Source organism: Dendropsophus ebraccatus, chromosome 9 (genome assembly GCF_027789765.1).
Source record: "Dendropsophus ebraccatus isolate aDenEbr1 chromosome 9, aDenEbr1.pat, whole genome shotgun sequence".
NCBI classification, from domain to species: domain Eukaryota; kingdom Metazoa; phylum Chordata; class Amphibia; order Anura; family Hylidae; genus Dendropsophus; species Dendropsophus ebraccatus.
The window spans coordinates 96,359,705-96,503,883 of record NC_091462.1 but is presented as its reverse complement, the minus strand read 5'-3'; the positions used below and the strand labels follow the sequence as shown (position 1 = coordinate 96,503,883).

The following is a 144,179-nucleotide window of genomic DNA, read 5'->3' as shown; positions in this document are numbered from 1 at the left end:
GCTACAGGCATGTTACAGAGCTGGAAATTCTGAGCGGATTCATACATAGTTATATGGGAAAAGATTCAGTAGAACTAGTATAGAACTATGGCCATACATCTGAAAGCGTTACTGTCATTAGAAAAAAAACTTTTGACACATTGTGCAGACATGTCAAAACTTTTGATCGTTTGGGGTGCTAAGACAGCCCTGATCTCTAGATATAGCCGGAAGAAGCATCCAGTTGTTTAGTTCCCTTCACTCCCTGACTTGTCACTTGATCCTACTCATTGCAGGAAATTAGCTTTATCTTGTGTTTATGGAGTCAGATGGAGCAGCAAGCCGGGGAGGGAAGTGCACAACCTAACTCCTCTCCCGACTATATCAAGAGAATGGTGGGAGTCTTAGCAGTGATCGAAATTGTTGACATGTCTGGATGATTCGAAAGAGACCACACCTGGTCGAAACATTTTACTTTGTAGGAAACAAAAAGAAAGACAGCGATCCAATGGTGCAGACCGCAGCATCCTGCAGAAAGTGTGGTGGGTACACAAAAAGTGTGATGGAAACGCTCACCTTTGGTGGTTGTGCAAAGGTAAGGCACAACTCTCCACAACGCATATATAATAATCGGACCGTAGCCTCTCCTACGATGACCTTGTTGAGAAAAAACTGTTGTACTTCACTTTACTTTACTCCAAAACATAGGTGAAGTTGGGCACAGGTCACACATGGTTCCAAATGTAAAAAAAAAAAAATATATATATATATCTATATCTATATATATATATATTAAAACACACATCACGTCCGCTTTCGAAACGCGTTGTGTGTTTAAGGGTGCGTTCACATGTACAGGACCCGGAGCAGATCTGCAGCAGATTTGATGGTGCAGATTCAAAACAGATCTGCTGCAGATCGCGGACATGTGAACGCAAGCTTAATTAATGTTTTTTTTTACATTTGGAACCTTGTTTGACCTTGTGTGACCTGCGCCGGAGTTAAACGAAGTGAAACATTGTACTAACACTTGGCTGAATATTATCAAACTTTGGATGTTGTTGGACTCTGCATCTACTTGATCTGGTTCTGGTTCACTCTATTGGGACTGTGAACCTCTGGCATGCATCCTTCTTATCTGCCGTGTTTCCCTGAAAATAAGACGCCCCCCCTAAAATAAGATACCCCAACTACCCTACCAACTAGCCTAAAGTAAGGCTTCTCCCCCCCCCCCCAAAGTAAGGCCACTTGCTGCCACCGCTGCCACCAAGGACTCACCTAATCCCCTTGTGGACCTTCAAAGCCAGCGCCGCAGGCAGCCTGATCCATGGCCCCTACTTGCTCATGTCCTCATGCACGCTACCGCACATACCAACGCACAGCACCGCCGCCCGTTCCGCTGGCACATCCCGCTGCGTGTCAAACTTTTTTATATGAAAGTAAAATTTAATAAATGCACATTGATTTATGTTACATTTGCTATATTTACAAGATCTGACTAGATCTTAGACCTAGGCATTGGCATTGGCACTATTTACTATGCAGTTGTGCTTCACTGAAGCCCATCATTGGAAAAAAGGAAGAGTACCCATTATATGGACTGTGCAAGTTGGTAGTCTCTTAAATGAGACATATTATCCACTTAACAATATAAACAATCACTACTTATCTCTCCCTGTGCCACAGGCTCTGGGACCCCACATTTTTCCCAGAGTTCCGACAATGTTCTCACAACATTGCCCCATCATCCAATCCGTGACTGCAGCGGTGTCCTGTCCCAGATACTGACTAGCTGAGTGACAGTCCATCAACCAAGTCATGGTGTTCCAGCTGAAGGAGATCCCTGAGCCTGGCGGGGGTCCCGGAGCGGTGAGCCAGCACTACAAAGTAAGTGATTGTTTATTATGTTCCCCCCGCTGGCTGAAAATTTTTTAAATCTCTAGACTTCTTTGTTAAGGTTTTTTAGATTAAGTCTGTGAACGGTAGTATGAAGCTGGGTTTCTTGCTTCTGTTGGAGAACTACTTTGCATTTTTTTCCAGGGAACATTACATTGCTTTTAAGACTCCTTATGGCAAGTTGATGGTCTCCTCAAGGAAACATGTTACCTTCTGAGATTGAGGAGGTGAACAATTATAGGAGAGCTGTGGTTACTGCCAATACTCATGAAGATGATATTGTGATAAGTCGAGGGTCGCTGAATCGCTGTACAAATAAAGCCAAGCAGCTCTAGGAAGCCCCTTAGAGAGCCTGGACCTTAGGGAGAAAAATATGGGATCTAGTCTAGTCTATACTTCTACATCTAGAAGACAATCATATACAGGTACTAAAAAATATTTCCAAGCAATTTATCAAGAACCTGTAATCAAGTAAATGTAGGACCGGATTATAAGACGGTACAACGGGCAAATGCTTGAGACAACAGGATTAACACCAAAACCAGTCAATAGTAATAGCTGTATAGATTTCCCAGGTGCCCATTAAAAAGATAGCTTGTACCTGTTCCTTTTGGTCAATATACAAGTATATGGGGGAAATGTACCACAGATACTGATTTAAAACAAAGAAACATTAACTACAAAAAATTGTTAAAAGGGATTTTTTTTTAAATCAAATGTTTAATTTCATTAAAAAAAAAAATACGATTAGAAAATACTATGGAAGCAGTGGGAAATTTTATTACATGACCCATATTCAGAGAATACCTGTTACTTAGAGTCATGGAGACATGCCAAAAGATCTCATCAGTGGGGTTCTGGGTGGTCAGACCCTGGATGTGGCTAGGCACTTCTTTCCTGGCTCTCTGTGCATGCGATACAAGGTGGTCCCATAGACTTATATTGGGAGTCTGTCATGCGCACAGAGCTGGGAAGAGAACTTAGCATGCGCTTCTCCTGGCTCTATCTAGCACTTTGTTGGGATCTGGACCAATTTTTCCAACTTTTTAACAGTCTGCACTAGGCACAGACTTTTAATACTTTTTATTCCCTAATGTGCGTAAAGTCAGTGCCCCAACAGCACGCCTGTCTGTGTGTTTATTTCTGGGCTACAAAGGCGAAAAGCATCTAACATCTTCCTCGATAAATTTGGACGATTTCGCTGCCAAATAACATATAGCCAAAATAAAAGTGGCAATAATTTCTTTAGCCCAATGCCAGAAGAGACCTCTGCCAATTCCAGCCTCTTGAGGAAATAAGGAGAGAATATCAATCTACTTTTTGACGCCAACTAATAGATTTCAAATGCTGAGTTATATCCCAGCCGTCTGATTTATGTTTCCCGCAGGGTAAGATGGAAACGTTTTGTGAAAAAAATGAAGACAACGTTTCTTTTTGCTGCAATAAATAATAACCGGAGTGAGGGCCTGAAGTGTAAGAATGATCATCATGGGAGGGAAACAAAGCGATATTACGGACTCATACACAAAGCAATGGTGTCAGCACCGAGTCTGTACGGCACCACAAGGTTTCCCTACGCCAGGGCAAGTAAATTCAAAGTTCCTTTGGAAGGTACTTAAAAGTAGCATGATTGGGACAGAAAGATTAATGTTGATTTCTAAGTTCTCATATTAACTGAGACCTAGCAATAAAAGGTATTTAGTATTCCACTTCTCAGAGGTCATAGCTCCAAAATTAGGTTATAAAAATGTACTTAATTCCAGAACAGGTTTAGGCCCCATGCAAATATATCCGGATTTCCTGACCCATAGGGTCTTATTGGGCATGGACACCCGTAAGGATTTTCCCTGAAGCGGGACTGTGCCGGAAAATACACCTACGATGTCCTACAATTGTCTGGAATACCAGCACAGATGCCCTATGTAACCCTATAGAAGCATCTGGAATTTCGGATGTGATGCTAGCCAGCCTGGCCAGCATCAGCTCCCAGGCTAGTGCCACTGGGTGCTATCTGCCCCTTTAACTGTGTGCACTACTAATCCGGAGTGCATGAAGGTAAATGTATACCTCCGGCCACAAGAGGCTGCTCTCTACCCCACAGTGGGGCAGTGCATCACTTATGACATCATCTGTACACTCGCAGAGCCGGAAGAAAGGGGGAGAAGCTGGTGGGCCGCAGGTGAGTATTGTTTTTTTTCTTTTCCTGATCAGTATTTCTTGACCATAAAAATAGTTACAGACTTGTGCCGGGGACCTTAGTATGTGTTCTCTACCATCCAAGTGCACAAGGATGTGATCTAACACAAGCCCTCTCAAAAAAGATATGGGTCCCCACAAGCCTTCCTTTCTTTAAACCTTGCTATACACCAAGAAACTTGTTTTGCATGTTATTTTGATTGCACACCTCCTGTTCTGATCAATTGAATGTACCTACACCCAAGTTTTGTGCCGTGAACAGTTTTACTTTTTGCACACCTCTACGTCATACGGCACCTGCAAGGGTCAGGACATTAATGGAGCATTGTGCAGCCCAGAATGTGGCCCTTTGCTGCCACCAGTCATCGGCCACACATGCCTATTACACGGGGAGATGTGTCAGACACGCAATGATTTTTTAACTAGTCAAAATTACATGATCGGTTGATGAACATTTGCTCCTTCATCAGATGATACTTTTGGTTTCAACCCCAGTGTCTACCTAAGGGCTGTAAAATAAGGTTGCCCTCCACAAGGGGGTATCAGAATCTGGTGAGCTCCTAGATATTCAGGTAATACTTCCCAAAAGGGCACCAGAATCTGTAGGAGCCAACTATCTATCTGTGTGTGTGTTAGTAGTGTCTGTGTCAGTGGTGTGTGTGTGTGGTTTTCCACCATGGGTATTCCTTGTTTTTAAACCCCTCGCAAAAGCCTGTACTTCAAAGTATTAGTGGTATTGAAGTATTACTTATGTTTTACCACTAGATGTCGCTAGTATATGTACTGTATGCCTAAGTCTTGCACATCTGTAGCAGTTTTAGGCTATGTTCACACAACGTATATTTGAGGCTGTATGTTTGAGGCTGTATAGCAACCAAAACAAGGAGTGGATTGAAAACACAGAAAGGCTCTGTTCACATAATGTTGTAATTGAGTGGATGGCCGTCATTTAATGGCAAATATGTGCTGTTATTTTAAAACAACGGCTGCTATATTGAAATAATGGAAGTTATTTACTGTTATATGGCGGCCATCCACTCAATTACAACATTGTGTGAACAGATCCTTTCTGTGTTTTCAATCCACTCCTGGTTTTGGTTGCTATGAGGACCTGACATGAGGACCAAATACAGCCTCAAATATACATAGTGTGAACCCAGCCAAAGGGTAATTGTCTCTGGGATCTGAGCACCAATGAGAGCTCTTTCTCTTTTCTACCTATCTCTATCCTTCTCTTTTTCTTGCACTCTCTTCTCACCGACTCACAGCACATGTTACATATGCTGTAGGAAGTTGTCACATGGGGAAAGGAAGTGTAACCACACCTTTGGGAGTCTTACTCTGGATTTTGTAGAGGAAGGACGCAAGCCAGAACAATCCCTACAGCGGTCAAGCTGGGCCCTGGCTTATTCCAGGTCCCCTGTTAGAGGACTCACAACTAGTCAGTGCCCGATGTATTCTGGTGTCACCAGGAAATCTTGGCCAATCTGCTCATCCCAGGTAACGAGGTTTGGGGCTTGTGTCACCCTCTAGGATGGGTCGTCCGACACTGGTGGGCAATTGGTGGTGCAAAGACCAAAAGAGTCAAAACACAGGCACAAGTATTCTTTCTACTTTCAAGTATATCTATTTATTCTACTTCTCAAGTTCCGGCAGAGCACAGTACTACTTTGGGTTAGGACTCTATCGACATCATCCTCTCTACTTTTCTGAACTTTTTTTTACCTCTCAGCACACAACTCAGTCAGCACGGCTGTACTCTTTTTTAAGCTCTCAGCACAGATCTGGTTACTAAAGTCCAAGGTATCTTATCAAGACAAAAGCCTATTGTGTATCACTTTATCAAGTATTCCTGCAGTAAAGAAGAGTTTATTTATTGTGATTCTTGTCCAAGCACCTACACAGTCATTGCATCTTCCTTGGGTCTCTCCCCTTTCTGTAGGTGGGTCACGACTCCACTCACCACCGTGATAAGCCCCCAAGAGACCCCCAAATAGCCTGGCAGGTTACTGACCACAGGGGAAAGGGTTAAGCCAGCCTCACTAAACTTAAAGCAGGTGTGCCTCCATACCTTGGTGCCCAAAGGGCACCGGCGTCACAACAGCATAACACCTGGCTGAGCTATTCCCTGACCAACCACTACTGCAGTGGAGTTACACTTCACCATCTGGCAAGTGACCGGTCGCGCCTCCCAGCGGGGCATCACCATGTGTGTGTGTATACTGTATCTATGTGTGTCAGCCAGTGTGTGTTTGTATGTATGTATGTATCTGTGTGTGTGTTAGTAGTCTCTGTGTCAGTGGCGTGTGTGTGTGTGTGTGATTGTGTATGTCAGTGCTGTTTCAAGTAATTGACAGGTTTTCTCCCAAAGATGTTCTTCAGCAGCTTCTATTAATGCTGGCCTCTTATAAGAGACACCACCACCCCACCACTAAGAGAAAATGCTTCCCAGCTTATATTGTCTCTTGTTGTCAAATTGTCTCTCATTCCAACAATCTGGTGATTGACAGATCTGATTATAAAGATGTTCTGCAGCAGATGATATTGTTTCTGGTTCAGTTGTTCTTATTACACTTGGGAGATTATTTCTCTCTTTATGGTTTATTCATGGTGTATACTGTACGTCTGTGTAAGCACATTCCAGTGTAAATGTGTGTGTGTGTGTGTGTGTGTGATAGTGGTGTATGTGTATATATGTTAATGGGACGAGTGTGTGTGTGTACACGTGTCAGTGTATGTAAGCCATCCTGTGTGATACTAGTATATATAAGTCATGCTGTGTTATATCAGTGCACATAACCAGTGTTAAAGCACTGCAAAAGGTGGAAATTATTGAGCAAAAAAAGCACAAAAATCTGCAACAATTTTACACTTGAGCAGACATTTTGCATGATCTTGGATGGAGAGCACACAGGGTGATGTCAGCCCTATGTAATAAGACCTTAATAGAGGTCTGACAATCTGTGACCAAATGGGCGCTGTATAACATGGGCGCTGTATAACAGACTATGATAATCAGAGGAGGTATGAGAGACAGCTATACAATATACTGAAATACTGCCCCTAGTGGTAGAATGTGAATTCTTGGTCTGGTGTCTTACATGCCATTTGTTTAAGCGGGGCACTTTAATTCTCTGTAAGTATAAGGCCGTGCTGGCAGTACAATGCAATAAATCCGCGTACATCAGAGGACCTGCTGGGGCACAACTTACATTATGGAATAATTAAGGACTCATAGACAGACTAAATAGACCTACATTATAGCAAAGGTTAATCCCAAGGATGACAGATCCATTTAGAAAGTGAGTTAAAGCTGTTTACTGTTTAGCATATTGGCGGCAATACCGGCCAGCGGAATAATGGCAGCTTGTCCAGGTTATTGGTATTCACCTCCTGTAAAGGAAGAACCCAGTGCAAGGCTGCTGCAGGAAAAATGCGCAGTCAGTGGCGGAAACTTCCAGAGATCAGCCAAGAATTACTCTGAACCATTTATAAATATGGCAGAATCCTGCTTCAGAATAGGTTGGTGCTATATACACACTGCTGCAGAATAGGCTGGTGCTACTGTATGTACACACTGCTGCAGAACAGGTTGGTGCTATATACACAGCTCTGCAGAATACATTGGTGCTATATACACAGCTCTGTAGATTAGGTTGGTCCTATATACACAGCTCTGCAGAACAGGTTGGTGCTATATACACAGCTCTGTAGAACAGGTTGGTGCTATATACACAGCTCTGCAGAACAGGTTGGTCCTATATACACAGCTCTGCAGAACAGGTTGGTGCTATATACACAGCTCTGCAGAACAGGTTGGTCCTATATACACAGCTCTGCAGAACAGGTTGGTGCTATATACACAGCTCTGTAGAACAGGTTGGTGCTATATACACAGCTCTGTAGAACAGGTTGGTGCTATATACACAGCTCTGTAGAACAGGTTGGTGCTATATACACAGCTCTGCAGAACAGGTTGGTGCGATATACACAGCTCTGCAGAACAGGTTGGTGCTATATACACAGCTATGCAGAATACATTGGTGCTATATACACAGCTCTGCAGATTTGGTTGGCGCTATATACACAGCTCTGCAGATTTGGTTGGCGCTATATACACAGCTCTGAAGAACAGATTGATGCGATATACACAGCTCTGCAGAACAGGTTGGTGCTATATACACAGCTCTGTAGATTAGGTTGGTGCTATATACACAGCTCTTTAGAACAGGTTGGCGCTATATACACAGCTCTGCAGAACAGATTGATGCGATATACACAGCTCTGCAGAACAGGTTGGTGCTATATACACAGCTCTGTAGATTAGGTTGGTGCTATATACACAGCTCTTTAGAACAGGTTGGCGCTATATACACAGCTCTGCAGAACAGATTGATGCGATATACACAGCTCTGCAGAACAGGTTGGTGCTATATACACAGCTCTGTAGATTAGGTTGGTGCTATATACACAGCTCTGCAGAATACATTGGTGCTATATACACAGCTCTGTAGATCAGGTTGGTGCTATATACACAGCTCTGCAGATTTGGTTGTTGCTATATACATAGCTCTGCAGATTTGGTTGGAACTATGTTCACAGCTCTGCAGAACAGGTTGGTGCTATATACACAGCTCTGCAGATTTGGTTGGCGCTATATACACAGCTCTGCAGAACAGGTTGGTGCTATATACACAGCTCTACAGATTTGGTTGGCGCTATATACACAGCTATGCAGATTTGGTTGGAACTATATACACAGCTCTGCAGAACAGGTTGGTGCTATATACACAGCTCTGCAGATTAGGTTGGCGCTATATAAACAAATGGTAAAGTAATGTGGCAGATAATCCTGAGAATCTGATACTCCGGCACCTCTTGTCCATTGAGGGATTAGAGGAAGTTTATACTATGTTTCATACAGTGGGGAAGCTCATCCATACAGAAATCCTTCAGAAGTATTAGAGGTAGTGTATTGTACAAGATTCCCTTAGGTTCTCTTACACTCTCTGATGTTACGACACTTATACATTATATACATCCTCTATGCATATAAAAAAACTAATACACAGAAAATGTAAGTACAGTTTTCTCTCCTGCGGTCAGTGCTAGTGAGAATACATCTACTAGCAGGATAAGTAGCAAATGGTTAACGCTGGTATAGAAATGTATCTACGCTATAGGGTTAGAGCCAAAAGTAATTGTACAGCGTCTGCCTGGACTGCGGGACCCAAAGTAATTGTTCCAAATTTATTAGGTTCTAGGTTCTGTGTCAGCAAATCCCAGGACAATTCATCAACCCAAATGTATTAACACAGCTGGCGCCAGATCTTATACCAGAGCAAATGGCTGAAAATCTGGAACCTCTCAGCCGGAGCAAATAGCAGCGTGAATATTTTATAAAGTGGACTGTGTCACCGACATAACATATAGATCTATGATTGTGTGAGTAATAGGCACACAGCAAGTAATAGTCATTAGAGGAAGACAAAGGGATGAGATAGATAGATAGATAGATAGATAGATAGATAGATAGATAGATAGATAGATAGATAGATAGATAGATAGATAGATAGATAGATAGATAGATAATCCTCAGCTTGCTAGCACCCAGTTCAGACTTGGAAACAGTAGTGTGGCTCTTCTGTGATAGATAGATAGATAGATAGATAGATAGATAGATAGATAGATAGATAGATAGAATATCCTCAGCTTGCAAGCACCCAGTTCAGACTTGGAAACAGTAGTGTGGCTCTTCATACCGGAGTGCCGTTAGCCATTTTTTTTGGATTTCTGGATATTGCACTTGCTATCCACTGGGGTGGCACCCGTTCATCTGTACTTTATCCGAGTGCCGTGGATTTTTGTTATATAGATAGATATGTGGTGTCCTGGTACTTCAAAAGTAAAGTGGTGATGAAGTATTGTATAAGTTTTGCCACTAGATGTCGCTATGTCTATTGGGTCATTTCCCCTTTCTTTGGGTGGCGGTACTGACAGAATGGGTGGGTCATATCTCCACTCTGGGCCACCGTGATAAACGCCCAAGGGACCCATATCAAACCGGTAGGTCACCGACTATTGAAGAGCAATATAGCCAGCCACACACTAAAAGCAGGTATACTTGAGATAATACTGCAGCTGAAGTTTACTTAAGAATATAGCAGATGAGTTGAATACTGGTAGACAATATACTGACAGTTAGTTAGCAGTAGATGAAGTTGACCTTTTGTAGTTAGTTGAAATAGACTGTAGCTGTAGAGTGCAGGTGAGTTAGGATATTGCGAATTATTGGAAGTGGGGGCCTATTGGCATAGTGGCTCAGCTGGGGCTGTATAGACAAGTCCTGAATCCATGGGAAAGAACATCTACAAATACTACTATGTTGGCACAGAGTGACATGCTATTAGGGATTACAAGTCCACTTGGTGGAAAAGTTAATTGCTCAGGAGACCCTCTAGGGACACGCTAGTTACCTCAGTCACTCTTGTAGACTCCTTCAGAGGTAGCAAAAGTAGAGAAAACAGTTCCGCAGTGTAAATAGAATAGTTCCGTCCTCACTGCAACCCCATGTGGAGATCTAGCCAGACATGGCTAGGATCTAATAGAAGAAAATACAGAAGTCCCGCACAAGGCTCCTGGCAGCAGGCCAGGGCCCATAGGCGCACGATTAGCAGGCTCTACGAAGATAGGCTCTCTTGTAGACTTGATTATAGCTGGAACAGCAGACTAAACTACTCTACCCCTGTTAGTCTCCCCCCACTATATATATATATATATATACAGGGGCGGGCTGGGCCGGGGGGCAGGGTGGCATATGCCCCCCGGGCCGGTCCCCCCTAGGACACTTAAGGACCGCAGAGGCAGGATGTGAATTTGGCCGCTCTGCCACTTTAAGGCTCCCGGAAGTAGCGGCCGCTGCACTGTGACGCTGTCTCTCTCTCTCACACTTCTCTTCACTTCATTGGAGGTGCAGGCAGCCTGCTGCATCAGGGAGTGAAGAGAAGTGCACTGCCCATGAAGGAGGGAGAGGAGGACGCCGGCCGGGAGAGGAGCCGCCCACTGCCAGGACTGGTATCTGGGGAGGGGGTCTGGGGGGGTCACTGTATAGTACTTGGGTCTGTAAGACACCACCACTATACAGTAGCCTAGCACTGTCTGGAGCAGGGGACACTCACCTCCCTGTCCGGCCAGCCAGTGTTTCCTCCATGATTCTGCAGTGTGATTAGCCGGGCCTGCTCCTCTCTGCTCTGGTCAGACCTGATTAGAAGAGGCCAGAGCAGCAGAGAAGCATGGACCTGCTAGTGAGTATATTGGGGAGGTAGGGGGGCATTGTGCTTTATTCTACAACATGTGACTCTCCAGTTATTGCAGAACTACAACTCCCATTGTACCCTGGTGGCAGGACATGATGGGAGTTGTAGTTTGGTAACAGCTGAGGAGCCACATGTTAGGAAGCAATCATTTAGGGGTACAGTTTATTTAGTGTGGTCTCCAACATGTGACTCCTCAGTTAGTGCAAAACTACAACTCCCACCATGCCCTGGTGGCAGGAGATAATGGGGATGGTAGTTTAGGAACAGCAGGAGGGTCACATGTTGGAGAACACTTCACTAAATAAACTGTACCCCTAAATGATTGCTTCCTAACAGTGGCTCCTCAGCTCTTACCAAACTACAACTCCCACCATGCCCTGCTGGCCAGAGATAATGGGGGTTCTAGTTTAGGAACAGAAGGAGGGTCACATGTTGGAAAACAGCACACTAAATAAACTGTACCCATAAATCATTGCTTCCTAACCAGTGGGTCCTCAGCTGATACTAAACTACAACTCTCATTATGCCTTGCCACCAGGGTACAATGGGAGGTGTAGTTTTGCCAATAATTTAGGGGAGGGGCGTTTATTTAATATAGTGTTCTCCAACATGTGACTCTCCAGTCGCTACAAGACTAGAGCTCCCATAATGTCCTGCTGACATAATGGAGGTTGTAGTTTAGGAACAGCTGAGGGGCCACTGGTTGGAAAACAGTGATTTAGGGGGGACAGTGGGTACAGTACATTAGAGGGGACAGTGGTACAGTACATTAGAGAGGACAGTGGTACAGTACATTAGAGAGGACAGTGGTACAGTACATAGAGGGGACAGTGGTACAGTACATTAGATAGGACAGTGGTACAGTACATTAGAGAGGACATTGGTACAGTACATTAGAGGGGACAGTGGTACAGTACATTAGAGAGGACAGTGGTACAGTACATTAGAGAGGACAGTGGTACAGTACATTAGAGGGGACAGTGCTACATTACATTAGTGAGGACAGTGGTACAGTTCATTAGAGGTGACAGTGGTACAGTACATTAGAGAGGACAGTGGTACAGTACATTAGAGGGGACAGTGCTACATTACATTAGAGAGGACAGTGGTACAGTACATTAGAGAGGACAGTGGTACAGTACATTAGAGAGGACAGTGGTACAGTTCATTAGAGGGGACAGTGGTACAGTACATTAGAGAGGACAGTGGTACAGTACATTAGAGGAGACAGTGGTAAAGTACATTAGAGGACAGTGGTACAGTACATTAGAGGACAGGGGTACAGTACATTAGGGGGGGAGTGGTACAGTACATTAGAGGGGACAGTGGTACAGTACATTAGAGGGGACAGTGGTACAGTACATTAGTGAGGACAGTGGTACAGTACATTAGTGAGGACAGTGGTACAGTACATTAGAGGAGACAGTGGTAAAGTACATTAGAGGGGACAGTGCTACATTACATTAGAGAGGACAGTGCTACAGTACATTAGAGAGGACAGTGCTACAGTACATTAGAGAGGACAGTGGTACAGTATATTAGAGAGGACAGTGGTACAGTGCATTAGGGGAACAGTGGTACAGAACATTAGAGGGGACAGTGATACAGAACATTAGAGGACAGTGGTACAGTACATTAGAGGGGGCAGTGGTACAGTACATTAGAGGGGATAGTGGTACAGTACATTAGAGGGGACAGTGGTACAGAACATTAGAGGACAGTGGTACAGTACATTAGAGGACAGGGGTACAGGACATTAGACAGGACAGTGGTACAGAACATTAGAGGACAGTGGTACAGTACATTAGAGAACAGGGGTACAGTACATTAGAGAGGACAGTGGAACAGTACATTAGAGAGGACAGCGGTACAGTACATTAGAGGGGACAGGGGTACAGTACATTGGAGGGCATAAGTAATATAGTTTATTAAGTAGGCAGTGGCAAACTACATTGTGGACACAGTATAATACGGGGACAGTGGCACTATTTAATATAAACACAGTAAATAAGAGGCACAGTTTATCCGGGGGGGGGGGGGGGGGGGGGCAGTAGTATAGTTCATTAGGACAAAGGGGTACCATTTATTTAGCACAAAGGGGGGGGGGGGCTAACTGCAGATGGAAGCACAAAGTGGGGGCCCAACTAGTGATGAGGGCAAAAAGGGGGGCACAACTACAGATGGGGCATAAAGAAGGGGTCTTACTACAGATAAGGACACAATGATCGATCCTAACTACAGATACAGGCATAAAGTGTAGAAGGGATCTAAGTGTAGAAAGAAGCACAGAAAAAGGAAACAACTACACATTGATCTTCAAAGAAGTCTCTGTTACTGTTTAAAGGCACTATGATGGAGAGTTTGTATAGAGGTGGTTAAAGGTGCTGTAAAAAAGTAAGGTCCTGAAGATGTTTGTCTGGCAGATACTGCTGGGATGATTTGTGGTTGGAAGAAGTCTTTATGATGGAAAAGAAAAGGAAACCTGACCGACTCTGATCAGAGAAGACGTCACCTGTGAGTCACTGGATGTGTCTGCACTGTACTTACACCTCTATTTGTTTCGGGTAATATTGGCCCCTGTGTGGTGGAGTGTAGTACCAGTATAGTAGTAATGCTTGTGGAGTGACGGTATTATTAAGTAACCATTTATAATGTAGTTACTGTGTGATTATAGTATGTGGTCATGGTGTGGGGGTATTATTGGTCCCTTTTATAGTAGTATCATTGGTTATATTAGTATACAGGGTTTGGTCAGTAATAGTATGATGTCCATGTCCATACCAGGTACAATCCAATCCAGTGCAGATTAAACTCTTGCCTTATATAAAAATCCTGGGCTGGGGGAACATAAAAAAGAATCTATACTTACCCATCCCCGTGCCCCTGCAGCACAGGGTCACCAGTTCTCTCACAGCTGCCGTTATCCTGTTCCTCACGTTCCTGTATTGTCATGTCCCGGCGGGAAGTACCAACTCTCCCCAGTGCGTGACGTTGCAGGACCAGGAGCTGCAGGAGGCCGGTCTGTGAGCAGAGACGCTGCACTGCGGGGGCACAGGGACAGGTAAGTATGGATTCTTTATTATGTTCCCCTCACCCCCTGCCCGCTTGGGATGTTTAGGTTCGGCAACAGTTCTCCTTTAAGTATATGTGCCCTGGCGATTTTCCGCTACTCATGGGCCACTGCTTTGTGCTTGCCCCCCAGGCCAAAGTTTGCCAGCCAGCCCCTGTATATATATATATATATATATATATATATATATATATATATATATATATATATATATATGCTTAACAGGAGAGGATCTGATTGGGTATTGCACTTGGAATAGCCTTCTGTGATAGGGTAGAGCTCCTGAGGTAACTAGCTCAGGGATTGGTTAGTTGAATATCTAAAAAACAGTGGCAGGAAATACACAATCAATCAACCCCCCTCTGGGACACTGCACATGGGTGAGACTGCCGGCATCCCATTGCACCTTGGCTATCTTGCCTCTGAAATGCAATAAACCCAACTTATGCTACTTAATTACACACTGACAACTTTTTGTTCTTTATAAATGCGTGGGGGTAGGCCACAGCTTTTTTTAATTTTCTTAGAACTATTTTAAACTTTTAACATATATTTTTATACTGTGAGGATAGGACCTTGCGCTGTCGCCTTCCTGGCGAGGACACCGGAATGCCAGGCCACCGCTCCGGCGGTGGGCATGTCTTAGTTGTTCTGCCGGGTGCCTCGCCGATGCTTCTCCTTCCTCCTCTGCAAGGTCCCCCCCAGCGCCAAGCTGTGACAACAGTATTAAACAGTCAATAAACACATACAAACAAATAAACTTCTTTCACAGAAAAAAACATTAGGGAGGGTGGGTGGGAAAGCTGTTTAACCTCTGCCTGTCACGCTGGTGTGGTGTTCTGCCACTTCCTGCCAGTTACTTTTGTTAGGCTATTTCCCCGCCCCCAGACCGCCCCCAACATGGACCGCCTTCTAGGTGCTTGCTACGCCCCTGTCCCCGTCAGTCACAGTCACCGGCTGCTTAGCCAGCACCAGTGACCCAGACTGCCGGCATCCCATTGCACCTTGGCTATCTTGCCTCTGAAATGCAATAAACCCAACTTATGCTACTTAATTACACACTGACAACTTTTTGTTCTTTATAAATGCGTGGGGGTAGGCCACAGCTTTTTTTAATTTTCTTAGAACTATTTTAAACTTTTAACATATATTTTTATACTGTGAGGATAGGACCTTGCGCTGTCGCCTTCCTGGCGAGGACACCGGAATGCCAGGCCACCGCTCCGGCGGTGGGCATGTCTTAGTTGTTCTGCCGGGTGCCTCGCCGATGCTTCTCCTTCCTCCTCTGCAAGGTCCCCCCCAGCGCCATAGGTGGGCTGTGTACCCCTACACTGCACACCTACCCCCACTAACCAGAGTAAATAGGGCCCTTTCAATGGCATCCTGAAGACCCGAAAGGAAAATATCCAGACCGATATCATTAAGATGTACGCCATCTTGCAACATCAGGCGCCTGTTGTCACCTTCTAGCTGGCGATGGCGTATCGCAATACCCCCTCTAGTCCTGACGAATCTTGAGATTCGAGTATTCAAGATGCGCCGTGCCCTCTCAATAGCCCCGGGGTTCCTGGCACCGTTCCATACAACTCGGGGCACTATCTCCGACCAGACTATAATCGAATCACTAAAGAAGTCGGACATTCTGATTAAATCTGATCTAATCACAGAAATCAGCTCAGCCAAACGTACAGAACAAAGGTCATTGCCACCCGCATGAATTACTAGCACGGCAGGACCATGGACCTGTTTGCTGATGGCAATGACCTCTGATAAAACTCTGAGCCAGCGTAAGCCTCCCACACCCCTCCAGGAGACATCGGCCTGTGAAAAACCTAAACTTAAGCCGCCAGGGCGGCAAGAGGCCCGCTGAGCAGCCCTGTGTATGAAGGAATGCCCGATCAACCAGACAGCAGGACGGCGTTGACCTGAAATACAAAACATGCAATCAGTAAGATAACAAATTCGGCCTTACATAACGTTTGTAGCAGTCAGAGGCCCACCTCCCCAAGCGTCTAACTGACTCCCCAGACATGCCTAGTGCATCCGCTACCGTGGCCGCACCTATTCTAAAGGAATGCGTGCCGTACTCCTTCGGATCAGCCCCAACAGCTACCAAACATTTTTTAAACAAAGATTCAAATTGGTACTTCGTTACTGCGGAACCATCTTCGTGAACCAAAAACTGGGGAAGTGTGGTCTCTGGCTGGGCTGGCCGAATTTTTACATATTCTTCCACTAGGTGTACCGGGCAGTAATCCCCACTTAAACGATTGACAGCTAACCAAGCCCCTGCAGCGTATATATCTGTCTTGGATTTTCTAATGAAGATCTTAATGGAACTGGGGAGGATAACTACATCAGGCAGGCGGAGCCCTGACGGCTTAGTCTTTGATAAGGCTACTAATTCGCTAACCCGCAGGGCCCCAAAGAAAGCTAAACTAAATGCTGCCTGAAAAACGACTACTACATAGGGGGAAGAACACAACTCTCGCAAACTAACTATTAATTGCTGCAACAAAGAAAAGGAAATGGGTCTACGCTTGTCCCTGTGAACCACTTCTTTCTTCCATCCCCGCAAAACTAATTTTACTGCAAGATCCTTAGTGGAATCTGCGAGACCCCAGAGTCTAAGCATGAACGAAACCCCAGACAGACGTTTTCTTGCCACCATGGCGGATACCCCTGCCCTTCTAAGGTTTGTTAAGTAAGTCCACGTAACCTGTTTACAAACCATGGGATGCGACCAATCCAACCCTGCTGCGCATGCCAACCACTCCTCCCATGCCTTACCGTGACTAGACCACGTAGCGTCTGATAAGGATGATTCCAGCAATGGCCTCAGGTGTTCACCAGCTCCCAAAGAAAAACTGGGCATGGCGCTCCTTCCCGTTGTGCCCGAGGATGCAGCTCCCTGAAACGACTCCACTGAAAACGGGAAAGAGAATCAGCCATAGAATTATTCTCACCTGGGACGTGCTTAGCCCTAAAGACTATGTTATATTGCAAACATCTCAAAACCAAGTGACGCAACAATGCCAAGACTGGTAAGGACGTTGATGTCAAATTATTAATAGCATACACGACACTCAAGTTATCCGTCCAAAAACGAATCCTCCTATTTGCCATTCGTACAGCCCATAACTCCAACGCGACAAGTATCGGAAACAATTCTAGTAGGGTTAAGTTTTTTGTAAAACCTTCAGACTCCCACGAATGCGGCCATGGCTCGGCGGACCATTGGTCCTCAAAAATTGCGCCAAAACCATGGCTACCTGCCGCATCCGTGTATAGTTGCAGGTCTCTGTTATCCAACTCCTTTTCCCTGAAGCACGAAATACCATCGTACTCCTGTAGAAAGGAGCGCCAGGTTCTCAAATCGGCCTTCAGGGAAGCCGTCAGTCTTATGTAATGTGACGGTTGGCGTCCGCCAGCCGTGGCCATGTACAGGCGGCGAGAGAAAACTCGCCCCATTGGCATTATCCTGCAGGCAAAAACCAGAAGGCCCAACAATGACTGCAACTGGCGCAGCCTGACCTTTTTGGCTAAGAGGCATTCGTCTATGGTCGACAGTAATCTTGCTAACTTTTCCGGTGGCAAACCCACCACCATACGTTGCGTATCAATTTGAACGCCCAGGAAGGATAAACATGTTGTTGGGCCTTCTGTTTTTCCCTCAGCAACAGGAACCCCAAACTTATCCATGAAAAACCTAAAAGTATCCATGGCCTGTTGACAAGCTTCCGTGCCGGCCGAACCAACAAACAAAAAGTCGTCGAGATAATGCAACACCGACGAGATGCCCGATTCGTGCTTAACTACCCATTCCAAAAAGGAGGAGAAAATCTCGAAATACCTGCACGAGATCGAGCAACCCATCGGCAGGCACATGTCGACGTAAATCTGCCCATTCAAATGACAACCGAGCAGATGAAAACAATCCTCACGAACCGGGAGAAGGCGGAAGGCAGACTCTATGTCAGACTTACCCAAAAGGGCTCCGGGGCCAACCTGCTCCACCAAACGCAACGCCCTGTCGAAGGAGACATAAGTAACCGCCGCCTCCTCCCGGCTAATACCATCATTAACAGACTCCCCAGGTGGAAAGGACAAGTGCTGGATCAATCTGAATTTGCCTGGCTCCTTCTTTGGGACCAAGCCCAAAGGCGAAAAACGCAAATTGTCCATGGGAGGCTCCAAAAAGGGGCCAGCCATGCGACCCATAGCCACCTCCTTATCCAGCTTGTCCTGTGCCACCTCAAGATTCTCATTAACCGAACGTAAGTTAGTAACAAAACTCAAACTAGAATTCTGAACATGCGGTATGTAAAAACCCTCTGAAAATCCATTAATGAGGAGCTCTGCCTCCTGACTCCTGGGGTATTGCTCTAGCCAGGGGCGCATCTTTACCACGCTCATTGGCGTCCTCGGGTTTCCCACCGCTGCTAGGTTTTGTAACTGCCGTCTTACCTCGTTTGAAACATCGGATTGCAGAATGAGCACCTCCGCAGATGGAGCACTCGTGTTTAAAACGACACGAGGCGAAGAACCTGCAGTGGCCCTCATTGAATAACCAACAGGCCCCAGAACGCTTATTGGCTGCCCCTGAGGGGGTTCCGCTCGAAGCAGCCAATGACTGAAAGGGGGGCCTCTGCTGCGACATCATCAATTGGATCCATACGTCGGTCGCCTTTGTAGCCCATCCGACCTCGGGCTGCAGAGCCAATCGCCTTCTGAACTCCTCGTCGTACCGCCACCATGCAGATCCACCGTGCAATTTATAGGCGGTATGAATAGTGTCCATGTAAACGAAAAGCTCGACAGCCTTGGTAGGGTATCTAGATGTCAGGATACCGGACATCGTAGTGAAGGCCTGAAGCCAGTTAGAAAAAGTCTTGGCCACTTTGGCCTTCTTATCCTCAGATTTGTCAAAACGCTTTTCTTTGTCTACTGTTAAATGGTCGACCGATATCAAAGACCATATGTCTACATATTCATTAGCAATAATTTTTTCCTTAACTTCGTTAGATAGATGTGTCCCCAAGGGGGCCACCCCACAAAAATGTGAATCTTTAAACATCAAACCCGCTGATGTTGCCATCGCAGCCGGCGAAGACTCCGCCGCTGGGGAATGTAAGCAAGCTCCTACAGAAGCCGCTTGATTTTTTGACACCTTATCCAACACTGTACGCAACATGGAAACCACTTCACTTTCCCCACTAGTAACCACCTGTGGTGTATGAGACCATGCCCGAAGGCAAGCCAACTCACCTTCGGAGACACGCAGAGGTGCAGAACCAGGGTTGGAGACAGAAGGCTGCGGAGCCGATGAGGTGGGGGGGGCGAGCATGGATCCTGTATGAGAAGATCGCTCAAGCCGGGACTCCCTGCTACTCCGCCTTGATGACCCACGGCTTCTGACCCTGCGATGAGAACTGTGTCGCACTCTGGACTCTCCAGACGATGAAACAGAGGAAGGTGAGTAACGCCTGTGTCTTGGTGACCTGCGGTAGCGCCTCTTGTGGCGCCTACTTTCTTCATGTTCCCTGCACGCTGACCTGGGACGGTGGGATCCAGAAGCGTGGGAAGTGCGCCTGCGCCGCTTACGGCCGGCAGATTTATAGGACTCAGCTGAAGAAGAGGAGGAGGAGCTGCGGGTGGCATGTCTATCCCTTCTGCTATGCCTGCGCTCCCTACTCTGCGACCTGCTGACAGAGGCAGTGGAAGCTCTAATTGATAGAGCCTCATCAGGGGGAGAATAGGGCTCTACATCAAAGAATTCACTGCTGGAGCTATCCTGTCCTGCAGTTCCTGCTGGGGAACCAGCAGGTGGTGCTGCTGTGCAAGGGACGGGAGGCACGGGAGCTGAGCTAGGTTTTGGCACACGGCCAAACCACCTAGCCAGCCGACCTGGAGGAGGAGGGGGAGGAGAGGGAGCAGGAGGGGGGATCCCCACAGCCGTGGGAAGAACAGAGGGAACCGGAGGGCAGGCAGAGGGGGCACTGGTGGAATGGGAGGAAGCAGCAGCCGCTGTGATCCCTGAATCTAATGGAGAAGCCGACACACACTGCCCTGAGGCAGCTGCAGCTGCTGTTCCCTCACTCTGAGCAAGGCGGGCTCCCCTGGCTGCAGAGGCACGCACCGCCATGGACACTCTCCTATGCCCCTGCTCAGGGGGACCTTGCAAAGGGGCCTTCCTGGACTTTGCAGCCTTTTTACCTGTGCTGCGTCTCCCACCAGCCGGGGGAGACGGACTCAGTCGGGCGGGAGCGCGGGCCGTCCGTTGCGGCCGTGTGGATTGGGGAACCGTCGGGTCAGCAGGCAGGGAGACTGAGCTGACCAGGGGAGCAAGCCATGCAACCCCTTCCAGCCGAATCCGTTCCTGGAGACGGGCCAGGACATTGTCATCAGCCATGACAGGAGGTAAGCCAGACAAAAAGCTGTTTAACCTCTGCCTGTCACGCTGGTGTGGTGTTCTGCCACTTCCTGCCAGTTACTTTTGTTAGGCTATTTCCCCGCCCCCAGACCGCCCCCAACATGGACCGCCTTCTAGGTGCTTGCTACGCCCCTGTCCCCGTCAGTCACAGTCACCGGCTGCTTAGCCAGCACCAGTGACCCAAGATGTCCATAGAAGATTGTTGGCAGAAAAAGACCACCTAGTCCATCTAGTCTGCCTTTTTAATATTTTCTTTCTTGTTATCTTAGAAAAAGGATAGAGATGGTAAACTTGATGACAACAGTAGGTCCAGAACGGGTTGTATATATTCTTAACATGTTTCAAGTCATGTCTTCGATAGATAGATAGATAGATAGATAGATAGATAGATAGATAGATACTGTAGATGTAAGATAATGGGAGCTAGTAAGGTGGATATTTTTCTATTCTCTTACAATCCCTTTTAAGTGAAAAGTCTGAACTTAGTATCACATCCATGTCAGCTATATAAATCACCTTGGATTAGCCGCTATATGCATTAGCTATCTTTGTCTCTTCCCTTTTACAGGGCTTATATTTGTCTTTACTTCACTATTTCACATGAAGATTTCTATGAGATCTCCAAGGTTGTGCACCAGAACAATACAGCTTATATTTAATTCAATATAAGAACATTTGGGACACTTTGTACTTTGTAAGTGCAGATTGTATAAGATGCGGAGCCCTGTTACGTCGACAATCTGCCTGCAGCCATCTTCCTAGACAATAGATAGTAATTAATAATCTGAAAAGGCACCGAGTATATGACAGTTCCTTCCACGCTCAGGACAAGACAGGAGAAAGAGCCCTCATGCTTTCCTACAGTCTCCACAATGAGCATTGTAAGCTATGTAAGCTAAGACAAAGCCTGTGTCATTCATAATACCCAGTATTACTGGAACAGAAGAAGAAACACCAACAGGCACACATAGCGTAATGCTACAGAGGGAAACACATAGAATGTAATACTAAAAATTGGTACCACTCACCTTTAGTGGTCGTCCTACAAGTACGGCACCGCTACCAGCAAGGAAGGATTTTAATAGCTGTCTGACGCCTTTCCACAGAGCCAGATAGACCAGAGAGACAATAGAAGACAGATATCACGGGTGGAGGTCCTTTCATAGGGTAACCGTGAAGTACACAGGCGCTCACCGGCACAAGGTGACACCACCGTCCCCAAGGATGATGCGAGTCGTAGTAGTAGTTTAGAAAGATTTTGCATTTTAAGGGGGGCCCCTCTTCGTCATCATCCCTAGAATGGTGGTCTCACCTTGTGCCAATTAGCGTCTGTGTTCTTTCTGGTTACCTTATATGAGGGGACCTTCACCCATGATATTTGTCTTCTATAATACCCAGTATGAACTACTAAAGGTATAGTGTTTTGTTCTATATCAACATGATATCCAGCTCAACCCAACATCTATAAGACGATGTCTTGGAAAGTCCACCCATCCATGCTAGAATCTTGTTCACCAGCCGTGGACAATGTCTGGCAGAGTCATAAAGTGCCCATACACCTTCAATAGCTGTTGGCTGAAGGTTTTTTTTGGCTGACAGATAAATCTTCCAAGAAAATGACCACTGGTACCCATCACTGGAGTCAGAAATGTTGTCATTGTCTATTGAACATAATGCATTAGAAATGTAGACCCATAAGGTCAGACTAGCGTATCAAAGTACCAGAGCATCATGTGGTGGTTCTAGACTCTGACAATAATGTAACACAGTAGTCCAACCGAAGACAATGTCATTCTGGAGCAGACTTCACAGTCAATCACTCATTTATAGACTGATTAACAAATAACCTATTAGATTGTCCTGTGTGTACAATGATAGCAACTAATTTCAAGTTTATTGAAAATCATAAGTAAGGCAAGTGCAGAAAACCTGCAGCTTATAATAATAATTGCATACACAATGCAGCTCCACCATACACCCCCCCTGTTCAAGCTCTTCCTTTTATCCTTGGTGAGAACAAGACAGAAAAAGTTTCAAAGTTTCCAATTCTACCAGTATGTAACCAATTTTTCAATCTTTATTGCTTCTCCAAGAATAAAAGCACCTGATCTATACAAGAGTCAATGCATCGTGACTGCTCCTGGTGATCTTATTCATGGTCACACTACCATTACACCTTGTGCTCCATATAAATGGGTAGTAATCACTTGTAATGTAGTGAGGCAGTCCTGACTTCCTTGCATTCTACATCTGTGTCCAGATATCATTTGCAGGTCATGAGGTCAATAAAGTCAGTGCTGTGTAGCAGACAGTATAATTTATGGCCACTCCACAAATCTGCCGCCTGAGCAATAAACTGAGATGGCCCCGATGGCCCAAAGAATCCCAAATCATCACTGCACGCTAAATCTACAAACAATGAAGGTCTCCCTAGGGTTAGGGTACTATTACACCAAGCAATTTTCCGACGACTAACGATAAACGATCTAAACGACCGCTAAGGCAAACGACCCGAAATCGTTCGCCCAAGTACACGAAACAATGATCGTTATTTATGTACGTATTGCGTACGTTTCAGCTGTGAATTCTTATTCCACCGAACGATGTGCGAAGGATGAGCATAAAGAAAAAAATAGGTCCGGATCCTATTAAATGATCAACAATTTTTTGTTGTTCGTTTAATCGTTGCCTGCTATTACACGAAATGATTATCGTTCAAATCCGATTTTTCGAACGATAATCGTTCCGTGTAATACCACCCTTAGACCCATGACCCCTTAATGATTCAGTCGCAAAACGACAATTCCCATCATTCCTGGACAGGTATGATGGGAATTGTAGTCTTGCAACAGCTGGTTGGACACCCATGATCCAGAAATAAGTTGAATAGGAACTGCAATAAAAAAAGCATGATCTTGTACTCGGCCACACGAATAAGGAACAGGCCTCTTCATTCTTAGTATCAGTAGGCCACTAAGGCCAGCAATCCACCAATGCCTATGCCACAAATGTGTTGCCATGTGTGGCCACTACAGCCATCATGTTCCAAACTACATTTATACATGGAAAGCATTGGAGAACCCTTCAAGTATTCAGAAATTCCTATGTCAAACAGTCCCACATGAGACCTAAATAACATGTTCCATCACCTCCTTTCTATCATCTCCTATTTGCTTTCTGTTTTCTCTTGTAAAAAGTAGGTCACAGAACCCATAGAAGATGTCTGAGCCTGCTAGTTGCCCTTGTCATTTAGCCCAAGAAGCTTAAACCTTTCATTCTGAGTATTATGCGGCATCATTTATTTTTAATCGTAATGTCTAATATTTCCCGTCTCGCTTGTATGGCCAGAGATGGCCGCTCCGTCATTAATCTCGCACATAAGATGTGCTCAAGGTCAGATATAAGAATTTATTAGCTGTATTACGGTAACTGGGATGTGTTACATGGGTCAACCAATATATTCGTCATTCTGAGGACAACTGATTTAAAGTTCTCTATTGTCCCATTATCACGCCAGCATGAAGGCATATATCGCTGGTGTATAATATATAATACTAGAAAATGTACCCGGCGCTGCCCGGGTATAAAGTGTCAGTGTCCTGTATACCTGCAGGGTCGTATTTACCATTAGGCACCCATGGTCTGGTGTGTAGGGTAGCACCTTGCAGAGGGGCAGTACCCTCCTGTTCAGACTTGCTAGAAAATCTGGTGTCTTTTCGAGGGGGGTATGGCGGTATTGGTCTGGTATAGCGGTGTTTTCCAGTCACAGTATGGCGGTATTGGTCAGGTCTGGTATGGCAGTGTTATTCAGTCACAGTGTGTCGGTATTGGTCATGACTGGTATGGCGGTGTTATCCAGTCACAGTATGGCGGTATTGGTCAGGTCTGGTGTGGCTGTGTTATCCAGTCACAGTATGGCGGTATTGGTCAGGTCTGGTATGGCAGTGTTATTCAGTAAAGTGTGTCGGTATTGGTCATGTCTGGTATGGCGGTGTTATCCAGTCACAGTACGGCGGTATTGGTCAGGTCTGGTGTGGCGGTGTTCTCCAGTCACAGTATGGCGGTATTGGTCAGGTCTGGTATAGTGGTGTTATCCAGCACAGTATGGCGGTATTGGTCAGGTCTGGTGTGGCAGTGTTATCCAGTCCCAGTATGGCGGTATTGGTCAGGTCTGGTGTGGCGGTGTTACCCAGTCACAGTTTGGTATACCTGTCCTGTAGTGCCCTGTATATACATGTACTGTATAGATGGAGTAGGGGGTCCTGTATACATGTACAGTATTGATGGAGTAGGAGGTCCTGTATATACATGTACTGTATAGATGGAGTAGGGGGTCCTGTATACATGTACAGTATTGATGGAGTAGGAGGTCCTGTATATACATGTACTGTATAGATGGAGTAGGGGGTCCTGTATACATGTACAGTATAGATGGAGTAGGGGGTTCTGTATATATGTACTGTATAGATGGAGTAGGGGTTTCTGTATATACATGTACTGTATACATGGAGTAGGGGGTCCTGTATATATATATATATATATGTACTGTATAGATGGAGTAGGGAGCCCTGTATATACATGTACTGTATAGTTGGCATAGGGGGTCCTGTATATACATGTACTGTATAGATGGAGTAGGGGGTCCTGTATATACATGTACTGTATAGATGGAGTAGGGGGTCCTGTATATACATGTACTGTATAGATGGAGTAGGGGGTCCTGTATATACATGTACTGTATAGATGGAGTAGGGGGTCCTGTATATACATGTACTGTATGGATGGAGTAGGGGGTCCTGTATATACATGTACTGTATAGATGGAGTAGGGGGTCCTGTATATACATGTACTGTATAGATGGAGTAGGGGGCCCTGTATATACATGTACTGTATGGATGGAGTAGGGGGTCCTGTATATACATGTACTGTATAGATGGAGTAGGGGGCCCTGTATATATATGTACAGTATAGATGGAGTAGGGGGCCCTGTATATACATGTACTGTATAGATGGAGTAGGGGGCCCTGTATATACATGTACTGTATAGATGGAGTAGGGGGCCCTGTATATACATGTAATGTATAGTTGGAGTAGGGGGTCCTGTATATACATGTACTGTATAGTTGGAGTAGGGGGTCCTGTATATACATGTACTGTATAGATGGAGTAGGGGGTCCTGTATATACATGTACTGTATAGATGGAGTAGGGGGCCCTGTATATACATGTAATGTATAGTTGGAGTAGGGGGTCCTGTATACATGTACTGTATAGATGGAGTAGGGGGCCCTGTATATACATGTACTGTATAGATGGAGTAGGGGGTCCTGTATACATGTACTGTATGGATGGAGTAGGGGGTCCTGTATATACATGTACTGTATAGATGGAGTAGGGGGTCCTGTATACATGTACTGTATAGATGGAGTAGGGGGCCCTGTATATACATGTACTGTATAGATGGAGTAGGGGGTCCTGTATATACATGTAATGTATAGATGGAGTAGGGGGTCCTGTATATACATGTACTGTATGGATGGAGTAGGGGGTCCTGTATATACATGTACTGTATAGATGGAGTAGGGGGCCCTGTATATACATGTACTGTATAGATGGAGTAGGGGGTCCTGTATATACATGTACTGTATAGTTGGAGTAGGGGGTCCTGTATATACATGTACTGTATAGATGGAGTAGGGGGTCCTGTATATACATGTACTGTATAGATGGAGTAGGGGGTCCTGTATACATGTACTGTATAGATGGAGTAGGGGGTCCTGTATATACATGTACTGTATAGTTGGAGTAGGGGGTCCTGTATATACATGTACTGTATAGATGGAGTAGGGGGTCCTGTATATACATGTACTGTATAGATGGAGTAGGGGGTCCTGTATACATGTACTGTATAGATGGAGTAGGGGGTCCTGTATATACATGTACTGTATAGTTGGAGTAGGGGGTCCTGTATATACATGTACTGTATAGATGGAGTAGGGGGTCCTGTATACATGTACTGTATAGATGGAGTAGGGGGTCCTGTATACATGTACTGTATAGATGGAGTAGGGGGTCTACCAGTTATTACTGTGGATGCTGTGAGGCAGCTTCCCTAGCAACCATTGCTCCCTGTGAAAATGAAAGCAGTAATCCTATTGGTTGCTAAGGCTCCAGCTGCCGTGTCTGCTGCAGCTAATTATATCACCTGTGTTTGCAGTGAGGAGATTTTCCCATTCATCTCTATGGGGGGGGGCCTCTCTTTCCCCTCCCCCTCCCCTCCTGTACATCTGGCGGGGACGGGACCTTCGCAATAACCTTCCCGGGCACCCAATGTATCTGTGTGCCAAATTTGTGGTCAAACGGTTCAGGCGTTTGGAAGTTTATAGAGGACAGACAGACAGACAGACAGAAGGACAGACAGACAGACAGACAGACTTTGATTTTTATGATATAGATATACGGTGCTGACTACATTCATTGAAGAAGAATGGGATGAAGCTTAGAGTGAATCAACAATTTTCTTCAAAATGGGGGGGGGGGGGATAGTTTTTACACAGTGCACTGACAAGTAATGTGTATTCTGTGGGCCGGTACGATTACGTAGAAATCATTTTATATAGCATTTGATTATTTTCCTACTTTAAAGAGGTTGTCCGGAAAAAAATTTATACTTGGCCACGCTGCCAGGTGGGCGGGGGACATGTTGGAAATGTATGCTTACCTGTCCCATACACATGCCGTTGCTGGATCCCAGGCTGCCCGCTCTGCATCCCTGCTTGTGTTTTCATAACATAAGATGAGATTGCGCTCCCACCGGAAAAGGTCGCTTAGCATAGACTCTGTATTGAGTGGCCATTTCCTATGGGAACACATCGTCATCGGACATCTGCAGTGAGGAAACAGACAGGTAAGTATACATTACCGACATGTCCAGGTAATTTTAAGGGAATTGCCCTTCAAAAAAGTTATGCCCCAACGATAACTGATGCCACATTTCAGATCCACAATCTGTCTATGCTTTAGATGTGAATTCACTGAATTGCAGCGGCAGAAAACTGACATGTCAGTTATTTGCGGCCCCGTACAGGATCCCGGCCGGAGCGCATACGATGTGTATACGCTCCGGCCAGGATCCCATAGCTGAATAGGCACAAAGTACGGCCGTGGTTGCCGATGGCAACAACGGATGTACTTTTACGTAGTGTGAACATAGCCTTAGTGTGAATCAGGGGTGTTTGTAATGTAAAACATTTACATGCTGAGCTCTGTGCTTTGTATATGTTCTCTACATTATTATTTGCTATGTAAATTTTCTTTTTTTTATTGGTATATGACAACTAAGAGAACTGTCATGGGCCCTTGGCTCCAAAGACCCATCCAGAACCATTTTGAAACATACTTTAAATGTTTTTCTTTTTTTAACTCTAAAATATCCTGGGTGTGGTACAATAACAAATAATAATAATCATTACTCTATTCTCACCCACAGTCCTCTACTTTAGGGATGGGTAAACTTCAGGCCTTCAGCTGCTGCAAAACTACAATTTCCATCATGCCTGGAGAGCCAAAGCATGATGAGAAATGTAGTTTTGCAACAGTTGGAGGGCCTAAGGTTTCCCGTCCCTGAACTACACCGATGAGCCCTTTAATTGAGGATGCTGAGAATTGAGTAATATGGATAGGAAAGTTTGGGTCAAAGATCTCTACTCTTAAAGGGGTTATCCAGTGCTACAAAAACATGGCCACTTCTTCCCTCTCTTGTCTCCAGTTTGAGCCCACCCACTGGACTCCTAAGCACAGAACAATATCTATCTGAAAGTTATACTGAATCTTTTTCTGCAAACTATATATTAATCTGCTCGTTTTTTTTTCTGCTCTATAACACAATGCCAGTACATTGGATGCATTTTCATGGCGACAGGTTCCCTTTAAGTATATGTCTATACAGGGGATTTGAAACAATGTATCAGAAAAACATATGCCATATAGCAACTTGACCCCCTGTTGTGAGCACTGAATGGGGGCTTTTTTGCTCCTACTATTATGCAGGCTTGCTGGGGGCCTTACATGACGCCATAGTTAGTCATAACCATACTGAGCATCATGCTGGGTCCGCAATTATACAAAATGGCCATGAAATCCATTTTCTGCCCACATTATATATATATATTTACACCTACTCATTGCCTATCTATATCCCACCTACCCATATATACACAATGAATCTCCTACTTGAAAAGCATAGATGATTGTGACTTGTGACTGACAACTATACTCTGGCGGAGCTGAATGGCCAATATTATGTGTATTCTATGCAGACTTGTCATTTTCCACCTCTATGAAATAAAGATTAGGAGAAGAGGATAGTGTGGAATCCAGAAATGGAGCTAATTTTTCCTTATTATCGCTGTAATGACCATTTTATGGGATTAACCTCTCTTTGCTCTCTTATTTTACTGCTGCCATAAAGCGAGATGCATAGAATGGAGCTGTAGTGGCATTTCCCATGCCATTAACCCCTGCCCTCAGGATGTAGCAGCCATTTAAAACCTGCCATTATATTTGTATGAGTGTGAAGCAAACAGCGATCACACAGGAGTGAAGGGGACGCGAGATCTCACCTGGTCTCCTCTTCCATTACTGCAGTCGGTGAAATGTAATTTTATCTGACAGAACATAATTAAAACTAAAACAGTGGCGGCTTCGGGTCACGCCATATCAGTTGCACAAACTAAATGTATTTGACATTGGAATATAATTCTTGCCTCTAATGTCACATGACAAAGTCATGTGACTGCTGTAATAGCTACTGACTTCTGGCAGTGAAAAAATAACAGCAAAAACAAAGCCTTTAACTCTTCTTCAATTTTAATTTGAAGGGAACCATATTCACATTGAAAATGCTGTCAGATGTGTGGCGACCATGTTTCACTGCAAAGTGAGCTGAACAGATTGATATATATATATATATATATATATATATATATATATATATATATATATATGCTAACTCTAAGCTTGGAAGTCAAGTGGGTGGTCCTATCGTGATGTGTATGCAGAGTAGGACGGCCCACTGGACTCTTAAAGTGAATCTGTCAGCTGCAATTCACATTCCAAACTGCTGACAATGTCAGTTGTTACGGCAAGGAGACACATGGTACCTGTTATACATCTGTCTGTGCTTCCATAGCATGGAAAAATGCTCTTATTCTCTTGAGTCAAGTGTCAAGGAGACATTGCCAAGGTTCTGAAGTGCTAAGGGCTATAATGTCTCCTCTCTCCCCCTCACATCCCAATCCCTGGTATCATTTGTGTTCTTTCCCTAACAGCTATCTAACAGTGTTGGCAGTTTGGAACATAACTTACTAATAACCCATTTAGGCTGGGTTCACACTACGTATATTTCAGTCAGTATCGTGGTCCTCATATTGCAACCAAAACCAGGAGTGGATTAAGAAGACAGAAAGGATCTGTTCACACAATGTTGAAATTGAGTGGATGGCCGCCATTTAATGGCAAATATTTGCTGTTATTTTAAAACAACGGCTGTTATATTAAAATAATGGCCTTTATTTACTGTTATATGGCGGCCATCCACTCAATTTCAACATTGTGTGAACAGATCCTTTCTGTGTTTTCAATCCACTCCTGGTTTTGGTTGCAATATGAGGACCACAATACTGACTGAAATATACGTAGTGTGAACCCAGCCTTAAAGTGTACCTGTCATGACGGCCTGCTGCCAGATGAGTAGAGATTTCCTCTTTTAACACAGTTCGTGTCTAAAACATGCAATGAAACCATAATGTGCACAATCCCCATTACATCAGAGTGGGGGTCGCACGTGTTACAATCTCATTGTGTGTTCATATCCATGGAGACACAAAATTACGGATTAAGAGAGGAAATCTCTGCAGCAAGCCGTCATAGCAGGTACACTTTAAAGAGATTCTGTCAGCAAGTTTATACCGTCCTATCTAGGAGTAGCATAAACTAGTGAAAGAGAAGCTGAACAGAATGATGTATCGCTTACATTGTTCTGTGCATCTGATCCAGAGATCTCCTCCTATTTAACATGGACAATAAGTAGTCCTCTCCATTATGTGCATGAGCGCAGTAGTCCTGAATATTCATGAGAAGCAGAAAACTTCGCCCACCATCTGCTGATTAGCAGTTATCTATCCATGCTGTGTATAGGCAGTCAACTGTCAATCAGCAGCTGTAGGCGGGGGAGGGGTGCGGCAAGAATCCTATTCTCCTGCATATTAGGAGAACAGCTGAACAAAATGATGTAAGTAATACACAGATCTGTTCAGCATTTATGTCACTAGTTTATACTGCCCTCATTTAAGGCGGTATAAACTTAGAGGCAGATTCCCTTTAAATGGGTTATTAGTAAATTATGTTCCAAACTGACAACACTGTTAGCCCATACAAAGTGAAGCAAGTAGCAATAATGACGGCAGCAGAAAGTACTCGCAGATTGGGGGGGAAAAAAACCCGCTCTGTACTCCAGCCTGAGTGATGGTAAAGCTTTCCGACCAATTACAGGCCAAATGTTTTGCAATGCAATGTTTTTTCAATGCATTTACCGAGATTATAGGTTTCCTTCCACTGCCAAGTACTGAAGCACTGAGAAACTAAAGTGACACAATCTACTGTATAAATGATAGGAGACCTATTTGCTACCACAAGAGAAAACAAGACAATAACCAGCAGGAACATGAAGATGGAATGGTCACATAAACACCTGTTCTTAAAGTAAGATCACAAAAACTAAAACCACTAAAAGGCAGTAAGACTGTAGATATAGGGGCACACTGAAAACATCAAAATGGAATAGACAGTTGTTAGTTGTATTATTGGTTCATGACTCTTATATTAAAGAAGTGTAAAGAAGTTGGATGCAGCCAGAGGGCAGGGTGGGCAGCTGCTCGGGGCCCATGACCCATAGGGGGCCCCTCTGACCTTACATACAGCTGTAGCTGCACCGATGGGTCACAAAGACCCACATTCGAACATTCGAACGTTAATCTCGCGATAATCTGCACACATGTGCGTAACTCTCGACTGAAACGTGCCCAACTGCATGATTTACGCTTTGCACCTAATAATCTGTACGCATGTGCGTAGACTGAATTTGTTTGTGAATGTTCAGCGAATACGAACAGATCACAATAATTTTTTTTTTTAAGTTTGTGTTTGAGATCCGAACCGAACATCGGGACGTTCGCTCATGACTCGACCTGACCTGCTGTGATTGCTTTTAGCGAATCTACACACTGCACAGAAATTATCTGCTGGTTTTATTATTTTTTTTTTTAACTGGAGCATCATGCCTCCCATGTACTACTATGTCTCCCTACTGTGTACTACCATACCTCCAAACTTTTTGGACGACCAAAGAGGGACATTTGTGGGTCACTCTAGGAAAATGTTACAGACATTTCTATACTTTTTATTTCAAGGATGCATTCACACATACAGAATCTGCTACAGACGGATGCATTTAGTTTCATTGATATCTGCAAATCTGCATCAGATCCCGTATGTGTGACTGTATCTTTAGGTCCCATTCACACATCAGTAACGCTGTCTGTAATTGGGGACCCACAACTGCGGACAGGATTACAAATGTGTTTCAGTAACTGTCCGCTTTTGCAAGCACCCACTGTCCAATAGGTAACGCACAATGGATAAATAATTTTTTTTTGTGGCACAGATCACAGACTCAAAGTGGATCAGTAACACCTACAGATGTGTGTATGGGGCCAAATGAACTGCATGTGAGAAATGATGTGTGAAAGGGGCCATAATATAATATTACATGATTCATCTGAAAATAACAATTTTTAGGATCTCATGTGCACCACATGATAGAATAAAATGCAAGTTTGGGTCTATAATACAGTAAAAAAAAAACAGACACTTTCTAGACCAACATGAAAAAAAGTTTATCAATGCAAATCTAATTCCAGGGTGAAGAAGAGAGACATGTAAGGGGAAAAGAGGGACAGAGGGACTTGGCTCAAAAGTAGGGACTGTCCCTCCAAAAGAGGGACACTTGGGAGGTATGTACCACTGTGCCTCCCTTGTATTACTATGCCCCCCTTGTATTTCTATGCCTCCCTACTGTGTACTACTGTGCCTTCCTTGTATTACTATGCCTCACTACTGTGTACTACTGTGCCTCCCTTGTATTACTATGCCTCCTTACTGTGTACTACTGTGCCTCCCTTGTATTACTATGCCTCCCTACTGTGTTCTACTGTGCCTCCCTTGTATTACTATGCCTCCCTACTGTGTTCTACTGTGCCTCCCTTGTATTACTATGCCTCCCTACTGTGTACTACTGTGCCTTCCTTGTATTTCTATGCCTCCCTACTGTGTATTACTGTGCCTTCCTTGTATTTCTGTGCCTCCCTACTGTGTACTACTGTGCCTCCCTTGTATTACTGTGCCTCCCTTGTATTTCTATGCCTCCCTACTGTGTACTACTGTGCATCCCTTGTATTAACTATGCCTCCCTACTGTGTACTACTGTGCCTCCCTTGTATTACTATGCCTACCTACTGTGTACTACTGTGCCTCCCTTGTATTACTATGCCTCCCTACTGTGTACTACTCTGTCTCCTATGAACTACTGTCCTCCCATGTACTGCTGTGCCTACCTACTGTGCATACCATGTACTGCTATGCCTCCCTTGTACTGTGTAAAGTCCTTCACAGGTACTGTGCTTCCAGTATACTAAGACTTGGGGGGGGGGGGGGGGCAAGTTGAACTTTTGCCCCGGGGCCCATGAGCCTCTAGCTATGCCCCTGCCTGTGGCTGTATTGATCATCTGTAGCTAGGGCCTTCACCTGTCACCAGTCTCCAGGAAACACCACTACTTCTGTTAGTACGCTCAGGAGTCACTGTGACAATCTACGGAGAACATTCCACCATTGGTGATGATGTGTTCTACAGATGCAAGGTGACGTACATGAGGGTAGGGTTAAAGGGGTGGGGGGCAGTTCACAGCTCTTTCTAGGGGCCCATATTCCTGTTAAGACGGCCCTGGATGCAGCCCTAAGGAGTCCTGGAAAACATGGCCTAGGACTGTATCCATGTGTTCCAGGCACCTGCATCCTACTGTGCTGCCATATGCTTTTAATGCAGCCTCAGGACTTTGCTGTATGCAACCCCAAGTGTAAATTATATTATTGCATGATATAAAAGTTATCAGGGCATACAAAACTGGAAATGTATTCTTAAGATACACCATCAAAATTAGATCGGCATGGATCAGACTCCCAGCACCCCCCATCCATGAGATGTTTGGAAGGGCTCGTATGAGCACCAAAGCCTCTTCAATGTTATCCAGCACTTGTAACAACAGTATACTAGTATATTACTTAAAGGGGTTATCCAGCGCTACAAAAACATGGCCACTTTCCCCCTACTGTTGTCTCCAGTTTAGGTGTGGTTTGCAATTAAGCTCCATTTACTTCAATGGAACTGAGTTTTAAAACCCCACCCAAACTGGAGACAACAGTAGGGGGGAAGTGGCCATGTTTTTGTAGCACTGGATAACCCCTTTATATAGGAGAGTACCTCTCTCTGTTGCTACTAACAGTATACTGAAGCAGGTATAAGCAGTGGTAAATACTAAAGAGGCTTCAGTGCTTGGATGAGGGCCACAGACTATTTATATTGCCAATTGGCCGAAGTTTCAGGAGTTGGACACCCGCCAATCTAATACCGAGGAGAAGAGTAACCATAGTAAAACATAGAGGATCTGTTCACCACCATCTGTAGGATCGTATACCCAGAGGTCCTAAAACAAATCAAGCCGAGACATCAAGCCAGGCCTTCTCTCAGTCCAACTCAAGGTGCAAGACTGAAGGTGCAAGGTGCGAACCTTCTGCTTTCCAGCTGTTGCAAAACTACAATTCCCATCATGCCTGGACAGCCGAAGCTAAAGCTTCGGCTGTCCAGGCATGATGGGAATTGTAGTTTTGCAACAGCTGGAGGGCCACAGGTTTCCCATCCCTGCTTTACAGCAAAGCAAAAATCCAACCCAGATCAGTAAACAGCAGCTTTCCTGCTGGTAGGATATAGGATTGGATTCAGTCGATAGTTTTAATTTTCATTACAGATTTGAGTATAGCGAGGGGGGGGAAGGTGGCGTAAAGATGGGAATAACTCAATAAGATAATTACTTTATTTGATGTGTGTTCTAGCACTGCCAAAAAAGAGACTGTGACTCCTCGCACGACCTCAGCATGTTGTCGGAGATGAAATCTCACATATTGCTTGCAGGAATACACAGAGGAACTTATTAAATCCAGTTTTTTTTCCTCATGATTATTCTCATTACCAGACGCCTCCCGTCAGCAACTCCCAATGAGGAAGGAAATATTTTCCACCTTTAGCTAAACAATCCGTGTCGGAACAATTAGATAAACCTTTTAGCCGCGCAGATCCGCAACACTCATTGTAAGGACTTTAATTACCGATTACGGGAGAGCGGCACCACTAATTTTAGAAACTCAATGATTGTTATGATTTGGCAGTAATTTTATTAGACAGCAATACCAGTGATCAAGACCATTATGTACGGCTCATACTGTCCTAGGGACCGAGCCGGAGATGGTTCCTTTAAAGGGGTTATCCAGGATTGCAAAAACATAGCCACTTTCTTCCAGGAACAGCACCACTCTTATGTTCAGTTTGCATGTGGTATTGCGGCTTAGATCATGGGTCTCCGAACTGCAGCCTTCAAGCTGTTGCAGAACTACAATTCCCATCATGCCTGGACAGCCAAATCCTAAGCTTTAGCTGTCTGGGCATGATGGGAATTGTGGTTCTGCAACAGCTGGAGGGCTGCAGTTTGGAGACCAATGGCTTAGATTCATTAAAGTAAATAGAGCCAAGTTGTAACACCACAGATAACCTGAGGATGAGAGTGACACTGTTTTTGGAAAGAAGATGCTATGTTTTAACTAACCCTGGAACATAGGCCACCGTATGTGGTGCCATAGGCAGATGAGGGAAATACCCCCCTCCCCAATCTGTTCTCATGCAAGTGGCCCCTGGGAAAGAGATTTGGGCCTTAGTGGGCACCCAGTGGCAGTACAAAGGCAGAAACTACTGACACTGAAGGTAATTGCTTTACTAACACCAGGTCTCCTGCAGTTGTGCATTGCAAAGGTTAAAAGACCTGCAAGAATAGCTAGGCTCAAACCTTGGCTGTCGGTTTTAGTTGCAGCATGTGCATGAGATTTGTTAAAATCTACTGTATACCACAACCAGTATTGACAATAATACCAGCAAATAAAGCCTATAATATAGACCAATACAGACCTATACAGTGATCATATACTTGTAAATACCAGCTGTACACAGGCTCTACAGGCTGTACAAATGATGGCAGTCCACCTATATCTACCGTCTTTTTTAGATCAGAATCGTTCACTTTTTCAAAGAAACATTTTATGTTCCTTGCTCCAGCACATATAGTATTAGGTCCCTCTGTGCCTCATACAGTAGTTAGGTCACTCTGTGCCTCATACAGTAGTTAGGTCACTCTGTGCCTCATACAGTAGTTAGGTCTCTCTGTGCCTAATACAGTAGTTAGGTCCCTCTGTGCCTAATACAGTAGTTAGGTCCCTCTGTCCCTCATACAGTAGTTAGGTCCCTCTGTGCCTCATACAGTAGTTAGGTCTCTCTGTGCCTCATACAGTAGTTAGGTCACTCTGTGCCTCATACAGTAGTTAGGTCACTCTGTGCCTCATACAGTAGTTAGGTCTCTCTGTGCCTAATACAGTAGTTAGGTCCCTCTGTGCCTAATACAGTAGTTAGGTCCCTCTGTCCCTCATACAGTAGTTAGGTCCCTCTGTGCCTCATACAGTAGTTAGGTCTCTCTGTGCCTCATACAGTAGTTAGGTCCCTCGGTGCCTCATACAGTAGTTAGGTCTCTCTGTGCCTAATACAGTAGTTAGGTCCCTCTGTGCCTCATACAGTAGTTAGGTCTCTCTGTGCCTAATACAGTAGTTAGGTCCCTCTGTCCCTCATACAGTAGTTAGATCTCTCTGTCCCTCATACAGTAGTTAGGTCTCTCTGTGCCTCATACAGTAGTTAGGTCCCTCTGTGCCTCATACATTAGTTAGGTCCCTCTGTGCCTCATACAGTAGTTAGGTCTCTCTGTGCCTCATACAGTAGTTAGGTTTCTCTGTGCCTCATACAATAGTTAGGTCCCTCTATGCCTCATACAGAAGTTAGGTCCCTCTATGCCTCATACAGAAGTTAAGTCCCTCTCTGCCTAATACAGTAGTTAGGTCCCTCTGTGCCCCCATATACTAGTTAGGTCTCTCTGTGACCCCATATAGTAGTTACAACCGTCTGTGCTCCCAAATAGTAGTTAGGTCCTCTCTATGCCCTATATAGTAGTTCCTCTTTGTGCCCCTATATAATACTTGAGTATTCTCTGTGTTCCTAATATAGTAGTTAGGTTTTTCTGTGTTCCCACATAGTAGGTCTCTTTTTGACCCCATATAGTAGTTAGGCCTCTCTATGCAAGTAGACCCCCAGTAGCTAGTAGCCCCCATGTAGCTATCTCTCCTGTAATTAATCACTCCCTCTCCTGGTTGTAAGTCATACAGCAGCTGATAAAGACTGGAAGACTGGAGTTTTTTATTGAAAGTTAAAGGGTGAATCTGGCCCGGCGAAAATCTTTTTCTTTTAAATCAACTGGTTTCAGAAAGTTATATAGATTGGTAATTTACTACTATTTAAAAATCTCCAGTCTTCCCATACTTACCAGCTGCTGTAAGTCCTGCACAAAGTGGTGTATTCTTTCCAGTCTGACATTGTGCTCTCTGCTGCCGTGTCAGGAACTGTCCAGAGCAGGAGAGGTTTTCTATGGGGATTTGCCACTGCTCTGGACAGTTCCTGACATGGACAGAGGTGGCAGCAGAGAACCCTGTGTCAGACTGAAAAGGATACACCACTTCCTGCAGGACATACAGCCTCTGATAAGTACTGGAAGGCTTGAGATTTTTAAATAGAAGTAAATTACAAATCTATATAACTTTCTGAAATCAGTTGATTTAAAGGGGGGGGGGATTCTCCAGAGTACCCCTTTAATTACAAATCTCTGGCACTTTTTGACATCAGTTGATTGGAAAGAAACATTTTCACTGGAGTTCCCCTTTAACTCCCTCTTGCTTCACCTTTTTATCTCGCTTTTATCACTTTCTTTATCACTCTCTCTTTCTTACGATTCATCTTCCTTGATCTCTCGCTCTCTTCCTTCAGCTTTCTTTCCACCTTCTCTCTATATATAGTAACTGATATTAGCCGCTCCTCTTATAAGCTTTCACCTTTATAACTTTGCACTTTAGGTTCAGCAGGCCTTTAAATGAAAGAAAAGTAATGAAGCAATTAATCTTTGATCTGTCCGCCAGGGATCTGTCATCTTAGACGTGGACACAGGAGGAACACAAGGGTAACATCAGAGACAAAGAGCCCTGAGGAAGAAAGACTGGCGGCGATACACGGATGACCGACACAATGGCAGCTAAAAATAGCCGTTTCTGGGATTTTTAATGAAAGACAGAGAAGCAGTAGAAACAACTTAAAACATGTTGTAATAAGAAATAAGCAACTTTACTAGCCAGTGCTATCCCTATGGGCAGGCCTGCAGTGTATGGTGACTACTGCCAGGTATCGGAGATGTGCAGGCGCCAGCAATGTGTAGTTGTCGTGTCCTCAGGGCTAGCTTGTCCATTAGGCACATAAGGTCCATGCCTATAGGCAGCCCTAAGGTAAAGGGTATCTTGCGTCAGTGCGTTCAATCATTCCTGAGCTTAGATGATCACCCAGGAGAGGGCAGCAGTGGCTGGAGACCATGTCGCCGTTACTTCTCTTAAAGGGGTACTCCAACGAAAATCTTTTTTCTTTCAAATCAGCTGGTTTCAGAAAGTTATACAGACTTGTAATTTACTTCTATTTAAAAATCTCCAGTCTTTCAATACTTATTAGCTGCTGTATGTCCTGCAGGAAGTGGTGTATTCTTTCCAATCTGACACAGTGCTCTCTGCTGCCACCTCTGTCCATGAGCAGGAGAGCTTTTCTATGGGGATTTGCTACTGCTCTGAACAGTTCCTGTCTCAGAAAGAGATGTCAGCACTAAGTTAGGGCCCTATTCCACTGGACGATTATCGTTCAGATTATCGTTAGGTCGTTCGAATCTAAGCGATAATCGTTCGGTTGAATAGCAGTTAACGATTAACGACCGAACGAGAAATCGTTGATCGTTTAATAAGACCCGAACCTATTTTTATCGTTGCTCGTTCGCAAATCGTTCGCATTGAATAAGACGTTGTTCGGTCGTTCGCAGTAGTGACGAACGCAATAGCGACGACAAGACGACCGCAAGTAACGATTATCGTTCCATGTAAATGGGTGAACGATTTCAGGTCTTTGGATCGTTTATCGTTAACGATTAATGCGAACGATAATCGTCCCGTGGAATAGGGCCCTTAAACTGGAAGGAATACACCACTTCCTGCAGGACATACAGCAGCTGTAAGTATGGGAGGACTTGAGATTTTTAAATAGAAGTAAATCACAAATATATATAACTTTCTGAAATCAGTTGATTTCAAAGAAAAATATTTTCTCACGGAGTTTCACTTTAATGAGGCATAGGCATTGCAGAAACCTAACTGTTCAAAATTAAAGATTAAAAATTTTTTCATAACAAAATTCATCTATTTAAAAAATGTGTCCACCGCCGCCTGCTAATCTTCCAGCAGCTACATAGAAAAGAGTTAGACTTACAGCTACTATCCAGTCCTTTTTTCCTGTGCACACACTGCCCCCTGATGGTGGCTTCTAGATTGCAATCTGTGCAATGCAAATCCAATGTTTTATCAATTAATTGGGATTAAAAGGTGAGAATTTAGTATACCATTCCATTAAACTCCGATAGGTCACAGAGAAAGTCTCTACCTAAACACAGAAGACAATAGAGGTTACCGTGAGTTCCTAATCTTACTGTATGTTTCTATGCATTTCTATATGACAGCTGTAGAAGGTATTTTCAGACCTGGACACTGTACCCATCCCCCATGCTTTACCCTACAGGTCTTCTTGCTTTCATTAGCCAGTGCTTAGCCAGAAATGGAGCTGATTTCCTTTACAGCAATAGGGGCACACATACTGCGCGCTCTCCATGATTTGATATGTGTCCCTGTAAATCCCTGAGACCTTAGTAAGTGATGACTACAAGCTTAGAATTGTAAAGCTGACATTAGTTTAGCTTGTCGCTTGCTGTAATTGTGCGATTTAGAGCCATAAAAGCGCATTTACGATTTATTTCACCACCTTGCCAAAGCCAGTTTATTTCCCAATATCTCATGGTTAAGCTATATGCGGGAGAAGTGACATATTCTATAGCTGAAGACGAGAGAATCACTCAACTGTGTAATAGCAGCTTCTCTACAAATCACAAACCCATCAACCTCCATTTGTGTCTGCCCCTAGTGGCCAATTACTGAAGTGCAGAAGGCAATAAGAGAACCTGAATGGTCATAATGATACAAGGATGAGAGATGATGTATGATTGCCGGAGAAACATGAGCCGCCTACATAGGAAATATTGCTGTGAACTTAGGAAGGAGATGTGCAAGTAACTTTATATAGATAACGTTATCTGCCGGATGTATATTTGACTATATACGTTATGTTATACAATACAATACATGACTTTCTTTTTGCATGGGTCTTAACTAGTAATTAAAGGGAATCTGTCAGCTGTAATTCACATTCTAAACACTGCTGACACTGTTAGGTCAAAGAGACACATGGTACCTTTTATATATCTATCTGTGCTTCCAAAATGTAGAAAAATGTTTTTATTCTCTGGGAAAAAGAGTCAAAGAGGTTTTTCCAAGCTCCTGAAAAGCTACAAGCTGTAATATCTCCTCCACCCCTTGATTGGTTATGTGTTATAATAAGGCATCTATATATATATATATATATATATATATATATATATATATATATATATATATATATAATTTAAAGGGGTACTCTGGACCACAGGTGTTTTTTGAGTATTGCCAGGGAGGAGATAGATGAGGGTAGTGAAGTCCACTTACTTCCCCTGACTTCAGTGTCGGGTCCTGCTTCACACTGCTCCGGTACCCCAATCTCTGGCTCCGATCTAGGCTTAGGTAGAAGTGAAGAGTAAGGATAAGGCTGTGTGTAGAGAGGGTTGTGTAGGGGTCATTGTCTAATTAGTGCAGGACTCTGCCGGGATTGTAGGGTAGCTTAGATGCTTGAAAGAGAAACTCCTCATACTCACATATACATGGGCTTTGCATATATGACTGCCTTCTGCCCTATCAGCTCAGAGACCACCAGGTAGAATAGTACGAGTCCCAGGCTTCTGTCTCTGGGCGTAGCTAACTCCTAAAGGTTACCACAGGTGTTCAATTGAGTCAGTAGAATACTTTGGCACGTAGCAACTTTGTTCTACTGGGGATAAGTCCATCTTCCTCCATCACGTAGACAAGGGTTGTCCTAGTTACAAGGGTTACCCCACCTCTAAGGGCTGCATACTGGTTGTCTCAGTCTCTCAGAAGAACTGCACTGTTCCCAGGCTAAAATTATACTGTCCTGCTAACAGGAACGCCTTCCCTATAGGGCTGTGTCATCGGAAGAGAGGAGAGTAGAAAGAGTGTAAGGGTAGAAGGTCTCCTCCTGTGATTGGTTTAACACACACACATAGCTAAACCTTTAGAAACACTGCAGCCACTACACCTAGTGGCTGGAGCCGAAATCACAGCTCCCAGCTTTTGATGTGACACCTAAGAGAGTTACTTTCTGAAGGGCGGTGAAACACTTAATCACCCCTTTACCGGGACACTACAGCAGTATCTGACTACACAGGATTTTTCTGTAGTCTGTAACCCTGGAAACACATAAGTCTGCATATGAGCTGTACACACACATATGATGAGAGGTTTCATCAACACTGTTTGCAAAGATGCTTTATATGATGCACTGGAGCATTAAGAACACATTGGGTGCAAAAGTATACACTATTTACAGAATTACTGTATGCCTCTTGGGTCAAGGTATTTGTGCCACATAGAACATTTGTATACAACAATAATAAAGCGAGTATCAGTGTTAAACATTCATTCAGACTGTAATTCCATATCCATACCTGACCTCAAGGACACAGGATTTGCATGTCCCTTTCTCGATGCCTAGACGAAGGATAACACCCTTTGATCTGTGTTTCAGAGGGATAATACTGGACATTAAGAGCTATTTAGGAACATGCGTATAACTTCGTCTTAAGAAGCTTTTACAGTGGGGGCTTTACATCTATCTTGGTGACCATCATAAGCAAAACGGATTAATCCTTTAAAGGAGAAGTCCGGCCAAAATTAATTTTTGATATGTTGTTACTTATGAAAAGTTATACAAATTTCTAATGTACATTAATTATGGGAAATGCACATATAGAGCTATTTCCCTTAATTTAGTAGATCAGGAAGTGTTAGAAATATCTCTGAAGAAGTTACGTCACGAACCAGGGTGTAATTCCTATGGAGTGTCCAGCAGGGGGCGCTCTCTATATAGAAGTCTATGGGACTTTATTGTTTCTATGGGTTTCTATGTAATGTAATGTAATGTAGTGTACAGTGCTTTATTGAATGAATACATCTATGGAATACTTTGGGGAGCAAGTGTCCTTGCTCCCCAAAGTATTGCATAAATGTATTCATTCAATACATTCAATACACAGTAAGCCCGCCGATCCGCCGCATTTCCGCCGAATTTCCGCCGCATTCCCGCCGATCCGCCGCATTCCCGCCGATCCGGACCATATACATTGAATTACAGCTCCCATCATCTGCTTCTAGTATGAACAGGTGATGGGAGCTGTAGTTGGGTAATGGATATGACATGCCGCCGGGCGCAGGGGGGAGCCGCTCAGTACACAGGAGCGCTCCCCCCTCCTCCTCCTCCTTCCGTGATAACTTCCGCCTATACCAATGCTGAGTCCCTGCCTGGCCGCCGCTCTCCGCTCTCCCCCCCCCATACATACCGGCTCCCGATGCATCCTGGTGTCCGCGCTGATGCCGGGAGCCGGTATGTATGGGGGGGAGAGCGGAGAGCGGCGGCCAGGCAGGGAGTCAGCATTGGTATAGGCGGAAGTTATCACGGAAGGAGGAGGAGGAGGGGGGAGCGCTCCTGTGTACTGAGCGGCTCCCCCCTGCGCCCGGCGGCATGTCATATCCATTACCCAACTACAGCTCCCATCACCTGTTCATACTAGAAGCAGATGATGGGAGCTGTAGTTCAATGTATATGGTCCGGATCGGCGGGAATGCGGCGGATCAGCGTGTGGCGGATCGGCGGAAATTCGGCGGAAATGCGGCGGATCGGCGGGCTTACTGTGTATTGAATGTATTGAATGAATACATTTATGCAATACTTTGGGGAGCAAGGACACTTGCTCCCCAAAGTATTCCATAGATGTATTCATTCAATAAAGCACTGTACACTACATTACATTACATTACATTACATAGAAACCCATAGAAACAATAAAGTCCCATAGACTTCTATATAGAGAGCGCCCCCTGCTGGACACTCCATAGGAATTACACCCTGGGTCGTGACGTCACTTCTTCAGAGATATTTCTAACACTTCCTGATCTACTAAATTAAGGGAAATAGCAGTATATGTGCATTTCCCATAATTAATGTACATTAGAAATTTGTATAACTTTTCATAAGTAACAACATATCAAAAATTAATTTTGGCCGGACTTCTCCTTTAAGTAAAGGGGGGGGGGGTTGAAAGTGAATGCACCCTACGAGCCTGAGAAAGAAAAGAAAAAAAACAACATGTGTCGTGCAAATCCAAAGATAATAGAGTTTATATAAAGAATATTCGGCCAAGTAGCCGAGCCCAGAGTTCATTAACGTCTTTGGCGCGGAGAAGGAACACATGTTTTGGATGAATTACACGCTGCACAGAATAGAAAGGATCCTGGCTTATAAAACTCAGGAAATGATGGGATTCCATTCTCTCCACAACTCTTCCAGGAGGCACGTGACAAGATGGAGATTGTACAGCGGTCAGTATGACACGTCGTCATATAACTTGTGGGTTACTTCTCTTAGTGGGGATTACTCTATTTCCACAACTAATGTTATATTTAGTGCTTATTGTGACGGCTCGGTGGGTTTGTCAGACACCTATAATTCAGCAGTCTATACTAGAACTCTAAACTGGAAATGTACTGTCATATGGTGAACACATAACCATACAGTGAATAACTACAACTACCACACAGTGCACCAGTGGAGGATTATAATGCTCACGGTTTGGACAGCCCTGGCCCAAACTGACCACATCTGATTTTATTGTGAAGCTGCACATCACTCGAGGGCCCACCAGATAATCCTCCAGTGGGCCCCCAGAGTGATTTGCAGCAGCAAGGCCGACCCTGAGCGCACACAATATTCAATTGTCTGTAACACACGCTGTTTGTGCCAGAAGACAGAAGAGGAGAGCCGTGCCAGTGGGCGTCATGCATGTGGGACGTTAGCTTGTTGTTTTTTCTTTTCATTTTTTATCATCATCGTGGGGGCTATCTAGTAAAGAGGGACTAGACAGGAGTGGGCCATCTATCAAAGGAGGAACTACACAGAAAGGAGCCATCTACCAAAGGAGGAACTACACAGGAGTGGGCCATCTACTAAAGGGGGACTACACTGAGGACCATCTACTAAAGGGGGGGGCTACACTGGGGGGACCATTTACTCAAAGGGGGACTACACTGGGGGTCTTATGTATCACATGTTGTTTTTCACCCACTCACAGATGCAGGTAGTTTCCCTCCTTCACCCTTTCTTCTGCTCTGTTGGTACTAGTTTGTTTGTGTGGCTGGCTGTATTCCCCAATGGTCTGTAACCTTCCGGGTTGCAGTGGGTCCCTTGGGCTCTTGTCACGGTAGTTCTGAGAGGCAACTGACCCACCCAGACTATCGGTATCGCCACCCACAGAAAGCGGAAAAAAAAACCAAAGTGTGCGGTTGGTGTGTATGGGAGACTTTAGTGCTTAAACTCGTTGTGCTTTAGGAGGTGCTTGGAGAAGTGGAGCAAAAGAGAGGTAGTTGTAGTGGTGTTTAGAGAGTAGAGGAGAAGAGTTTGTTGAAGGAGCCCCAAACCAGTGTAGCAATGTACTCTACCGGAACTTGAAAAAATACTTTATAGTGAGAAGTTTACTTGTAGTTGTGTTTAGACTGTGTCTGACCACCTTCTGCCCTACAGTGTCAAGTGACTCGTCCTGTCAGGGTACTGCAAGCCCCAGCCATGTTTATCTGGGCTTAGCAAAGTGTCCGGGGGTGTCCCAGTTACCTGCATTGCAAGATAGGATACGAAGACCTTCTTTACGGCAGCTTTGTCCTATCCAGGCTAGTTCCTCTTGTGCTCATGAGACTGCCCTGCGCTTTTTAGATGTGTTCTCGGCATGGGTTAGGGTGTTCCTGGACTCTTCTTCCTCTAAGTGCCTAGCACAGAATACTGAACATAGTAGTAGTGGTTAAAGAGCTGGTTGTCTCTAGCTGCATCTGTACACACTCGTGTCTAGACTGGAATGCAATTTGTCCCTGTCAGGGGTCCTGGCAGCAGCCAGGCCCTTGCTTAACTACAGCAGGAACAATAGGTTGTTGCGTCTTCCCTCTCTGAGAATCTGGTAGGAACTGAGGCTGCACTTTCTCCACCATGTAACTCCTCCTACAGGGGCCTAAGTGAACTTCCATGTGAGTGGTGGGAATGAGTGTGTACATAAGAAAGAAGAAAAGAGATAGGCTAGAAGTAGAGAGCACCTTTTATTGGTCACTAGTAACACATGGTACAATAGAAAACCTTAACCCACTACTGACTACAGCTGTGCAATACATAGAAATAGAAAACACCAACATTTAGTGGTGAAACTGTTAAAGGGGTAGTGCGGCGTTTAACTTTTAATCACTAAATAACACACATTACAAAACTTATATAACTTTGTAATGTGTTATTTCAGTGAATGACCCCACTTCCCTGTGTTTCCCCCACCCAGAAAGTGTTGGTTCATTATACTTATTCCCTTCAAAGTTCCCTTCATTACCACTTATCCTGGAAAGAGGAAGCTTTTTCAGAGGTGCACAGGAGAGATACAAAACCACCTGTGGTGGGATACCACATGGACCTCACACGTCCCAACCGGAATCCCCGCTCAGACCAGGAAGCATCCGTGACCGGAGCGGCAAGATGCAGCCACCAGCGCTGGAACGGGAGAGGTAAGACATGTTTTTTTTATGCTCCCTAGCACAAAAAAAAAAAAAGGGTCTGGCCGGACTTCTCCTTTAATACCTATCCATAGGATCAGTAATATGATTAAATCTTGGGATAAATACTTTAAGCTTAAAGGGATTTTCCAGGAAAATAATTATTTATAGCCTATCCACAGGAATAAATACTCAATTCTCCTACTAATCAGCTATTTAGAGACCACAAGACAGTGAGAAGGGAGCAAGAAGCAGTTGGCTCCATACTGGGTGTAGCGACTGTGCTGGCGTACTTACACCTCATCTCCTATTCACCGCACTGATTCTGCCTTCTTCCTCAGTGTATTGTGGATGCTAACAACTGATTGACAGGTCATACCGCATCAATAGGAAATGTGCTGGTACATGACCCAGCACATTTCCTAAACATATTTATGAAGCCCGCATCCCTGCCAGGTGTTTTGGGAAAGTGTACAATAATAAAGTCCTGCACTGTATGTAAATTACCCCGACTAGTCATCTAGGCGTTTGTTCACTTTTAACTAATCACAGTCCCCTGGGCCTTCCAGCGCTGTATTTATGCCCCTCTAGATGTGATTGAAAGCGGTGTCAACTCATTACATTACACAGAGGCGGGCCTTTGCGTCAGCGAGGGGCGGGCAGTGCTCAGACATCTTCCTCACACCGGACATGTGCTGTCCTGCGTACGTCCGGCGTGAGGAAGACGTCAGAGCATACAGCATAGGACTTAATTAATGTACGTTTTCTCAAAACAACAGGCAGGGATGCGGGCTTCAGAAATATGTTTAGGAAGTGTGCTGGGTCATGTGGTAACACATTTCCGTAGTGTTATAGCAATTCTTGGAGCCTACATTACAGAATTCAACATTCAACAGTCTTAAGTCTTCCAGTACTTATCAGCTGCTGTATGTCCTGTAGGTAGTGGTGTATTCTTTCTAGTCTGACACAGTGCTCTCTGCTGCCACCTCTGTCCATGTCAGGAACTGTCCAGAGCAGGATAAGTTTTCTAAGGGGATTTGCTTCTGCTCTGGACAGTTCCTATCTCGGACAGAGGTGGCAGCAGAGAGCACTGTGTCAGATTGGAAAGAATACACCACTTCCTGCAGGACATACAGCAGCTGATATATATTGGAAGACTTGATATTTTTTAAACAGAAGGTTCCAATTTTTTAAAAGTCATCAAATAAAATAAAAGTTATACAAGTTACATATCGTTGTATTGTACTGACTTGAGGAACATAGATAAGTCAATTTTACCCTAGGGCAAACACAAAAAGAACCCAAACAAAAAAAGAAAAATAGTGTTTTATTTTCAATTTCAATGTGCAAATATTTTTTTCGGTTTCGCAGCATATTTTATAAAAAAAAATAAGTCTGCCATTGCAAAGTACTATTAGTGGCACCAAAAATAAGGGTTTGTGTGGGTCTGTAGGTGAAAAAAAAAAAGGAAGCGCTATGGCCTTTTAAATGCAAGGAGGAAAAAATGAAAGCGCAAAAACAACAATTCACCCGGTCCTGAAGAGGTTAAAGGGCCTGTAGGATACTGTAGAGGGGGCAAACCCATTAGCCTCCCCTGGCCCTGACGCCCGAGGGGGCAAAAGACAGCAGTACCACAACTGGCCTGTGATAGTTGGGGCTCTAGATTTTGCAATAGTCATGCCCCCACCACCTATAGGTGCCCAGATAACTGATACAGCCTACCTTACTATCTAAGCTACAGAATGACACTATATTATGGAGCTGCTGGTCATGACATTCCCTGACATATTGGTAAGGGTTCAGCGGAGGTGATCCTACTCTATAAATAATGAGTCACCAGCTTTTTCTGGGCAGCTGGGGGTTGTCAAGCCCCCCATAAAAACAAGGCCTGGCACCCGTGGAAGAATTTGGGTGGCAGTACAAGCCTGGCTTTGTATGCTAAGCACACTGTAGGTAACCAGCGGGTCTAGGCAACACAAGAAACTTTTCCATCTCGCCTGATTTTTTATTTTTTTTTTCAAGCAAAAATGGAATAAAATAGTTAAAGTGGCGGCATGTTGATGCATATTACTCAGAGAACCTGACTGTAGTTTTCCATGAATTCCTGAGCTCGGTGTCAGAGCCAGACCAGTCTGCAGCGTTACCAACACTAGGGGCCTTTCACACAGGATTTTCTCACAAGTTGTAATGAAGAGAGACATCCTTCGTGAATGTCCAAAGGCTTTCATTGTGAGACGCTGCCCGCACAAGACATGTCAGTGTAAGACGTGGAAATAACTTATTCCTTGCCGGAGACATAAAAAACACACCGCCTCATGGCCTAGTGATAATGAGAGGCCTCCATTCATTAAGTGGCTTAAAGGGGAACCACTCAAGGCCTCCGATCTCATGTCACATGTGGTTTGCCTTTAAGAGGGAATTAGTACTAACACAGCAATTAGGAATAATTGAGTCTTAACGCGGGCGTTGCTGCTCTTGTGAATATAGCTCCTGTCGTACACACATATCGGCCACTAAAAAACAATAAATAAAAGCATAAATTGATGATGAACACTAGCGTCCATTTATTATTAGAGCAATTCAATGTGTATATGGTTATGCATTTTAATTACAATATTTCTATTATATAGTTACATAGTTACATAGTTAATACGGTTGAAAAAAGACACATGTCCATCAAGTTCAACCAAGGAGGGGATGGATACAGGGAAGGGGGAGGGGTGATATGTTCTATACATATGCATCTATATTATTTTGGTCTAAGAACTTGTCTAGCCCTGTTTTGAAGCCCTCTACTGTTTTTGCTGTGACCAGATCCTGTGGTAGACTGTTCCACAGATTCACAGTTCTCATGGTAAAGAAGGCTTGTCGCCTCCGGAGATTGAACCTTTTTTTCTCCAGGCGGAGGCAGTGCCCTCTTGTCCTTTGAGGGGGTTTTACCTGGAACATCTTTTCCCCATATCTCTTGTAGGGGCCATTTATATATTTAAATAAGTTAATCATATCTCCCCTTAAACGTCTCTTCTCCAGACTAAACAAATGTAATTCTTTTAATCTCTCCTCATAACTAAGATGCTCCATTCCCCTTATTAGTTTAGTTGCCCGTCTTTGTACCCTCTCCAGCTCTAGAACATCCTTTTTATGAATCGGGTTCCAAAACTGGACGGCATACTCCAGATGGGGCCGCACCAAAGCTTTATAAAGCGGTAATATTATATCCCTGTCCCGAGAGTCCATGCCTGCTTTAATGCATGACAATATCCTACTGGCCTTAGAAGCAGCTGCCTGACATTGTGTGCTGTTCTGTAGTCTATTATCTACAAGTACACCCAGATCCTTCTCCATCAGTGACTCTCCCAGAGTAACTCCCCCCAGGACATATGATGCATGCGGGTTATTAGTACCCAGGTGCATAACTTTACATTTATCCACATTGAACCTCATTTGCCAAGTGGACGCCCAAACACTCAGAGTGTCTAAGTCATCCTGTAACATCTGCACATCCTCCATAGACTGTACTGTACTACAAAGCTTGGTGTCATCTGCAAAGATAGAAACATTGCTGTTAATTCCATTCTCAATATCATTAATAAACAAGTTAAACAGAAGAGGGCCCAGTACTGACCCTTGGGGTACACCACTTATTACCGGGGACCATTCGGAGTAGGAATCATTGACCACCACTCTCTGGGTACGATTATTAAGCCAGTTTTCAATCCAGTTACACATTAAATTTTCCAAACCAATAGACTTTAACTTACCCATCAGACGTCCATGAGGAACTGTGTCAAACGCTTTTGCAAAATCCAGGTACACTATATCCACAGCCGCGCCGCCATCCAGGCTTCTACTTACCTCTTCATAGAAACATATTAGGTTGGTTTGACAGCTTCTGTCCTTAGTAAAACCATGCTGGTTATCACTTATAATACTATTAGCCACTACATACTCCTGGATGTAGTCCCTTATAAGCCCCTCAAATAGTTTCCCCACAATGGACGTTAAGCTTACGGGTCTATAGTTACCTGGGGAAGTTCGAGAGCCCTTTTTGAAGATCGGCATTACATTTGCCTTACGCCAGTCCCTCGGCACAATACCAGTAAGCAAAGAATCACGGAATATTTCATACAAGGGTAGTGAAATTACAGAACTGAGTTCCCTAAGAACTCTGGGGTGCAATCCATCAGGCCCTGGAGCTTTGGTTACATTGAGTTTGTTTAATTTATCTTGGACCATATCTATAGTAAACCAGTTCAGTACATTACATGTGTTAGCAGCACTGGCCCCACCCACCTCAGTACTGGCCCCACCCACCACAGCTCCATCCTCTTTTGTATATACAGAACTGAAGAACCCATTAAGTAACTCAGCTTTCTCCTGATCCCCAGTTATTAATTCCCCGTCGCCATTATTTAGGGGTCCTACATGCTCTGACCTTGGTTTTTTTGCATTAATATATTTGAAGAATTTTTTGGGGTTTCTTTTGCTATCTATAGCTACCTGCCTTTCATTGTGAATTTTTGCTGCTTTTATTACATTTTTACAGGTTTTGTTGACTTCTTTGTAATGTTTAAATGCTACAGCTGACCCCTCTGATTTATATTTTTTGAATGCCCCTTTTTTCTCATTTATAGCCCTTCTAACCTCGGTTGTAAGCCATGTGGGATTGGATTTTAACCGTTTATATTTGTTACCCATAGGAATATATTTGGCAGTACAGTTATTTAATGTGGATTTGAAGATTTCCCATTTATTAGCTGTATCAGTATGTGATAGCAGCCGCTCCCAGTCTATGCCCTGAAGTTCTGCCCTTAACCCAGGAAAATTGGCCCTTTTAAAATTAAGAGTTTTTGCCCTCCCAACATGTTTTTCTTTTCTACACTTTAAGCTAAAAGTCACTATATTGTGGTCACTATTACCCAGGTGTTCATGGACAGTGACATCCCCAACCAGCTCAGCGTTGTTAGAAATAACCAGATCCAACAAGGCATCACTTCTAGTTGGCTCCTCCACAAACTGGCCCAGAAAATTATCCTGCAGGAGGTTAAGAAATTCCCTCCCCTTTGTGGTTTTAGCTGAACCGTGACCCCAATCTATATCTGGGTAGTTGAGGTCCCCCATTATCACTACTGTTCCCTCCCGGGCAGCCCGCTCTATTTGTCTATTCAACTGGCCATCTACCTCCTCAGTAATGTTGGGGGGTCTATAGATTACACCAAGAATAATTTTTTCACTCTTTACCTCCTTCTGTAGTTCTACCCATAATGCTTCCACATCATCACAGTCATCGCCCACTATTGCATCTTTTACACTCACTTTAATATCATTTCTGACATACAGACATACTCCTCCTCCCCTTCTGCCCACCCGGTCCCTTCTGAACAACGTAAATCCCTGAATATTGACAGCCCAGTCATGTGAGGAGTCCAGCCATGTCTCAGTCACACCAACCACATCAATGGACTCCTCCAGAACCAAGGCCTCCAGCTCCCCCATCTTGCTGGCTAGACTTCTGGCATTAGTTACCATACACTTTATATTACCATTGAGTTTAACCGCTTCATTATAAGAAATGGGAATTATTACTGTGCTGTGGCCACAATCATCCTCACTGTTCATCCGCAACATATGGATCTCCCTATGCACTGTTTTTATCCTCCCCCCACAGGACCCTCCTCCTCCCTCCTCATTGTTCTGTCCCCTCTCTAACCTATCCACCACTATATTACACACTACATTGTCCTCCCTCCACATCCCTAGTTTAAAAACCCCTCCACCCCTTCTAGGATTCTCTCCCCCAGCACAGCGGACCCCCTTCCATTAAGGTGCAAATTATCTGCGGAAAACAGTTTGTACCCCAATGAAAAGTCAGCCCAGTGCTCTAAAAACCCAAACCCTTCTTCTCTACACCACGACTTGAGCCATGCATTTAACTCCCTAAGCTCCCGCTGTCTTTCCTGCGATGCGCATGGCACAGGCAGTATTCCAGAGAATACCACCTTGGAGGTCCTACCCTTCAACTTAGCACCTAGTTCTCTAAAATTATTTTTAATAGACCTCCACCTACCTTGTATCCTGTCATTGGTTCCCACATGGACCACGACAGCTGGGTCATCCCCAGCCCCCCCAAGTAATTTATCCACCCTTTCCACCACATGCCGAACCCTGGCACCAGGGAGACAGCAAACCATTCGGTTGAGGCGGTCTTGGCGACAAATTATTCTATCCGTCTTCCTGATTATAGAATCCCCTACAACCACTAGCTGTCTAGGCCTACCTACATTACCATCCCGCCCACTACTAGTTGGACTGTTCCCCCGGCTGTTAGAGAGAACAGGTTCCACTAGAGCTGCCATTTCTGACACGGATGCCCTTGCATCATCACCTAACTTGGCAATTTTGCTTGGGCATATAGTGGGAGAAGTGGCCTTCCTTTTCTTGGATCCCTTACTGGTCCCTCTAACTACATTAACCCAGCTACTTACTTGGGCATCTTGATCTATATCACCACCCTCCATCTCTAACCCACTAACTTCCTGCTCAGTGAGCCGAAGTTCCCTCTCAAGGTGGCCAAGTTCCCTCAGTGTTGCAATATGCTTCTCCAGATCTCTAACTCGAGCTTCTAGATGGGCAACATGCTCACATCTGTCACAGCGGTACTCACCCTGGAACACCTGCTCCAGTTGTGCGTACATGCGGCAGACTGCGCACTGAATGAATCCTTCCATCTCGCTAGCCATCATCCTCAGTGCAACAAAAACAGCGAAAAAGAAAGAGATTTAGCACTTACCAGAACTTGTAACTCCTTCTTTCAACTCCTTTTTTAAACTCCACTTATTTTCAACCACTTGTCAGCAAGCACAGTGAGCATGTCTTTTCTTTATTAAAGGGGTTATCCAGGCTTAGAAAACATGGACTGTATGGCCATACAGGCTGTATAGCAATATATGGCTGTATAGCAACCAAAACCAGGAGTGGATTGAAAACACAGAAAGGCTCTGTTCACATAATGTTGTAATTGAGTGGATGGCCGTCATTTAATGGCAAATATTTGCTGTTATTTTAAAACAACGGCTGTGGTATTGAAATAATGGCCGTTATTTACTGTTATATAGCGGCCATCCACTCAATTTCAACATTGTGTGAACAGATCCTTTCTGTGTTTTCAATCCACTCCTGGTTTTGGTTGCTATGAGGACCTGACATGAGGACCAAATACAGCCTCAAATATACATAGTGTGAACCCAGCCCCCATAACTGACAGCCAAACGATCGTCCGGCTGTCAGTTATGTCTCCCGTCCTCCCCACACTACTGTATCTGCAAAGAAAGAATACTTAAAAGGGGTTATCCAGCAAAAATGTTTTTCTTTTAAATCAACTGGTTTCAGAATTATATACATTTGTAATTTACTTCTATTTAAAAATATCCAGTCTTCCAGTACTTATCAGCTGCTGTAAGTCCTGCCGGAAGTGGTGTTTTCTTTTCTGTCTGACACAGTGCTCTCTGCTGCCACCTGTGGCCATGTCAGGAACTGTCCAGAGCAGGAGATGTTTTCTATGGCTCTGGGTAGTTCATGTCTTGGACACAGGTGGCAGCAGAGAGCATTGTGTCAGACTGGAAAGAATACACCACTTCCTGCAGGATATACAGCAGCTGATAAGTACTGGAAGATTTGAGATTTTGAAATAGAAGTAAACTACAAATCTATATAACTTTCTGAAAGCAGTTGATTTGAAAGAAAAATATTTTCGCTGGCGTACCACTTTAAACTAAATGCAACCCCCTTAGACTTTACCAACACAAACTCCAGCTGCAGGAATCTCTTATACAACAGCAGGAACTCTCCCCTACTATTCAGTCTGAAAACAAGAGATCACTTATGGTAACTGCAGATCCTCTGTTTTTTACACAATCTACCGCAGTAGGAACTCTCCCCCTACTACTGTCCGCACAGAAACACCACATAGGCTAACAGCAGCTCCCCTAATCTTTACCTACATAACCTACTGCAGCAGGAACTTCCCACCACCACTCTGTCTATGCCATCCTGCAGCATGAACTTCACCATACTATCCTACTGTACATACTATAAAAAGGGAGATTACTTAAAGGGGTACTCCAGGGAATTTGTTTTTCTTTTTCAAATTAACTGGTGTCAAAGTTATACAGATTTGTATTTCTATTTAAAAATCTCAAGTCTTCAAGTACTTATTAACTGCTGTATGTCCTGCAGGAAGTTATCCAGCCTGCCAGTGCTTTCTGCTGTCACCGCTGTCCAGAGCAGGAGAGGTTTTCTATAGGGATTTGTTACTGCTCTGGACAGTTCCTGTCACAGAGACGCATGGCAGTACAGCAACGTATCAGACTGGAAAGAATACATCACTTACTGCAGAACATACAGTGGCAGATAAGTACTGGAAGACTCAAGATTTTTAAACAGAAGTAATTTACAGGATCTGTATAACTTTATGGCACCTGATGAGTTAAAACCTCTCTTTTCTCCTGACTACCCCTTTATGCAAAACGAAAAATTTTATTAAAGTATTGTATTGCCCCCCAAAAGTTATACAAATCACCAATATACACTTATTAATGGAAATGCTTATAAAGTGCTTTTTCCCCGGCACTTACTACTGCATCAAGTCTTCACTTCCTGGATAACATGGTGATGTCACTTCCTGGATAACATGGTGATGTCACTTCCTGGATAACATGGTGATGTCACTTCCTGGATAACATGGTGATGTCACGACCAGACTCCCGGAGCTGTGCGGATTGTGGCTGCTGGAGAGGATGATGGCAGGGGGACACTGAGGGACACAGGGCACTGGAGGGACACTGAGCATCCCTCTGCCATCATCCTCTCCAGCAGCCACAGCCCGCACAGCTCTAGGAGTCGGGGAGTGACATCACCATTTTATCCAGGAAGTGACATCACCATGTTATCCAGGAAGTGACATCACCATGTAATCCAGAAAGTGACATTGTCATGTTATCCAGGATGTGACATCACCATGTTATCCAGGAAGTGACATCACCATGTTATCCAGGATGTGACATCACCATGTAATCCAGGATGTGACATCACCATGTAATCCAGAAAGTGACATCGTCATGTTATCCAGGATGTGACATCACCATGTAATCCAGGAAGTGACATCACCATGTTATCCAGGAAGTGAAGCCTTGATGCAGTAGTAAATGCAGGGAAAAAAGCACTTTATGTGCATTTCCCGTAATAAGCGTATATTGGTAATTTGTATAACTTTTGGGGGGCAATAAAATACTTTAAAAATTAAAAATTTTCGCTCGACTTCTTCTTTAACCAAATGCAGTCCCACCCAAAGCAGAGACGACTGTGAAAGCTAAAACTCCTTCAAGATAGTATATATCAGATTATATACAGCCCAGCAATTTTCTCCATTTAGGTTTAGTGTCCCTTACAGTATTCCTATATTACCCATAGGACTGTATGGACCTATTCTAATCCCTTATTCCCATCCTTGACTCCATCTTTCCTGTCATTTATACCACTGTCATCTTCTGCACATCCTGGATTTGTGATGGTAATTTTACTTAATGAAGACAACAAACCATGTTCTCTGCCCGAAGTTTGTCATTATTACAGGATTATCTGTCTGAAACATAAAAGTAATGATGCTATAAATGCTGAGGAAATGACTAACCAATATCTATAGAAATGAAACGAAAAGCCATAATCATAACATTAAAAGGGACGCTAAGCCCTAAAATCTGTCTTCTTTATGCCAAGTGTCGTCTATTGGATTCAGAGATTTTGTTCTTCAAATTAAAGTAGTTATCCAGAAAATATATTTTTCTTTCAAATTGACTAGTTTCAGAAAGTTATATAATTTACTTCTATTTCAAAATCTCAAGTCCTCCCATACTCATCAGCTGCTGTATGTCCTGCAGGAAGTGATGTATTCTCTCCAGTCTGACACAGTGCTCTCTGCTTCCACCTCTGTCCATGTAAGGGACTGTCCAGAGCAGGAGAGGGTTTTCTATAGGGATTTGCTATTGACATGGACAGAGGTGGCAGCAGAGTGTCAGAATGGAAAGAATACACCACTTCCTGCAGGACATACAGCAGCTGATAAGTATTGGAAGACCAGTGATTTTTAAACAGAACTAAATTACAAATCTATAAACCAAGTCTAAAGCCAGTTGATTTAAAAATAAAAAGATTTTTACTGGAGAACCCTAATAATGTCCAGCCAATACCCCCAAACACTAATGTTGCTTTAATCGGGTTAACTTTTTTTTTTTTAATAAAACTTTTTTTGTTATGCTTTTTAAGTCATCTTTTGGCCGCCTTATGTAGTTCTAGCGCAGCCTTTCCCTGTATAAGATTCCTGATGCTTTACAGCTGCATGAACTTCACATTTTTGGCTCCTGTCATTGCTGATTCTGGCTCTCATTAGGATTTTTTTTTTTTTTTTAAAGGAATACAATTCCTTCCCTCCTGCACATAATTTCTGTTTTTCCACATTACAATCCAAAAAAAATGCTAGAGCCCCCCGGTTTGCTAAAGGAAAGACTACTTCCGATGATAAACAACAATGGCATATTGGAGTATGGCGGAGGTGTCCTCACTGGGACCATTACCAATGACGATAAGAAGGGGACGGAAGGACTCTGCAAATGTTCGGGTTCGAGTCCCGAACCCGGTTCGCTCATCTCTAATGTAGAACTCACTGCTCCAAGTAGACAGTCCTACAGATTAGGTATCAATGATATATCAGCAGGGCCGGACTGAGAATAAAATTGAGCCCTGGCATTGGAGAGCATAGAGGTCCTACCCTGATGTTACTAGGCTGCTGCTGATTGTTATCTGGCTACTTATAGAAAAGAGGGGGATCCCCCCAATGGTGACATAGCTCTCACACACAAGCCAACCCCACAATGTTACACCCCAAAGCCAGTCCAGTCCAGTGATGCAATGTTCTTACTTGAACTGGCTGGTGAGGCTGGCGACCAATTGCCACCATTACTGGAGATGTAAACAAGTCTTGAGGCGGCTTGTGGTTTCTGAGGTGCAATTTTCTGCCCACGTTTCTTTTCTTAGACGCCTGATGGCCGGCACAGCTCCCCTGTACATCATCCCAGAACATCTACTGGTGTTACTGGTACACACCGCACACAGGACGGAGGAGGGGGAGACTGGTCATGTTAGGGAGCCACGTAACTAGCTGATGTTCATAAAGCTGATCTGTACAGGACACAGGTGACATCACTAATGGCGGCCATGGACATCTGTAAAAAAAAAACAAAAAAAAAAACTGGGCTTGGAAGGGCGCCAGGAGGGTCCCCGTTAGGGAGCTGGGGTGAGCCTGGGCTGGATAGGGCAGCGGGAGGGTCTACGTTAGGGGACTAGAAAGAGCACCATGGGGGGGATCCGCATTATAGCAAAACACAGGTAAATTAAAGGTTGGGATGGGTAATCGGGTTATGGGGGAAGGGGTTCCCTCATGGTGTGTTCACCTTGACGTGGTGAGGGAGCTTGTGTGCCTTACTGACCCATTAAAATAAGCTGGTCGCAATAATAGAGAGCGTCCTAATAATATCCTGCAGGGTGAAATTGTCCAATAAAATAAAATAAGAATTCTTCTTTACCTTTGTCATATAAGGAGTTCTAAGCAAAATTATTAAGCTTATATTGTGGACAGTTCGTATCTTACCATATAAAAGGATTTCTTCGTGGTCTTTCCCCTCAAAAATGTATGTTCTTGTTGGTGGACAGTGCTGTATGGGTGGGGCTTCACAGTCATCATGCCCCATATCACCACCCACATCAGTGCTGTAAGCCCCCTTTTAAAGTCATAGTCATCATCAGAATGTGCCAACCTAGAGGCATAGGCCCCGCCCCCTTTGTGACGGCCAGCATAGACCTCTAGGTCCGTCCATCCTGATAAATGCCAGAGGGGGCAGGGCTTAGACAATGATGACATTACAGAGGGCCGGGGCCTACGGCGCCAATGTAGGTGGGCATATGGGGCACGTGGACCACGATGCCCTGCTCATACAGCACTGTCCACCAACAATAACATGCATCATTTTTGAGGGGACAGACGACCAAGAAATACTTTATATGGTAAGATATAAAATGTCCAGAGTATAAGTTTAAGGGTAAATTCACACGGGCGGATCCGCAGTGGACTTAACGCTGCGAATTCGCTGCTAAATCGGCAGCGGATCGATCCCAGATCTGCTGCGGATTCCTTAACTGTCATTTTCAATGAGATTACATATTAATGAGATGCCGGGGGCCACAGAACAAGCCGGAGCGCGGGCCCAGTAGAGCATGTGTAGTAGACTGTAGTGAGATATACAGGGCGGGGGGGTTAAGGGGCTGCCTTTTACACACTCGCAGTGGGATGACAATTCCGTTGGGAATAAGTAATCTCATTGAAAGTGACAGGGCAGGGATCACTGCGAACGTGCAGCATGAAATCTGCTACGGATCTGTTACGTGTTAACCCACCCTAAGAAGGGTGCTGAGTAGAGATGAGCAAACCGGGTTCTAGTCCATCCGAACGTTCGGTATTTGATTAGCGGTGGCTGCTGAACTTGGATAAAGCTCTAAGGTTGTCTGGAAAACATGGATACAGCCAATGACTATATCCATGTTTTCCACATAGCCTTAGGGCTTTATCCAACCTTCAGCAGCCCCCGCTAATCAAATACCGAACGATCGGGTTCGGATCGACTCGAGCATGCTCCAGGTTCGCTCATCTCTAGTGCTGAGAACTCCTTATACGGAAAGGGGATGACAATATCACTTTAAGGTCCTACCCAATGCCCCCGCTCCTGTATATTTTTGGGGGGCATAAGTGGAGACTCTTAATTGAGTACTTCATTGGAATTTTTTTATTGATCTCCTTGAGTTCAGTGATTACTGTGTTTTGCCAGCTCCTGTATCCACTAACCCAGTGTAACCCCTCAGTTATAATGCAGTCTCACTCCATAGTTTGCCTTCACTATTCTTTGAAGATATAGAAGACTGTTCTCCATAAATGTCTTCTTGGATTAAAAATCCCACACTATACCACTGATAGGAAGTACTAAGCCTAGATGAAATTTTTGCTTTGCACGATAATTTCAGGATGAAAATCCCTATCTGGACAGGATCCTATCCTCTACATAGGTTTCAGAAGAAACACTTTATAGTACCTATAAAACGGGGGACTCATCTGCTCAGCAGACAAGGACAGTGCACCAAGATTGTTACAGGCGGACAATAAACCTGTCGCTAGGACATCTATTGGCTACTAAATCTTAAAAAAAAAAAAATGCACCACCATGTTTTTCTAATTCTGTCTATTTCCTTTTAGTCCAGACACCCACACCACAGATTAACATTAGGAATCTTGAAACTAGTCTGTTCTCTAGCAGGGAGCCTCAATATACATACTGGTTTCCCATGCATTACAAGACATAAGAAACAAAGTTATTAGCTATTAGTAGAGGGGTTAACCAATTTTAGCCTAAAGTGTCATGGTCATTTAAAGAAAAAGTTTTGATGGGTCGGGGTCTGGTGCTGAGAACCCCACCACCGCTCACTAAAATAAGCCAGAGGGGGTGCGCTCAGCTAAGCACTTCTTTCCAAATTATAATAGACAGACTCCATAGACTTTCTATAGCAAGTATGCGAAACCTTGGGCTCTCCAGCGGTTGCAAAACTACAATTCCTATCATGCCTGGGTAGTCGAAGCTAAAGGTTCGGCAGCCCAAGCATGATGGGAATTGTAGTTTTGCAACCACTGGAGAGCCTAAGGTTCCCCCTTCCCTGTTCTATAGAATCCACCATAGTCAGGAAAGAAGTACTCATCCAAGCAGTTCTCCTTGCTCATTCTAGCAATCAGCGGTGGTCTCAACACCCAGACCCCAACCATTCAAAACTTTTGACATGTCAATTTTTTCTTTTTTTAAGGCAGTAACACTTTAACATGCTTTCTATGTTGGACGCCGTTCAACCTATGGCAGTTGCACTTTTTTGTTCAATGCAAGTCTATAAAGTGCCAAGCTGGGATTTGCTGCACTTTTATTAATATCCTATTCACTGTCCTGGATCCGTTCATAGATGAACGGGTCTATGAACATATCGGAGTGCCTTACTGGTATTCCAATGGCACTCCACTAGACCCAAATGGGCCCCGGAACTTCCTCTTCCCCATAAGAAAATAAAATTACGAGGTCGTCTTACAGGTCTACAATTAGGACCTAGAAGCTTCAGGCTAAGGGCCCTATTCCACGGGACGATTATCGTTCACAATCTTTAATGATAAACAATCCAAACAACCTCTATTGCGAAAGACCTGAAATCGTTCACCCATTTACATGGAACGATAATCGTTACTTAGGATCGTTCTTGCGGTGGTCTTGTCATCGCTATTGCGTTAGTCACTACTGCAAATGACCAAACAACGTCTTATTCAATGCGAACGATTTGCGAACGAGTAACGATAGAAATAGGTCCAGATCTTATTAAACGATCAACGATTTCTCATTCGGTCATTAGTCGTTAACTGCTGTTCAACCGAACGATGATTATTTAGATTCGAACGATTTAACGCTAATCTGAACGATAATTGTCCCATGGAATAGGGCCCTAACCCTCTTGACTGAAATGTGACAAGAACAATCTCCGTGATAAAAGAGGCAGACGATATCACGATCTTGGCTAGTTGCCATTTACGACGCTTACAGCTGGGCCTGTGGTGAGGCCAGAACTTATAGCAGGAGGTGCGGCTTTTATCCAAACACTAGAATAGGGCTATAAAGCCTAAAAAGATATACATATGATTTCATTTAATTGGAAAAAGCTGAATCAAGCCCAGAGAAGAATCATATAGAGGATATAAAACTTGGCAGACAACCAGCAGGGACATCTGGAAGACAGGCCTCACAATGAAAAGCTTTTTATCTACCATCATGGCTTCAGGGATAACCGTGTATCTTTCTACACTATGTTAGGTGAAAAAAAAAAAAAGAAGAAGGAAGGCTAAGAGAATTTATTGAACATCGTGGACACAGAATCTACCACGTTTTACTCCCCTGCCCCCAACCAGAACAGTATGATTGAGGTCATTGCCGAGAGAACTTTAGTTGTTGACTCAAATTAAATATGTGCATTCACAGCTGTGGCAAGAACCCATAACTAAGTTACATGAAAAAGTAGGTGGTAATAAGGATCCTGAAAACGTAGAAGCTTTTCTTATTGCTCCCATCTTCAGGATTAGATGTACGTGTTGGCTCCAATACAGGGTAGTTGACTGGTTTATTCCGCTATATATATATATATATATATATATATATATCAGTGGCCACTTTAGTGGTCAGTGGCTGGAGGACTGCAGAAGCCAGATCAAAAGCAGCTTGGTAAGTATAGACGGCTTGTAATCTGGAAACTGACAGTACGGATATCTGTATATCTGTGCTGTCAGTTTCCCTTACTGGTCATCAGCCTCAGATCCCTATTTTACACAGGAGGATGTGTGGCCAATTCCAATAAATTTTAAAGGCTGCTATAAACAGGCGATCAGCCGAAGATCGGGAATTTTGCTCATCCTCAGCTGATCACTGTCACTCTTACATGGGCCGATTATTGGCCAAAGGTTTTTGCAACGCTCCTGGCCAATGATCTCTGTGTGTAAAAGGCCCTTAAGTCCCAGCCAGGGAGCTCTGGCATTGGCTTGTCTCTCCTACAATACAATTTAGTGGAAAAAAAAAAAATTTGAACAGCCTGACCCATGTCTTCACCAAATCTGTTACTGAAGGGTTGAGAATCCATCGCCATGCACAAATAGGTGCCCATACATTTTCAATAATTGTCAGCCAAACGATGCTCCGACATTTCTCTCTCCCAGCTTCCACATACACATGAACACTGCACAGCTGAACGTGGTCCATTTGGGGAGGTGTTATGTGCAGCCAGTAAAAGTTGTACGGGCTGCTTTAGACAGTCGTCCCATCCTGCCGAAGAAGTAATGGTTAGGCAATTTGTAGTCTAAGGTGTATAGGCACCTTAAAGCAAATGTACCATCAAGTACATTCACTTTAAGCTTTGCCCACAGATAGAACAATGCCTGCGTGGGGAAGACGGTGCTACAGTCCCTTTTTTTTTGCACCGCGGTTCTCGTGTATGGCTCCGTTCTATTCACGGTCACTGGCCTGGGGTGAAGCACCTCCTAGTGGGAGGAGACCCCCGCTGATCCGGCAGCAGCTTTGCTGACAGGTACACTTTAAGGAAGAGCATCTGCTCTAAAGAGGCCCAGTTCCTATGCTGTGGTTGACACTTCCACACTATGGGGCCATGTGACTTGGCTAGTAAAACTGCAATCATTGCGTACTGCCTTAGTAGGCTTTACGCTGGACGTCATAGTTTACCTACACTGTAAAAGCACTTTCATTATAATGCACCCACATCTAGTATTGTGATGGACTCTATTTTGACCTCCAGAACCATAGCAATTCATTGTGGCATAGATTCTATTAGGTGTTGAAATTGTTTTGCAGGAATACTGGCAGCAAATTCTTGGCCCCGGCCAGTCACCAATTACCAGGCCTTTTTCCTAGTCGCTTAGATCACTGGATTTTTCCATCTAATGTGGATTCACACTGAAACATTGACAGAAAACAAAATTGATTTTACGTTGCTCACCGGGGTCACGTACCTAATTTCCATAGAGAAGCTCCAATCATAAAAGAAAAGGAAACGAGAGCTAACAAATTGACCGTTCCGGATTACTTCGACACTTCAGTGATGACTAAAGGATAAAAAAAAAAAATAGCTTGACATCTGTGAGCAGCTGTCCTTAGTACATGTGAATAAGCTCTTCCTTCCCAGGACTAGGACTCAAACATTACCACATGGTCATAGAAGAACTGGATGTTCTCAGCAGAAGTAATCATTGATAGAATAAAGCAGTAACCAACACAATACAGGACATAGAAACAATACTCATTGCGGAAAGCTCTAGAAAATTCTTTCCTAAAGTAGTCAAAAGTTTTGACCCATGCTTATTGTAGGAAACAGAACACTGTCAACTATATAACTATATATACAGTGATCCCTCAACTTACAATGGTCCTTTCTGGACCATTGTAACTTGAGACTGGACTCAACATACAATGCTACAGATATTTAGGATGTGCAGCACATGTAAATAACTAGATGGTCAACCAATGAAACTGGCCATTTTACTGGTTAAACCCCACTATTATTGAAATGCCTGCACCAGTTGGCTGTCTAGTAGGGATTCTCTGGGTATAGTGTGGTCTCGACATACAATGGTCGTTCAGGAACTAATTAATAACGTATGTTGAGGGATCACTGTTTACAGTATATATCCTATTGCTGTGTATTCAACTTCTATACCAACCTGTGTGTCTCTACAGTTACAGATGGAGTTGACCAACACAGGGTTTGTTTGTAACCTGCAATCCTTGGATCATCTTAGGTCCCTATAACACGACAAGTTGAAAAATTATCAGACATACATGTCCTCTTGTAAAAGGGGGTTGCCGGAAACAGCTATACGACCGATCAGGCCTCTGTAAGTGTAGATCACCAAAATCAGCATTGGTTTTCAGAAGGCCTTGGGACATCTAATAGGGCTCTTAGGAACCATAATATAGATAAAACATTTGTTGGAGACTGGAGACCTTTATACCTCAACCTACGGCTCAAGTTATTGCGACTCCACGACTCCCATTATACCCTGGCAGATGTTGAGATCTACTGGACCAATTATAAAAAAAATAGATAAATAAAAAATATATATATATTATATATACACACACATACATATATAAAGGAGGAAATATCTAACTAGTAAATCTACAGAGGGAACTGACTGTTGTGTAACCCAACCGTTTCTTTGTTCGCTCTTCTAGATAATTCACAAGCCACAAGTAACACAAAGTAATATTGCATCGAGCTGCAGCAAATGATATACATCCTACTGCCTTATCTATTCATACAAATTAAAGGGCAAAAATATCAATGCAAAAATATATTGAAGTACTGGGCACTTAAGCAAGTAGCAATAATTTCTATCCTTGATATATGTCTCCTCAAAAAGTATAAAAAAAGCAGCTATATGGAATAAGGTTTAGTATCGGGGATTGCATCTCAGGGTATACCAATCCGCTATGACACCGATGTGTATAACAAAGTTATAGTGAGACATTAAAACCAAGAGGTGCAATATATCAAGACTTTAAAGTCAGTTTTCAAGGTAAATATTTTAAAATGGGGGGGAGGGGGTGTTTAAGGATCTGAGCGACTTTGGGCTGGGTCAGCGAGCCGCTGAAAAGGGAAGTGTAGTGGTTGCATAATGGTTAGTACCTATAAAAGGGGTCCAAGGAAGGGCAACTAAGAAACAGTAACCTGGTCATGGGTGCCCAAGAATCAGTGAAAATAGATGGCTATCTTGTCTGGTCTGATCCTACAGAAGAGCTACTGTAGCACACATGGATGAATGTTATTAATGGCAATTATATAAAAGTTACATAGCCACCAGTTACTCAGAGTGCCCATGCCGACCCTTATCCACAGCTAGAAGGGCTGACAACAGCTTTTAGGTGTCAGAACTGGACCACTAAAAGTGGGGGGAGAAGACCTGGTCTAAAGTAACAAATTACTTTAAAGGGAACCAATCATGCTTAAAACAGCCATAAAGCTAAGGAAACGTGCTGATACATCACCCAGCACACTTCCCAAACATACCCTTGTAGTCTGATGCCCATGTACATATAAACCACAAACTTAGGGTTCAGGGAAGAAAAAGAGTGCTGCACCTCACACCTATGGCTGATACTAGTACCTCTCGGCTGCATAAAAAACATCAGAATTCTGTATGTGAATTGATCAAGCCACACTGCCCCATGTACCTCGTGCAGGTATCTGATACACATGGGTCCCTACACTAAGTCCACACTGTGCCAGTCAGCGACCACTACCCCCGCAGGCGTGCACAGCCAGGGAAGGGAGGCCATGGAACAGCCCTGCAACCCCCATGCCACAGGACCAGACCAAAAAATGCCACAACACAAAAATGCTTTGCGGGGTTGGCGGTCGCTGACCGACACGGTGTGGAGTTAGCGTAGAGACCCGTGTGAACCAGAGGACCTGCGCGGTGGTACACGGGGCAATATGGCTTGATCAATTCATATACAGGCACTCTGGTGTTGATTTTTAATATAGGCCTAGCGGCATTAGTATCAGCCATAGGTGGGATGTGCAGCCGTTCCATTCTCTCCAGTTCGTAAACCACAAACTTAGTTTAATAATCTCCCGCCCTGTATTTAAATTACCAGCTAAGTAGTCATCTGGGTGTGTGGCTGGGTCAGCTATTCACGGTTCCGACGCTGTAATAACACCCCACTGGGCGTACTGGAGAGAGCTGTATGCTGACATCACCCGGGGGGGGGGGGGGGGGGGGGCGCATTGCACGTGGCTGTGCATGCGTAGTACAGCGGGAGAAGACGCTGCTGTACTACACCTGCCGTTCGGCATGGTCAAGTGATCCTGTGTTCTCTATGGGGAGGGGAGGGTTAAGTATCAGAACAAAGGAAGATCTTTACAACATCATCAGTTGGTGGTCGGTCGGACCCATACCCCTAGTAACACTGTTTCAGAGAATCCAAAACGTGAACCAGAGTTGCCCTAATTAAATATTATACACGACGCGGAATATAAACCACAAGAACCGAAACACTTAACAGCCAAGCCTTTACTCAGTCGAGTTCTCATCAGACATTGTATTAAATAGTTTAAATAATATATTAATTTATAAAATAACAGTACAAAGCATTTCTGGGAACTCCTCCTGAGAAAGTATAACTGCAAGATGTGTTTTTTTTTGTACATTTACTGTTTAAAAGTGGATAAAAAAATCCTTAAAAATGCATCCAGGTAAAGTAACTCGACTTCAAATCTTGTAACACATGAAATGGGACGTAGAGAAAGGGGTAGAAAAGATGTACCATTCCAGGAAAGGCAGCTGATGAGTGTCTGTTTTTGGTATGTAAAAATTAGTTGGTTTTTTTCACACGTTTAAAATATTAACAGGTTTAGGGTATCCAAAAAGAACAAAATCAGGCTCATATAAATTGTAGAGTTTTTGCCTCCATTCTAGAGGAATCTTGGAAAACCAGTCGTCCTCCCAGCTACTCGCAGTCCTGTTTCTGTAACTGGGCGGAAACTGGAAGAGGGAATCTATATTTAATTGTCTTAGAAGCTGAGGAGCGTCCTCGTCAAGAGTCTCCAACTTCCCTATAAAGTCATAATCAATTTGACATGGATGGCAAAGACGATACACTTGACGCCAATGCTCATTGAACGGTTTCTGTTCTTCCGTCCGGGAATCTAATAGATACTGTATAAACTGAGAAAATGACGGCTTTGCCCCAGAGGAGAACGCTTCTCCAGCAGACGTTGGGACGTTGGTCCAGTTGGAGAAGCGAGTTAAGATGGGTATAGCAAAACTCTTATAAAAGTCCTCATTTTCCAGCTCAAACTTACTGCGGAAAGCAGAGATAAGACGGACGAAGGGATCGCGGACAAATAAAAATTTGGTGTACTTTTTTAACTTAATCTTCATCATGTGTCTGGAGAACTTCCCATATCTTCTCCAGAACTTGTTGAATGTGAGATGACTACTTGAATTGTGAACATCCTCCCGGGGGATCTCTAGAGGATCCTCATACGGTACTCCTTTTTTGTCTAAAAGACTCTCGCTCAACACGATCATGATGCGTTTCCAATTGGTGCAAGCCACCTTGGGCACATAGCAATAAATAATGCCGTGTCGATCATCCACGATAAGGTGATCTAGTTCTTTGTTTGGAATGTCATCGAAATCACGACTCTTGGTTGGAAAATTAAAACTGGAATTATCACAGAACCTGCGTAAATTAAGCTTCCTTTCCTCCTGTAACAATTCCTGGTCTAAAATGCCTTCCTCCAGCTTGGTTCTGGAGGACCAGTCGTAGCCTCTAACATTTTCTTCAAAACTATTCAGTCCTCCTTGCTGCGACAACTTCTCCCCCTTTGTGCTTGGCACCTCATTTTTTGTTGTACCAAAGTTAAGAAAGCTATCTAAAAAACGGTCAATGTCCGAAACCTCATTGTTTTCTGTTGTAGAGAGAGAGGAAGAAGGTTCCACAGTTAGATGAGTTGGCAGAGACTTGGAGAAAGCTGTATGGAGATTAAAATTTGCTGTCCCAACATTGTCCCAATAAACAATAATAAAAAGGACCATGAAAGCAGAGCCAAGGACCACCAGCAAACAGAAGAGACGTGACTTGGTCATTCTTCTCCGAACTGTCTTAAATCCACTCATAAAGACCTCACACAATGGTTCGCTCTAACTCCATTCCGAGTCTGATTTCAAAATCCTAAAAGAAAAAAAAAGGAGGATGTTAGATCTGTTTCTTTGGGGTTTCTAAAGATTTCCTATATTGTAAATAGAGCTGAAATAACATGACTCACTTCTTTGTAAGGGAAGCAGAGATGGGTGGGGGATATTATATGCTGCTTCTTTGTACTGACAGCTGTATAGATTAAGTACATTCAAACATTTTCAAGGCGGATCATGAATACAAGAACTCAACTTTCTCTGCTGCCAAAGTCTCCATATCCCTTAGCCAAAAGTAAAATTATTCATTGTCCACTGATAGCTGTCCAGATGAGACAACTGTCAGTGTCGATTTAGGATTAGCTACCTACTGGGGGGGGGGTAGACAGCACAGATTAAAGTGGGATTCTAGTTGTGATGGTTAAAGAATTGTTTCTTTTCAATTCCAGCTAATGACAGATAATCCTTAAAGGGGCACTCATCCCCTAGTGTCTGACTGGTAGGGGTCCGACTGATGGAAACACCCACCGATTAGAACAGAGAGTTCCATCTTCCCCAATGTGAATCAAGCAGCATTCTGACATACACACTGCTGCCTCATTCAGATAGCTCAGTCATCTTTGTCCAGCCCCATAGAGTTGAATGCAACAGCAGTGCACACTTCCAATCAATGCTCTATTTGAATCGGTAGGACGTGGAGTCTCGTTTCTTATATTTAGTATAAGCCATCCACGTGATTGTCTTATCCCACCAACCTGCACATAAATAAGGCACAGCTGTAGTACCAGGTATAGTAGCATACAGTATACTAGTAAGCGGCTCCTTGTACTGCTGATAGCCAGGATTCAACCCCAATCACACATTTATGCCTTTTTGTCAGAAATTTGCTTTAAATTAAATAAACTATAAATGCAATAATATGACATGACATACTCCTACAGCCATGCTATAATTAACATGTACTGATGAAGTTTCCAGGCTATAACCCACCGAGATACTGCTAATGAAGAACTCCCTGTGTCTGCCCTGCAGACTGATCAATAGAAGTCAATAAAATAACATACAGACAGACTATATCAGGAAGACTCCACGTCCAATATACAGTACAACAGAGTGATGGATGTCTCCTCTTCCTACATTGACATTATATAATATATATATTATATATACACATACACAGTGGTGCCTTTGATTACCAGCATAATTCGTTCCGGGACCACGTTTGTAATCCAAATACACTCTTAAATTAGAGCCAATGTTCCCATAAGAAATCAATGTAATGCAGACAATTGGTTCCACACCCCCAAATTTTTTTTTTATGCTGAACAACATGTATAACAGATGAAAGTGTTGAGACTCAGATCAGGAAGTGAGAATTATAGAGCTGTGCAGCAGGACAGAGACAGACACTTTATATAATGGTTGAGGGTAAGTGCAGGCACATTATAGTAACAGTGTGTATAGCTGAGTGTAAGTACAGGCCCATTATAGCAGTAGTGTGTATAGCTGAGTGTGAGTGCAGGCACATTATAGCATTGTGTATAGCTGAGTGTAGGTGCAGGCACATTATAGCAGGAATGGAGAGGATGGGAAACACAAGGGCTGACAGAGACTGCAGGGAGCATGAAGGAATGAGCAGGGCAGAGGTGGGCACATACATGCAGCGCTCTCTGTCCAGAGAGAGAGAGGGGTAACCGCTATAAAGAGATTTTCTCCACAGTCCTGTCCCCTAATGTAAGCCCCAGTCTGAAGTGGATCTGCTATGATTTGGAAGGTGAGGGAGACTTCCTGGGTCACAGTACAGGGCTGTAGACCCCACTATGCAGACCGTGTCCTTCCCCCACTCGCCCTCCCACCCAGTACTGGGAGCTCTTAAAGGGGTAGTGCGGCGGTTAAAAATTATTGACAGAATAACACACATTACAAAGTTATACAACTTTGTAATGTATGTTATGTCTGTGAATGGCCCCCTTCCCCGTGTCCCACCACCCCCACCCGTGTACCCGGAAGTGTGGTGCGCTATACATACCTGTCACGTGCCGACTCGTCTCCGATCTTCAGTCTGCAATGCAGTCTTCGGACGGCTGGGCCGAATCCCTCCGAGCGTCCTGAGTGCCGGACGCCCTCTTCAGCGTCATCGGCTGCTCAGCCGCGATTGGCTGAGCCAAACTGATTGGCTGAGCATCTGATGACGCTGAAGAGGGCAGCCGGCCGGCACTCAGGACGCTCGGAGGGATTCGGCCCAGCCGTCCGAAGACGACATTGCAGACTGAAGATCGGAGACGAGTCGGCACGTGACAGGTATGTATAGCGCACCACACTTCTGGGTACACGGGCAGGGGTGGTGGGACACGGGGAAGGGGGCCATTCACAGACAGTTGTATAACAGTTGTATAACTTTGTAATGTGTGTTATTCTGTCAATAATTCTTTACCGCCGCACTACCCCTTTAAACCAAAGCAATGCTCTTAAACAAAGTTACAATTCTGAAAAACTAAGCTCTTCTTGCAAAACGCTCTCAATCCAAGTTACTCTTAAGCCAAGGTACCACTGTATATATATTAGCAGTCAGTGCATCTATTGCAACAGCCACATAGGAGATATTGTGTGGATCTGGCTGAAGATGCTCCTTATATTTACTTAGACATGAACAGGCAGAGCTAAAAATAAGCAAAAATAGGAATGTTGCCCATGTGTCACGGCTCTCGATTTTCAGATGGAAGAAGTATTAAAAACAGACAAAATGTTCATCTACCATATGTTCTATGTAGGTTTTCACTGCAATGCTGGCTATATGACATGAACATCACATCTAATGCCTATCGATGTCGTCGTTTTAGAACATGTGCAGAAATATCCAAACGTGTTACACTTTTGGTTAGATTTTAAACCGTGCCTCCATTCCTCCCACAATAGCCACGCAATGTTGCCGATAATCCCGGTTAAGAAGTGTGGGCGTGGTTTTGAATGGTGGTTTTAGAAATCTATCAAAATTTGGCAAAATCTGCAGTGGGGTATTATGCATGGGAAAGACTGCACTGGGGAGTCTATGAAGCCCAATATCTACAGTGAGAGAGATAAAGCAGCGAGCGGCCAAATTAATCGCTCAACCGCATGCTTCTCCCAGCTATACCAATTAAAAATGTTATCTTCTGTGTAACAAAATTTGTTTTTTTTCTTTTTGAGGTGACAGTAATGCGGTCTGGTCACGAAGAAATGACCTATTCTATATTTCATTATGAAAATGTGCACAGATGACTCTGTAGTCTGTCCTTCTCCCCATGTCCTTCAACTTAATTGAACTTCTTCTTCATCCTCTTCTCGGCGCTAGCGCATACACGGTTCATTGTCGAAGCCTCCCTGAAGTTTCTGTGTACCATGCATGCGTAGAAAAAAGACCGAAGAAGGAGGAGGAGGCATGTATCTTCTGATTTGAATATTGAGCGTGAAAAGAAAAATTGCTGACTTCTCCGCCACTAGACTGGCAGCATAAGCGCCACCAGGACCAAGATGGTAAGTATAAAAAGGCTTTATTGCAAGGTTATTGGCCTTTTTGCCCCAGTCCCCATTGTGGCATGTTGTCTTTAAGGATAAGCTTTATCAGTAAATGTTGGAGAACACTATAGTCAGCTTTTCCCTAAACTGACAAGGCTTATAAAAAGGGAACACCAATGTAAAGAAAAATAAAGATGTAAGTAAACTTCCCGTGCCTGCACCTACTGTAGTCAAAATGTAACGTGCGATCGAGTCCAGGAGGAACTATGATTATGTCAAGATACACACTTCTATACTATCAGGATAATAAACTGCGAGGAGTCTCAAAATATAAGACAAGAAGCAGCTATATGGGACACAGACATTCACCATGACAAAGTGCTAGCAATGGGTCATAGAAACTATTATAGCTGCGGGATTTATTATGACACATGGGATAAGCATGCCGAGGAGAGCCTGAAGAAGCTCGCTGTTAGGACTTGATAGATTTCTGATTCTATGTTATGTGATCAAATGGTATACGCCTCATCTCCACCATCTGTGTATCTGAAGGCCACAATATGCATAAGAGCAAAGTCAGCTGAACCCAATGGGCTGGGCTGACTATCTTATGTGCATAGGTGTGTGATGACTGGGGGGGGGAAGAATAATTTTACATCATCACACGTGTGTGTGTGTGTGTGTGTGTGTGTGTGTGTGTGTGTGTGTGTGTGTCTTATACATACATACACATATATATGCAGATACACACACCACACACACATATATATATACACACACACACACACACACACACACTAGTAAAATATTATATTATTCTAGTAACCGAAAAATGGGAAGTAGTGTATAAATATAAGAGGAACCCTTAAAGGCTGAACCTTGCGACATCCAGAGCGCTATAGCGATAATCTTATCGTACAAACGGTCGTGAGGTTTAGAGCAGAAGCCAGAGGGAAGGTCAGGTTAGAGCCCCTTCAAAGGGGTAGTGCGGTGTTAAGCATTTATTCCCTAAATAACACACATTACATAGTTATACAACTTTGTAATGTGTGTAATTTAAGTGAATGGCCCCCTTCCCCCATGTTTCCCCCCCACCCCCACTCTAGACCCGGACGTGTGGTGCATTATACTTACGTATTCGCTGTCGACCCCGGTTGCCATCTTGGGACAATGACGTCCAGACGTCCCTCATGCCGCCCCCCCCCAACGGGTCATCAGCTGCTCAGACGTGATTGGCATAGTTATAGATATAGTTATAGATATAGAGAGCACAACTTCAGCATGCTCAAGTCCAATAGTTCAGCATTTGATTACTGGTAACTGAAGAAGTTGGATGCAGCCCTAGGGAGTCTGAAAAAACATGGAGAGAGCCATAGGTTGTATCCATGTTTTCCCAGAGTCCCTGTGGCTGCATCCAACTTCTTCAGTCACATATCCAATTCTTGAACGGATTTTAGCATGCTCAAGTTGCGCTCATCTCTAATAAGATAGTTCTCCAACTACCTTAGGCTTGTATTAGACATGGACTTAGCAAAACAATGGAGAGAGCATAAAATGTGCAGCCAGCGACAACTTTTTGGAACGGTTTTCTGTGTCTATGAAAGCTCTTATTATCCCTGTCTACAGGTAAATACAGAACAGGTCTGACTGGTTCCTTACTATATAGATTTGTTGATTAGAAACCTGGAAAAGTGGGGACAACTACTCCAGGACTATGCCCTGCAGAAATGGTGTATTCTTTCTAGTCTGACGCAGTGCTCTCTGCTGCCATCTCTGTCCATGTCAGGAACTATCCAGTGCACGAGAAGTTTTCTATGGGCATTTGCTACTGCTCTAGACAGGTGGCAGCAGAGAGCACTGTGTCAGACTGGAAAGAAGACACCACTTCCTGCGGGGCATACAGCAGCTGATAATTACTGAAAGATCTGTGATCTTCCTATAGAAACAATGTACGAATCTGTATAACTTTCTGGTACCAGCTAATTTGAAAAAGATTTTTCCGGAGTACCCCTTAAAGGACACATCACAGGGTTCTTTACAGATGCATGGTCCCAAATGCACATTGTGCGAGTGTTAACACTTAATATCAGATATAGGGAAAGGCTCCGATGCCAAGAGGGACTGGGAAGGGTTTTACACTACGGAAAGGGGGTCCAGCAAACTGTTGGAAGGATTTCATCTGCTTAAAACAGAAACACATGTAGACGCAGAGTGGTTTTCTGCAGAGTTAATATTGGTAGGGTTTACATGAAAAAAAAAAAAAAGAAAAAAAATTCCCAGAAAACTGCTAAGGATTTATACAGATCCACAAGATGCGTATTGGATAGAGTGTCATGTGTACTGGTCAGAGAGAAGCCTGACCTTATCAATACCATTATATGTTAGCCAGCAACATGTCCTAGAGCAGGGATGGGCAATCTGCGGCCCTACAGCTGTTGCAAAACTACAACTCCCATCATGCCTGGACAGCTAAAGCTTTAGTTTTGCAACCGCTGGAGAGAAAGTATCCTAAGGCCGAACGTTCCCCATCCCTGCCCTAGGGTCAGGTCCGCTCTGCAGCTGGGGCTATGGAGTGACCTTGGCCTCACACCGCCTCTGGTTTTACCCCTAAACTTTCGGTACAGACATTGGATATCTTTTGGCATATAGCAGCTTCCCTCTAGTACTAGTAATGACACTTTCCCCTAGGCACAGCAGCTTCCCCAGTAACAACAGCAGCATGAGCCCCGCAGAAACGTCATCATAAGCGACCACTAGCCGCTGTGGTTTTATAGTAGCTGAAGAGTCACACGTTGGAGAAGGCTAACACATTACTGCCTATGTAACTGTATATATAGGCGTATCCCGACTAGTCGTGGATTCAGTGATAAAATGAAGGTCTACAGACATCCATATGCATAATGTATACACTGTAATTCAGAGATAAAGAATCTCATTTCTTTCCATTTTTGCTTACATAGCACTTTGCAGACCCGGTGCCTCAGTAACCCCTTCTCCCTCCACAGGTACTGTATAAATCAGGGGTAGGGAACATTGGCTCTCCAGCTGTTGTAAAACTACAACTCCCATTGAGCTAAAGCTTTGGCTGTCCAGGCATGATGGGAGTTGTAGTTTTGCAACAGCTGAAAAGCCAAGGTCCCCTACCTCAGCTCAGCTCTTGTCCCATGCCCTGAAATATAAGGAAAGAGATTTAAGGCCCTATTACACAATCTTACACGTACGGCCAAGTGCCCCTCCCCCCCTTTCTCGCTCACTGTCGGAGAGGGCGGGGAGCAAGGAGCAAGCAAGCACTGACCTGACAGGTTGCTCTCAACATTGTCCTGTGTAATAGGGGCTTTAGCTGTGCACCATGGAGGGTAATATCAGCAGTGAGAACATCACCCTGTCACTACCCGGAAGGGTTAATTAACAAAACCAGAGCAGGGATGACGACTGCCAACCATGCAGAGCGCTATGCATCAGGCACTTTTGCCTTTGGAGGTGGTGTTACAGTGTACAGGGCAGGTGTGTCTAGTGGTGGTGGTATTACAGTGTACAGGGCAGGTGTGTCTAGTGGTGGTGGTGTTACAGTGTACAGGGCAGGTGTGTCTAGTGGTGGTGGTGGTGGTGTTACAGTGTACAGGGCAGGTGTGTCTAGTGGTGGTGGTGGTGGTGTTACAGTGTACAGGGCAGGTGTGTCTAGTGGTGGTGGTGGTGGTGTTACAGTGTACAGGGCAGGTGTGTCTAGTGGTGGTGGTGGTGTTACAGTGTACAGGGCAGGTGTGTCTAGTGGTGGTGGTGGTGTTACAGTGTACAGGACGGGTGTGTCTAGTGGTGGTGGTGGTGTTACAGTGTACAGGACGGGTGTGTGTAGTGGTGGTGGTGGTGTTACAGTGTACAGGACGGGTGTGTCTAGTGGTGGTGGTGGTGTTACAGTGTACAGGGCGGGTGTGTCTAGTGGTGGTGGTGGTGTTACAGTGTACAGGGCGGGTGTGTCTAGTGGTGGTGGTGGTGGTGGTGGTGTTACAGTGTACAGGGCAGGTGTGTCTAGTGGTGGTGGTGGTGGTGTTACAGTGTACAGGGCAGGTGTGTCTAGTGGTGGTGGTGGTGTTACAGTGTACAGGGCAGGTGTGTCTAGTGGTGGTGGTGGTGGTGGTGGTGTTACAGTGTACAGGGCAGGTGTGTCTAGTGGTGGTGGTGGTGTTACAGTGTACAGGGCAGGTGTGTCTAGTGGTGGTGGTGGTGTTACAGTGTACAGGGCGGGTGTGTCTAGTGGTGGTGGTGGTGGTGTTACAGTGTACAGGGCAGGTGTGTCTAGTGGTGGTGGTGGTGGTGGTGGTGTTACAGTGTACAGGGCAGGTGTGTCTAGTGGTGGTGGTGGTGTTACAGTGTACAGGGCAGGTGTGTCTAGTGGTGGTGGTGGTGGTGGTGGTGTTACAGTGTACAGGGCAGGTGTGTCTAGTGGTGGTGGTGGTGTTACAGTGTACAGGGCAGGTGTGTCTAGTGGTGGTGGTGGTGTTACAGTGTACAGGGCAGGTGTGTCTAGTGGTGGTGGTGGTGTTACAGTGTACAGGGCAGGTGTGTCTAGTGGTGGTGGTGGTGTTGTTACAGTGTACAGGGCAGGTGTGTCTAGTGGTGGTGGTGGTGTTGTTACAGTGTACAGGGCAGGTGTGTCTAGTGGTGGTGGTGGTGTTACAGTGTACAGGGCGGGTGTGTCTAGTGGTGGTGGTGGTGTTGTTACAGTGTACAGGGCAGGTGTGTCTAGTGGTGGTGGTGGTGTTGTTACAGTGTACAGGGCAGGTGGTGGTGTTGTTACAGTGTACAGGGCAGGTGTGTCTAGTGGTGGTGGTGGTGTTGTTACAGTGTACAGGGCAGGTGTGTCTAGTGGTGGTGGTGTTGTTACAGTGTACAGGGCAGGTGTGTCTAGTGGTGGTGGTGGTGGTGTTACAGTGTACAGGGCAGGTGTGTCTAGTGGTGGTGGTGTTACAGTGTACAGGGCAGGTGTGTCTAGTGGTGGGGGTGTTACAGTGTACAGGGCAGGTGTGTCTAGTGGTGGTGGTGTTACAGTGTACAGGGCGGGTGTGTCTAGTGGTGGTGGTGGTGTTGTTACAGTGTACAGGGCGGGTGTGTCTAGTGGTGGTGGTGGTGTTGTTACAGTGTACAGGGCAGGTGTGTCTAGTGGTGGTGGTGGTGTTGTTACAGTGTACAGGGCAGGTGTGTCTAGTGGTGGTGGTGGTGTTGTTACAGTGTACAGGGCAGGTGTGTCTAGTGGTGGTGGTGGTGTTGTTACAGTGTACAGGGCAGGTGTGTCTAGTGGTGGTGGTGGTGTTACAGTGTACAGGGCAGGTGTGTCTAGTGGTGGTGGTGGTGTTACAGTGTACAGGGCAGGTGTGTCTAGTGGTGGTGGTGGTGTTGTTACAGTGTACAGGGCAGGTGTGTCTAGTGGTGGTGGTGGTGTTGTTACAGTGTACAGGGCAGGTGTGTCTAGTGGTGGTGGTGGTGTTACAGTGTACAGGGCAGGTGTGTCTAGTGGTGGTGGTGTTACAGTGTACAGGGCAGGTGTGTATAGTGGTGGTGGTGTTACAGTGCACAGGGCAGGTGTGTATAGTGGTGGTGGTGGTGGTGTAACAGTGTACAGGGCAGGTGTGTCTAGTGGTGGTATAATATACATAAACGTGGTATAATATACACACAAGGTATAATATAAACGCATGGTATAATATACACACACGGTATAATATACACGCACAGTACAATAAACACACACACGGTATAATATACATACACACGGTATAATATACACGCACAGTACAATAAACACACACGCAGTATAATATACATACACACGGTATAATATACACGCACAGTACAATAAACACACACGCAGTATAATATACACGCATGGTATCGTAAACAGTGACCATAACAGGATGAATGTATAAGCAAAAATATTTAAACTTAACATATTCTACAAGTTTCGCTATGTTACTTGAGAGGAATAGCTGTTTAATGCCGCCTGAGATAAACTCAGAATTGGTAGAGCAGCTAAACCATTGAAGGTCATAAGAAAAGTTTGCATGCAGAAGACCTGAGGCAAGTAACAGTAACACACGGCCCAGCTCACCCATACATTGTAGTGTAGGACCGTCCAGCCTTACTGAGGACAAGACAGAAAAAAATGTGCAAATAGGGTATAAAATCCTTTAACTAATTAAAAAGTATGAAAGCCCCTCACATATACAAAAGGCAAAGGTCATGTAATGGTCACCTTGTATTCTATTTAAAGGGGAAGTGATGACTTTTTCTGCCAGTTCAGCTATCATCTGCAGGTAGTGGGGTCACACAGCAGGCGAGGGGGGGGGGGGGGGGTCACACAGCCGGCAGATTCCTCTATTGGATGTCTTGTTTTATTATCCGCTGCAGGCTGCTATACAGCTTTACTGTGTGTATATATATATATATATATATCACGCACACATATACGCGTATACTGTACACACACACATACTGAGGGTATAGTAGATAGTGTACACACATACAGCAATAGTGTATCTATAGTGGACATGCAGCCATATAGTGTATTTATAGTGTACACATAACCAGTAATAGTGTATTCATTACATATATAGCCCCATGAATACAGTATAAATACAGTTCACAGACATATAGAATGGATATATAAAGAGAGAACACCCACATACAGTATATATACACAGCACACACATACAGGAGATAGTTATAGATATATATAGCATACAGTATATAACACATACAGGATAGAATATATATATATATATTACCCATACAGGAGATAGATAGATGTATATATAGCATACAGTATATAACACATACAGGATATATATATATAAATCATACCCATACAGGAGATATATACCATACAGGCTATATAACACACACATACATTACACACAGTGTATAATATATATATATCACACGCATACAGGAGATATAGAGAGCACAGCGCACTCAGGTTTGTGTAGAGCGCTGACATTAACCCGTTGAGCCCCGCAGGCTCCCAGCACTGAGGCAGCAGCATCCCCTCCCAGGCCCCCGGGGAGAAGAAGGGGGGGGGGTGTAATCATGATAACCGAGGCCAGAGCCGGCACGTATCGCGATATACTGCACCTCAGCCTCCAGCCGGACGCCTTCCTATCAGGACACGGTCTCCATGCTGTCTCTCCGCAGCGCCTCGGAGCCGACATGAGGCCAGAGAATGAAGCAGCCAGACAGCCAGCTCAGCGGGATGGGAGACGCTATTTCCAAGTGAGGGAAAGGACCTCTGATGACGTCATGCCCATGTGACCAGCTTCTGGTGTGGGCGGGGCCATCCTCCCTGCAGGCTCTCAGGCTTCTTCTTCAGTACAGAGAAGCTGTGTGGACTGGATTGAGTTTGCTCTGTTCCTGGGCTGTTTGTGTAGTGGAATGTCACCCACAGGAGGCTGTACTGTGCTGCAATGTTCTGCAGAGACAGGAGGCTGTACTGTGCTGCGATGTTCTGCAGAGACAGGAGGCTGTACTGTGCTGCGATGTTCTGCAGAGACAGGAGGCTGTACTGTGCTGCGATGTTCTGCAGAGACAGGAGGCTGTACTGTGCTGCGATGTTCTGCAGAGACAGGAGGCTGTACTGTGCTGTGCTGCAATGTTCTGCATAGACAGGAGGCTGTACTGTGCTGTGCTGCAATGTTCTGCAGAGACAGGAGGCTGTACTGTGCTGTGCTGCAATGTTCTGCAGAGACAGGAGGCTGTACTGTGCTGCAATGTTCTGCAGAGACAGGAGACTGTGCTGCAATGTTCTGCAGAGAAAGGAGGCTGTGGCTGTACTGTGATGCAATGTTCTGCAGAGAAAGGAGGCTGTGGCTGTACTGTGATGCAATGTTCTGCAGAGACAGGAGGCTGTGGCTGTACTGTGCTGCAATGTTCTGCAGAGACAGGAGGCTGTGGCTGTACTGTGCTGCAATGTTCTGCAGAGACAGGAGGATGTACTGTTATGCGATGTTCTGCAGACACAGGAGGCTGTGGCTGTACTGCGATGTTCTGCAGAGACAGGAGGATGTACTTTACTGCGATGTTCTGCAGAGAGAGGTGACTACTGTACTGCGATGTTCTGCAGAGAGAGGTGGCTGTACTGTACTGCGATGTTCTGCAGAGAGAGGTGGCTGTACTGTACTGCGATGTTCTGCAGAGACAGGTGGCTGTGCTGTACTGCGATGTTCTGCAGAGACAGGAGGCTGTGGCTGTACTGTGATGCAATGTTCTGCAGAGACAGGAGGCTGTGGCTGTACTGTGCTGCAATGTTCTGCAGAGACAGGAGGCTGTGGCTGTACTGTGCTGCAATGTTCTGCAGAGACAGGAGGATGTACTGTTATGCGATGTTCTGCAGACACAGGAGGCTGTGGCTGTACTGCGATGTTCTGCAGAGACAGGAGGATGTACTTTACTGCGATGTTCTGCAGAGAGAGGTGACTACTGTACTGCGATGTTCTGCAGAGAGAGGTGGCTGTACTGTACTGCGATGTTCTGCAGAGAGAGGTGGCTGTACTGTACTGCGATGTTCTGCAGAGACAGGTGGCTGTGCTGTACTGCGATGTTCTGCAGAGACAGGAGGCTGTGGCTGTACTGTGATGCAATGTTCTGCAGAGACAGGAGGCTGTGGCTGTACTGTGATGCAATGTTCTGCAGAGACAGGAGGCTGTGGCTGTACTGTGCTGCAATGTTCTGCAGAGACAGGAGGATGTACTGTTATGCGATGTTCTGCAGACACAGGAGGCTGTGGCTGTACTGCGATGTTCTGCAGAGACAGGAGGATGTACTTTACTGCGATGTTCTGCAGAGAGAGGTGGCTGTACTGTACTGCGATGTTCTGCAGAGAGAGGTGGCTGTACTGTACTGCGATGTTCTGCAGAGACAGGAGGCTGTGGCTGTACTGTAATGCGATGTTATGCAGAGACAGGAGGCTGTGGCTGTACTGTACTGCGATGTTCTGCAGAGAGAGGTGGCTGTTCTGTACTGCGATGTTCTGCAGAGACAGGAGGCTGTGGCTGTACTGTGATGTTCTGGAGAGACAGGAGGCTGTGGCTGTACTGTGATGTTCTGCAGAGACAGGAGGCTGTGGCTGTACTGTGATGTTCTGCAGAGACAGGAGGCTGTGGCTGTACTGTACTGCGATGTTCTGCAGAGACAGGAGGCTGTGGCTGTACTGTACTGTGATGTTCTGCAGAGACAGAAGGCTGTACTTTACTGCGATGTCCTGCAGAGAGAGGAGGCTGTGGCTGTACTGTACTGGGATGTTCTGCAGAGACAGGAGGCTGTGGCTGTACTGTACTGTCATGTTCCACAGCACAGTGCCTGGCCACCTCTAGTATTCCCACAGAGCGGTTGTATACAACAGTACAGTGCTTGGCTACCTCTAGTAGTCCCACAGAGCGGTAGTATACAACAGTACAGTGCTTGGCTACCTCTAATGGTATACAACAGTACAGTGCTTGGCTACCTCTAGTATTCCCACAGAGCGGTAGTATACAACAGTACAGCACTTGGCTACCTCTAGTAGTCCCACAGAGCGGTAGTATACAACAGTACAGTGCTTGGCTACCTCTAGTAGTCCCACAGAGCAGTAGTATACAACAGTTTAGTGCTTAGCTATCTTAAGTAACTCCATAGAGAGTGAATATAGCAGCAGTGCACAGGCTCCTCTATCCGCTCCATTTAGCCAGGAGTGTCCCATCCCCATTTTCTCACATAATCACATTTAAAACCAACCATGAGGGTAATAAGTAGCTGGGTGCTGGAATACCCTTTTACCCCACAGGACGGGCCATGGTGGTCTGATCAGTGGGTGGGTTGCTTTTCAGCAGACCTGCGGTTCAGGCCACCATCCAGTGAACGGCCAGAGGCCTCTCCAGTGGTGTCAAGCTCGTGGTCCTCCAGTTGTTGCAAAACTACAATTCTCATCATCCGTGGACAGCTACAGCTTTGGTTACACAGATACATTCTTGCAGAAACAGCACCACCCCTGTCCTCAGGTTGTGTGTGATATTACAACCCAGCTTCTTCCGCTTCATTGGAACTGAGCTGTGATACCTCATACAATCTAGAGAGAAGAGAGGTGCTGCTTCTGGAAGAAAGCAGCCATGTTTTTGATCTTAGATAATCCTTTTAAGCAAATGGCCTACAAAGACTTATTTTTGAGTAATCTGAAGAAAATGTCCTCACCAAAATTTAGCTTGAAGTCCTTATTCTGCCCCATGCCGTAGTGAAGATGACTTTTGAGCTGAATTACAAACTCCTGTTCTGTTTTCTTTGTGGTTTATAAAAACTTGAATGAAAAGGAAGGAAACTGTCAGAAGATCCGGGTGTGTATCTGCTCTACCCACAAGTCTATGGAGACAGCTGAGGAGCGCTGTTATATACCCAGAATGCAGAGTACTCACACATGTGCTACCTCATCTACTATCAGCTACTAGAGGACCTCCATTCCTATTATTGGGGACAGGGGACCTCCATTCTTATCAGAGGGGGCAGAGGACCTCCATTCTTATCAGTGGGGGCAGAGGACCTCCATTCTTATTGGTGAGAGCAGAGGACCTCCATTCTTATCAGTGGGGGCAGAGGACCTCTATTCCTATCAGTGGGGGCAGAGGACCTGCATTCCTATCAGTGGGGGCAGAGGACCTCCATTCTTATCAGTGGGGGCAGAGGACCTCCATTCTTGGGGGCAGCGGACCTCCATTCTTATCAGTGGGGGCAGAGGACCTCCATTCTTATCAGTGGGGGCAGAGGACCTCCATTCCTATCAGTGGGGGCAGAGGACCTGCATTCCTATCAGTGGGGGCAGAGGACCTCCATTCCTATCAGTGGGGGCAGAGGACCTCTATTCCTATCAGTGGGGGCAGAGGACCTCTATTCTTATCAGTGGGGACAGGGGACCTCCATTCATATAAGTGGAGACAGAGGACCTTCATTCCTATTAGTGGGGGCAGAGGAACTCCATTATTATCAGTGGGGGCAGAGGACCTCCATTCTTATCAGTGGGGGCAGAGGACCTCCATTCCTATCAGTGGGGGCAGAGGACCTCTATTCTTATCAGTGGGGACAGAGGACCTCCATTCTTATCAGTGGAGACAGAGGACCTCCATTCCTATCAGTGGGGGCAGAGGACCTCTATTCTTATCAGTGGGGACAGGGGACCTCTATTCATATCAGTGGGGAAAGAGGACCTCTATTTCTATCAGGGGGGGCAGAGGACCTCCACTCTTATCAGTGGGGGAAGAGGACCTCCATTCCTATCGGGGGGGGGGGCAGAGGACCTCCATTCCTATCAGTGGGGGCAGAGGACCTCTATTCCTATCAGTGGGGGCAGAGGACCTCTATTCTTATCAGTGGGGACAGGGGACCTCCATTCATATAAGTGGAGACAGAGGACCTTCATTCCTATTAGTGGGGGCAGAGGAACTCCATTATTATCAGTGGGGGCAGAGGACCTCCATTCTTATCAGTGGGGGCAGAGGACCTCCATTCCTATCAGTGGGGGCAGAGGACCTCTATTCTTATCAGTGGGGACAGAGGACCTCCATTCTTATCAGTGGAGACAGAGGACCTCCATTCCTATCAGTGGGGGCAGAGGACCTCTATTCTTATCAGTGGGGACAGGGGACCTCTATTCATATCAGTGGGGAAAGAGGACCTCTATTTCTATCAGGGGGGGCAGAGGACCTCCACTCTTATCAGTGGGGGAAGAGGACCTCCATTCCTATCGGGGGGGGGGGCAGAGGACCTCCATTCCTATCGGGGGGGGCAGAGGACCTCCATTCTTATCAGTGGGGACAGAGGACCTCTATTGCTATCAGTGGGGGCAGAGGACCTCCATTCTTATCAGTGGGGACAGAGGACCTCCATTCTTTTCCTATCAGTGGGGACAGAGGATCTCCATTCCTATCAGTGGGGACAGAGGACGTCCATTCCTTTCCTATCAGTGGGGACAGAGGATCTCCATTCCTATCAGTGGGGACAGAGGACCTCCATTCCTATCAGTGGGGACAGAGGATCTCCATTCCTATTAGTGGGGACAGAGGACCTCCATTCCTATCAGTGGAGACAGAGGACCTCCATTCCTTTCCTATCAGTGGGGACAGAGGATCTCCATTCCTATCAGTGGGGACAGAGGACCTCCATTCCTTTCCTATCAGTGTGGACAGAGGACCTCCATTCCTATCAGTGGGGACAGAAGACCTCCATTCCTATCAGTGTGGACAGAGGACCTCCATTCCTATCAGTGGGGACAGAGGACCTCCATTCCTATCAGTGGGGACAGAGGACCTCCATTCCTATCAGTGGGGACAGAGGACCTCCATTTCTATCAGTGTGGACAGAGGACCTCCATTCCTATTAGTGGGGACAGAGGACCTCCATTTTTATCAGTGTGGACAGAGGACCTCCATTCCTTTCCTATCAGTGGGGACAGAGGACCTCCATTCCTATCAGTGGGGACAGAGGACCTCCATTCCTTTCCTATCAGTGGGGACAGAGGATCTCCATTCCTATCAGTGGGGACAGAGGATCTCCATTCCTATCAGTGGGGACAGAGGATCTCCATTCCTATCAGTGGGGACAGAGGACCTCCATTTCTATCAGTGTGGACAGAGGACCTCCATTCCTATCAGTGTGGACAGAGGACCTCCATTCCTTTCCTATCAGTGAGGACAGAGGATCTCCATTCCTATCAGTGGGGACAGAGGACCTCCATTCCTATCAGTGGGGACAGAGGACCTCCATTCTTATCAGTGGGGACAGAGGACCTCTCTTCCTTTCCTATCAGTGGGGACAGAGGACCTCCATTCTTATCAGTGGGGACAGAGGATCTCCATTCCCATTGGTGGGGGCAGAGGATATCCATTCTTATTGGTGAGAGCAGAGGACCTCTATTCTTATCAGTGGGGACGGAGGACCTCCATTCTTATTGGTGAGAGCAGAGGACCTCTATTCTTATCAGTGGGGACGGAGGACCTCCATTCTTATTGGTGAGAGCAGAGGACCTCCATTCTTATCAGTGGGGACAGAGGACCTCCATTCTTATTGGTGGGAGCAGAGGACCTCCTTTCTAACAATTTCTAAATTTCCATAGACATACAGATGAATGTGAAGACAAACACAGAAACATTAGAGGATGAGAAAAAGAGGGATGTGGGAATGTTAGCTAGTCAAGTTTTAAAATCCTTGACTAATAACCCCAGGCCCCATATAATATCATTTTCTATTGTGGTGCACTGACATTCATTGCTCCATCTGCTGAATGGAGGGAAATCATTGCAAGAGATAAGGAGGCATTACTGATGGGGATGAGCCAGCCACCTGCAGGGAGCCATGAGCTGTCAGGCTGTATGACGCCTCCGCTGGATCCTACATGTAAATTGACAAGTCAACACTAAGCAGCACACTGTCAGATCTCTTCTAGTTTGTCCACAGATATGTGTGATCCTCAGTGTCCATCGATCATATACCCCACAGAGACATCAGCTGGTGGCTACAGAATGGTCTGTGTACCCCCAGACTATGGAGATGAGGAAATAGGATGGGCAGGGTCAGATTATAGAAAGGGCACAAGGGGGCAAATACTCTGGGGTTTCATTTCTAGTGCCCTTGGTATTAGGATATACAGCACCCAGGGGTAGTCTGTCTCCCTATGGTATAGGGTACCATATTTATGTTTCAATACTCGCAACCAAGTGGAACTTAAGGGGTTACGTATCAGGGTGGTTTGGTGATCTCCCCACTGGGAGTCACCCCCTTGGCAATAGGCTTCCCTCCCCTGGAGGGATATCTGGCTATTCCTGTGTTTTGAGACTCTGTGGGGATAATTGACAGGAGAGGGACAGCAACTAGTCATCTGGGCGGGAAGCAACCCGTGACTAGTCACAGATCTCTGCCTGTCAGCTCACTCTGTGGGCATGATTGACAGGCAGAGAGGCCACTACCCGCTCTCTCCCTGCCCAGATGACTAGTTGCTGCCCCTCTCCTGTCATCGTGCGGGGTAATAAAACTACTGTAAAGCTATTCCTGCAGACACATCTGGTAGCTTCAGGGAGCGGCACAGCAGAGCTATACTGTGCAGCAGGGAACCATATCAGCACGATTGTGCTGATTAGGTCCCTTTAAGGTGTTAGAAGTAGGGCATTAATGACTTTACCTATTGTATAGTTCTGTTATTTAGACATTGTGGTGGCACATAACGTGTCCCTGTCATTTAAAATATATATATATATATATATATATATTTTTTTTTTTTTTAAGTCATAGAAACATGTCGGTAGGGGTCTAAGCATTAAAACCTCAACTAGTCATTATAGCAAGTAGGAGAAAAAGAGGAGAAATCTCAGTTTTTCCATTATGACCTGTCAGAATCTGTCAGATAAATCTCTTTGTATAAAGGCACCCGTAGTAAAGCCGTCCGACCCTGATAAATCTGGTGCTGGGGGAGGCCACACCTACTCCCCACTTTGCCACACCCCTTCTTGCCTGCACATCAGGTGAGCTGGTGATATGGCTGGAGTACCAGGGAGAAGGCAGGAATCTGTGTGTTCTCCCTGGCGTACACCAGGGGTGCATCATTGATATTTTCACTAACTGCAAGAAGACGGCCTGGACATGTTGAGGATATACAGTATATTGAAAAGTTTCGTTATCATAGAGATAAAGTAGACTCAATACATTCAAGTTTTATAGAAGATTTCAGTAATACACAATTCCCATTGTTACAGTCGGGTCACTTTCTGCCATTGCCAGGTCTCGATGGGTTTTTGCCCGCTGTGTATGCGTGGTGCAGATTTCTAGGAAATGCTGATCTGGATTTTCCAGTTGTGACTTCTCCTGGACCTATGAAATGACAAAACAGGCGACACATGTATGAATAGGTATAATGGCGGTCATACTACAGACAACATAATAGACGATTCCCTGCATTGTCCTCATTTCTGAGTAAGGGTATGTTCACACTGAGTAAAACCGGCTAGAAACCCACCTGTCTCAATGTGTCATAGCCCGTCTATGGAAGAGCGCGCGCTCCTCCGCAGCCTCGGCCACTCTCCGCTCAAAAGAGTCACATGTCAATTCTTTGAATGGAGAGCGGCTGCAACAGGGGAGCGTGCGCTCCTAAGGCCATGTTCATACATTGTATGAGACCGGCCATTCCGTAACCTGGCCCGACAGGGTTTTCTGCGGCCGTTATTCACTGAATATGACATGTCAGTTTTCTACGGCGCCGAAAGAGATCCCGGGCAGTGCGTATACTATGTGTATACGCTCCGGGCGGGATTCCATAAAAACCAAGGCGACGTATACTTTCATAAAAATATAGTTTAGTAAAAATAGTTTTACGAAGATATATGTTGTGTGAACATAGCCTAATACTGTATTCTTACAAGGAATCAGGGTGACAACCACTTATCACATCTATGGGGGTTGTGTCACAGGTCCTAAATAGCACATGGATCGGCATGTTGTATATGTGGCACTGGTGCAGCTGACATCTATCTCTAAGCTACTGCCTGTGTTTTATATTCTTCTTTGTGACTGATCATGATCGATCTAGAAGCAGGGAGATCTAGATAAACTAAATCTAGACCCTCCATTGGATGCAAAACCTTTGCCACGTACAATGTCTCCATATTAATCCTCCTGCCTATTAAAAATGTATGTGCCATGCCTGACGGCCATGCTTAAGTGGGTGTATCATTGTATTATATCAGATGGACGGCATCATTTTCCACTACGTCTGTGCATTACATAATGTAAGGTGTTCTGGAAACTCTTTTGTTACCGAGGTAGAAAACCTATACGCCGTGCAGCACTGGAAACATATGGGAGCCTCATAATAAGCTAAGAGATAGCTCTTGTTTTACCACTGTAATAAAATATTCATCGCCTCAATAATCCCAGTTGTTCTTATGTTGAATGGTGAAAGATGTCACAGCTCTATTAGGAGATTGAAAGTAAGACGCATGGTATATGGGGTCAGGTTAAACGCTCCACTGGTACCGCTCTGGTCCCTATTGTGCAATGATCCCAGTATTACAAGGATATACATGGGAGCATAGCAATACCTCCCAGTATATAGAGTATACTTGTGATCATCCTTTCCCAAGATTGTCATCACTGCAAGGACTATGTACTGGGACCAAGGTAGAATACAGCCACATTCATTTGGGCACCATGTAATACTATACTTCCCCTGTAGAGGTCACTGTAGGGAAAAGGGGTGGTCCAAATCCAGTGAACATGATGATGTGATTGCACAGGCTTATAGATTTACGTCCCATGCACACTTCAGGAAAATTTTTCTGGATTTCTTATCAGGAAATCTGGATAAATTTCCAGCCCCATAGAGTTCTATTAGGCACGGACACCTTTTAGGATTTTTCCTGAAGGGTGTGCATTCCGGAAAAAAAGGTCAAGAAATTATAGATCCTGTCCTATTTTCACCCAATAGAAGCCTATGGGAGTATCCAGAATTCTGCACAGCTTCGGGTGCACATCTGGAAGCTCTCTGGAATGCGCTGACAGCCATCCTGGGCCAACGTCAGGTACAGGCAAGTACCTGTGTCTGGCCCTTTAACTGTATGTGCTCCTAATTAAGCGTGCATATAGTTAAATGCGGCACTGTGTTTGACAGGGCCAGGAGCCACTGACTTCTCGCCCTGTCAAACATTCTTGTGGCTGGAGGCAGTAATATCCCTCCGGCCACAAGAGGGAGCTCCCCCACTTCCTTCCCCAGTGACGCTTACAGTTATATTATATACCCTGAAATACACCATGTGCCTATTGGGGGTAATCTTTATCACAGAGACTTTGATTGTCAGACTGCTTTTCTTGGTTATGTATGAAACCAGATCATTAGTTCTAGAGATTAGATCTTATGATGATAAGCAGGGAATATGTAGTCAATGATAAGGAGTTCCTATGGCTGACCTTTAATCCTCTTATGTAGGACTTGACCTTTCTCTGATCCTGCATTGATCTGTTGGATCATACTGGGAGGTGTCCGGGTGGCCTGGAGAACCTGAAGCGGGCCTTCCTCTGAGAAGATAAATGAATTGAGATTCTACGTAATTGTTCAAGGTTCCTTATAGACATTTCCCAAAGGACGCACTACTAAAACCACTACAGAATCTATTTTTACAGTGACAGAAGGCACTCTAGACTTCTTCCATCCATAGTGGAATAATCGACGATACCAACATGCCTGTTGTAGCAGACAAAGCAGAGAGTGCAAAGGCATCCGTCACAACCAGAAAAAAACGCTTAAAAGGTGTTGGCCACTTTTTAGTAAAATAGTTCAGTGTACAGTATTAGTGAGTGTACTCACAGCACTTACTGACAGCAGCTTCCTGTGTACCTCATAAAACAAAAATCAGACTCCCCTCCTCCAGGCTGGGCTGTCCTCCTCTGTGGTAAGTCTGTCCATAAGATGGCTGACATGGGGGAGCATGTGACCATGCCCCTCCCCCCAGTGTCCACCACTGAACCTGTATATGTCTATGGAGGTAACTGGGGGTGGGACATGGTTGCATGCTTCTACATGCTCAACCATCTTATGGACAGACTCACCACAGAGCAGGACAGCCCAGCCTGGAGGAAGGGAGTCTGATTTTAGCTCCGCCATTTTGTTTTCCTAAGTGCCTAGATCACTGTTGCCATAAGCTACAAACACTAAATTTTGAAAACATATATTAGACACATAAAGCTTTAATGTGATGTAACATTTGTTACCATAGAAACAAAAAAAAAGAACACAAAGCCAAAGACTTATCAGCAGCCCCTCGTACAATTCATTGATCTTAGATGTTGTGAGCCACTACAGTGTGTATGGCCAGCTACCGTATATAGAAGAGGTTTGGCTAGTAGGACTATAGGCCCCTAAGATGCTAGGACCTTGGTGATGTTGGTACCAGTACAATCCCATAGCTGTGCAGCTGATATGTACACTATATTATATGCATAAATTAGAAGAATATACCAGTTTGTTGGTCGCTGTCCGCTTGCGTCCCGGTGTCTGATGGCACATTGTTAGGAATACTCTTCTTCTCCTTGGACCTCACATACGTCTTAGTGTTCAACAGAACCTTGTCTTTAGAGCCAGGCCGTGCCGGTCTGGTTGGAAATCCAGAATGAGGCAATGTCCGGTGACTTCTATCACTAGTTGCCATGTGTATACTGTGAGGCTTTACATATGTCAGCTGAAAGAACAAAGGGGAAATAACACTCACAGTATTTGGCACAGCTTCATATAGACCATCTGTAATTCACAGTTCAAATGAATGGGACACAGCACTTTTTTGCTGATCAGTGAAGGTATCAAGCCTAGTTTTTGTAATTCCTGGGATCCCTTCATCTCCTGTTGACTTCGCTTGGCCTTGGTGCACCTGAGATAGAGTGGAGATACTTTCATATGCAAACATTTACTTGACCCTCAAGGTCTTGGCATATGTGTCACAATAATCCCTTTAATAAGTGAAGGCTGTTTTACTTTTAGGGCATTCTTTAGTTCCATAGTCAGAAAAGGGGTATGAACTGAAAGGTATGGTCGAAGTGTCTTGTAGGACCATAAGGAGCATGGTACCATAAGAAGGTGAGACAGAAGGGTGATGTCATATTAACTACTGTGCTTGATGATGTCATCATGCTGAATGAAAGTTGATAGATAGATAGATAGATAGATAGATAGATAGATAGATAGATAGATAGATAGATAGATAGATATTAAGCCCAAGAGGCATAGTAATCCCTATGCAAGCTGTAGGGGTAAGCAAGTCACAGGGGCTTATGCATCTGTCCCTTTTAACTGTGTGGGTGTCTTCAAGATGTTCATACAATTGAATACTATGGTGGACTACATGGCTAAACACTGCTTTTAATTGTAAGGGTGTCCTAAGGCCTGCAGCCAGTAAAGTCCAGGAGCATCTCTTCCTTCAGGATGCACACACGTATGTTGATGTCACTCACGCATGTGCTTCCTGATGAAAGAAACATTCCCTGTGTCTTGTGGCCAAAGGAATGAAACTGCCTTCAGCCTAAAAGAGGGGAAAATAAGATGCCAATGGCTGCGGGGGAGCCTTGAGCAAGCAGGAGTAATTTTTTTTTTTTTTAAATGGTGGCAACAGTGGCCTACAGGGGCACCTACCTTGCGGGGCCTGTTTGCAGGGAGAACCTACCTAGTGAGGGCCTGTCTACAAGGGTAAACTACCTAGTGGGGGCCTGTCTACAGGGGTAAACTACCTAATGGGGGCCTGTCTACAGGGGTAACCTAACTAATGGGGGCCTGTCTACTGGGGTAACCTAACTAATGGGGGCCTGTCTACAAGAGAAAAGTATCTAATGGGGGCCTGTCTACAAGAGAAAACTATCTAATGGGGGCCTGTCTACAGGGGGAACCTAACTAAAGAGGGCCTGTTTACAGCGAGAAACTACCTAATGGGGGCCTGTCTGCAGGGTACTCCCCTGGTGAGTCATATATCACAGGAGGCTCGTTCCATAGTTACCCACACTATAGGTTTACACTCACAATATAAACCTTCGGGTTATTACCTGAGAAGAGGGAGCTTCAAATGAATGTGACCTTTTTCCCCAGCTTTTTTGTCTATGAAGATTCTTAGAATTGCCAATCTTGGTGGTCTCATCTCTCCTTAGAGCTATTGCTGCAAGGCTTTCGTTGCTCACAGCTTTCCTCACAGGTGGACGAAGTAATATCCTTGGAGTCTTGGGCACATGCAATGAGGGGAGGGCATTCTTTTTCTTCAAGATGAATGAAGATTCGTTGCTGGCAACTTTTGATCGTCTTTTGGCTGCAACCAGGGAAATGCTTCTCGTTCCGGCAGCAATCTCTTCCAGGGCTTCAGGAGTGAGCGGCAGGACTGAGAGAGAGTGACGCCGCACAGGATCAAAAGAATCTGGAAACGCCAAAGACCTTTTGCTTTCTTTAGAGGGATTATTAACTGTCTAAAGGGGAAAGATGAGTAAAATAATAGATTGTCATTCTGTGACCAGCAAAATTTTGTTCAGATAATTACTAAATATATGTTGAACTCCCCCTACAGGGATGTAGTCTACTGTCCAACTCTTCCTAGGCTCTTCTTCCTCTCTGTTACATTCCTGCAGTGCCATACTGTGCCCAAGTAATGGCGCCACACAGTGCTCAACAGCAGTACTGCACATTGCCCATTCAATAACAATGTGCTGTACTAATATCATATTAGTACATAGACAGGATGTTCAACTGATGCATGTAGAAACAGTAAGTGTTTGGCTGTAAAGATAGAGAGGAGTGCAACTCGAGCATGCCCGAGTCCAATCATTTGGCCATAGGCTGCGTCCATGTCTTCCTGAATTCTGTAGGTTTACATCCAACTTCTTCAGCCATCAGTATTCAAATGCCGAATGAACAGACTCGAGCATGTTTGGGTTGTGCTCATCTCTAGTACACAGTGCATTTGAAGAGGTTTCCTTCCTCATAAGGTGTAAAAGAACACTGCAGAGACACCATCACATGTCTCAGCGTCAGTGAACTAGCCAGACCTTCCTCCGAGAAGGAACAATCAACCACCCAAGCAAGATATCGATCCACAGACAGCTGTTTCGGGGTATTTGCCCCTCATCAGTGTGAAGTAGGATTCTGGCTAGTGGGAGCAATACCTAGTAAGTGCATGCAAAAGGAGGCTGGTTGACCTCAGGGAGATCAACCAAAACACTGCTGAGACACCATCACGTGTCTCAACGTCAGTGTATTCTAGAACATTGCCCCCTGGGAAATTAAATATGTAAAAGAACACTGCAGAGACACCATCACATGTCTCGGCGTCAGTGAACTAGCCAGACCTTCCTCCGGTAAGGAACAACCAAGCCAAGGAATGTCTCCAATCAAGGAAACCACCCAAGCAAGGTATCCATCCACAGACAGCTGTTTCGGGGGATATTTGCCCCTCATCAGTGTGGAGTAGGATTCTGGCTAGTGGGAACAATGCTTAGTAAGTGCATGCAAAAGGACACTGGTTGACCTCAGGGAGATCAACCAAAACACTGCAGAGACACCATCACGTGTCTCAACGTCAGTGTATTCTAGAACAATGCCACCTGATAAGGTGACGGCATGTCATTAGGATATGCAATTACTATATGATGATAAGGATTCAACCTCTAGGACCCCACTGACCCTGAGGAAGAATAAGTGCTACCGCTCCTTCATTGTTAATCCCTGCACAATGGCTGCTCCCAACCACTCGATCATGCAGGAGGCAACACCTGTCCCCTTTCTCTGTATTGGTGGAGGTATCAGAGGTCAGACCCCCACCACTGATCATATAGTGACGGCATTTTATAGCCATATAACATAACTTCACTCTATAGTATGTGCTTGCTCTCTAGTATGACCTCACCAAGGTGTTAGGTAACAAATACACCATATGGACTAAACTTTTTAACCAACCATCATCCATTCCAACATCGATATCTAAGACAAACCACAGTATAACTGACCGGATGGACTGGGGTCCTCAAATGGTGAAAAGGCGTCAGACTCAAGGAAGAATTCTGTCTTTTCGGCTTTAATACAGGAGATGATTTTGCAGTCCTACAGTCACTGGAGAAAAGATATTAGTTAGAGATGAGCGAACCTCTAGCATGCTCGAGTCGATCCGAACCCGAACTTTCGGTATTTGATTAGTGTTGGCTGCTGAACTTGGATAAAGCCCTAAGGCTATGTGGAAATCATGGATATAGTCATTGGCTGTATCCATGTTTTCCAGACAACCTTAGAGCTTTATCCAAGTTCAGCAGCCCCCGCTAATCAAATACCGAACGTTCGGGTTCGTATCGACTCGAACCCGAACCCGGTTCGCTCATCTCTAATATTAATGCTTTTATTTTCAGCCTGGTATACAATAGATAGAAATGACTATAATGCCTATGGTAGATACTCTGTTATTGTATCTCTTGTTATATGGATTATGAAACTATATGGGTGATAAGCTGTGTGTAGTAGCTACCATGATTTCTTCATTATACTATGCTCCTGCAAGAAGATAGTGATGACGACTTAAAGGGAATCCGGTAGCTGTAATTCATGTTCCAAACTGCTGACACTGTAAGATAGCTGTTAGGTCAAGGAGGCACATGGTACCTTTTATATATCTAGGAGGTACAGACATGCTCTTATTCTCTGGTACAAGGAGTCAGACGCTTGTCCAAGCCCCTTCAGCAAGCTGGAATGGGAGTAAGGAGGTGTTACAGCTTGCTGCACTTCAGGAGCTCGGGAGAGCCTCTGACTTTTTTTAATATAAAAAAATAAATATATATATATTACATATTTTCCTATGTTCTGGAATCACATGGATATATGAAAGGTACCCTATGTCTCCCTGATCTAACAGCTATCTAACAGTGTGAGTAGTTCGGAATGTGTCCCTTTAATAGACAAAAAATGAACAAGCAAGACCACCATGACTATCTGGTCAACCTTGGGTAACCTTGGTTTTATATGCGGGATCTTTGGATGTTGTGACTGCTTTGTACTAGCAACAACTAAGCCATAAGGAAATCAACTACTTCCATGGAAGCCTATATGGATGGAGTACCTGTTGCTCAGGCATTGGTATATATTGATTGCATCTGCCAATGAACCAAACAACTCCAACAATACAAAGTATATTAGAAGATTATACAAGGGAGAAGTGTAATACCTGTCTGAATCTATGGCATAAGGAGATAGGTTGTATCTTGTGCGGGAAACACCCCTCTTCTTCTTGTCACCTACTGCTTTTTCGAGTTGTTCTATATCCAGGTGCAGGAGTGAACCCCCACAATTCTCTGGGTCGACCCCATCTTGCGCTGTATGATCCTGTAAATTTATGATATCACAAAGATATGGATCAGACTGAAATAAAAACAGGTATGTTTTCTATATGCCAAAAATTGGGGTACAGCTAGCATAAGGTGGCACAAGCCAGAGCCCACTGTGCTTGGTGAGCCCATGGAGATCTAGATTAACATGCTCTACACTTCAGCCCATGGAGATCTAGGTTAACATACTCTACACTTGTCAAGCTTGTCGGGCAGAGGTAGGACCCACTGTGACTTTCAGGCCAAGGGTCCACATATGCCTGGAACTGACCCCGAATAGAGGACCAGGTGGCAGCAGGAGATTCTCACAAGTGTATAAATAGCCAATGCTTAAATACTGCACCCAATAGGCAAAACATAGTCAGCAAGAATAATACAGTATATGTTATTGTATGATGATATACTTTTAGTCTGCCTGATAACAGAGAATGCAGCTGTTCCAGCCGACCTATCGTCCCATTCTCTATTTCCTTGGCGTACGAGTGATGAAGCTTCTCCAGCAGCTCTGGACTATGAACCTTATCATCTGTAAGAGAAAAAGGAAAATATATATAAACTACCACAACTTTATTATACACATCAAATACAACTCAGGTACGACTTCTAGTAATCCAAATGCTTCTCTCCTGACTGATTTTTTTTTTGCCTGCGTACTCCTTTAAAGTCACATCCCATAGTGGTCCAGGAAGCTAAGATATGGAGTTGTTAGGTGGGGTCGGCATACTGCAGGCGAACAGTGGTTTTCTTGACCTAATGAGATTCTACCAGCCCTATTATCTCTGTAGGACTCTGTGATGATGCAGAGAGGGTATTTTTTCGGGAATGCCAGGGATAATGTATACTTCACATTACATTTCCATTTGCATGCTCGTATATGAAGGGTAAATGATCCCTAAATAGCAGAGATTTCTCCAGCATTTATTCCCTTTGACATGACCTGATTCTTTCCATCAGACTGATCTGTAATCTCAAGCTGTGCATTATGTCTCCTGCCCTATTATTATTAGTATTACTCTATACATGCGGTAATGGGTGGTCATAGAAACATAGAAGATTGTCGGCAGAAAAAGACCACTGGGTCCATATAGTCTGCCCTTTTAGCATTTCCTTCTTATTATCTTAGGATAGATATATGTTTATCCCAGGCAGGTTTAAATTCTGTTATTGTAGATTTACCGACCACATCTGCTAAAAGTTTGTTCCAAGTATCTACTACTCTTTCAGTAAAGTAATATTTTCTCACGTCAGTAGCTGTTACCTCCTAGCAGGGCCTTTTGCAGAAGGATGATTTTTTCACATAAGGACCTGTACTGCTGATAGCTCAGGATCACAAAGTCTTTCTGGTACAGCAGACTACTGTCCCTACAGGCGCTCCTGGCCCGGAGTTCTGTATTCCAGACCTGCAACTCGTGAAGTTTGTGCAGCAACCTAAAGACTTCCCGCTGGTCACCACCGAGCTGCTCCGGGATCATCTGCTCCAGCTGTGATGTCTTCAATTTAGCCTTTTCCCAATGGTGTTCCAGTTCTGCCTACAAGGGAAGGACAATCCTCACTCATTGAGAAAAGAAAAAAACATAATGCACCGAGATAGAAATGTCGGATTATTGCAAAAAGTTATGTCTCGGGAAGATATGTAATGATTAGAGATGAGCGAACCAGGTTCGGGTTCGAGTCCATCCGAACCACTACGTTCGGCATTTGATTAGCGGTGGCTGCTGAACTTGGATAAAGCTCTAAGGTTGTCTGGAAAACATAGATACAGCCAATGACTATATCCATTGTTTCCACATAGCCTTAGGGCTTCATCCAAGTTCAGCAGCCTCCGCTAATTAAATGCCGAAAGTTCGGGTTCGGATCGACTCAAGCATGCTCCAGGTTCGCTCATCTCTAGTAATGATTAAAGATTTGGTCTGACCACAAGAGGGCGCAAAAGTGTTTACTCCTGCCGGTCTTTAAAAAGTTTCTCAAATGCTACTTTATGGTTGTGTCTCACTTAGTGAGAGATTATTGACTGCTAGTACCGCCTCTACTATGCAGTTATGCAGAGATGCACAATGGTGGTGGTTCTATAATATGCTGAAATGTATGTCGGGGTTGGGGGGCCGTGTCTGGACATACTGTATTATCACTGTAAGCAGGGAATTACTACCACAGTAGCAGCCATAGTGGTTGCTATGGGGCCCACCATGTCAGGGGGCCCATCCCTGCAATACACTAGGCCTCCTGAGCTGTCATCATACTATCAAGGGAGATGCCTACCATGGGGAAGACTTTGTACTGGGGGTATTGGATACTAGGGAAGATATCTAATTTTGGGGGACACTATATACGTCAGGAGGGGGATGTCTACTATGGGGACACTAGGGGAAACACACTTAACCCCCTCCCGCCGCTGGGCAGTAAACGTAGCGACTAGAGATGAGCGAACCAGGTTTGGCTTCGAGTCGATCCGAACCCGAACGTTCGGTATTTGATTAGCGGTGGCTGCTGAACTTGGATAAAGCTCTAAGGTTGTCTGGAAAACATGGATACAGCCAATAACTATATCCATGTTTTCCACATAGCCTTAGGGCTTTATCCAACTTCAGCAGCCACCGTTAATCAAATGCCGAAAGTTCGGGTTCGGATCGACTCGAGCATGCTCCAGGTTCGCTGATCTCTAGTAGCGATGTTAATTCAGGCCGCAGGATGACATAGGCGAAAGAGCGGTGCCTGTGTTATCCGCGGCAGGTCCTGGCTATCAGTGATAGCCGGAGACCCCCCGCAACTCAGCATCAGTGCTAAAAGTTACCCCTATAGATACTGCGGTAATCACGACCGCAACATCTATAGGGCTTCTGACAGAGAATTCTCCCTCTACAGAGGGAGAATTCTCTGTCCGCTGTCTATCGGGGCTCTGCAAAGTGATCACAGAGCTCCGATGGTAGCAATGGAAACCGGAAGCCTCAGGCTTCCTGTTTCCTGGCTACGGAAGCCGGCAAGGGGAGGGAGGGAAGGCTGGGTGCGTGAGGGGCGCAACCTTGAGCTCTTCCCCCTCCACTCTCTATCCTGACGCTGTCACAAGATTGTAACAGTATCAGGGGACAGAGGTGAGGGGGCAGACATAGTGACATCAGCTTATGGGATCATTATGATCCCATAAGCTGATGTCCTAAAACGACCTGGGCATTGATGCATCAATGACCCCAGGTCGTAAAAGGGTTAATGTTTGCTCATCTCTAATAAAGACCCATCATCCATGTCATCTATACCATCAGAGAAGCTGTTTTCTTCTGCTCGGCAAGAAGCGTGTTAATTTCTTCTCTGGCCATCATGACTTCAGGAGGCTCAACCACATCAGCTTCTTCTTCCTCCTCTTCGTCACCTGCATCTAACACTATATCCTCAGACGCCTTCTCTCTCCTTGGTCGGGTGGACTCCTGAGCTTTCTCCTGCTCCCAGCTACATCAAGCAGGTAAAAAAAAAGCACAGGATGACTACTAAGATACAATTCTACTTGAAAAGCTTTCATTTTGCAATAATGATATAGCAGGTGTGTAAAATGTCGCATTACAGCGATATCCTGCTGTGTATCTATCGGACCCATTCCCACACAGCTGGAATAAATTGTATAACACAGATACCGAGATACAAGTCCATCGAGTTCAGTCTATTTTCTTTTCTTGCTAAGTTGGTCTATAAGAATGGTGACATAAAATCCTATGATATCCTCCCCCTGCTGGGAAAATACATTCTTTCCTGAATGAAATTGGATTGAAACCTTGGACTAGCCAGGACCTGGAAACACCCAATACACTGGCAGGAAAGAGTACGTGAATCCTGTGAATTTCCTGGATTACCGCATTGATTACTTATAAAACATGGACGGGTTGTTACTTTAATAAAGCTTAAATGGTTAATTAGAGCTAAACACTAATCGAGCTAAAATATAATTATAATAATACACACAAAGCTGTACAGTTCATGTCTTTGACCGAGCACATTCGGTAAACATCCACAGTGTAGAGGGGGGGAAAAAGAGTGCCCCCCCCCCCAGCAGTCGCCTCCACCAAACATTTCTTGTGGCTGCAAATATATTTTGCACAATAATGAAGAGGAAATTTGGACGAATCTCTTCTTGAGATCGAGGAGGGGGTGTCTAACCGAATACGTTCTGTGGAATGGGGCCTATACTCCCTATCTACCTCAGCCAAAGGACACAGAAAGAGCATTGGGGAGGTAAGGATAACATGTTTATCATGTTTTATATAAGGTCAGCACTTTATGAAAAGTTTTTGAGTGTCGGAGTACCCCTTTAATGGACAAACGTCTTTGTCATGGTGTTAATGCCAGTACAGGTATGGTAGACTGGGCCTAATACACTTCTAAGCAGAAGTACCATATACATTGAATCTCACACAAAAAAGTGTTAGTGTGGTGTGCTGGCTTTTGGATTGCTTCTAGTGTGTCACATCTCTTACCAGCACTCCTCCATCTATGAGCCTGTCCTAATGCAGTCAGTACACTCACAAACTGTGCACACCGTGACATAATCCACAGCTAAACATAATACTCACTCGGCAATGGTGGCCAGATGTCTTATGGCATCAATCCGCATCTCCATATTAGCATTGTTCAGCTGCAGGAGGCTGCGTCTCACCTCCATATGTTCCTGAAAAGCGATGATAATCTGTTCTTCCAAACTGGTAGGATCTTGATCTGATGAATCGTTCTGATTCTCATTCTCTATGGAAGAACGTATTAGTATATTACAAATATGGCGATCATTAACGTTCTCTGTTTAGGGTAGCAGCTTTTTCTTTTGCCAAACCCCTTGTCACATACACGCCTTGTATGTAGTCTCTCTATTCTGTTGCAAACATTCACATTTCTTGTGGCAAAAATACATATGTTCTTTGCAGGAGTAAATTACATGTTACACTATGCAGTTTCCTGATGGAAACACAACATGTGGGTTAAAGCCCTCTAGGCACAATCATACAGAGATTAGTAGGAACCAGGGTCTAGTTGGCTTCATCTTTCCCTTCCATTTTGAGTACTACTTTGAAGTCCCATGTGTTATGCTGCTGTAGGGCCACACTGTGTTTTTACAGTACTTTTATTGGGGGTGTGGGGCGGATGCAAAAAAATGTAAACGGATCCTTTAAAAAAAAAATTAAAAATCAGCGTACACAAAAATGTGGTTGACCGTGTTTTTCTGTACATTAAAAGTAACCATTTAAAAAAGAATCTGTTAAACAGACTGCAAAAACGCAGTGTGAACCTACCCTTACAAAAATTTTAATTTCCTGGAGTCCATAGGCAGGCATTTGAAGAGTACACAGGTTCCTGGTCTGCTGATCAGCTATATAGGGTGGATACAATTTATTGGTAATAAATCTGTCTCTGTTTGATTGTACACTCTAAGGCCCTATTCCACGGGCCGAGCAACGATGTAAACGAGCGCCGATCTGCTAGATCGGTACTGAAATGAAAAGAAGGGAGACAGGGGGCGCTTCCTCGTATAATAAAAGGTGACCAGGTGGATGGAAGGGATCTGCTAGATCGGCGCTCGTTTACTGGACCTATTCCACGGGCCGAGCAACGATGTAAACGAGCGCCGATCTGCTAGATCGGTGCTCGTTTACTGGGCCTATTCCACGGCCCCGATGATCGTGAAACAAGGGCTGCAAGGACATCATTACCGATGTTCTTGCAGCCCTTGTTTCATACATTACCTGTCCAGGCGCAGGTCTTCTTCTCCCGGTCCCGCACGGCAGCATCGGCTTCGGAGCGGAGCTGTCTGAACTGACAGACCGCTCAGCCAATCACTGGCCGCGGCGTTTCCGGACAGTGATTGGCTGAGCGTTCTGTAAGTTCAGACAGCCCCGCTCCGAAGCTGATGCTGCCGCGCGGGACCGGGAGAATAAGACCTGCGTCTGGACAGGTAATGTATGGTTCTGCTGAAATCGTCGGTCGCCGCCGCGCACCGCTATTCAACCGTAGCAACAAGCTGGTGGCGAATGACGATTTTAAGTCTGAACCTAAATGAACGATCAGCCGATGACACGATCATCGGCTGATCGTTCTCTCTATTCCACGGAGTGAAAATCGGCAGAATCGGGCCGAAATAGGGCCCTAAGCCATGTGTTGTGCTGCCTACAGACTTCAGGAAATTAAAATTTCAAACTAAATTTTAGTTCTTTTTCAATAATCTAACCTAACCATGCCATGTAAATAATAACTTGGCAAGTTTGATTTAAATAATAGTTCCCATCGCTCCCTGCTCAAAGAATTGACATGTCAATTCTTTGAGCAGAAAACCACGGAGAGCGGAGGCGCGCGAGCCCTCCCATAGACACACTGTGTGAGACTGAGGCAGGCGGAATTCTGCAGAATTCTGCCACTTTTGCTCCGTGTGAACTGGCCCTAATACTTTGTTTCCACTCTGGTGATGCTTCAGGGAAATTGACCACTTGATATTGAGTCCCCACACAAATTATGCCTATCACTATGGGTCCCAGTAGGAGGACAGCTTGTAAGTTAGAGGACCATTCTAACAACAAGGGGGTGTCCAAAATAAACACCATTTTGGGGTAAATTTGTGCTTGTTGCTATGCAGAGACTGTTAAAGCAGATGTAACTAATGTGCTCACATTGGGGGAAATTTATTATTTCCTGTGCCCACAGCAAAACCTGTAGGCCCACATGAGACTTTTTTGGGACGTTTACATTTCAAAATACATGCCAGAATACAGCATGTGCACATATACTTAGAGATGAGAATACCTCGTCTGGCTCGGATCTTCAGCCCCATGTCTTTCATCTCCCTCAGCTCTCGCCCGTACTGTCTAATGCTGCTCTGTAGCTGATGGATCTCCCGGTTAAGGTTGGCGATTAATCCACTGTAGCGAGTAATGTGCTGTGCCACGCTCTCATAGTTTCTCTTCACCTGGAGGAGAAAAAGATTTTGACAAAGATTTATTTATGGGAAGATGGAGAGAAACATGATTTACAGTCTACAGATAGCAGATAAAGGGGCAAGACCAGAGAGGTGTGCAGTTGCTTTTTAGACAAATCCCTCCTGTCCCGCACATAGAGCGCCAGTCAGCTGAGTAGAGAAGAGGTGCTAAGTCTGCTGGCTCAAAAAGTTATACTAGACCATTATGCTCCCCATACCAATGCTCCTGTGCTGAGGAAATGAATATGGGTGGTAACCTTAGTGTTGATTGGCGCTACCAGTTAACAAATCTCACTTACCCCTGTAACCTGCGCCTCGTACCCCCTGTGGCACAGCTTTACATAATGAAGATGCACATAGTATATGCATACATTCCTATATGCTGTGCCCCCACCTATCCACTATATTCATCTCCCCCGGCTCACCCTGTTCTTGATGTTCTTGGCTCGGCTGGCATAGATCAGCGTGGTGCGGGACTCCTCAAACGCGGCAGCTGCAGGACTGATGTGCACTATCATGACCGTCCTGCTGTTCCCGCCTAATGCATCCTATAAATGAGAGAACATTAACATTTGTAATGAGAATTTTACTGATATACACCGAATCTTATATTTAATTACAAAGCCATAATGGGTATAAACAGGTCCCAGCTCAGAGATATTCAGGGAATATTAAAAGATTGTTTTATTGTTGTAAAAGCATCAATGAGCTATGGGGATTGTGATAACTGTGTAAAATAAGCAGTCTCCAGCTGGTGATTCTCCTGTGGCGGTAAAACTACAACCCCCAGCATGCCTTGGGAGATAAAGAAACAAATTTTGAACTTTTAGGCTTTAAAAAAATACTAAGAAAAATGTATATATATATATATAGAGAGAGAGAGAGAGAGAGAGAGAGAGAGCTGTCTGCTTCCTGTTCTGTCTATGGAGATGCCACAACTCTAGTGACCAGCTGACACCATTCCAATCTGATACTTATGATCTATCTTATCAGTAAATTTTGCCCAAAAAGCCCCTTTAAGCAGTTGCGTACACATGGGGATTGTCACCCCGAGCCCCCTATGTGGCTAACCTGCTCAGTCATAGGTGTGATACCACAGATACAGGTTCAGGAGTCTTGGAAAGCTGATTGACAACCTTTATGATGACAATTACAAAGGTTGTCACCTACACCAGGTAGACATCAGGCGTCATATCAGTCACTTGTGGACCTTGTCACACCAGGGACGTACCTTTAAGAGTCGGGTAAGTTTGCTGTCTCTGTAGTTTATATGATGAGCATGGCTCCCCCCGCGCTCGCTCAGTGCTGTTATACAGTTTCCTAATGCTAACAGCGAGCGGTTAATATGTGCCCCTTCCTTCATCCGCTGGCCTCGGTTTTGTGTCTATAAGAAAAAAAATACCGAAAGCAAAATGTCATTAGGACATAAAACTCTAAATTACAACTAATAATAGAAAGGAATTCTCTCAGTTTATTACAGCTAACACAAGAGTATGGTTTAGGATGATAAGAAGTGATATGGCCCAAGGATGGCGCTTTTTAATTGTGTTCATGGTTTTATTGTTATTATAAAGTTTATCTTAAATTCAACTTTTCTATCAATTTTATTGGTCCAGTGTATATATATAAAAAGTAAAGTGACTCTAGAAGTAATTGGAGTTAAGCGGACTTGGCGAACTGTTCAGGTTCGTCAACATTCTTCAAACCCGAATGTTCGGCTTATGACTCCCGGTGGCTGGAGTTGGTGGCCGTCCTAGGGCTGCCAGGAAAAATGATACATGTATCCATGTTTTCCAGGAATCCCAATGGCTGCATCCAACTAATTTAGCCACTGGGAGTCAAATGCCGAACATTCAGGTTCAGAGAATGTTGCCGAACCCAAACAGTTTGGCTTCTATACAGACCTGTCATTATTATAGTTACACCATGTTCTCACATTGTTCATGGGACCATTTTCAGGTCAAATATTTATGGTTCAAAAAATGTCTCCAAAATGGCTGAACTTTATTAAATTCAATGGAAAAAGCGTCTTAGTTCCCACCCACTGTAATTCTACAGCCATAATTAATACTGCTGTGACATTTAATGGGCGCTTGATAAGTTGTAAGTTCACGCGGACATCTGCATTTAAATATAGGGTCAAAAAATTACAAAGAAAATTAATAAATAATTGAAAAGAACAAAAAGGAGGCTTATGTTTTTTTAACTTGGAAAAGTTCTATTTTAGGCTTAACCGTTTTACGACCATGGGTCATTGATTCCTCAATGCCCCTGTCGTTTTAGGACATCAGCTTGTGGGATCATAATGATCCCATAAGCTGATATCCCTATGTCTGCCCCCTCTCCTCTGTTCCCTGCCACTGTTACAATCTTGTGACAGCGGCAGGGGAAAGAGGGGAGGGGGCAGAGCTCATGGACGCGTGCCCTGCCTTCCTTACCTCCCCCGGCTGGCCTCCGTAGCCAAGAAACCAGAAGCCTGAGATCACTTTGCAGAGCCCTGATGGACAGCGGACAGAGAATTCTCCCTCTGTAGAGGGAGAATTCTCTGTCAGAAGCCCTATAGATGCTGCAGTCGTGCTGACCGCCTTATTTATAACTCTCAGCACCTGAGAGCGGCTCCTGCACCTGTGTCAACCTGCGGCATAAATTAATGTCGCTGCAGCCTCAGGCAGAGGCTGCAACAACGTTAATTTACAGTGCAGCGGCGGGAGGGGGTTAAAGTTATACTATCCCTCTCCATACTTTTGCTTCATCTAATTGGTAAAGAGTGTCAAATAGGCGGGGCTTCATGGCAGTTGGGCCCCATTTCCCCGCTGGGGGGAGGGCTAAACTGCCATGAAGCTCCGCCTAGACAATACTGTCCATTAAGCGATTTTAGAGCAGAATGCAGACAGGTAGACAGGTATACAGGTATATTTCAAATGTGCAGCATCTTAGCTCGTAGATGGTAAGGAGAACTGCACATAGAGTAAAGGGGATGACAGTATCACTTTAAAAGGAGTCTGAAAAAAACTATGTAAACATTCACCTACAAGACAGAAAAAAGAAATCAAGAAGACGGGAACAGATGGACGGAAGTATGACTGCAGATGAGACTGCATATGGCCTATTAGTAGTCTATCACTCTTATGTAAGCACTATTCCTCCTCTCTAAACACAGACAACTTCTATACCGCCCAACACTCCTATTTTTAACCTGCACCCATATACCTGTTGTCTGTGTTTGGAGAGGAGGAATTGTGTTTGCATTGACCCTTGTGGATTATACAAGAGTGGCTGCGGTTATTGCCTTTGTGCCTATCACATTACACTACTGGAGACTTGTGCTCATGTCTTGCACAACAATACCAGGTGAGAGTCACATTTCTATGTCTTTATTTTTTTATTATTTTAAGTTTTTCTGCACCAAGCAGCACCACCCTCTTTTGTTTTCTTAGTATCACTCATATGTGACATGGTAATGGATGGGGAACCACAGTGAAAACATGAGGCAAATGAGGCAACTGGGGCTTCCACCATAACTATTACTGTTGGTGTTTGGAGACAGTCAGCAGGGTCACAATCCTTGGTGCACTAGATCACCCAGCACCACTGATCACCACATTCGATTGTCTATGTATCCTCCACCTGTGCACAGATATCTAATCACAGTATCTTAAAGGGAACCTACCATCATAAAAATGCCATCTAATCTAGTGGCACCAAGTTAGGGCCAGTTCACACGGAGTAAAAAAGGCAGAATTCCGCAATGTCAATTCTTTGAGCGGAGAGGCGCGGAGAGCAAAGGCGCGCAAGCCTTCCCATAAAAAGCAAGTATGACACGAAGGCCGAATTCCGCCCTTTTTACTCCGTGTGAACTGGCCCTTATACAGCAGGAATTGCTGATCAGATTTATACACATCTTTGTGGGGAAAAATAATTCAATATAACTTGTAACCTATTGATAAAAGTTCAGTTCAGTAAAGTTCAGTTCCCATTCAACGATAGAAACACCTACTGGACACCTAAGACTGGAAAGTTTAGAGAGTTTAATCAATGAAGTTATACTCTGTATATTCTAAAATCTATTCTCACAGAGAAAGATATCAATCTTCTCAGCTCCTCCTTCTTTATAACATGGTGCCCATAGATTTGATTGATAGTATTTTCATGGTGATAAGTTCCCTTTAAGAGTCTATTAGTGTTCCCTTTAAGAGTCTATGACCAGAAGGTATGAGATGGAATTGGAAAGCCAAGGTGGAAGCTGGTGACGACTGCTTCCTCTGCCGATACCAGTGGATCTTAGGAGCCATATTGGAATACAATAAAAAAAGAAGCTAATACCTGGGCTGCTCTCTCCGACCCTGCGAGATCGATCATGAACAGCTTTCCTGTCCTCAGTTCATCATGGACATTGTGTGATTTGCTCCTGTATTTCACAATGACTTGTAGTACCGCGTGGGACCGGGAGGAGGTCTTGTTAGCAGCTGTAGGTTCTTGTGTCCGATGTCGGTTTCCTTTTTTTAACAAAACTATGGACTAGATAAGACAGAGCAGCGTAGTGGTAAGTATGCATTAGGCAACTTAAACCTCCTGTCACTTCCCAGCAGTTATCTCATTGCTTTAACAGGTACGGTTAAAATAACAGGTAGTACCTTCACTATGAAGATCCTTTTAAATTTACAGATTTGTCAGCCATGGGCGGCCACAAGCGAGATCAGTGCTTGTTTGCAGTGCCTTTATTCAGCACGACAAATCAAGCAGCCGTGCTGTCAGTTTGAACATTACAAGCAGTGTATACTTACCATCTGCGCTGCTTGAGATCCGGCATCCAGCTTTCCGGTCTTCAGGCTGCCAGCTGTATTTTCAGGCCCCAACTCCTCCAGCTGTCAATCATTCTGGAGGAGGCAGCGGTCAAGCAGAGTATTGCTGGAATGCCGGATTACAAGCAGCACTGAAAGTAAGTATACACTGCATGTGATCTTATTACTGACAGCACAGATATATACATATGTGTTCTGTCAGATTCCCTTTATCATTAATGGCCACACATAACCCTGTTTACACAGGAAGATGTGCGGCCCATAACGATAAATTTGAAGCAGGCTTAAAAGATACACTCAAACGAGCTGATCACTATCACTTTTACACGGGCTGATTATTGGCCACAGGAGATTTTTTTAGGGTGTTTATATTATTATCCTTGTCTCTAAAGGCGTATATTATTCCTGTTAGCAAAAGTGCTAACTATCCAAGATCCAGCAATGCCAATGGACTGTAATAGGACAATCTCAGGAGTAGATATGAGGGAACGTCCTAAAATTAATTTCGGTCTGCTTCAATAGAATTAGCCATCAGACTTGATTCAGTTCAAATAAATTTGGTCTAAATTAAAAGTGTCCGAATATCTTCAAAAATAGGTTTATTGTTTTTTTTATGTCTATCCTGTGCAGTGCGGGGTTCCCACAAGCAGCCGTGCAGCGATAAGCATGATGGACAAGGCAGAAGATGTGTAGCTTTGTGGGGCTAGAAGTAGTGGAAGTGTGGAAGATTATATGAGGCTGATGTTGGTGTGAACAAACGCTTTATAGAATGCAAAACATACAATTACATATATTGATATTACATCACAACTTTCAGCATTCTGGGAGTTGTAGTGTAACAGCAGCAGGACTATAGCTGGAAACCATAGCTTTAGATTCAGTACTGCTTGCTAGTGGTTTCTGTGCAGACAGCGCCGACTGGTGGTGATATTTGGAAACAACATGTTTTTACAGTATTCACCTCTTCAGCATTGTGAGTGAAGACTTCAGTAATCCCGGCAATCTGTATGTTTCCTTTAGTGTCCTCTCTAAGCTCCAAAAACCCAGAAGAAGGGTTTATAAGGTCACGGATTAACTCATTGTAGATCTGCAAGTTTAAAGAAGCGACATCAGTCACATTAACCAATGCATTGTCTACGATGCACATCAAGAGAGGGGAAACATTGATGTTATAATATAAAAAGCAAATAAAACCTCAAAAAATTCAAGAATTTACCAGTAATCCTTGAGATAATGCATAAGGAACAATTCCCTAGTATAGTATAATTATTACATGCAATAATCATTCCATGATATTAAAGGGAAAGTCTGGAGAAAATTTTTATTAAAGTATTGTATTGCCCCCCAAAAGTTATACAAATCACCAATATACACTTATTATGGGAAATGCTTATAAAGTGCTTTTTTCCCTGCACTTACTACTGCATCAAGGCTTCACTTCCTGGATAACATGGTGATGTCATTTCCTGGATAAAATTGTAATGTCACTTCCTGTCCCATGTTTTGAGACTGGTAACTGAGACTCCACGGAGCGTTCTTTTGCATATTTAAATTTATAGGGGGCAATGCATCAGTGGAGACTCTTCAGTGAGCACTCCATTTGATTTTTTTTTGTCGCTGGACTCCCTGAGCTTAGCGATTGCTGTGTTTTGTTGGTCTATTTTTCATTGCCCCTGCTAGCCAGAATCCTACTCCACACTGACGAGGGGCAACTACCCCGAAACGATCGTCTGTGGATGGATGCCTGCCTTGGTAAACCCTTGTCATGTCGCAATACTCGCCACAGAGTTAGACTTTGACGCAAAAGGGGCCACCCTGGTATTTCCCTATTTATGTTCCAATACTCGCAACCGAGTGGGACTTAAGGGGCTACGTATCAGGGTGGTTTGGTGTTCTCCCCACTGGGAGGCACCCCCTTGGCAATAGGCTTCCCTCCCCTGGAGGGATATCTGGCTATTCCTGTGTTTTGAGACTCGTAACTGAGACTTCACGGACCCTTCTTTTGCATATTTAAATTTATAGGGGGCAATGCATCAGTGGAGACTCTTCAGTGAGTACTCCATTTGATTTTTTTGTCGCTGGTCTCCCTGAGCTTAGCGATTGCTGTGTTTTGTTGCACTTCCTGGATAAGATGGTGATGTCACTTTCTGGATACAATGGGGATGTCACTTCCTGGATAACATGGTGATGTCACTTCCTGGATTACATGGTGATGTCACTTCCTGGATAACATGGTGATGTCACGCCCCCACTCCCAGAGCTGTGCGGGCTGTGGCTGCTGGAGAGGATGATGGCAGAGGGATGCTCAGTGTCCTTCCAGTGCCCTGTGTCCCTCAGTGTCCCCCTGCCATCATCCTCTCCAGCAGCCACAGCCCGCACAGCTCTGGGAGTCGGGGCGTGACATCATTATGTAATCCAGGAAGTGACATCACCATGTTATCCAGGAAGTGACATCACCATGTTATCCAGAAAGTGACATCACCATGTTATCCAGGAAGTGACATCACCATGTTATCCAGGAAGTGACATTTCCATGTTATCCAGGAAGTGACATCACCATGTTATCCAGGAAGTGACATCACCATGTTATCCAGGAAGTGACGCCTTGATGCAATAGCAAGTGCAGGGAAAAAGCACTTTATAAGCATTTCTCGTAATAAGTGTATATTGGTGATTTCTTTGTATAACTTTTGGGGGGCAATACAATACTTTAATAAAAATTTTCTACGGACTTCTCCTTTAACTATTATAGTAAGCGAACTCCAACATTTTCCTAGTCAGACATAACACTCCTTAAAGGGACAGTCCAACAAAAGACATTAATGTATTGCCATGTCCCTATAGACCAGTGCTTCTCAATTCCAGTCCTCCATGTTTTGAGGATTTCCTTAGTATTTCACAGGTGATATAATTATACTCAGTGCATCAGGTATTAGTACAGGTGTTCTTTGTATGGGATAGCCTCAAAACATGACCTGTTGGTGAGGCCTGAGGACTGGAATTGAGAAGCACTGCTATAGACAACACTTCAGGGGGTAAAAGTCCCAGCATTCTTTGCAAACTCAATTTGCTCAGAGCTCTCTATAGTATAACAGGATGGACTGGGAGCTCAGAGGTGATAGAGGCGAGTCCATCAACAAGCTTATCGATTGTTTCTATTGACACCCAGCAGTCCTGGGCTATATTATTGAGTGGCCCAAATCTCTTCCCTTTGCATAGGCTACCCAACCCTGATACACGCTCCTCAACACTGAAATTGCAATGCAAAGAAGGAAAACTTGTGGAATTATGAAAATCACAGGATCGACAGACGTGCTAATGATATGCAAATGATAACAAAATGCTAAAAATGATAAAATATGAACCATCTTGATATATTCCTTATTGAGTATGAGCGTCATGTACAGCATACACACACTTTAACACCTTGATGTTACTAATGGTTGTTGCTCTAAATGCACTTGGACACGTAGATCATCAAGATCCTATTGCAATTGGTGATCAGCAGTGTACCGGGAATAAATACTAGAGGGGTCCGGCTCCTGTACATTATGTCCCCTCACACCATAATCCCAGGAGCAGGATTAGTGTGATGTTCCCTCATTGCAACCTTTATGGCATCTAGCCCAATGTCATGCAAGCCCCTTCTAGCACCTTAGTTTGTGACGTGGTGAAGTGGTGATAACTGGTACGTGTAACGAGTGTGTACCCACTGTGCCACCCTACAGGTTTGCCTTAAGGCTTTTTCATGGAGAGGAGTCTAAGTGCCCTCTAGGTCACACTTTATCCTGCTCCTGGATGTGGAAGATGGACTTCTGGACATTAGGTTGCAAATGTGGTTGTGGTGTGAGTAGCAGGTGACCCCCAAGAACCACACAGAGTTGGTGCTAGGCACCAGGGAACAGGCCAAGTATACATGGTCAGCAAGCCGGGTCATCAGCAGGAGAAACAGCACAATACCAGGGATGAGGCAGGAATCATAGTCAGACAAGCGAAGGGTCACAGCAGACGGCTTCACAGGCAGGTCAGACAATCCAATTCAGCAACAGGAGAGGCACATGATATAAACAGGGGTCAGGCAGTAGGCATAATCCAAAGAACAAGCATGGGTCAGAATTCAGGGAGAACCAGCAGAATAGCAAAAACGCACCTTCACTTGGAATGCAGCAATGCAATAATGCTCAGGCAAGGAGGGGCGGGTGGAGCTAGTTTAAATAGGTGCAGGTGGCTCTGGATTGGTGGGCAGCAGTAGCTGTCTCTGTAAATCCAGAGGAGTTGGTCACATGTACACCCTTGTGGCCAGAAGCACCATTGAAGACGGGACCAAAAGGAGGAAGATAGGGACAAGCAGCCCCAGGACCAACACAGAACTCAGCAGAGGAGGAGACAGGAGCACAGTAGAGGCAAGTGAAAACTGAATGGTACCAAGGGCAGTGAGTAGCGGGGCACAGTTCTAGTATGCCAATAAACAGGAGGCATCATACAATCATACTGTACCAACTTCATCCAATTTCTGTTTCAGGTGGCTAAAAAAATCTGTTTTTGATCTGGCTTTTATACCACTGATTCCCTTCCACATCCAGACTGTAGCTAGGTGCCTAAAAAAAGTGAGAATTTGCATATAATCTTAGTGACAGCCGCTGATTCTTTGATCTTTATAACCTTATAGCTTGTCCTTCTTGGTTCTGCAATTTCAATGTTGAGTATTGTGAATACCAGCAGTTTAGCACAAGGGCAGAAACAAAGGACACATATAACAATACGTCATGTATACGGCCCACGTTTACCTCCAGGTAGGACACTGATACAGAATAATCTGTGCCGTCACTAATCTCCTCCATGGTCCTGAAGAGATCGTTCAGAGTTCTGTAGAATATTCCTGGCTCACCATCTATTCCCAGCATAGTGTATGTCTTACCTGTACCTAATATAAGAAACATTTCATACATAATCAATTGTCTTAGAAAAGTAAGAAATAATATGAAAAAACCTACAGGGGCTGGCAGGGCATGCTGGGAGTAATAGTTTTACAGCAGCTGGAGAGACACAAGTTGAAATAACTGATCTAGAAGTATTACATCCTGAGCTTATCATTGTGTAACCAACTGGAGACTTCCAAGGAAGATCAGCAGGAAGCAATCACCCCCTTCCCCCCACTCTTAGCTTGTGTTATATTCTGCTCCCTCTCACCTTGGTTTCTATAAAGATTTTATGTGTGTGTGTGTGTGTGTGTGTGTGTGTGTGTGTGTGTGTGTGCCTTTATATAATCTATGTGAAGCTACTCTGCACTACTTCAATCTTATGTTTTGGTGAACTAAGTGCAAGTGTCATGATGTTGTGATAGATAGATAGATTGTGAGTAGAGATGAGCGAACCTGGAGCATGCTCGAGCCGATCCGAACCCGAACTTTCGGCATTTGATTAGCGGTGGCTGCTGAAGTTGGATAAAGCCCTAAGGCTATGTGGAAAACATGGATATAGTCATTGGCTGTATCCATGTTTTCCAGACAACCTTAGAGCTTTATCCAAGTTCAGCAGCCACCGCTAATCAAATGCCGATCATTCGGGTTCGGATCGACTCAAACCCGAACCCAGTTCACTCATCTCTTATTGTGAGCCCTCGCGATCAGGGTCCTCTTCCCCCATGTACCAGTCTGCCATTTGCCTTCATATAATGTGTTTTGATCTTGTAATGTTCCTGTTTGTTACCCCTATCTATTGTATAGCGCTCTGGAATTAAGGGCGCTTTATAAATAAATAATAATAATAATGAGAATAGTAAAAAAAAATAGATAGATTCTAGATAGATAGATAGATAGATAGATAGATAGATAGATAGATAGATATGCAACAAGATTGTAGGCAGCACTGCTACAAAGTCTAATAGTGTGGTGGGTGCCGCCTGGAAGATCTCAACCAAAGATCAATGTAGTTATCCAAAGTAAGGCCAACAGCACTCCCGAACTTCAGAGAAAACATGAAATTTATTCCATGAAAAACAAAGTGCAGCACAGCAAAGAAAAGCACTTTTATTTTTGCTGTGCTGCACTTTGTTTTCGATAGATAGATAGGATAGATAGATAGATAGATAGATAGATAGGAGATAGATAGATAGATAGATAGATAGGAAAGAAGGAAATAGGGAGATAGATAGATATGCAACAAGATGGTAGGCAGCACTGCTACAAAAGTCTAATAGTGTGGTAGGTGCTGCCTGGAAGATCTCAACCAAAGATCAAGGTAGTTATCCAAAGTAATGCCAACAGCACTCCCGAACTTCAAAGAAAAAGTGCAATTTATTCCATGAAAAACAAAGTGCAGAACAGCAAAGAAAAGCGCTTTTCTTTGCTGTGCTGCACTTTGTTTTTCATGAGATAGATAGAAGAAGCAGCACAGCTAGAATGGAGTTTGTTGGTGCCAGCAGACCTAGATCCTGACTTCAGACCAAAGGAAGTAATCATAGTGTAGTACTCTAACCGACACGTCTGTTATGTGGCTCCACGACACCATTTTCAAGCATTTGAAAAACTGTGAAGTGAAGCCACTGAAATGTTGCGTCTGTTCGAGTGCTACACTATGTTTGAAAATTAATCACAGTTTCACCTATATTGTTGGAGTGCCATAGATAATGATAGGGAGATGATAGATTACCTGTGGGGCCATATGCAAAGACAGTGGCGTTGTACCCAGAAACGATGCCTTCAACCAGGCTTTTTGTAGTTGATTCATACACACAGTCCTAGAGAGACACATTTAATACCTTACATCATGTTATACTTATAGCCAATAAAGAACTTTTTCTAAAAGAGACTGCTTTATAGAGGGTTTTTTTTCCACAAAATCTATTATACCCCACCCAATCTATAGAGAGGGAAGAACTGGGACCCTTTACCTGCCCTGGTGGTCTACAGGCTCCTTCAGTCATATATTTGGGTTCTGCCACACTATTCTTAGTTTCTGGGCAGAAGTAATAACATGTATGGAGCAGACAGTGGGCTTACCCTGTATGCTGGACTCCAAAGTCTGTCTCCTTGATTGATGGTGGACAAGTGAAACATGAAGACCCTTTCTATTCTATGCCGCAAAAACTATCATCTATTTAAACTGGAGACCTACTAAGGGGATAATATGGACACCAATTTTGTGCACATTGCCGCCCCAAGTCCGATGTCCTGAACCAACTGCTGTCATTTGGGACATCAGACCAGAAGTCAGGGCAGGATTTGTAGGGGTAATACATCAAAAGTTTTGATTGGTCAGGGTCTGGGTGTTCAGGTATTGTTAGAGCTAGAGCGGGAAGCACCTAGCTAAGCTTTTCTCACAGCTCTAGCTAATGATCTGATGGGTGTGGATACCCAGACCCTACCAAAAATTTTGATATGTCTTTAGGAATTGTCAAAAGTTTGATAGAGACCCTTAAACCTCATGTCTTTATACCTTTAGAGCTGAAACCCTTCTATGTATGTGATGGAGCTAAAAAAAACAGGTATATTTCTGCATACCCAACCATGGCTAGAATATAGTTATATATACCTGGGAAGCATACTGATCCATTACTGCATCAAACACAAAGGTTCTCTGCCTGGAACGATTCGCCCTCCACACATCATCTGGATCTTCATTCGGATCCTTCAGCAGTAACATCTGTGAGTGAGGTGGAATAAAGGAAAGCTCAGCTGGTTATACTAGACACCTATTATCTGTGGCCATTTCTATAGTGTTAACCATTCCCTATAACAGAATATTCCATCCAATCAACATACACATGCTACAACCTTGTGAAGAAAAGGTGACCACGAAAAGGAAAACATTTATTTAGCTGACAGATACTTCTCCCAATCCCCTGTATACAAGTGTGGTGAGCCCCTGAAGGATGTTATAGCGGTGGGACGGCCGGTCACTTGCTAGATGGAAGTGTGACGCCACTTCTATGGTGGATGGCCGAGATACAGCCGGACCTTAAGGTTTTGTCACGTGACACCAGTGCCTGGTGGGCACACTGGTGTGATGGCACGTCTGCTTTTGAGGTGTAAGGCCAGTTGTACCCTTTTCCCCTGTGGTCGGTGTCCTGTCAGGTTGCTACTGGGTCCCTTGGGATTGTGTAGTCATGGATGATATAGTCACAGGTGGCCAGAGAGGTGTAGTGACCTTCCCGGATAGTAGGACCCGTCACCAGGGGCGTAACTACCACTATAGCAGCCATAGCAGCTGCTAGGGGGCCCGCTGCATTAGGGGGCCCCATGGCCTGCTTCTGCAATACACTGGGCCCCATGAACCGTCATCATATGCAGCACACGGTGGCCGAGCTGGCTTCCCCGGTTTTGCAAATGTGCCTTTAATTACAAGCACTCCTGACCAGCGCTTGCAGTTATGTAGTTGTGACTACACTTGATGCTTTAGTGGTAAGTCGGGGGGGGGGGGGCAATCAAAAGTTTGCTATGGGGCCCCGTCATTTTTAGTTACGCCCCTGCCCGTCACCCACAGAAAGGGGAAATGTCCCAAGGTTGCGGTGTATATGCTGTGCAGGTGGTAGTGAATAATCACAGACTCCATGGATAACGACTTGCTTTACTATTGGCAAATGTGTAACAGGTAATACAGATGAGCTCGGATATACACTTGATAAAGTTCCAATAAATATTCAAGCATAGAACCACCAGATCTGTGTGATAAGTGCTGAGTAGGATATAGTAGAGTTGATAGAGTTGTACTGAGGTAGCGTAGTAGAGAGGAGGGTGCCGTTAGAGTCTCAACCCAAGTAGTAATGTGCTCTGCCTTTCTATAGTCTTCACACCACCTTATGCCCACTAGCTTTGGCTGAACCGTACTAAAAGGTGACACAGGCCCCAGACCTTGTTACCTGGGATGAGCAGAGTGCTCACGGTTCCCTGGCTGACACTCACGCTGCAAGATGGAGTTCCTAGACTTTACAGTAACTTTGCTCCACCCGGATTAGTTACTATTATTAGAACTGCGTCCTTCCTTCACAGAATGTCGACTAAGACTCCTCTTTCACCCAAGGGACTAGCTTCCTATCCAGTGTGTAAGGCGCGCTGTGGTTGGGTGGAAAGAGTGCAAAAGAAGAGCAGAAAGGGAAGAGATAATAGGACAGAAGAAAGTAAAGATCCTACTGGTTCACTGATTCTGGTACACATAAGCACAATAACCCTTTGAGACACTTTAGCTGTGCAGCTTCCACACTTCTGTACATAACACAGTGACATCTAGTGGTCATCCCTTAAAACTACTGTGGCTGTAACAAGACATAAAAAAGTACAGACTTTTGCGAAGGGTGTGAACAACAGTAACGCCCCTAGTGGGAGACCACACATGCATCTCTATTAAATCCACACACTGAGCCTAGCCGAGCATGCATGTGTTCGTGGCTCATCTACTGAGAACAGAAGGGATTGGGCAGTTAAAATGCAATACATCTGAATCTTCTCTCCAGCAACATCTGCTGTCATGGGAGAATGATTCTCACTTTTGTCTATCCTATAGATGCTGCTCAGATAAAAGTAATTATGTTAGATAGGATGGTCTAAAGCATGTATGCCTCTTCCTAAATGCTGCAATATCATTAGTCCTGAATATTCCATCCAATTCTTGTGAGGAAAAGGTGACTTTGCAATGTAGAAAATTTCTACTTGAAATTTTCATTTCCTGGAGTCCGTAGGCAGCACAATATAAAAAAAATGCATGTGTGTGCTGCCATAGGACAAAAAGGAAAACATTTATAGCTGCTGCTCAGATAAAAGTAGTTATGCTGGATAAGATGGTCTAAACCATGTCTGCCTCTTGCTAAATGCTGCAAGGAATAATCTCATTGATCCTGATTTAACCCCTTCGGGACCAGGCTAATTTTCGTTTTTGCATTTTCGTTTTTTCCTCCTTGTGTTAAAAAGGCCATAGCACTTGCATTTTTCCACCTAGAGACCCACATGAGCCCTTATTTTTTGCGTCACTAATTGTACTTTGCAATGACAGGCTGAATTTTTGCATAAAGTACACTGCGAAACCAGAAAAAAATTCAAAGTGTGGTGAAATTGAAAAAAAAAACGCATTTCTTTTATTTGGGGGGACTGTGTTTTTACGCCATTCGCCCTGGGGTAAAACTGACTTGTTATATATGTTCCTCAAGTCGTTACGATTAAAACGATATATAACATGTATAACTTATATTGTATCTGATGGCCTGTAAAAAATTCAAACCATTGTTTACAAATATACGTCCCTTAAAATCGCTCTATTCCCAGGCTTATAGCGCTTTTATCCTTTGGTCTATGGGGCTGTGTCAGGTGTCATTTTTTGCGCCATGATGTGTTCTTTCTATCGGTACCTTGATTGCGCATATACGACTTTTTGATCGCTTTTTATTACATTTTTTCTGGATTTGATGCGACCAAAAATGCGCAATTTTGCACTTTGGGATTTTTTTGCGCTGACGCAGTTTACCGTGCGAGATCAGGAATGTGATTAATTAATAGTTCAGGCGATAACGCACGCGGCGATAGCAAACATGTTTATTTATTTGTTTATTTATTTACTTTTATTTATAACCTGGGAAAAGGGGGGTGATTCTGACTTTTATTAGGGGAGGGGGATTTTTACTTATAACAATACTTTTTTTTTTACTTTTACACTTATACTAGAAGCCCCCCTGGGGGACTTCTAGTATAAGTGCTTTGATCTCTCATAGAGATCTCTGCAGCATAGATATGCTGCAGAGATCCATGAGATAGGCACTCGTTTGCTTTCGGCTGCTGCAGCCGGAAGTAAACGAGTGCCGAGCCGGGGACGGCGCCATCTTGGAGCGGTCCCCGGCCGGCTTCAGAAACGGAGATCGCTCCACCGGGACAACGTCCCGGAGGAGCGATCTCCGCCACTAGACACCAGGGATAAGCTGAATCCGGTAATCGGATGCAGCTGTCATGTTTGACAGCTGCATCTGATTACTGTATTAGCGGGCACGGCGATCGGACCGTGCCCGCTAATACCTACGGTCCCGGGCTACAAGCGGCACCCGGGACCCCCGCGGTTCAGAGCGGGGTCGCCGCGCGGCCCCGCGCTGAACGCCCGCACCCGCGCGAGGACGTACCGTTACGTCCTCGTGCGGGAAGGGGTTAAAAATGAGACCTAAGTGTTATAACATCCCCTCATTTACTGAACCACTGCACATGTATAAACCTATGGGAGCACATAGAAAAACATCACCCAAAATAGAGTGGTACCTTGGTTTAAGAGTAACTTGGATTGAGAGCGTTTTGCAAGAAGAGTTTCCTATTTGTTAAAAATTGTAACTTGGTTTAAGAGCTCCCTGTACTGGGTGGGAGGAGGAGTGGGGGAGGGGCATGGTCTGCATAGTGTGGTCTACAGTACTGTACTCTGATCCAGGAAGTCTCCCTCCCCTCCCAAATCATGGCAGATCCACTTCAGGCTGGGGCTTGCATTAGGGGACAGGAGGGTGGAGGTAATCTCTCCATAGCTGTAACCCCTCTATGTGCTCACATCTGCCCATTATTATTATTTGCCCATTCCTTCATGCCTCCTGGAGTTTCTATTAGTCTTTGTACTTCCCATCCTCTCCATTCCTGCTATATTTGTGCCTTCACTCACACTCAGCTATACACACTGCTGTATAGAAATGTTTCTATCACTGTCCTTCTGCACAGTTCCGTGATTCTCACTTCCTGATTGGTCCATGCTGAACACACACCCCTTCTCCATTGCAGTCATGTGACCACACAGACCTCTGACAGCAGCCCTGCTTCTCTATTCTAGCCTGTTGTACTACACTGCTGCATTATGGGGATCTGAAGTTCCATCCTGTATCTGCAAACTGCTGCTGTGTTATCAGGTTTATGCACTTAGTATACATTATACTCCACATGGAGATTTCTATACTGTACAGTAACTTATAATATGACATATCCAGCTGTTTCTAAATGTTTGTTTTATTTGTTTTCAATCATTATTTTTGGGGTGGAACCAATTGTCTGAATTTTAATGATTTCTTATGGAAAAATTTGCTTTGGTTTAAGTCCCTGAAGGAATTATGCTCCTAATCCAAGGCATCCCTGTATATTATTCATAGATATGGTCAAGCTGGCTGTTCATTCTCCCTGCAGCGGCCACTACAGGTGACACGTGGTATTACATAGCAGCCATTCAGGTAAACAGTGGCCCCTGTTATGCATAGTGACCTGTAAGGCAATTACAAATCCAACAAATTTTGCTGTTGGAAAAAGTGCAGAAATTCAGTGGATTTTCCCTATTTTTCCGCATTGTACAATATACTGGTGAAAGTTAAAGATCTGCTTATAAACCTCAAGAAAAGTTCATAAGAACCAGCGTGTAATTGATTTATTTGTCTAATGTGAGATGTAACTTTAAGATGAAGAAGGCGACAGAACTAATGTGTGGTCTAATGTATTCCTCAGGGAAGCAAAGAACAGTACAGAGCTTCTCCATAGGGACCAGACACTCTTCAGAAATTGTATGTCTTACATAATCACTAGGAACAAGTGAGCCCACAGGGACGTTCATCTGTGCACCGCGCCTAAATATGAGAGCCTCCCCCCTCCATCAATAAGACATAAGGACACCACTGCATGTGGAACCTGCATCTGTGAGGTGGTTTCTGATGATCATACAATGCGTTCAGGGGTAGCGGGGTTACAATAAGTTTAAAGGAACACTAAACCTAGAAGGTAATAATACAGGAGATAATGGTTGTCAGGCTGCAGAATTTTCTGACTGCTCCTGAACCAAACAATATTGCAGACATGGTGCAGAGAACAAAGGGTTAATCTCTTGCCAATCTTTCAAATCAACTGGTGTCAAAAAGGTATATATATTTGTAAATCACTTCTGTTTAACAATCTCAAGTCTTCCAATACTTATCAGCTGCTGTATGTCCTGCAGGAATTGGTGGATTCTTTCCAATCTGACACAGTGCTCTCTGCTGCCACCTCTGTCCATGTCAGAATTGTCATAACAGAATTTAAACACGCCTGGGATAGACATAAGATAATAAGAAAGAAAATACTAAAAGGGCAGACTAGATGGACCCAGTGGTCTTTTTCTGCCGACAATCTTCTATGTTTCTATGTCAGGAACTGTCCAGAGCAGCAGGAAATCCCCATAAAAAACCTCTCCTCAGGACGTTTCTGACATGGACAGAGGTGGCAGCAGAGAGCACTGTGTCAGACTGGAAAGAATACGCCCCTTCCTGCAGAACTTACAGCAGTTCAAGTACTGGATGACTTGAGATTTTTAAATAGATGTAATTTACAAATCTATATAACTTTCTGTCACCAGTTAATGTGGAAAAGAAGATAGATAGATAGATAGATAGATAGATAGATAGATAGATAGGAGATAGATAGATAGATAGGAGATAGATAGATAGATAGATAGATAGATAGATAGATAGATAGATAGATAGATAGATAGATAGGAGATAGATAGATAGATAGGAGATAGATAGATAGATAGATAGATAGATAGATAGATAGATATGTGATAGATAGATAGATAGATAGATAGATAGATAGATAGATAGATAGGAGATAGATAGATAGATAGATAGATAGATAGATAGATAGATAGATAGATAGATATGTGATAGATAGATAGATAGATAGGAGATAGATAGATAGATAGATAGATAGATAGATAGATAGATAGATAGATAGATAGGAGATAGATAGATAGATAGGAGATAGATAGATAGATAGGAGATAGATAGATAGATAATTACTGTCCTTTATAAAATGCTGATGTCGCACAGACATATCAAATGTTTTGCTGGGTCGAGGTCTCATTGCTGAGACCCCCAGTGATCACTAGATATAGTCATGTGCTTCTCTCCCCGGCGTACTTATTGCAGGAGTCGGCCATCATACACATACAGAAGCAGGCGGACACATGTGGCTATATCTAGTGACTGATGGGGGTCTGAGCACCGATCAAACCAAACATCTGTGTGATGACACTTGAAGGTTTCTTACTTGTTCTCCGCGCTTGTACGTTATGCATTGTGCTCCCTCCTCCATTTCAGTGTTATTCAGAGGTCGAATACGCACAGCAACCTGTAAGAGAACAAGAAAAGCCGAACATCTTACTCTGCTACAGCTATTAATGGAGAACCAGGCGCTGATCCAAGGGAGGGCTGTACAATGGAACCCATTGTAAGTGGAGGCCAGGCAGAAGGCAGACTTAGGTGCGGAGATACTTACTGTGATGTGATGATACTGGAAGTCATCTTTTGCATTCTTCATTATCCCAGATTCTGTGCTTAGAAGAGAGGCGGCCCAGGCCTGGTCCGAGAGGTGCGATATGTGCAACCCTAACACTGTCTGTGCCTTCTCTACATGGCACAGACCTGCGCAGAGGCGAGGAAAGCATGAGGTCCCATGGCAGCATTACATCAACACTGGCTCCTTTGTGCCCAGGGACACTGGGAATGCGACACAAGCACCTGAGAGCTGGATATTGCTATGTACAATATGATTAAGACATACGTTACATTATGAAAACGTATTCTCAGACCAAACTGACATCTTATGAGTCGGTAGCAGCTGACAGCACAATAACCCTACCATCCAGCGGAGAACAAGTAGTACCAGCAACAGCCAATAGGTAAAGCAGCTACATGAGTGTATCCCTGCCCAACAACAAGGAGGCGGCTGCCCACCTGCTGTCACCACAGCCTGACAGCCGGAGACACAAAGAGTCAGCAAGACACGGGGAACCAATTAAAGGGGCTCTCCAGCCTTTACACGTCCATCTAAAAGAACAATATTAGATAGGTTGGGATGTGACTCCTATGAGTGGGGATGCTGGAAGTCAGAACCCCAAACATCTAATATTGATGGCTGATCCATGTATTTCAACAGTATGTATCCATTGCTATTGATTAGGGATGGTCCAAAGTTTGGTTTCGTATGAACCTGAACTCTCGGCATCAGATTCTATAGCCTATGGCTATGGCTGTATCCCAGTTTTCCAGGTGGTCCTCCCGCTGTATCCACCCTCTCCACGGAGCGGGCAGACAGCGGGAATCATTGCAGAGCCAGGTTCGGATCATCCCTACTATTGATAATTACAAATATTTTTATTTGTAAAAATGGCATGGTCCTTTTTTTTTTTTTAACCACTGTCCGGTTCCCATGCTGAACACCGGTCTATTTGAGAGCGCTGGCCCACCCTGGAGCAGTGGGGGCAGGCCCGCCAGTCCCCAGTGTGACAATGGTGGTATATTCGCTTTAAATACATTTAGTGGGATAATCCATTTAAAGGATATCACCACCTTTTATCAAGTCTTTGCTTTGGCTGTCCTGGCATGATGAAAATTCCAAACTGCTGACACTGTTAGATCTAGGAGACACATGGTGCCCTGCATAGATCTGTCTGTGCTTCCAGAATGTACAAAATGCTTTTGTATTACAAATCTGCAATCCCTCCTTGCTCCCCCTGCCATATCTGAGCCAGCTTTCTGCATCCTGGAAGCACAGATGGATATATGGAAGGTACCAGGTATTTCTTTACCCAACAGCTATCAAACAGTGTAATATGAATTGCAGCCAACAAGTTCCCTTTAAACATAATGGTGACTTTATTATAGCAGTCTGCCCTTTCCTGATTGGATCCTCTCTGTATGGAGACTAGATCCATGCTCCCAGAGTGCAGCATAAGATCCAGTGATTTGCTTCAGTGTGAATCCACCTTAGATGGAAGATCCAGTGATCTCAGTGACTTGTAGAAAGGCCAGGGCATTGCGGCCAGGATTTTACTGCCAACCTTATAGGGGGTTTCTCTTGTAAAGGTGAGCACAGCATACAGAGGATGGGGTGATCAAGGAAAAACATGAAGATGATCCTATGGACGGTAACAACTGGACTATGAAAGGGTTAAGAGCAGGATGTTGGGAGCTATTCTAATCACCAGGTGGAGTAGTCAGGAAAGTAGAGCAAATACAGAGCTGGTGTCTGACTAATGTGTCCAAATTCACAACTTGTTGTTTCTTAGGCACAAGCAACCAGTACTGCTGGCTATAACAGCAGACCAGCTCCAGAGTTATTAAAGCGGTACTCCAGCAAAAATCTTTTTCACTCAGATCCACTGGTTTCAGAAAGTTATAAAGATTTATAGTGGTGCGTTTACACAGACAGATTTATCTGACAGATTTTTGAAGCCAAAACCAGGAACAGACTATGAACCGGGAACAGGTCATATAGGAGAGTGAGACTTCTTCTCTTCTCAAATCCATTGCTGGCTTTGGCTTCCAAAATCTGTCAGATAAATCTGTGTAAACGCACCATAATTTACTTCTATTTAAAAATGTCAAGTCTTCCAGTATTTATCAGCTGCTGTATGTCCTGCAGGAAGTTGTATATTTTTTCAGTCTGACACAGTGCTCTCTGCTGCCACTTCTCTGGACAGTTCCTGACATGGACAGAAGTAGCAAATCGCCATAGAAAATCTCTCCTGCTCTGGACAGTTCCTGACATGGACAGAGGTGGCAGCAGAGAGAACTGTGTCAGACTGGAAAGAAAACATTTGCTGCAGAACATACAGCAGCTAATAAGTATGTGAAGACTTGAGATTTATAAATAGAAGTAAATTACAAATCTATATAACTTTCTGAAACCAGTTGATTTGAAAGATTCTTTCTGGAGTACCCCTTTAATGCTGCACCATGCCGATGTGAGTAGTGTTAAAGCAGATCTGTCAAAAAGTTCAGGAACAGCAATGCTTCATAGAAGAGACAAAAAGAGGGTACTCACCAGTTGCTTTATTTCAAGCAGCTATAATCCATAAGCGGGCATTCACAGGCGAGGACACCAACCCCCTCACAGACACGTGACAGCTGTTGCGCACAGCACTTATGTCCTTCGACTGACGTGCGAAACAGCTGTCACGTGTCTGTGGAGAAGGATGGTGTCCTCGCCAGCGATGCACGCTTATGGATTATAGCTGCATGAAATAAGAATAAAGAAGTCAAGCAATGGGTGAGTGCCCTCTTTTTGTCTCTTCTATGAAACATTTTGAAAATTAGCGGACTGTACTGCCTTTATAGAGTGAGCACCTCCGTAAGAACTGAGTATACAGAGTGCTGCCTAGAAAACCTATTACCTAGGCTGTATCCCTATTTTCCAGGTGGTACTCGTGCTGTCTCCACCTTCCCCACGGAACGGTAAGACAGCAGGAGTCGAATGCCGATGGTTTGGGTTCATACAAACCTGAACATCGGCCCTGTTCGATCATCTCTATTAAGAGTATGTATTCCACCTCCATATAATATGCTTCAACTGTGAAAAGTGATCCAGTCCACATAGAAATAGGTCCAACCGAATGCTTTGTACCTGCACATACAGCCCTTTAGCCACTGTGAGGTAGGCAAGAAAAGAAAAAACTGTGTGCTGTCATCCCTGATCTATGGCAAAAAGGTTCCAGGCACTCACCAAGAGTTTGCTTGGCAGTTATACACTTTCACAGCTGAGGAAGGCGTATAATGCCGAAATGCCTTCTGTTAGTTGAGTGCACCTCTCTTTACATTGGAATAAAGTTACTGCAAGCAAGCTCTTGGTGAGTGCCGAGAATCTTTTTGCCAAATCTTGTTCATCCATGGCCACCACATAGCACAGATATACTGGTATACTACGTCATCTCTGATCTGGTCATAGATTATTATAGTTGGACGACGGATCTGCAGTAATATAGCATCCCCTTCGGAATGATGCCCATATTTTCCCCAGACCACGTGTGCATGTACCCTCGGGGATACGATTATAAAAGTGAGGCTAATCTACTCACTTCGTACTTTTGTCAGGGCTTTGTATAGTAGGAGCATGTTCCTTACATAGCACCAAACATATGGAGAATCTATACAGGTTATTTGTCCAGACTCTAGAAGAGAGGTTACAAGAACCTAGCAGCTGGTAAGAGTGGTATTTTCCACATTTCCCAAGAGTCTTTTCAACCATTAATATGGATGATTGCGGTGCCTGTTTTTTTTAACCCTTGAATCCCATCAGATCCTTGGTCCACAGTTTATGGTTGGGAAGACCAAACTTATAGGGTACAGGAAAGTCTTATAAGAAATAAAGCACAGGAACTCTTGCAACCCCCAAATATACATGCATGGTTTATTCTAGGCATACGTGTGTTTCCAAACAGGCAGAGGGGAGTAGGTTACTTATGGACACTATGACTGTGGTTATCTCCCCCAAAAACAAAAGGGCATCGGGCAAACAACTAATTTCCAAGTTGCCTTTTTATTAGAGGCATAAAAGCAAATTAAAATTAGTTTTAAACTTGTACACAGCTTTTTTTGTAAGACTAAATAAGACTTTTGTAAGACTAAATAAGCAAATATCCCCTTATGCGCGCTTACTCAGGCCATTACGGCCACGGGTAGTGCCAATTGCTAGGCAGCACATGGACTTGCCAATGCGATGGTAATGCCTGGAACTTGGCTCTCAACTACCCGTGACAGAATTAGCACATGTTAGAGCCTTACAAGCTTGTACACACTGTGCAGTATATGCTTCCATCCAAGGCTCCCTGTGTAGAAGAATGCAAAAAAAGGGGAACACAAAAGGTGAAGACGGCTTTTAGTTACATTTGGAACATGCACTGGAAGCTCTCTCAGCACATACACCAAACTTATTCACCTGATGGACATAGCTTTCCTGGTATGTCCGACACATCAGTGACTATGTACTCTCTGTTGGTGGCGTCTAATATTCTGTCTTTAACAGGCAGTATATATATATATATATATATATATAGTATATAAATGCAGAATTACAGGTGTGATATTATCTGTTTGCAACCTCTGCACATATCACACCGAATAAAATAAAACCAGAGACATTTTAAATATAGGTTTACTTTAAATTCCGTCTTTAATCCCACAACGTTGCAATCTGAATGGAGGAGGATACAGTCCACTGTAGTGCTGGTTCAGCACACTAAATTCTGGACCAAATACAAGAGTATCTTTACTGATGGTCTGCCTGTAAGAACTGCTGTCTGTCCATTCAGTACGGAAGTAGAAAAGGCCCTTCGCAAGCTGAACCCACGTGCATCGAGCTTCAGGAGGCAAAGTCATGGTGAGGCAGAGAGGCTCTTGACGTACCAGCAGCAGAGCAGGAGTTCCCTTTGCTTCGTTGAGGATGGAGTACTTGGAGGTACAGGGAGGTTAAGAGGTTAAAAAGTGGCGCTCTTTAAAAGATCCTCCAGTGAAGGTTAAAGGCACAACTTCAGACAGGAATGATGTAATGTCCATTCACGGTCGCAGGAGAAGGACTAAGACAGAACCTTGGAGTTTTGTATTTTGGTAGAGGACAAGTGTTGATGCTGGATAGAAAAACGCTGTACGGAGAGAAGACAGAAGTCAATCAATGGACAAAACCCCAAGAGACCAGAAATCCATTTCCTGCGCACGTCACTGGGGACTTCACAACTCGGCTTTTCTGTGCATTACGGAATAATTGTACACTTCTGTACAAATGTTGGCAAGGAAACAAATGCCTGACAAACAACCTCTTATACCCAGCAGAAAGGTAAAGTGTGAATCCCTATAAACCGTTATAAATGGGTGTAAGCCAGAGCATGACTGCAGCATAATAAACAAACCGGGATTTCTGCATTGGTCACCAATAGTGCTGAAAGAACTCTCAGGGGCTGGAGAAGTGGGGTACAGCCCTAGGGAGTCCTGAAAAATCATGGATACAGGGCTGCATCCAACCTCTCTAGGCTCCCAGGAGTCAAATACCAATTATTTAGGTTTGGACAAACCCAAACAGTTTGCAAGTTCGCTCATCTCTAGTTACTTAAAAAAAAACAAAAAAAAAACCTGTGTTCTCATTGTTATCCAAGTTATATAGAAATTAACTGGTTGTAACATACAGGCTGTGTTCTAACTTTGCAGATGTGTCATGGCAGCACCACTGTAATCGAGAAATTTCTGCAAAACCAGAACAGTACATCAACACAGCCTCATGTCTTTTTCTAAGCACAAGGAGTAATCATCCACAGTGCTAAGGATTTTTTTTTATGTTGGGAGACCGCCATAAACTTGAACAACCCCTTTAAATAGAGATGAATTTTCAGTAATAATGAAGTGCTCTGCTTTATCATTACTGAAAATTTCTACCTTTAGGCTACATTCAGACGACGTAGATTTCCGTAAAACCACGGCTGTTGTACAACGGCCGTGATTTATACGAAAATACACGTGCCATTGCTGCCTATGGGATCCCGGCAAAGTATACACCCAGTATACACTCCGGCCGGGATCCCTAGCGGCGCTGCAAACAACTGACATGTCAGTTTTCTGCGGCCGCTATTCAGTGAATAGCGGCCGCAGAATACCATGTCAGTGCACACTATGGAGCGAGCGGCTGTGGCCGCACGCTCCATACTGTGCTGTGGGGAGTTCTGATGCGGGCGCGCACGGATGCGCCCGCATCAGAACCCTGCGGCCCGAAACATTATCCGGCCGATACTGCAGTACCGGCCGGGATGATTTTTTTTTTGACCATTATTGATTGATTATGACCATTACAAACGGATGTACATCTTAATTAACATCAAGACCACAGAACGGAAGCTGAGGTATAACTCACCACAATGCTAGCGGACTACTCCTCCAGTGGAATAATTTCTTCACTGACAAAGAATTCAATGGTCTCCTCCTCCCAGTCATCCAAATTGCTGTCCAGCTCATCAGTATCAACTCCTGGTATAAATGAAGCAACAGACAATCAGGTTATACATTAATCTACGAAGAGATAAAGAACATACAGTGCACTGAGGTCCCCAAGCTCTTATAGGCCACAAGTTACTTTGCAAAACAGGTATTAAGTTATATGGCTCTAAAAGTGATAGCATAATCGTTAGGATAAGCAATCAATAACAAATCGCATGGGGGTCTGAAAGTTGGGCCTTATAAACACATTTCGTGTGGATATACCGCCTAAGCAAGGGATGGGGAACCTTCGGCCCTCCGGCTGTTGCTTAAATACAATTCCCATCATGCCTGGACATCCAAAGCCAAAGGAACTGTAGTTTTGCAACAGCTAGAGGGCCGAAGGTTCCCCGTCCCTGCCCCCTAAGCCATGCCACTCATAAGCTATAAGTAATAAAGCTGGTGTCAAATTCTAGTAAAGCTATTCAATTCCTGGTTCCAGAAAGACAATATATGCAGATGCCAAAAGCCAGTAATGACATATAGAGGGGCAAAAAAACATGTGGCACGCGAACTCCAACCTAAAGAAGCCAAGATGAGCGTTTAGTCTAATCTTATGATTAATACCGTGATTTATAGCATTACTTACCACCTCTGAGCTCCAAGCGAGCAGTTTTCTGATCCATATACAGCTTCTGTGCCATCTCTCTGTAATTTTTGTATTCTTCCATCATAGTTCTTCTACGTTCAACCAGTTCCTTTGGGAAACAAAAGAAAATGATGGCAAGACCTTTAGACAATTCAATAAAAAGACAAGATATGAAGCTTGTCTTCTATTTCCATGGGGTTCTGAGAATGCCATCCATATGTAGTGGAAATTTTTCACATTAAAAAAAAAAGTATATATTTATGAGCATTCTATATTTCCTCTTGTTTTGCTACAGAAACACTGCAGATTTTCACCATGGAGGGTGAAGTCCCTAGAGAATTCACAATGCAACCAGCTGGAAACTTCTGCTGTGGAATCACTATGGATTTGCACCAGATTTCCATCACAAATCCCTACTTAGCAAAAATAACGTCTACAGCATTAATTATACAAAGATATTTCACCTTGGAAGCCTTGGATTGACTTAGACGATCTTTCTGTTCAAATATCTTCGAGTATTTCTTCAGATCTTTCTTGATTTGCTATAAATCAAAGGAAAAAAAATATTAAAAATAACAGGTACTTAGAATGCTGATTATTATTACAAGCCAGAAGCAAATGTGAGACAGACAAATCTCCACAGACCTTTATCTGATCCTGACTGAGCAGGGTTGGTGGCCTTGGTCTCCACAGGAGCTGGCAGAATCGGTCTTTGTTGTTCTTCTGAAGAAGTCTGCCTTGGAACGTCCACAACCAGTATGCGTTATCCACCTACACAGGAAACACGATACACAAGACACACATTAACAAAACATAAAAACAAAAAAACAAAAGAAGTACAAGTTGCACGAATACGGACTCCACCCCTGGGGTTTGGCATACGAATGTTTATCCAAAACCAAGTTAGAGTGGCTCATCTCTTTATTTTCCAGAGATTTGCTGTGCCAGTGGAATGTTCTTTTCACTTTGCTCTAACAAGATTACTGTTAAAGGGGTGATCCACGATTAGAAACGCATAGCTGCTTTCTCCAAGAAAAACCACCACTCGTGTTCACAGTTTGTATCTAGTTCTGCATCTAAGGGTGCCTTTACACAGAGATCTGACAGATTTTTGAAGCCAAAGCCAGGAATGGATTCTTAAAGAGGATAGATCCCAGTCTTTCCTTTATGACCTGTTCTCTGTTTATAGTCTGTTCAGATAAATCTCTCTGTGTAAAGGCACCCTAAGTTATCCTGATGTGAACTGAGCTGACTTCTAATACAACAAACAACCTCAGGATGGGGTAGAGCTGTTTTTGCAAAAAATAAATAAATAAATAAATCCTGGATACTCCCTTTAACCCCTTAAGGTCCAAGCCAATTTTCGTTTTTGCGCTTTTGCTTTTTCCATTTTATGTTTAAAAGTCCATAGCGCTTGCATTTTTTCACCTAGAGACGTATATGAGCGCTTATTTTTTGCGAAACCAATTGTACTTTGCAATTACAGGCATAATTTTTCCATAAAATATGTTGTGAAACCGGAAAAAAATCATTTGCGCTGTCAAATTGAAAAAAAAAACGAATTTGTTTTGATTTCGGGGAGTTTCGCATTTACGCCGTTCGCCCTATGGTACAACTGACTTGTTATGCATGTTCCTCAAGTCGTTACGATTACTATGATATATAACATGTATAACTTATATTGTATCGGATGACCTGTAAAAAATTCAAACCATTGTTAACAAATATATGTCACTTAAAATCGCTCCGTTCCCAGGCTTATAGCGCTTTTATCCTTTGGTCTATGGGGCTGTGTGAGGTGTCAGTTTTTGTGCCATGATGCGTTCTTTCTACCGGTACCTTGATTGCGCATATACGACTTTTTGATCGCTTTTTATTACATTTTTTCTGGATTTGATGCGACCAAAAATGCGCAATTTTGCACTTTGGGATTTTTTTGCGCTTACGCCGTTTACCGTGCGAGATCAGGAATGTGATTAATTAATAGTTCGGGCGATTACGTGTGCGGCGATACTAAATATGTTTATTTATTTATTTATTTATTAATTTATATTTATAAAATGGGAAAAGGGGGGTGATTTGGACTTTTATTAGGGGTGGGGATTTTTTATTAATAAAAACACTTTTTTACATGGACTAGAAGCCCCCCTGGGGGGCTTGTATATACATAGCACTGATCTCTCATAGAGATCAATGCTGTGTATATACACAGCAAAGATCCATGAGATCGGTCATAGATTACTATGGCCTGCTGCAGGCCATAGCAATCTACTGCCGAGCCAGGATCAGCGTCATTCCGACGCTGAGGCCCGGCACGGCCAGAAGAACGGATCTCCCCCCCGCGATCGCATCGCGGGGGGGAGATCCGACCCACTAGACACCAGGGATGTTGTGCATAAAGCACTTCAATGCAGCTGTCAGGTTTGACAGCTGCATTGAAGTGCTTAATTAGCCGGCGCGGCAACGGGACCCGCGCCGGCTAACAGAGGCACTGCCCGGCTGCACATGTCAGCCGGGATCAGCGCCGTTCAGAGCGGGGTCCCGGCGGGACCCCGCTCTGAACACCCCCCGCGGCGCCATGACGTATTAGATACGTCATGAGTCGCTAAGGGGTTAAAGAGTAAGAGATGTGAAGCAAACAGAATGTACTTTTAGTACAGAAAGTGTCCTTTCCTGTAGTTTTGGTTGGTTTAAAAACCTACAGAAGTCGAGGTTGTTAAAGTGGGAAGAGTAGGCTGAATTCCAGGGTTTTGGCCATTGAGATTCATGGGAGAAAGGGAGTAAATAAGAAGGCTCCTTAAAAGGGTTATGCCACCAATGCCATCTATTCCACATAGACAGGATAGAGGATAAGTTTATGATAAACAAGGGTTTTAACTACTTGGACCAAAGCAATTTCAGTAATGAAATTAATCTCAACAAACTGATACAATACATATATACTTGACTAAACCGAACCAAACGGTCCTGTCTCCAAAGCCACAATCAGCCAATAACTAAGCCTCTTACTTTGTGGCTCCACCAGGACACAGATGTGACGACATATCGGCCTGTCGGATCCCATTCTACATCAGAGGCTGTATAATGCTCTGCAATGTTCATTATGGTGCAATCTGAAGTGTCTACAAAGGCGAGGGCTCCATTCATGCTGTAAAACAAGAATAGCAAGTTACAGCTGCAACTTAGCATTGAGCAAGTTCTTCCCACATGATCCATTCACAATGTTTCAAACATGGGCCACACCGAGGAAAACATGGTTTCCCTCCATGTTAAAGGGCTAGCCAGCATTAACAAAACATGTCCACTTTCTTCCAGATACAGCACCACTCTTGTCTCCATTGAAGTAAAAGGAGCCCAATTGCAAACCACACCAGAATTGGAGACAAGAGTCGTGATGTCTCTGGAAGAAAGTCAACACATACCCTGAATAGACACCATGAGACGCATTGTGACTAAATGCCTAACAGCATGAAAGTGGTCATACTCACCTTCGTAAGCCTGCAAGAACCAAGAACTGACCCTGTGGACTCCAGAAGATTGTGTTAGCTTGCTGCTTGTCATACATCTCTGAAAAGAAATTTAAAAAAAAAATTGTTTGAATGTAAACGCAGAACAGATAAAAACCACAAGAGGACAGTAAAATAAACCCAATAGAGTGGACTTACTTATCAACTCAATTTTTCCATTGTTCTTCACATGGTAAAAAGAGACAGATATCCGAGGGACTTCTCCATGAAGCACGGCAAACTTGCTTCCGTTTGGCTCCCATGCAAAGGCGATGATGCCATCTATAGAACACAAAAAGGTATTAGCATACTCTAAAAAAAAAAATAAAAAAAAAAATGAACGCAGTGGATGTGTAATACCACACAGTAAACTCAGACAGCGATTCCAGTGGGATGCAGCTTACATCTTATTACGTAGACCCTGTGTGCCCCCCTCTATTTCTCCTATACACTCCAGATTTAAAGGGAAACTATCAGCAAGTTAGAAGCATCTAAACTGCTGATATGTCCCTATAGAGCACAGAGGATATTACATTTATCCTCAGCGTCCTGTGCACTATAGGGACATCATTGCAGGTTAGGTAATTTCCCCAGCACAAGTATCATTCCTATCACACATAAGCAGTCAATGAAGATCGGTGGCTTACCTTTCATTTCAACCACATCTACAGGGACTTGCTTCTCTCTCATTCTGAAGATCTCAAAATTGGTCACCACACCCTATATAAAAACATAATAAACGCTTATGAATAGATTGACAAGCTTTAAAAGTATTACTGCTGGTTAAACCACCCATCTGCACCAACCTGAGTGCCTTTAGGAGTCCTGTCCACCTTCACGCACAGATAATCCCCATTTTTCTGCCAGTGCAACTTGCAGTCCACAACATTGAACAGGTTTCGGACTCTGATCTCCTGCCTGGACGGCAGCTGCATCAGAGTCACCCTGGCCGGGATGTCTTTATCTTCTGGCACCCAGAACGCTATGATGTTACCACCAGGAGACCAAGAGAAGTCTCTGTAAAGACAAAATACTGTGTTAAAGAGATACATATATTTAATGGCTGACAAAAGGGCTTAGAATAGGAGACTTTACTTACTTTATTCCGCTAATCTTTAGACTCTTCTTATCCAATAAGCCCATAGACTAAAAGAAGGAAAGCAATGTATCAAATTATATCTATTAGTACAACAGTTAATTTATTTATCTGAATGGCGCCGTAGGACCAGAATGAAGCTGCATTGCAGGACACTGATCATTACTGGTAAGTATATGTACCAGCCTGCAGCCAGGGAAACCAAAAATTAAAATAAAAAATAAATAAATAAATAAATAAATAAAAGAATGCTTCTTTAACAAATTAAACTTTAGCTTTGATCAGCGTTTCCTTTAATTAACCATACAACCAATGTGTAGTCTTCATAGCAAAGTGTTAAGATGAACTGCCCTTATTAATGGCTTGGCAAACAGCCCAGCCGCACACTACCAGTTCCATTCAATTTATATTGGCAGATTCCCAAGCTCATAGAGAGGGTTTCCTTCTGTATCTGCTACATAAAGTCGGTCTGCTTTTTCTTATTTGTAAATGTCCAACTGCAAGATTTTTGCTACTACATATGACCCAGTACAGGGCAACTTTGCACCGACATTCCCATGCTGCTTCTGCATTTGTATGGAGAGCTGCTGGTGCTCTTATATTGCTATTTGGACTGGAGCAGCCTCCTCATCACAGATACTTGAGTGCTTTGGATAGATCTATACAATTGTTGACTGCCGAAAACTGTAGTATTTAGGCAGCACAAACATTCTATAGCAAGTGTCACCCTATAGTCTAATAGTGGTACTAGAATACCTATAATAATAAAGCAAAACCAATCCACATCACATTTAAACAAACAGATCTCATAAGACCCTTTTATATATTACTCAAAGGATGCCCCCCAAAATACACAGTCTTCAGTTCAATACTTACAGGAGTTTCATAAATACTGAGCGTGTCTGGGGTCATCCTAGCAAAGAATTTTCCGTCGTGACTCCACCTAAAAAGACACAAAAGATATTAAGGCACCTGTGATACGTTTAAGGGTCAATTGACTGAAGATACAGGGTTAATCACATACTTAAAGATTGGCCAGTGTGCAGAGCTCTCACAGTGGAAGCCTCTCTTCTTCTGTCCAGTCAGTGTATCCCAGATAATAATGGCCTGAGGGTCGTCCTTAGTGTCCATAAGAGGGCTAAATGTAACAAGATACCTACAAGAAAAAGGACAAGGTGACATTAAACATCATTACTAGAGATGAGCGAAACCAGGTTCGGGTTCGAGTCCATCCAAACCCCAACGTTCGGTATTTGATTAGCGGGGGCTGCTGAACTTGGATAAAGCTCTATGGTTGTCTGGAAAACATGGATACAGCCAATGACTATATCCATGTTTTCCACATAGCCTTAGGGCTTTATTCAACTTCAGCAGCCACCACTAATCAAATGCCGAAAGTTCGGGTTCGGATGGACCCGAACTCTGTTCGCTCATCTCTAATCGTTACATAAAGAAACTCAAATATGCTAGAATGCTGTGCACTTAGGGGTTATCCAGCGTCAGAAATACATGGCCACTTTTTTCCAGAGACAGCCCCACTCGTCTCCAGTTTGTGTGGGGTCTGCAACTCCGTTCCATTAGTGAATGGAGCTTAGTTGCAAACCACACCTGAACTGGAGACAAGAGTGGTGCTGTCTCTGGAAGTAAGTGGCCATGTTTTTCTAACACTGGATAACCCCTTTAATCCTAACCTAAAACATGAAAGTAGATGAGAAAATGACAACGAGCACAAACTTGGTAACCCCTCCCTGGCGGGGAGTTGCAGGAAGGGCAATCTTTAGATTGTCTGGATAGCCCTTAGGAGAGCGCTCCTATTTCACGGAGCAACAGCTAGCAGACCGTCGTTATTAGGATTTTGGGTCATGCTTTAAATCAACAATCAGCCAACATCCTGCATGTCTGCTGATCGTTGATTTAAAGCATGACCCATTACACAAAACCGTTGATTTAAAGCAGGACCCATTACACAAAACCGTTGATTTAAAGCAGGACCCATTACACAAAACTTTATCGGCCAAGTACGGCCGATAATCGCTTAATGTAATGGTACCCTTATTCAAGTTCCAAGAGATTCTATGAGGAACTATATACAGTGTTTCAGTATACAAGCTGTGTAAATTTCTCACATTGCTGCAGTCTCAATACCATTTTAAACGTATGCAAAACACACTACATACCTTTCACATGGAGAAAAGTCTATGAGTTGTACTCCTTGATGGCTGAACCTCTGGATCTGCTTGAATTTTTCCCCACCCCAAAGGGCAATTCCTCTCTGATGGAAAGTGGCCAAGTAGGTGCCTCTTGGGGACCAGCGTACGTAGGTTTCTGTCCATCGCTAAAAAAAAGAAGCATAACTGAATCCTCAAACTCCAGAATTCACTAAAAATAAACCTGACTACATTAAGCTTTACAATAAAAATATGTCTCAAAGTGTACCTGTCAGGCTTATAATGGCTCTGGTTTCTTACACAGGGTGGGAAGAGGACACGCTGCAGCACAGCCCTCCCCCAGCTTGTTCTCTCGATCGGTCGCTGTCTGAAGACTCAGACCCGGACTGATCAAAACTGTTGACATCTCTCTATGACATGTCAAAAGTTAGTTTTTTTCTTTAAATAAAAGGTAAACTTTAAAATGTTTAAGATGGTTTTTCGGAGGTGCCAAGAATCTTGTTTATGAATAAAGCTAATTTTTTTTATACTGCAATATATTGTATGTTGTATAGTGTAGGAGAATGTATTTTCCAATGCAGAAAAAAGTCAGTGTGTTCAACATATGGCTGGTGCATGGGGGGCTAGAAAAATGTTCTGCACGCAGAATTACAGAAAGGAAAGTTCACAAGTAGAGATGAAGCCATTCAGACTCCCTAGGACTACATCCAACCTCTTCAGCCACTGGTATTACTAACCAAAACTACCGGACTTGAGCATGCTTGAGCTGCGCTCATCTATATTCACAACCATTCCTGAACTTACAGCTCTCTCCTCCACTGGAACCGGTTCCTTTACATCAGTCCAGAAGATTGTCGTCCTGTCACCTGACTCAAATATAACACTGAACTGATCTCTGCAGTCGGGATCTTCCAGCCATGATCTGAGGTTACCCTAGGAAAGAGTGACGAGACTGGTGAGGCTTCTTCCATGTATACGTGATTACAGAGGTGTGACTATACACATCTCACCCAATATCACCACAATTACGTAATAGCATTACACCCAAAAAGAAAAAAAAATAAATAAATAAAGTACTTTTTGCAGGCAAAGAGACATAATATACACTTACAAAGTCTTTAAATGGCTGCTTTTCAGGAACTTCCCACTCATCGCCAATAACCATATACCTGAAAGAGAGCACAAAAGGGTTTTGTTAGATAATTCTAAGAATCTAGACATCCCATAGAAAACCTGAAAGCAAAGTGAACTCACTTATCAAAATCTGTGAAGAGGTTCACTCGGAAGGTGTGCTGCTTGTCCAACTTGTAGCCATCTGCGTTCTTCACAGCGTCCTGAGCGTGGGCTGGTAGTGCGTACTCAAGGAAAATATACCTAAACACAGGATAATACAAATGAATGAAGAGCAGGTAAATAGGAAAGAATAAAAAGTGCAACTCCTACCAAGTACATAAGGCAGATAGCAGCCTACTAAGAACTCCCTAGAATGAACATGGTGCTTCAGGGTGCTATAACTATAATGGCCGCCAAACTGATAGAACGAGGCATCGTTTTAAGTGTTACCATCATTTTCAAATGTTGGGGTCAGGGTGCTCGGACCCACAATCAGTAGTATGAACAGGGAGAAGCGTTCAGCTAAGTGCTTCTCCCCCCATCTCTTCCTGCTGCAGGAGATGGATTCTATGAAAAGCCTATGGAGGCCATGTCCAATAATGAAATGAGAAACGCTGAGCGATTCACCCGATTTCTAGTGATTGGTGGAGATCTGAACACCCAGACCCCAACAGAACAAAACCTGTGATATGTTATAAAAAAAAAAAAAAATTCATCATGATTTCCTAACCCATGAAATTCCCTGCACCAGGCAACAGCTATGAGCTGTCAAGAGTGAACACGTATGTCATCCATTTAACCTATAAGATGCAGAGATCAATCCACCTCCTCCACCATCCAAAGAAGAGGGGAAAAAAAGTGAGGTACAGCAGAGTTATGGTAGCCGGGAAACAAGGGCCCCAATTCTTTCTGCCCAATGCTCAACATAATAGGCTGCCGGTCTGTAAATCATCAATATTACCCTGTAATACAGCAGAAATTCAGGAGAAATTCAGGTTGCTACTAAACCAGAGGATCACACAGTTATACGAGTTACTAAGCCTCATCTCTCACATTATAAGAGCACAGTACACAATCTTCATTCATTGCTGTGTAAACATGTCAGCGGGTTATTGTAACCCTGACACCATATTTACCATTCACCCGTACATACCCTTTGGTTGTCCCGTCCACATCTGGATAATATTCATTCGTAATCTTGCCAAACTTGGAGAAAATCTTATTGATGACGTTTTTCAGCTTCTCCAAGCGGTCAGGTCCGACCTGTGGTACATTATCAACCACGATAACAGAGTCGATACCATCTGCTTCCTGGGGTCGATCTTTCAGGACGTCACCAAGTAATTCTAAAGAAAGGAAAGACACCATTAATAGTTTCTCCAGGCCACCCAACAGCGGTCACTAAGCAGCATCACTCACAGATGAGAGAACTGTAGGTGGAAAGCTGCCCTCTATAATAACCCTAATGGAGCTCAGGTGCAATACCAGACACAGCCCAAAGAAAGGTGTGGCGCCATTTCAGAAGAAAAAAAAAAAGCAGCCATGGACTTCTGGTCTTCCCCTTTAGCATTAGCTTTTTACAGCATGATATAGAAGCCCCACACATAAGACGTACCCCATAGAGAAGGTGCTGTACTGTGTCAGACAGAGGGGGCAGGTTATACACTGTGTGTGCTGTAATCTCTAGCAGCAGCTGGGAACAGGCACATATGTGCTGTGCTGGCAGGACTAGATTAGCCACAATAGCCGGCACTCTCCTATATGACAGGCTGCAGGGCCGGGGACTACACTGCCCACACATGTGATGTCCTGCTGGATCAGTAGCAGCTACTAGACTTGTACTATGGGAGCACGTTACAGGCATCTATCACTGTTGTCCTTTAGGGTGTATACAGAGCACATGGCTGTATGATAAGTACACGTGGTTTTGCAGTCAGCCGCACTTTATTCCTTCAAGGAACAGTTCCAGAAATCCTTTTTTTTTCCCAGATTGTATTACAATGCTCTGTGTGTACTAACAGGGTGTTCATACACATTACATGAATGTTTGCCACATCCTCTTAGCATGTAATGTGTTACAGGACCTCCTGATAGCAGATGGCAGAAGATGTGAGGTAGTTAAAGGGAACCTGTCACCCCCCGTGCCGTGATGACAGGCTCCCGACCCCCGCTACAGCCCCCTATACTCACCTGATCCCGCTTCTGGATCCGGTCGGGTCGCGGAGATATCAGCCGCTGCAGCCTGGCGCGCGCGCTGAGAGATTAGTCCAACCCTCATAGAGAATGATAGAGAGTCAAGCACTCAGTCATCCTCTATGAGCATTGGACTCATCTCTCAGCGTGCGCGCCAGGCTGCAGCGGCTGAGATCTCCATGACCCGACCGGATCCAGAAGCGGGACCCGATCAGGTGAGTATAGGGAGCTGTAGCGGGGGGGTCGGCAGCCTGTCATCACGGCACGGGGGGTGACAGGTTCCCTTTAAGCTCTTCTGCTTTCAGGGGTGTCTGCCAATGGCTTACACACACCCCTTCCCGGTTCTGAACATGTGCATGGTTGGTTTGGCGAGGGCGCAGGTGTGTTTGTTAGGAGTGTGTTATCCTACTGTGCCTAGAGCTGAAAGCTGATTCTCTCCCCCCCCCCCCCCCAACCAGAAAACCTCTAAGAGAATTGTAATACTACACACAATCTGAGGACATGGGTGGCACTGTTTCTGTAACAAAATAGCTGTGCTTTTTCTAACACTAGACAACCCCTTTAAGTGTACCTCTAAACATGCGATACACGATTGCTTGGCAACTAAAAAAAAAAGAAAAAGGAATGGGCATGCCCGCTCCTCTGCCAATATCATTAAACAGTCACACAGTGACAATCATACTAGCTGACATTTTACTTACATGTATGGGGCCCATTACACTCTGTTCACACTGCCCCGCCACCAGCCGTACAACCTGACTGGACATGTTATGGCCATGACAGAAGTTATATGGGATCTATCCGGCACTAGATGTGACCAGGGACTAAACCCTGTATGAACCCTCAAGTCCCATCTCATAGTGTGAGGGGTTTTGGAGTTGGGGGGTGGCTGCAGGGCAGTCTCCATACGGGTAAATGCACTAGGGACGGACACCGTCTACAGCAATTACAGTGGGGACTATAGGGATGAGAGGTGCTTGGTGTGAGTGACCAGTGGTGCAGGTTATGAAATCCACATCATGTATGTAGTGTATTGTTTCCATATCTGAAAATTTTTACCATAGACTTCAATGGGGAAACCCATAGTGGCAAATATGCACCTAAACATGTACGATTTAGTTCAGATTTTGGTAGCTACTGCTGCGAAATTTTTGTGTATTTCCCAAACCTGCGGCTCTTCAGCTGTTACAAAACTACAATTCCCATCATGCCTGGAAAGTAAAGCTTTGGGCTCTTCTTTCCAGGTATGAGAGGAAATAGAGTTTTGCAACAGCTGGTTTGTCACCTGATCTAACACATATACATTGCATCAATCTAAGCCAGGGATGGGGACCCTATGGCCCTGCCAGCTGTTACAAAACTACAACTCCCATCAGGTGAAGGGAATTGTCCCACAGAAATTATATGATGGGAATTGTAGTTTTGCAACAGCTGGAGGGCCAAAGGGTCCCCTCCCTGATCTTAGCCTCTGCCAAGCAAGTTCTAGTAATATACTTCAGGCCCCATGGATATTAGACCCCGACCTCATTGATCTTTGCAGAACCAGCCATGTGCCTAATGTGTATGAGAAGCTCTCCCCTAACATTATGGCCTGCGAGTAGAATAAGCCAGGCTGGATTTCAGCTGCCCAACCCATTTGCTCTCTAGTCTCCATTGAAAACAGAGGAGCGGTCAGCTGAGCATTCATATGTATGGAGGGGTCAGGAGGGATACAACATGTACAGCCACCTTCTGCCACCCCACCCCCGGCATCAGCACATTGTTTGGCCCGGACCCTGGAAACATTACATCATGTGACCAGATCGCCCAATCACTACAACACATCATCATGGATTACATGGAGCCTAGGAACCCAGCAGGCCAGTACAAGGAAATAAGTATGATACCAGGAGAGGCTGGGACCCCCATCTGATCACACAAAGGGGGGTGATGGCTGGGACCCCCATCTGATCACAGGAGGGGGGTGATGGCTGGGACCCCCATCTGATCACAGGAGGGGGGTGATGGCTGGGACCCCCATATTATCACAGGAAGGGGGGGTGATGGCTGGGACCCCCATCTGATCACAGGAGGGGGGTGATGGCTGGGACCCCCATCTGATCACAGGAGGGGGTTGATGGCTGGGACCCCCATCTGATCACAGGAGGGGAAGGGGGTGGTGATGGCTGGGACCCCCATCTGATCATAGGAGGGGGGGGGGGGGGGTGATGGCTGGGACCCCAATCTAATCACAGGAGTGGGGGGGGGGGTGATGGCTGGGACCCCCATCTGATCACAGGAGGTGTGGGGGGTGATGGCAGGGACCCCCATATTATCACAGGAAGGGGGGGGGGTGATGGCTGGAACCCTCAGCTGATAACAGGAGGTGGGGGGGGGGGTGATGGCTGGGACCCCCATCTGATCACAGGAGGTGTGGGGGGGGGGGTGATGGCTGGGACTCCCATCTTATCACAGGAAGGGGGGGGGGGGTGATGGCTGGGACCCCCATCTGATCACAGGAGGTGTGGGGGGTGATGGCAGGGACCCCCATCTTATCACAGGAAGGGGGGGGGGTGATGGCTGGAACCCTCAGCTGATAACAGGAGGTGGGGGGGGTGATGGCTGGGACCCCCATCTGATCACAGGAGGGGGGTGGGGGTGATGGCTGGGACCCCCCATCTGATCACAGGAGGGGGGGTTGATGGCTGGGACCCCCCATCTGATCACAGGAGGGGGGGGGTGATGGCTGGGACCCCCCATCTGATCACAGGAGGGGGGTGGTGGTGATGGCTGGGACCCCCCATCTGATGACAGGAGGGGGGTGGTGGTGATGGCTGGGACCCCCCATCTGATCACAGGAGGGGGTGGTGGTGATGGCTGGGACCCCCATCTGATCACAGGAGGGGGGTGGTGGTGATGGCTGGGACCCCCCATCTGATCACAGGAGGGGGGTGGTGGTGATGGCTGGGACCCCCCATCTGATCAGAGGGGGGGGGGGGTGATTGCTGGGACCACCATCTGATCACAGGAGGTGGGGTGATGGCAGGAGAGGGGTGATGGCTGGGACCCTCAGCTGATAACAGTAATGGGGGGGGGGGGGGGTGATTGCTGGGACCCCCATCATGTTGAGAATTTAGCATGGATGAAGAATCTGCAGCTGTTGCAAAACTACAATTCCGATCACGTATGGAAAGCCAAAGCCTTTGCTTGTTCAGGCATGATGGGAGTTGTAGTTGTGCAACAGCTGGGGGGGCTGCAGGGTCCCAGAGCCTGGAGTATTGGGTCACCATAAGGAACTGGATATAGTGGGGTATTACATTAGGTTACAGACACATAACAGAGTTGCGGTCACACATCTCCTCTCCCCATGTGATATTTAAGGGGGTCCCCCACCATTATACACATATAGTGGGACACCCCCATAAGGGACCAGGTGACCCCGTTTCTACCATACTACAGCTAGGAGTTTGGCTCCAGTCCTGTGTACACTGATGCCACCAATACAGGTGTAATAATTACCCATTACTAAGGCCTAGGCTTCCAGTGCATGCTGGGACTTGTAGTCCCCCACAGCTGGTGGCTACTATACTATGAGGCCTAGTGGCCCATACCATCCCCAGCTATAGGGGAGGCCAGCCGCACTCCTCACCCTCATCCGTGATGTCATCCTCGAAGTCCTCCGGGTCACTGAACGACATCTCCTCCTCGGTGGCCTCCTCGTCGTCCATGTCTAGCTGCGGCCCGTCTAGCGCGTTATCCGCCCGGTGCATTCCCTACTCTCTCCGCTCTGCTCGTACTCGGAGTCTCCGTGCTTCCCCGTGGTGTCGGAGGACGTGTTCCGGGGGCCCCTTCCTGCTCTCGGGAGCTAAAGAAAAGAAGCTTCAGGCTTGGCGGCACGAACAGGCCATGTGCACAGGACCCGGCGCCGGGCGGAAAAGGAGCGAACCAACGGCGGCCAGAGGGGAGGTCACCTCCACAGGCCGGGGCCTCTACATACCCTACGCCATTATACCGACTACTAACGCCTATTCATTGGATACTACAGAGATATAGACGACTGGGGAAGCTGTATGTGTTTACTTGTTTTATCAAAGAAATACATAGTAGGCATAAAGGGTATAAAAGTACAGTGCGTCCCCTATGAGTAAAAAGTGGACGCGTCCAAGATGGCGGCCGTTCGGTTGCGTTGTAATATTGCTGACTCCCCTGTGTGGTGCGTGCGGGCGGCGCTGTCACCTCTGAGGGGAGACGGCACGCTGCGGGCAGAGATTCACTAGAAAATCATAGAAATAGTCAATAAAATCAGAATATTAATTTACAAAGGGAATTTAACAAGGATAAAGGGGGGAAATACTGGGAAAGCTGAATTATCAGCAATATGGCTGCTATTAGAGCGCCCTCTATAGGAAGGATGGGGAACCTGCAGCCCTTAAGCTGTGGCAAAACTACAATTCCCATCATGCCTGGACAGCCAAAGCTTCGCTTTGGCTGTCCAGGCATGATGGGAATTGTAGTTTTGCCACAGCTTAAGGGCGGCAGGTTCCTGATCCTTGCTGTATAGGTTGGTATCCAGCATTACCACCATCCTGAATAGAATGGGAAGCAGTGAAGACAAAATACTTCTATAATGCTGCTCCCAACAAGTTGCTTTCCAACTGTTGCAAAACTCTGTCTGATATAGTGAAAGCAAAAGAGATAGCGGTTCGGCACTACCATCCAGACAGACCGGGCCCTTTTATAACGTGCCGTTGCTTATGGTGGGAATATAGGTCAGGCTACAGGGTGCTACTTCACAGCAGAAATTATATCAGGTACAAGCAATCATCAAGAAAAAGGAGAAGCTGTGGGCGCTCACCATATAGTAGACCGTCTTTATTCGTGCATTAATTCAAGTAGAAAAACATTGTGGCAGGTAAAAAGCGGAGAGACGCCAACCCCCCCCCCTGCTATGACAGCTGTTTCACGCGACTTCTCTGCGCTTTATCAGCCTGCGGAGAAGTCGCGTGAAACAGCTGTCATAGCAGGGGGGGGGGGGTTGGCGTCTCTCCGCTTTTTACCTGCCACAATGTTTTTCTACTTGAATTAATGCAGGAATAAAGACAGTGTACTATACGGTGAGTGCCCACAGCTTCTCCTTTTTCTTGATGTTGCAAAACTACATCTCCCATCATGCCCTACAACTGTGTAGCAAACCTCCTGTGCTCTTTGACAGTTTGCAAAAGCGCAGCATGCTCTACGTTTGGTTCAAGAAATAGAGGCGTTTTTTTCTCACTAGGTGGTGACAAACACCAGAAGAAAAAAAAACACCATGGGGGAGATTTATCAAAGGGTGTGAAACAGAGATGGGGAACCTTCCGCCCTCCAGCTGTTGCAAAACTACAATTCTCATCATGCCTGGACAGCCGAAGCAAAGCTTTAGCTGCCCAGGCATGATGGGAATTGTAGTATTGCAACAGCTGGAGGGTCAAAGGTTCCCCATTCCTGGTGTAAAATTTAGACTGGTGCAACTGCAACCAATCACAGCTCAGCTTCCAGCTCTGGTGAAAGAAAAGCTGAGCTGTAATTGGTTGCTGTGGCAAATTTGCACCAGTCTACATTTTACACCCTTTGATAAATCTCCCCCCCATGTCGATATGCATGGGCATATACAAGCTGCAGGGAGCCATAGACTTGTATCCATGTTTTCCAGGATTCCCTAAGGGCCCTATTCCACCGGACGATTATCGTTCAGATTATCATTAAATCGTTCGAATCTAAACGATAATCGTTCGGTTGAAATGCAGTTAACGATTAACGACCGAACGAGAAATCGTTGATCGCTTTATAAGACCTGGACCTATTTTTATCGCTACTCGTTCGCAAGACGTTCGCAAATCGTTTGCATTGAATAAGACATCGTTTGGTCGTTCGCAATAGATACGAACGCAATAGCGAAGAAATAGCAAAGGAAAAAATATCGCAATTACGATCATAAGTAACGATTATCGTTCCATGGAAATGAGTGAACGTTTTCAGGTCTTTCGCAATAGCGGTCGTTTGAGATCGTTAATCGTTAACGATTATGCAAACGATAATCGTCCGGTGGAATAGGGCCCTAAGGCTATGTTCACACTTTGTATATTTCCGTAAAACTACAGCTGTTGTTGCCAATTGCAACAACGGCCGTGGTTATTACAAAAATATACGTAACATTGCCGCTTATGGAATCCCTGCCGGAGTGTACACACTCCGTCCCGGATCCCTAGCGGCGCCACGAGAAACTGACATGTCAGTTTTCTGCGGCCGCTATTCAATGAATAACCCTGTCAGTGCACACTATGGAGCGAGCGGCTCCAGCGCTAAAGATCATCCGGGCAGTACTGCAGTACCAGCCAGGATGATCTTTTCAGAGACCGGCTGTTCTGTGACCTGGCCAGGTCACAGAACGGCCGGTCTCATACAAGGTGCTGCTGCAGCAGGGAGTCAGATGGCGAGCGTTCAAGTTTGGAGACTTTTCGAACCCAAACAGTTCGGCCTCTATGTTTAATGCTACTCCTATACATTACAGTGGTGAGGCCAGGCAGTAATAGACAGTACTGGGCAGTCTCAGGCTGTATTGCTCAGGTCAGTGTACGGCAGACAGTAATGATCAGGGATCCGGGTCAGTCTTTGCAGAAACCTCTCATAGACCTGGATGAATACACAGCTCAAAATAGTATATCCAACAGCATCCAAAACTTCTAGTAAGTCTTCAAAACTTTATTGTGCTCACAAGCAATACGACGTTTCGACTCGCGATGAGTCTTTGTCAAGCATGGTTGACAAAGACTCATCGCGAGTCGAAACGTCGTATTGCTTGTGAGCACAATAAAGTTTTGAAGACTTACTAGAAGTTTTGGATGCTGTTGGATATACTATTTTGAGCTACGCATTTTACCCACTCACTGAGATAGTGGGCCCCAGCGTGCATCCTCATATCGTGCTACTTGACAAGGATTGCCTAGTGCTGCTGGATTCCGTCGTTTGCTGGATGAATACACAGTCTCTCTGTAAGCC

The 144,179-nt window shown here is 44.6% G+C and overlaps 4 protein-coding genes across 5 annotated transcripts; all 4 read right to left on the bottom strand.

Moving 5' to 3' along the window:
* Positions 1–14,928: 14,928 nt before the first annotated feature.
* LOC138801283 (serine/arginine repetitive matrix protein 1-like) lies at positions 14,929–21,048 on the bottom strand. Of its 2 annotated transcripts, XM_069983924.1 has the most exons (3): positions 19,726–21,041; positions 17,248–17,382; positions 14,929–16,382 (listed from the first exon to the last, which is right to left on the bottom strand). In XM_069983924.1, exons 1-3 carry the CDS (start codon positions 20,867–20,869, stop codon positions 15,784–15,786), a joined length of 1,878 nt encoding a protein of 625 aa, XP_069840025.1. In that variant the 5' UTR covers positions 20,870–21,041; the 3' UTR covers positions 14,929–15,783. The 2 variants fall into 2 exon arrangements, with proteins under 2 accessions (XP_069840025.1, XP_069840024.1); XM_069983923.1 differs by having other exon boundaries at positions 16,289–17,382; positions 19,726–21,048.
* Positions 21,049–65,999: 44,951 nt separating this feature from the next.
* On the bottom strand, positions 66,000–78,390 carry CHST12 (carbohydrate sulfotransferase 12). Its single transcript, XM_069982056.1, has 2 exons — positions 78,242–78,390; positions 66,000–67,661 (listed from the first exon to the last, which is right to left on the bottom strand). Exon 2 carries the CDS (start codon positions 67,604–67,606, stop codon positions 66,311–66,313), a length of 1,296 nt encoding a protein of 431 aa, XP_069838157.1. The 5' UTR covers positions 67,607–67,661; positions 78,242–78,390; the 3' UTR covers positions 66,000–66,310.
* A 7,435-nt stretch (positions 78,391–85,825) lies between these two features.
* On the bottom strand, positions 85,826–124,859 carry LOC138801825 (kinesin-like protein KIF19). Its single transcript, XM_069984923.1, has 21 exons — positions 124,754–124,859; positions 119,980–120,125; positions 119,752–119,832; positions 113,273–113,383; positions 112,391–112,478; positions 110,527–110,663; positions 106,701–106,826; positions 105,261–105,455; positions 102,169–102,321; positions 101,363–101,485; positions 100,766–100,928; positions 98,554–98,722; positions 97,249–97,438; positions 95,256–95,526; positions 94,402–94,523; positions 93,838–93,995; positions 92,636–92,738; positions 90,692–91,102; positions 89,124–89,343; positions 88,076–88,183; positions 85,826–85,984 (listed from the first exon to the last, which is right to left on the bottom strand). Exons 1-21 carry the CDS (start codon positions 124,857–124,859, stop codon positions 85,875–85,877), a joined length of 3,291 nt encoding a protein of 1,096 aa, XP_069841024.1. The 3' UTR covers positions 85,826–85,874.
* On the bottom strand, positions 124,635–141,101 carry EIF3B (eukaryotic translation initiation factor 3 subunit B). The gene is made up of 19 exons (XM_069983922.1): positions 140,794–141,101; positions 136,126–136,318; positions 135,114–135,233; positions 134,971–135,028; positions 134,664–134,792; positions 133,869–134,026; positions 132,716–132,847; positions 132,568–132,634; positions 131,695–131,741; positions 131,402–131,612; positions 131,243–131,315; positions 130,755–130,877; positions 130,578–130,656; positions 130,099–130,237; positions 127,735–127,860; positions 127,554–127,631; positions 127,090–127,198; positions 126,379–126,491; positions 124,635–125,122 (listed from the first exon to the last, which is right to left on the bottom strand). The coding sequence occupies exons 1-18, from the start codon at positions 140,912–140,914 to the stop codon at positions 126,394–126,396; spliced, it is 2,061 nt and encodes a 686-aa protein (XP_069840023.1). The 5' UTR covers positions 140,915–141,101; the 3' UTR covers positions 124,635–125,122; positions 126,379–126,393.
* Between the last annotated feature and the right edge of the window lie 3,078 nt (positions 141,102–144,179).

Excerpts from the sequence above, each read along its gene's own strand:
- LOC138801283 (XM_069983923.1), bottom strand. The coding sequence starts at position 20,869 with ATGGCTGATGACAATGTCCTGGCCCGTCTCCAGGAACGGATTCGGCTG. Across the intron at positions 17,383-19,725 it reads ACCTCTGCGTGTCTCCGAAG|TGGAGTCGTTTCAGGGAGCT; the intron begins GTGAGTTGGCTT and ends TCCCGTTTTCAG.
- CHST12 (XM_069982056.1), bottom strand. The coding sequence starts at position 67,606 with ATGAGTGGATTTAAGACAGTTCGGAGAAGAATGACCAAGTCACGTCTC.
- LOC138801825 (XM_069984923.1), bottom strand. The coding sequence starts at position 124,859 with ATGACTTTGCCTCCTGAAGCTCGATGCACGTGGGTTCAGCTTGCGAAG. Across the intron at positions 106,827-110,526 it reads TATCAGTGTCCTACCTGGAG|ATCTACAATGAGTTAATCCG; the intron begins GTAAACGTGGGC and ends TTAAACTTGCAG. Across the intron at positions 89,344-90,691 it reads TTGAAGCTCCCTCTTCTCAG|CTGACATATGTAAAGCCTCA; the intron begins GTAATAACCCGA and ends TTGTTCTTTCAG.
- EIF3B (XM_069983922.1), bottom strand. The coding sequence starts at position 140,914 with ATGCACCGGGCGGATAACGCGCTAGACGGGCCGCAGCTAGACATGGAC. Across the intron at positions 130,657-130,754 it reads TGGAAAAATTGAGTTGATAA|AGATGTATGACAAGCAGCAA; the intron begins GTAAGTCCACTC and ends ATTTCTTTTCAG. Across the intron at positions 127,199-127,553 it reads GTCAATCCAAGGCTTCCAAG|GAACTGGTTGAACGTAGAAG; the intron begins GTGAAATATCTT and ends TGTTTCCCAAAG.